Source organism: Coloeus monedula (genome assembly GCF_965178545.1).
Source record: "Coloeus monedula genome assembly, chromosome: 1".
NCBI lineage: Eukaryota > Metazoa > Chordata > Aves > Passeriformes > Corvidae > Coloeus > Coloeus monedula.
Window position 1 is genome coordinate 35,885,405 of NC_138781.1, and position 121,896 is coordinate 36,007,300.

The window sequence follows — 121,896 nt, forward strand, 5'->3', positions numbered from 1 at the left end:
AATGTGTACAAATATCCACTTAATGAACACACATGTTCACATGTACTTCATTTAATTGAATTTTATATTAGCTTTTGCATACTATCTGCTTTCTCTGTTTGTGGCTGGGACTGAGCTAAGACATTGATTTGAAATTTCCTTCTCTTCAGCTTTTTGTAGCTTTCTTAGGATAAATTCTCCTGTTTGCTCACACCTCAAAATTCCAATAACTCTTACTATATATAGAAAAAAACTATGCAGTTTCAGCAATTTTCTAACACAATCCAAATACTTTAAAAAATACTCTGATACAATGTTATTCCAAAAAATATGTTTTCAAAGCTAAGATACCTTTGATGAGGAAGAGATCTGCTGAGGAAAGTGTGCTGTTTAGCACCTGGATAAGCTGATATGTACTTATGAGTTGCATTGATTTCAAAGGATCTGCTTGGAGTGGCAGGCTTATCCAGAAAGGCTGGAACATCCTGTCATATGTGATTTTCTTGCCTCCCAGCACTCACTACAGGTGCATTTCTGTTGTTTATTCAACATTTGCACTCTTTTTGATTGAAAACTCCAACCCAAAAAATAATTCGTTATACTACTTTTAAAGAGAATAGATTTTAAAGTTTTTGAAGCAAGAAGATTTTTTGACCACTACCAAAAGCACTAAAATCTAGCTCAAAGACTAGGCCTTTATCCTGCAGTTATGCTACAAACAAGCAATAGGATAAACCAAGATATGTTTGCGATGCAGGCGTTTGAACAACAAAGAAAAATGTGATTTTTCCATGGAAGGTTCAAATCTTCACACATTTTAAGCCTCCCCTTGAATCAATATCTAATATGCCACACCACTGACTTACACCAGAAATACTACACCTGCTTATGTATTAGACAATTATCATGCCACGAGAATATTTTGCTTTCATTTTTACTCCTGGCTCTGCCCTTGTTTCTGCAGATTGCATTGATTCAAAAGCCAGTGACCTTGGCTAATTTGTGGAGGACAATTAACACTCAGGCAAGAGTGTTTCTGCTACTGCTAACATGCCAAAAGAAAGGACAAAGTCATAAAATGCACATTAGGGTTGAAAAAAGGGGGAAAAAAAAAAAGAAAAAAATGGAGGGGTGTGGGTCAAGAGCTGACTTCAAACCTGTGAAAGGAGAAAAGAAGACCGAGAGAAACTGAAGCAGATATCAAATACACTGAATGCCTGAGCAGTGAACTGTTTCTTTTGCATGCTTGACAAACTTACATGAGAATATGGGAACCAAAGAATATAGCAAACATAAATGCTGCCTATTTGTGGTTGCTTAAAGAATAAAAAAGGTCATGTATGCAGCAGAAGAGACCTGGTGAAATATGAAAAATATGTTACTATTTAGCACTATGACCAATGTATTGAAAGTACTGGTGACATAAGTATTTTCTCCCTGTTTAAGCTGCAGCAAACTAAAAAAAAGAGAAAAAGAGATTCCCCAAATCCACCTCTATTTCTTCTAAGACTTTAATAAAAGGAAGATTACTTCAACAGAACCATAACCTAAGCCCACCTTCCCACCACTTTTGGAAACCTACCTTTGAACTTTACTATCTTATTTGCTAAAATTATTCTACACACTGGTTTTGCCTAACCTACTCTATTAGAAATTGCTAAAGAAATTGAGCTGCTTCATAAAGTACTTAAGCCACTTGCATATCCTCTCCTTGACATGGGTCTTACAGATGTCTCAGTGGTGAACAGGTCAAACTCAAGTTTCGGCAGGAGACGGGCCAGGGAGGAAAGGGACAACAGAAATTCTTTATGGCAAAGGACCATAATTTCAATAATGACTTGGAAGATACTCATTTCACAAACAAATCACCCTGGATGACAAATCCTTCACATAAGTACATTATAACTAGTCAAAAGCACACCCACTTTGAGAGTATAAAAATATTCTGAGACTGGTTAGGGCTACCCACATATTAACATCATCTATTACAGTTGTTTCCAAAGAAGATTTTCAAATGACACTGACAGGATCTTTTTTATGGGTAGTTGTAATGTGCTGGAGACAGACCTTGGAAAGCAGACACGCCAGTGGAGAAGGCTGCTGTGAAGGATGACCTACCTTTACCTTTCTTTCTTCTTCTCATTTTTTTCTTAGTCAGCAGAACTATTTAAGACCATCACATTACACAAGGCAAAGAAGAAAATCTGCTCATTCAGGACACTCATACAGAAACCAAAGTCTGTGGTTTTCAATGCACCCCCAAAGGAAAATGGAGCCCAGCATTTCCACTTTGTAAGCAATGAGAGGGCAGGGCAGAGAGTGGAGTGATTTTCCCAAAACTGTGCGACAGTTTGATGACAGATGGAAGCAGAATCCATGTCTCTTTGCAGTCTTCTAATGCCTTTATCCTTGCCTGAACAAGTGGGCAAACTGTAATGCCATGGAGAACAGCTTGCAGTGATCACTACTCCTCATTATCCTGTTCCCTCATAATCAGCCATTTAATTTGGAACCACGAAATGGCTGCAATGGGAAAGGTAAGAACTGCCCTCCAGTTTAGAGACTTTGTGTTGATAGAGAGTAGAAAAGATGTGGAGACTGATCTCAAGCCTCCTTGTGTTGAGTTGCAATGTAGTCAGGGACTTTGGCAAAAACCTCAGTTTCCAATGAATTGTCATGGACTACAGCTTTATAATCTGAAAAAGCTTTTTGACAAACCTCAGAACCACTGTCTTTTCATGACTTCATAATCCTGTTGAGTACCAAACGTGGTCTGCAGAAGTGTTTAAATTACGCAGGTCTGAACAGAGTGGGAGAAAATGGGAGAAAAACAGAACAGAAGAAACATTTTTAGAAAAAAAAGTGCGAGTATGAGAAACTTTACATGTTTTTTTCACACTGCATGCCTGCCTCCTCCCTCTTTGGCAGTCCAATTGCAATGGTTGAAGTTGTTCTTTCGGCCCAGTTGAACTGCTACTTTATTTTCTTCACAGCAAACCTGGCAATATCTGGATTTTGCAAGAGAAAAATAAATGAAGAAACTGAGATTCTGTATAATCCCAGCACAGAAAAAAATACTGGAAGTCTTAACATTTTTTCATTTAAACACCTGGGCAAAGCAGTTCCCAATTTTTAATTCAGCCTTATGGTAACCATTGCAGAAGTAGTAACTGACATTGAAATTATTCTTATTCTGAATCCTTTCTTATTGTTCAAAACTAAGTTTGTCTCACCAAGCAGATGTAAGAACACACATCTTTTATAAAACTAGACACAGTGCAGTTTCCTTCTCTTCCAGTGGGTTGGGATATCACTCATCAATTTAATAACAAATACGGGCCTAAAGTTCATTCTGAAGCTTTAATCTTTATCCATGGTTTTCTCTGGAAAAACTCTCAATTTCAGTCTCACGTTTTTGGGTTCCAAAGAACTGAACAAGTTGCTAAAGTGTTTGCTCAAGCTAATAAACCACTCAGCTAGCACAATTTAAGAACAAAGTCTTGCATTTCTATGCAGCATCTTTAAAACTCCATCTTGCTTGCAAGGACAAGAGCAGTCACGATGCAGTAACTTAGCCCAAAATAGGTATGCAAATGTTGGCTGCACTGGATCACTAAGCCACCTGCTAGAGGGTCATTTGCATCTACTTAAACAGAACAGGCTTTACCGGGATGCAGAGTGATTTCTTAAATATCTATTAGGATCTAGGCAGGACAATTTTCATTTCTTGATGGAAAAGGTCAAATTCTGCAATCCACACACTAACAAGAATTTTGAAGAGCTAAGAACTGCAGCACTAAGAACACCTGTATTCACATAATCAAATGTGTCTCCAAAATAAATGCCAAGATCTCTTTGAAGGCAGATGAGTTATCTAATGTGCGTGTACGTGGGAATGCAGCTCTCCCTGCACTGGCAAGTTTAACATCCGAGCATGCAGAAGTCAATCCAGGTGAACAAGCTTTCTGCACAGCTGGAATCAGAAAGCTTTATCAAAGCAAAGGTTTTTTCCTTCCTGCGCAGACAATAGACGCCACCCTGAAGTCCCAAGCACGGCAGTCTCTGTGATGTAATACATCTGCTTGCCTGTGACCACCACTCCAAGATTTGAAGTCTGCGTGCTGCTAATAAACAGCCCCACCACAGAAAACATTTGATTGAAGTATTTTCACTACACAGGATTCTGTCTGGCCCTGAATCTTCTCCCAGCTCTGGTTCATGCCAGTATTGCAATGAATCCATTAAAAATAGTGGAGTTGCAGCAACATAAGCCTACAGTCTCCCTGCCTTTTGGTGGACCCATCTGTTAAAACAGAGGTCACCTCCCTTTGCTGGTCACTACTGAGACCAGCAGAAATCCATACATGCCGCAGAAATGGAGCCAATGCCATTACTGCTGAATCTTCAATCAGAAAATTACAGGTGTGGATAAGACAGCTACAGCAGAGACAGACAAGGCACCAACAGCTTGGTACCCCTTTGTATAGGAGTTTTCCATAGAATTATCTTTGTTAAACTTCCCTGTGGGCCTTGTGATGGGCCATTCTGTGTAAATACTTCAGCAGGGCCTTTCTTTAGGATGGTGATGCCTGATAAGGTGGAAGGGGAAGATCCTGGACACAACCAAAGCAATCTCAGACTTTGCTTTTCATTGTTGATGGGGAAGTGACCGTGAGAATACTGCTACAGATGTTAGCATCAGTGTAGTAAAACTGTAACTAAACCAAAGTTGTAAAGTAAATGGCAGTGTACACCAGTCTTAAAAAGAGACACTTTAAAGAATGCTCATTAGGTAATTAAAGTATTGACATGGCCTTTTTACATATCAGTATGTTTTTCCTTCCCTAACAGTATTTTTTTCTGCAGCAAATATGTATCTGTATGAAATATATTCAGCACGTAAAACCTAAAGGTGGAACATATGTGTCTGATAAATAGCCTGCTATAAACTTATTGTATTTCAGGATTGTTCCACTTCAGTTTACAATTTGTTTTATGTTCTTTTGAAACTGTTTCGGTAAAACTGGGATTAATTTAATACACATTTTATTAAAATTGTTTGCAGTAGGGTAAGACAAAATTATGAAGTACAGCAGACATTGAAGCATAGAGCTGCCTATAGTGTTTAGGACAACTAAAAATAAAGCATGTCAAACTATGAATTCCACAAATTTCCTGATTTTCTGGCACCAGTCACTCTGCCTCAAATGCATGCTAGAGTGAAAGGTCTTTTATACAATTCAGTCTTTCCTTAGACAATACGATAGGTATATCATTGAATTATTTCCATGCAGCCACTGTGTCCAAACAATAAAATTCTCAGTTAGACTCATTTTGTAAATATGCTAGAGCTGTTCAAGGGTTCTCTGAGCTCATGTGATTGGAGTGATGGCCCTCAATGGTCAAAAGAAAGGAAAATTCTCTGCTGGGATTTTTCCATCTGGTTTACATTGCAGTCCAAACTTTACGGATCAAAGAAAAAGCATTTTCTCTTTCACCGTGTTATCTAACACGAGCCAAAGTATTTTGGGGTCTGTTCAGTGGAAAAGAAAAAGAGCACCACTCTATGGAAACTATCCCTATTTTTATTAGTTTCAAGTCACTTTTTAAAGTCATAATGTGTATTAATAGACATGGGCACCAGCCATGTGAATGTTGGTAGAGAGAGCTGAATGATGAAATCTTTGCTCCATTTTTATTTGGTTCTTAGAAAAGCTGTGACTGCCATTCCTAGAAAGATAATCACATGGCTGCAACTTTAGAGGCAACCATAAACAAATTTCTGGCTTTTTGCATCTACAAATCAATAGCAGAGCTACAAAATTCTTTTAGCTGTAAGGCTATTTAGCCTTTAAAGCTTGGGCTGAAATGCAATGGTCTAGAAGGAGTTTAGTCACATGGACCTTTGACATGGAGCCTTCGAAGGCAGACATGCTCTGCTTTCTTTCAGTTTCAGACACTTTCTTCAAATGCTTCTTAGTTGCATCAACAACCCCTTGTCCTGGGTTGCAGTGTATTCCATTACCATCCCCATCAGCCGTTGAAATCAGGTGGGGCAGTGTTTCCTTGCCTCCTCCCCCCAGACTATCTTGCTGTTAATGGCCCATCATTGTCCTGCCCCATGACTCATAGATAACTCTCTCTGGACTATCATCTGTTAATGAGCCTAATCAACACTTGGCCTCATGACTCATTATCCCATTGTGAGATGCTCCACCCAGAGGGAGGAACCAAGCATCCCAGCGTGGATATAAACTGAGGCTGAACACCAGAGACAACCCTTCCCACTGGATTTCCAGAGGACAGGAGCTATGCAGCCACCACTGGACCTTCTGAGGAGGAGCAGACCCTTTTTTCTACAGGATCACTGCTTCAGAGGACTGCAGCCACCATTCTACCAGACTGCTACCACCACCCTGCCTAACAGGGACTCAGGTTGTGTCTTGACTCTGTCAGTTTGAACCAGTGTTTTCTTTTATTTTTTTTTCTTTCCTTTTCTTTAACTTCCCCATTAAATTGTTATTCTGACTTGGTGCCTCCCACTGGTTTGTTTTCAAACTAGTACACCCCTCTAAGTCACAAGTTCTGGTGCTCACTTCTCGTTAGCTGGCACCTAACCTTGCTACCTAGTTAGCAGAGTAGGGATAGAGATAGAAAAAAGACCTCTAAAAGAGAGAAATAAAAACAAACAAACAAAATCCAGTATGCAAGAAACATGGACTACTCTGAACTTTCCAGGAATGTAACAAATGAAATCATAGAACCATTTAGGTTGGAAAAAACCAAGCAACAGGAGTAGAGGAAAGGGGACGAGACTGATGCACAGAAGTTCCAGCTGAACACGAGGAAGAACTTCTGTATTGTGCGACTGACCACACACTGGAACAGGCTGGCCAGAGAGGTTGTGGAGTCTCCCTCACTCTCCCTCACTGGAGATATTCAAGAACCATCTGGATGCAATCCCATGCCATGTGCTCTAGGATGACCCTGCTTGAGCAGGGTAGACCAGATGACCCACTGTGGTCCCTTCCAACCCGACCCATTCTGTGATCATCGAGTTCAACCATAAACCTAGAACTGCCAAGTCCACAACTAAACCATGTCCTTAAGTGCCAAATCTACAAGACTTTTAAATACCACCAGGGATGGTGACTCCACCCTTCCCCGGACAGCCTGTTCCAGCACTTGACAACTCTTTCAGTGAAGAAGTTTTTCCCAATATCCAATCTAAACATTCCCTGGTACAACTTGAGGCTTATTTCTCTTGTCCTGTTGCTTGTTACCTGGGAGAAGAGACCGACCCCCATCTCACTACAACCTCCTTTCAGGTAGTTGTAGAGAGTGATAAGGCCCCCCCCATAGCCTCCTTTTCCCCAGGCTGAATAATCCCAGCTCGCTTCTCATATGATTCTTTGTCAACTTTGTTGTCCTTCTCTGAAAGCACTCCAGCGCCTCAATGTCTTTTATGTAGTTACACAGTCTTTCTGTGACAAGGTACAGAGTTCAAAAAAAAAAAAAAAACCCACTGCCAAACAAAACACCTCAAAACCACACAAAAAGGGTATAAAATTGCCATCGTTTTTGTAATTTTTTTCTCTCACTTAAGCATTAGAGAGACTTTAAATAGCCATAACTTTACATAGAATCAAAGTATGTCAGCTGTGTGGTCAAATACTTTGTTATGGACTGCTTACAGTCTTTTAGTCACATTAGTGTTTTAATGGGGATCAGAAATACAAAACTTTTTAAAACTTGCTGGATTTAAGCTTAGAAGAAACCAAGATTAATTAGATGTACAGATTGTACCTATCAGATCTTGGTGGGAAGACTCTCAGACAGCAAGTAGCATAGGCAACTGAGTGTGCTTATTCTACAAAGCCTGTAAGCAGCCCAACCTTGCAGGAGGTAAGGAGCACACATGGGACCAATGCAGTGTCCAGCTATTGGGAAAAACTCGTCTGTATGCAGGAAAACCAGACACTTTTACATCAGCCTGTGGAAAGGAAAAAAACTATACCCTAAACTAGTCCAAACTGCATATATTCCAAATAAAGGAAATTTCAGCTAGGGAGAGGAAAAAAAATCAGAATTCAAGATCTAGATACTTCCACTGATTGGAATATTATGTTGGATTTAGATGAGAAGATTATTACAAACAGGACATGACTATGTTGATTAATATGACATCTGAATCTAAAATAAAGATTTTGCAGAGAAAGTTGACTCATGTGGAATACAGATGGGTGAAATTTCAGGCATACTCCCTGAAAGGAGAAATAAAGTCTTGAGAAATAGAAAAGTTTGCAATTGCCTATGGGAATGGAATATCTGTTCTTGTGTTGAAAACATATCAAAGTGTGTATTTCACTTAAAGAAATTATAGAGCAGAGGATGAGAAAACCTTGAAAACAGGAACCATTTCTATAGGAGGAAGAAAATAGAGCACAGCTGTGCATTAAAGCTGATGTGCTGTAACAATGGGCAGCCATCAAGAGGAGAAGGCCATCCTTCCCCATCTTCCTTTGGGGCTGCAACATCTGCTGTCCTCCCATGCATCAGCCCAGCTCCATTAGCCCGGCTTGCTCACCTCCCACAGAACTAGTTGCTGTTGTGGGGGATTAGTGTCATGTTGAATTGTTCACTGAACCACTTCCTGCCTTGACCAGGTATTAAGCAGCTGTTTACTGTACCCAGATTGTGCACAACAGGGAATGGGGGGAACAGAACCACATGTTCTGGTGGCAGCCAACAGACCAAGTTCTGCACAATGTAAAACTTGGTGTAAGCAAGAGGACACCAATGGAAGAGAAATTGCCAGCAAGTAAAGAAATATCATAGACACTCCATTGCTGTCTGCTTTTAGTGCTAGGAAACTTCTTTAAATAAACCCATTGTTTAAAACTTTGTTTAAAACAGAAGAGGTATAGTGAAAACAGTCTGAAATTACACACACAGGTATGTGCAAACAAATGTTAAATCCATGGTACAAGTTTGGCCTGGCACTTCTTGGTGATGTTGACTCTGGGTAGTGGTTCTGCATTACTCTTGTCACTATCCAGATCTCCTTAAAGAATATATGATCTCATACAGAAATTCTGTATTTCATACCTATGACAAACCAGCTGAGCATAATGTCACACACTGGATCACAATTTGATTGCTATGTTTTGTGACAGCTGTGATTTGAATGATATTACTTCATAAGCAGGGAATTATAATTAAGCTGTCTTATGAAAAACAGTGTCAATATTGTTCAAATAGCATTTTAAAAACCTGATAAGCTAAGTTTGCATAGGTAGGGGGTATTAACCTGAAGGACAACACACCTGGGACTATCACCTGTTGAAACCCTGTGTAATAAAAGTCTTAGAAATAGGCCACTATTGCTAAAAATAAGAGTATTGTAAGTTCTTGCAAATACAATGAGAAAAAGTGAGACAAAGAAAATCAACACAGGCACAGGCCTATGCATATATATAGTATCAAAAACACAGTCCTCATCCTAGAGGCCTCAGTGTCTTATGAAGCTGCTTCTGTGAGTTGACTGTTACAGTCCTGGGTACAACACAGGCCTCTGTATTTTAACTCCTGCATGGCACTGGATTTTTAGCTTCCAAAAGTAGTGTGGGAATTGGAGCAGCTTTTCAGAGCAAATGAAACAATGACTTGAGACAAAGAGGTGTTGCAGAAAGAAACCCCACACCTAAACCAGATGAGATTGAGGTGAAAGTCAGTGTCGTATTGAAGGCTGCATGAGTTAAAAACATAAAGCCAGCATTTAAATTCTGTGCACCTGTGACAGGAGCAGGGGAACACATAATGAGAGGCCTCAGGTTTTTGTGAGTCCCCAGGCATGCACATATTATTACATGCTGAAAAACATAGCAAACCATGAATCTAGAGAGAAAGAGCATTTCTCTGGCAATTGCAGCATGGGCTAATTTCTAAAGGAACTCCATAATCCTCAGTGGAGAGGCAGAGTGAGCCAAAGGAGAAAAAATTATATCTGAGAATGGCAGTGAATGTAGGTGGAACTAAGAAAATCTAGCACACTCTTTTAGTATTGCTTCCCAATAGAGCACAATCATGACCATCTTGGGGTGTGATGTTTTGTTCAGGTCTTGAAAGAGCAGGATACAGGAAATAAAGGAAAGTGGAGTTCTTCACTAACTCCAGGATTAAAAGATTTAGAATAACTCATAGTGTATTGAATGTTAGCTCCTCTGCTGCTTATGGAACTGCAGAAGGGAGTTTAATGTATTCATTTGTTTAATGAAACTGCAGATTAAAGCTTAATATATTCTTTTGTCATGCATACTATTAAACCAAAAATTTTTAGCTGATTGTGAATTGTTTACTAATGAGACTGATAATTACCTGCCATATCCATTTGAGACAGGCCAGCAGCTACATAGTCTGCCTTCTGGCTGGATATGCAAGAATAATTTATGATCGGAAAGGATGTCTTAGGAAGCATGATCCTCTTGGAGAAAGTTGGCAGTGGATAGAGAGGCAGAAGTTTAAAAAAGCATTAGACATTTCAGACATGTAGACTTTCCTTGTGAGGGCAGTTTACATTGCCTGATATGTCCTTTTGTAAAATATTAGTTTTATTGGCCAGAAGCCCAATTCTCTGGTCACATTCACAGACGGCTCTGATGTGAGAACACACTCAGACAACGAGGATGAGAATCAGTTCTTGAAGTGTGTATCTTGGATGATACGAAGAGGAATAATAAAAAAAGTCCAACCTCATTCAATGAAATAAATATCCCTGCCAGCTTATTGCAGATACTTGTGGACAAGATGCTCAGCAGATGTGCAAGTGTATAGTGTTACCAACTTCAGTAGCACGAACACAACTTACTCTGTGCAGAGCAAAGCCTTGAACCTTCACAGTTAGTAAGCTTTACTTCTGTGGAGGTTTGCATGAATAACGCTCAGATTGCTGAGCCTTTTACAGAGAGCAAAACATGGGGATAAACTAAATATTTTTAAATTAAATGAATGATTGACCTCCAAAAATAGAAGCCTTTCACAGAGTAGAAGTTTGCCTCTTGTTTCAGCTTAAAGAAAACCTCACAACTCCAAAACTTCACTCCAATAGCCCTACATGAGGCTGACAAAGTACATACTCCTGTACATCTGGATACATAGCTGGCCTGTTGTCATAACTTCTGGTTTCTGTTGCTGAAGAATTTTATTTGGCATGTGAAGTGGCTGCTAGCAACCACATATGGCATCCCTGCCCCACAGGAAGGGCTTTGTGCAGAGCTGTGCTGCCCCATCCTCAGATGGCCCCAAGCCTGCAGTGATGTGGACAAACTGCCCTGGCAGTGCCTACCACATTTTCATGCAGGTGGGCTCTGGGCAGCTACAGAGACTTGCCACAGGTGAGCAAACCAAGGAGCAGCTCAGCCTGCAAGACTGTCCTAAGGGAACCCCAGGGAGTGGTGAGGGTCCCTCCTTCTACCAGCTGTGGGACCTGGTAGTGCAACCTGGCACCAGTTGCCAGGGAAGTTATGACTTGGAAGAGTTAAAGTGAACTGAGACAACTTCAGCCATTCTGGGCAAGACACAAAGCCATTTTTGTGAATTGTAAAAGCCTTACATGGGTTGAAGTCTGCAGTTTTGCTGCCCAGCACAGGGAGGTAATACACTCACTCACTAGGTCACGCACGATCCCACAAACTGCAGAGCAGTCCTGGCAGCAGAGATGCTCCATGTCTATCTAGGCAGGCCTGATGTTTGTGTTTTACAGCCTGCAATAGCAAAGACATGAGGCCAGCTGACTGCAGGCAACAACACCCTCAGCATCCCAGACCAGATTTGGGGTTTGTCTTCAGTAGACATTCAAGGTGCTTGTGGCAGTTTTCTGTTGGCTCTCGAGGACAAAAGCTTTTTCCCAAAGGATCAGTTGATCAAGCTGAAATACCTGTTTTGGGCTTCATCCTTAGGATGACCTTCACAGCTTGCTGAAGGAAAAGGGATAATTTTTTCCTTTGGAAAATTTAAAAGAGGCAGTTAACCTCAGCCATGTGTATCTACATTAAGAATATATTTTTACTACATTATTGAAGCCTGCTGCATAAATCACACTTTGCAATCCTTTGCCAAAAGCTAACAAATCATCATCATCATCATTACCATCTCTTCCTTATGGGCTGTACTAATTTTTAGGGGATAAATTCACCACAGCAGTCAGGATTCTATTTTCTAGCTTAAAAAAACAAAAAAACAAACAAAAAAAACCCAAAAAACCAAAACAACGCAGAATTATATAATTACACAATGCAGAAACACTTTCAACTCATTACTATACTGAAAAAGCAAATAAAAAGCTCAAGTTTAATGGACTCAGAGATCTTGCTCTGGAAAATTGCTTAGTACAGAAAACAGTGATGCAAGAAAAGCCCCTTTGGGCTTTAGGGCATGACTCAGAAGCCATGAGGTATTGCTCCCTCTGCAAACTGACACGGGCTGCACCTCCCCTTTATGGTGGTGCAGGTGAGACTGGCAGCAGGTTCAGGATCACTCCAGAGAACAAAGCTAACCATGGAAACCACAGCCAGGAAAGAGTCCATCAAAAACCCTGGGGTTAATGAACCATGCAGCAGCACCTTGAGACTCCCATTTCATTCCAATGAATGCTTGTAATCGGGAATTAAAACCACCAGCAAAGCTAAAATCATGAAAGGAGGAAGAGATTTACACTCACCTGCATGGGGAGTTTTGAATCCCTCATTCCCTCAAGACAGACTCTTAACTCACCCAGCAGGAACTGCGGTTTGTCAGGATGCTTTAGCCATATAGATTTTCCACATGAATGCCCACTACACATAATTTGTACTCCATGAGCTATATGTGTTACCACAGGTGAAATCTACAGACAAAAAAAGGAAAGGTGAACCCACATTTAAGTAGTTTTTTTCACTTCTGCTTTTAACATGACCTTGGAGAGCATACTTATTCTTTTTCCATATTATCCATACTCATGCACACCTGTGGATTGGGATTTTTTTTAATTCTGAAGTTTGTTTTGTTATTTTTGTTATAAGATCTATAAAAAAGATTTCAAGAAGCTGCTACTTTTAAAAATTCTTCATAAGTTTACAAAAAAACCCCCAGAGTCAGCTTCCTCCTTTTTTACTTTTATCTTTGAGAAAATGAAAAAAAACCACCAAAAGGTAAGATGACTTAAAGCATACATCTCTGAGTTTTTGAATTAAACTGTTTGCTTCTTCTGGCTTTGGAGGCTTGGGGAGCTGCAGTTTGAAGCACTAGCTCCCATTTTATTCCAAAGCATTTTACCAGAAACTGTGGTCAGATCAATGCTGCTTTTCATGGGAATTTTGACCGTAGGTTAGCACAAGAAATGCAGGTCATCTGGGGGGCAATGCTATATAGAACTGAAGTATGAGACTGTCAAACTGTAAATATCATGAGGCTCTTCAAGAGGAGAGGGGAGACAGGCTCATTTTGCCCTGAGCTAGAAGGAAATACTCCTACTCTGTGCAACATACTCTTCCAAAATATTTTGATCAGCACCATACAAACAAATCTGAATTAACGCTTTTCTTCACCTGCCATTCAGTAAAATACAACTTCATGCTTTTCACCTTAACTGGACATTTTTATTTTGAAATAATCTGGGTTTTCCAACAGACAGCTAGTTTGTTTCTCCATGAGCTCTACGAAGGCCAGCTCATCTCTTCCTCCTTGGCAGAGGTGGTAGGATAATGGACTCAGCATTGCATCTAGGAGGCTCTTCTCCAGAGCAGCTGGAGACCCCAGTGCATGTAATTTGAAAAGGCAAATAACGAGCTTTTCTTAATACATGTCTTTGAGAAAAACATACCTCTGATCCCCATGGTCACATCAAACAGTGAACACTAGCAACATGTCATTTAAAAGCACATTTTAAAGAAACAGATAAAAAAAAACATAGCCAAGAGGTAAAGAAATTTGTAAACAAGGTACATCGGTAAAAAGTTGAATTCCCATGGCTGGGAGAAGGGGAGCTTTGTACCAAGGCTAAAAACAAGTTCCTTGTGGCAGCATCTGAGGAAAACATGACACTGAAAGTAATCATGGTTCCCATACCCTCAACATGGCTGAGCAGCCATCCAAGCAATGGAGCACCACACACTGAATTCCACAAGGAAAAGCCTACAGAGGAGAGGTGTCCAATAACCACTAAAGGGCAGGGTGGGAAAGAGCTCTGATAATGCTCTGGCAGGATGATATTGGCAGTTGTTACATCCCCAGTTATTTACGAACCAGGAGACTGAGTTTGACCTCAGATCTCCCATGGTAGCAGCAAAGGGACCAGAGCACCAGCAGGGCTGACCACCTTGATGTGACTGGCCTGAAGAAGGAATTTCCCTGTCTCAAGTTTCTGTTCAGTGGAGTGTCCAGGATTGTTCAGCTCAGGAAGGTGTTTCTTCCCCTCCTTTACTTCAATTTCAATATAAAGTAAATGCAGAAGCTTCCAGCCTGGAGACACTTGGAGTGTATAACATGTAAAGTTCTGTGTGGGACAACAGAATAATTGAAAACAGGGATAAGAAAACAGAGATGGGCAACCTGATCAAATACAAATGCCAGAAAGGGGAGAAGGGTTACCGACCTAATTATTTTTGTGAGCAGGGACAACCCTCAAAGATATCTGGTCTGCTTTCTGAAGAGAGTAATGGAATGCCCCGAACAAGTGTGATACAGCATTTCCTTATTAACTGAGAAGTTGAGGCAGAGGTGGATATTCATATGACCTAATTGCTGATGCCTACAATAAGTCTTTCAGGATCTCTGTAGGTAATAGTGAGAGTCAGATGCACCTCCTAAGGGTCGGCCAATTTATCTAAATTACACTCCTGCTAAAAATCCCCTTCTCAATTAAGAAAGCATCTCTGTCTCTCTCAATTAATAATACTTGACTCAGGAGTGTAATCAGTGCCAGAAGTTTGATGCTGTTAGTACTACCAGGTTGTCTTTTCTCTTTGTAGTGTCAGAGCTCTAGAGCAGGTTGTTCTCTGATCTTTTCTAATGGTTTCCATCTGCTTCCAAACAAAAGAAAAGCACAGATTGCATCTAGTTTGTGATTAGATAGCAACACACTGGTACCAGATATGCACACTGCAAACAGTAGTTTTACAAATAAAGACAAGCTAAATATTAATAAGCGTGACAAAGCTGTCTTCATGGGGTCCTACTTGCAGAGAACAGAGCAGTGTGCAAGCACAAGGCATTGATGGTAGAAACCAGCAAGGCAGCAAGTAATTTTCAAGCCTAAAATAAAGACAAAAGCCAAGTGGAAACATACTCCATAAAACTTCTCCTTTAAGCTTCCTCCTAAGGAAAAATGGAGGTATTATCCTGACAAATGCTATCGTGAAAAGTTCTGTAGTATTTTTATTGTTAAGGTTTCCTGTGTCAGAAAAACAGTTATTTTTTTCCTCCTAGTTTAGTTTACCTAACACAAAAATATTTAAATATAGGAGAAGAAAAAGGGAAAAAAAATTAATAAGAAAAGACTTAAAGCTCTAGAAACATTTTTTTCTGCAGTGAACTCAGAGTGACCGAAGCTTGTAACATAAGTTGAGCATGCAATATTTTCCACTGCTTACAGTTCCCTTCTGAACTTCCATTTTGTGGGAATACACTTGGATCATTGCTGACCTGTCTTTGGAAAAGGCTCACTGTGTATTTTGGCTTGGCTTCCTTCCATTTCTACTCCTCTAAGTCTGTTCCCCATTTCAACATCTCTTATTGCCACATTGCCAAACACGTTACACAACCCCAGAGAAGCAATTTATAGGAATATTAGTAATTCAGCTGCGACAAAACAAGCACTTTTCCCTTTTAACAGATCATTCTCCCCTGGGAATTATAGTTATGTAGCTGTTTGCTCCCTTGTTTATGGCATTGCGCTGGATGTGGTATTTAAACAAGCAAATGACCCAAAGCAGTATAAGCCTGTGAAAGCCAGTGCTCAGCAGCAGCTTTCAAAGCAAAACCTGGCTGGAAATATCCCATGAGGACTTTTTCAACAGAGCCTGGAAGAGTCTCATATACGAGTGTGTAACCTTCCTATAGCCAATCAAATCAAGCCAAATGTGCGTAACAGAGAGATCCTGATTTGATGTCCATAGCCTGAGGCAGCACCATCCTGATGAGTCTCCTGAGCATTCTGGGAATGTAACCCATCACCAAGTACAGGGCACTCTTAGAATGCCAGCAGATACAAGGGTATGAAGCTGCATAACTTAGCCCAGGACTGGAATTACTCATAAATGATAAAAAGCTTAAAAAGCAGCCTCAATAAAAGCACTGAAATTCACCACTGTTTCCTGAACTTGTAAGCTCTGTTTACCAGAACACTGACTCCCATGAGATACTCTGACAGGCCATGGTTTGCTAGGTCAAGGACCTTAGTTTTCGGTATCTTATTGGAAAATTACATCAAGTTAAATGTCAGCTTCTCTGGAAAAAGACGACTCCCTTTATGTGAGCTTAAAACCTGAGCTACATCAAGACCTTTTCACCCACCTCTCTCACAAAACAAAAGCTTCTGATTTATAACATGAAGTGTGTTTTGCTGACCCTCAGTTGTTCTTTTTACCCTGTTTCAAATATTGCCACCCCTGCAGAAGAGCTTGTCAGATGGAGTATTTACCTGCCAGAGTTTACAGTCTGACACACTAATGTGAAATAACATTACTGACTTAGAATTTATGCATTGTTTACAAGCTGCAGCTCATGGTCACATTTATTTCTGTTTGGCACTGATAAGGACCTCTGTAAAAAACTGGTGGCATGAATCAAGGGCAGTAATTGCTCAAGCTCTCTCCATGAATTCAACCTTCAAGTCAACTCGTAGGAAGCCCTGTAGCTACACTTTGCTCATATTCATCCTCCATCGTGCAGTTTGTGTAACCTAACACCAAATTTCAGTGGAGAACTGTGGTCATGAGATACTCAACCTCTCCTAGGAATGAGAAAGAAGTCTAGAAAGACCCTCTGAGCCAGGAAGCACAGCCAGGGGCAGAGCAGTGAGCTGCTGAGGCTGATGGCTGTCAGACACCTAGGTGGTGGTAAAGCAGGTCTACTAGAAGCAGCATGCCCACCCTCAGCTGTGACCACAGAAGGAGATGGTCTCACAGACACAAAATGACATTTTTCTATGTAAGGCTACCCAAGCAATCCAACACAGTTCTTACTTGGTTCAGTATCAGATTTTATGTTTTCCTGTGCCAAATTGGTGAGCTCTATGATCTGCGAAACATTGACACCACATGCCACCACAGAAAGGTCTTCATCAGAAAGATTTACTCAGATGCAGGCAAAAATAAGTATCTCTGTCACTGGTGCCATACAGTTGCCAATGACATCCTCTGCCTGAGAACATGCACACAGAATAACACCCACACGCCCATGCCTGGAGTGACAGATATTCTCACCATGTGTCGTTTCCTTTTGAAATCCTCGAGATATCACTGATGTCTTTTCTGGCTTCAACAAGTGCCTACATCTATAGGACAACACCATCAACATCACTGCAAAGGCAACGGGACATTTAGCTACTGGGTGGCATGCAGTCAGCATGCAGTGACTGTCCAGCCAGCCTAACTGGACATTTCACCCAACACCTCCTCATCTGAGAGCATGTTGTCCCAGGTTATGTGCAGTTACTACATGCATTTCGAGCAGGGATCAGCAGGAATGTGTGTGTAGGGACAGTGTTTGGCATGATGGGCCCTGAATAGCTTGAGGGATCTAGTCCAGCCTGGAGCAGAGAAAGCAGTTTGTTACTGCACCACTGGATCCATACACTTCAGCTTGTTTGGCCCAGGAGAGAGAAGCTTCTCTTTACTTGCCATCTCTTTCAGAAGTGAAGCATCAAAAAAATTATTTTTTAAACAATATTGCCAGTAAAACTGAGGAGCAATGATGAAGTACAGGGCAGGGATGGGCTTGAGGGGCAGAGGGAAGCAGAAATGTCATAAACTGCCCCCCGCAAGGCAGCTGAATTGTGTAATACGCCCCCAGCTTCTAAATGTCAGCACTAATGAGTAGGTTTTCTCCTGCCTCTGTGAGTTTTCCATCTTTCCAGAGTAGAACTGAAGCCTATGTAGGCAGTAACAAGAGAATGAGTAGGCAAACCAAGTGACAGATATTTGTCAAAAAAAAAAAAAAAAAGGACAGAAAATTCCCACATCCTCTTCAAGGATTCTAGTTGCTATAGAATCACAAAAATAGTAATAGGCTATAAAGGCACTGTAAGCCAATAACTTTCACTGTCCACACTGGAGCAGGGGTAAACTGTAGAAAAATACAAGACTAAGGCCAGATACATGAGCTATTTGGGAGAGAAGAAAATAGGTTTGAGTCCTCCTGTGTGAACTTTCTGGGAAATAATAAAGTTAATGAAAAACTGTCATGTCCAAACTCAATACAGAGATTTACTGATGGCTCTGCCAGCACAGTATGATCTGTCAATTTGCTGGCTACCCTCAGCAACAAATACTTGGACTTTCTCTAGCAAGGACATTTTAACCACATTCAGGATGAAATACGGTACATCCTAATATAATAGGACCTTATTAGATGTGTCATTGAGAAAAAGGAATGATTTTTGGTTTCACCTTTGGTAAAAGGTGGCACAGCAAGAGTGTTTGCAGCATTTTGTTCTGCCACAACACTTCCTGCATAATTAGTGCTCTTGCCACTGTGAAGCTATTCAATTTATAACTTCCATAGTAAGCAGTGCCATGTAACCACAGCATTCAAGTAGCAAATAACAGTTTGATTGTCCATGCTTATATTTTCCATATTCAGCAGAGCAGATATTTTATTTCCATTAAATTTTCCAACCACTCTTCGTTCATCCATGACAGACATAAAAGAGGACAGTTAACTCATACATTTCCTGAGGCCACCTCATTACCAAGCCTATTATCTAGATTCTAAAGAAACTTTCTCTGTTACTCTGCAAAGTGAGGGAGAAAAAGTATCAAATGAACACTTCTATTTATTGTACCATCTATGAATTTGTGAGAACAATAATGCAATTCTGTCCCCAAATCATCAGTGGTTCTTCCTGAGATGATTGACTTGAAAGTGACTACTCCTACTCAATGGTTTATTTTCTTCCAAATAAATAGATAGCTTTTCGGTATGTTTGTCTCTCCAAGATCTCAATATCCTTAAGCAGTGACTAAACACAAGAAGATTGCGGTTTTTCAAAGAAGCTGATCCCATGAGAGTTCACCTTTCTACTCCTTTAGGTGCATTAATAGAAAAAGAAGAAAGACAGAAGGTTCCCCCAAAACATAAGGATAATACAAACCCACAATAGCAGGCTCTGGCCCTCCTGGTCCCAGGGACTGAACACATCTGTTTACTCCTGCAGAGCTCTGATCTCGGGTAAGTGAGGATCACTGACTTCACTCTGCCATTAAATCTCTACCCTACCACCCTTCCACCAGGACTGTCCAATAAAACTACTGAAGAAGTGTGATAAAAAAATAAGTATTTTAAATTGGTTTTGTACTTATTTGTGGCCTATGTGACAACCTACTTTAATATGGATTTTAACTTCCTCTGAGAAAACATTTCGAACTCATTAAAATTACCTACACTCAAAAAATCCCAACACAACCCAGACCCAAAAAAACCCTCAAAAGACCCCGACCCTGAAACTCCCAAAACAGACAAACAAACCACGGAGGACAGGGTGGTCTTGTTGTTATTTATGCCTATGAATATTTATATATTTATTTATTTAAATTTTTTTGCCTATGAATATTTGGTGAACATCACTTCCTAACGGATTGTTTTGCACATTGTCTGCTTATGGCAGAGAAAGGGAATCAGACAATACCAGAGAGCATTTGGTTAACAATTTTTCCCAAGAACTTCTCCTGTTGGCTACGTCAAGCAACACCTATATGAAAAAGCCCCACATTAGTTTCTTGATAATATCTTATCTACAATTTAGCAGTTATATCTTCCTTTGGCATTTGGACTTTATGATATATTTGCCGTTTGAAAGAAATTATGGTAACTCTACAAACCTATGCAAGAAGGAATTTTAATCTGAAGCGGGTTAATAATTTCCATCTTGTATTGTAGCAAGTCAGAAATTTGAGAGTTTTGTGCCAACCCACAAAGGCACCATAAACTGAAGAATTAGAGGGTCAGGAATCACAAATGGAGGGAAATTTATTTCAAAATACACTGTCTGAAATTAAGAGTGGATAGTGAGGTTAACACTGTGAGGAATATGAAGCTCACATTGCAGAAATTCAAAAAAGAGGTGGTGTTTCTACCCACTCCCCCTCCCCCCGCTTCTGTAAAATCTATATAATCAGGGAGTATTTCTCTCAACGGGGTTAACAGAGCTCCAAATAAGGGCTAAAAGATACTCTTCAATATCCTTCATTTCTGGATGAAGAGCTCACTTTCACACCAAGATAAAACACAAGTAGCTCAAGAGATCACTAGGGGATGGATAGACTGAAGCTTTTTAGAGAAATGCAGCATTCGAAAAAGGTGAAAGGTATTAGTAGGTAAGAAATAGCATCAATATCCTGTACTGCTTGTATTACTTGCTTGCAGTCTCACAGGTTTGCAGAATGGAAAACTGGGACACTGCTGGTTGAAGCTTAATTCACTTCCAGATGTAAGTTATTGTTTTTATCACCTGTATCTCAGGGGAGCTGTTGAATCAAGTAGGCACTTCTCTCACAAGGGAGAAAAGACATGTTAGAAAAGTAAGAACAGCTATACTAGGCCGGATTGCTGCATCCTCCAGTTCATTATCCTTTCTTGCACAGACACCAGTAAGAGATGCTGAAGTCAGACTATCAAAACAGGCTAAGCACACAGTGGGGCTTTGCCAGAACGCACTCCCAGCAATCAACAGCTTCAGGACTTCCCAAAGGAGAAGCACATGCTCATGCATCCTAAGTGCTAATGGACTTTGCTTCTATGAGCTCCTCTGGTTGCTTTTGAACCTGTGTAGAGTTTTGGTCCCTGCAACGCCCTGTGGCAAAGGCTGCCAGAACTTTACTAGGGATCATGGAAGAAAATTCCCTGCCTATTCTGAACTTTTCAACCTGTTATTTTACTTGGCAACATGAAACAGCCGTGGAGAAAATGGTGAATGACTTTTCCCTGTCTCCCTTCTCTGCTACTCCTTATTTGATAGCTCACTGTCATACTGTTTCCTCCTAGTAATTTTTTTTTCAGGATGAAGACCTGTAGCCTATTAAGTCATGCTTTGGAAAGAAGCCACTCTGTATCTCTGATCATTGGTGCCCTCCTTTTTTGTATCCTTTCTCTTTACTCATCCCTTTTAGGAATGGAGGATTCATGAGATAGGCACACCATTGACTCTTAAAGCAGCACCACTATTTCTCCCGTTTTTCTGCTCTATTCCATCCTTTACACTACCTAATACACTTCTTTTTCTCTTTGATCCTCAGTGACCACTCAACAGACATTTTGACAGAACTGTCCAGAATCACTCCAAGGCCTTCTGTGATTGCCAATAGTTACTTCACAGCCTATCACTGTGTATGTGAAATCAGGGCTGTTCTCCAAAGTGCACTACTTTGCTTTTATCAACAGTGAGTGTCAGATGGCAATTTATCACCTAGTTATGAAATGTGATCTTTTTACACCATTTTGTGCTAAGCACCGTTTCTTCCCTGAAACTTCCTTTCATTATTCTCTATCCCCCTTTATCAGGTCACCCACAAACAACCTGGGCAGCACCGGCTCTAGCACTGATGTCCAGGAGACTCCAGCATTCTCCTTCCATGCAAAAATCCATTGTCTGTTCCTACAGCTCAAGTGAGATCCAGTGTATAAAGAAAAACATCATATGTAATTTTTTTATTGCATAGCTTGTACAGTGCCAACAAGCACATTTCCCTTAAATCCCAGGTCTTGTCTGAGAGCTTCGTGCAGATGTCTTGGATATCATGGAGCATCCCAGGTGACACAAAGTGCTTATTTTTAGGCCACAGAATCCAACTCTTTGTTTCCTGTTTCTTAATGAATTGCAGACTCATATAAGAACAATCACATTGCTTAGTAGTTTTGTTCCTTTTCAAGTGTCTAGCGAAAGCTGCTTTGGAAATTCAGACCTACTATATCAGCTTTTCACACATGCTAGTAACCACTCTAGAGAAATCTCTAATAAATTTACACATGATGAGATCCCTCTGGAAAAGCAATGATAACTCTTCTGTATTGTACCTTATTTGTTCATGTGCCTCCTTGTTTGTCTACTTTTGACCACACTTCCTACAGTTCTCCTGATACAGATTTATTGGTTACTAATTCCCAAACCCTCCTAAAAATCTATTTTATATATTGAAGTCACATTTGCCACTTTTTAATCATCTGGTACCTAGGCAGTTTTATGTGCTATATATAAACTGAAACAATTCTACTTCTCCACACTAAATGTTGATGCAAAGAGGCTGAACTAATCTGAGTGCTGTTTTAGCAAAAATTAATCCATTAATTAATCTGTAATCCACCCACATGCCATGATAAAACATGGACAAAAATGAGAGAGGACATGCTTCTAATTCTTGCTCTATGCCCCTTCTACATTTAAAAACTACAGCCATACCAGCTATTCCTCCTAAGGTAAGCGCAATCAGGAGCCGACCAAAAGTAAATTTCTTTTGCTCCCATGGTTTGGATCTAATCCTTAAGAAGAACATGCTATGGCAGCAAATTAATTTTTTGGACAGCCTTTTCACTGGGGCTATACTGCTATTGCCACATAGGGAAAAGACTCTCACTCCTCACTGACATTTTCATGCCAGCAAAACTTCTATAGTATAGGCTGGACCCATGTTTCAGTACTTGGCCATGGGTGTGCCAAGGGCCACAGGAAAATCTCAGCTCTCTGCAGCTCTGTGACGCTGCCCCCAGTTTCAGTCCTCTTCCTGCATCTTTCCCTTTACCTGTCCTTTCAAAGGAAACCAGCCCCAGCTGCTCAAATGTCTACCACTGTGCCCACACTGGACGCATGTCACCAGTAAACAGGGGAAAGGCACTGTGGTACGGATCACACATCTGGATTTTCACTGGTAAGACAGAGGTGAAAGCTTCTCAGGGATGTTTAATTCATGAGTCATCACCATCATTAAGAATTCAAATCTACCTGTAAATTCAAAATGTGAATAACTGTTTGAATTAATTAAACAACGTCTCCTTTTGTGTAATGAGCAGTAAAAAAAAAAAACCAACATATGTAAGAAATGAGTACTATTGTGTAAAGCTGTTTTAGAGGAACCATTGCTTTTGTCCATAAGGCAATCTATCTCCAGACGTAATTTACTCCTTTGTAGAGATCTTATTTCTCTTTACCATCAGATGCAAACCCTCTTTCTTCTGTGCTTCTGCAAAGATTTATTCATAGCCACTCCTCAGGTAAGATACTTCAATCTTGCAGTAATATTTAGACAAGGTCAGTTTCTGGCTAAACCCAATGTGTTGCTGTACATTATTCCTATCCTTAGCCAATATCATATCATATAAATGTATTAGGACATTTGCCTGGACTACAAAGTCTTTATAAATACTGGAACAACTACAGAATAAACAAATAGAAAGGCACTGCCTGTGGCTGACCTGTGATTTGGAGCTCTCTCTCAATTCCTTGACCTTCATTTTCAGTGTATAAAAACAAACCCCAGCACCAAAACCATACGCCTGTCACTTCCTCTAACATTCTAACTCTAATTTAATAGGAATGGAACAGAGCATGTAATGCGCCTTCACAAGCACCCCTGCATCAATACATTCATGGCTGCATTTCATAGGTGTGTTGCACAGATCTCCATCAGGTCTAATGCTATTTTCAGCTTCCAGCCTTTGTTCCTTGCCTTCTTCTTCACCTTCCCCAATAGAAGGAAAATCTAAGATGAAAGTCAAGCCATGCTGACTGTTCAGCAGGCTTCTGTGGCTCACGTCTGCCTGGAAGATCCCTGTGCACAGGGATTAGTTTGGATTCTGCACTGCAGATCACAACAGTGTCAGAGAGAGTGGTACCAAAACACCACACCATTTAATGCAATGACCTACTTTGCTCCTTCAGCATTTGTCACTGGGCCTGGGGTTACTTCTGTGCTACGTGAAGTGGCAAGCAGCAGGAAGGTGGGAAGAGACCAGACTGAATTTTTTAAGACTACAACATGCAGAAAATTTCAGAGTCAGATTGATGAAGAGCTGCAAGTTCACCAGAGACCATTTGTGTCTTACTCTGTTCCTGCAGAACGTTTTCAGGGACACACAATCTTCCAAGGTGGGCAATGCCAAGCGAGTAGACAGCAGCTCCAGAGAGGGCTGCACAGCTGCTTCCCCAGCACACACCAGTGTGGGATGTGCTTGGGGCCACTGTGGTGAATCCAGGTGCCCAACAGGAAACCAGCCCACTTGACAAACACTGTAATCTGGATAGCAGCAAATGGTGCTGGTGGTACAACTCTCATTTCCCCCTCAGGATTTCAAAAGTCTATAAGATAATGTTCACCTTGGGAACACCCTAGGGCGATAGTAGCTGAAATGAAGCATTAGTTTAAGAGCATGAAATCAGAGATATTTTTGAAAGTGGATGTGGTTGATAGTATGCTATGTGAAGTTAAAAACCCCAAACAGCCATGCTAAGTGAAAATCTCTGGGGGAAGGCTTGAGCTGGGAGATTCCAGCTAGGTGGATGCCTAAGACTAAACATTATGAGGAAACCTGCAGATGTTTCAAGGTCTATTTCAATATGCAGAGCCCAAGCTATGAGTCTATATAACAGATGGCAGTTTCTGAGTCACTAAACATTATTATTTGGCAACAAAGTTATGCTGTCTCAACCATTTCTCATGGGACTCTCGCCACAAACTACTGTGAAAGTGATGTGTATTCTGTAACATTCAATTGCAGAGTTTCTAAACTATTGAGCAGAGCTCCATATAACTGTAGACACAGACACATATATAAATAAAAGATGTAAAGCAAACTTGGCATATATCAGCCTGAGTCAGACAAATCAGCACTGGAGTCCAGAGGCCCACCATTTTCTATGTATTTCTGAATTATTTTTGCTTGCACTTCATTACTTCCTAACAGATCAAATAATTAATTTTTTAAGGAAGGTTTTGTAGGGAATTCTAGTAAATATGACAGGGGAATTATGTTAACACCAAAGTCTGGCATTGAAAGTAGCTTTCTCTTTAAGATATTTTCACAAATAACAACCACACCATATTTATAGATTGATCCCAACAGTGCTACTATGAGTATTATATGTCCTACTCAACAAGTAGATAAAAGCTCAGAAGGCCAGATACACAAAAGTATTTAGGTACCTAAATGCTTCCTGATTTCATTTAGTCCGAGTTTGGTGGGATTTAGGTACAGGATCTGGCCCTTTGTATCTTTGAAAGGCTATTGGAGGTATTACTCTCATGGACAGGATTAAGAAGCCCCAGCTCCAGTCTCATCCTCAGTTTATTAGGCTGCAGCCTTTTCTCAATCGCATCAAAAGAGTTAATAGAAACAGCACATGACCTTTCTGTGATAAGGCTTTTTATCACAGCAGCCTCCCGGAGAGTCAGTGTCTACTTTGCAGAGCTATTAATAGATAACATTCCTACAGGAACATAATTCACAGGGCTGCATGCACAAGGCATACACCAAAACCTCATAAAACACCAAATGAATTATGCTCTGAATCAAAGTAAACAAGCTGCACACACTGCACAGGGAAATGTTCTAGACAAGCTCTCTGCATTACAGCTACCTACCTGAAACCCTAACAGAGAGAGAAATGGTAGAGGGCAGGCAACAGCCAAGTGATTTGGTATCACATCTTGGGCAATGAGGTTGTTATTTTCATCTCTGGTAACTCCCTTCTGCCTGTTATACATTTTATTTCTATCCTGCAAGGACTGTTGCCTAGGAATTGAAGGAAAACTATGAACAGTAAGAGCAGAGACTGTTCAGAAGAGATCAGTATTGTCTTCTTAAGTCTGGGAAGAGGAAATACAGAAAAGGGGAAAGGAAAACCTTTGGAGTTAAAGCACCTCCCTTTCAGAAAGAACATCTCTTTCCTCCCTCTTCCATACAATGCCATGCAGTTTATTGAGTTAAAAGTCTGTTGAATGAAATGCTTCTTTCTCAGCAATATCCCAGTGATATCTTGAGCTGCTCATAATAGAAAGCAAAGCCTGCAAACGTTTTTTGTAAACAAAGCCATTGCCTGTATGCACTTATGTATCTAGAAAGTGATAACTCCTTTCGGTGCTGCTCTTTAAACTGTCATTTTTGGCACAAACCTGTATTTTTGAAAAACAGAACCAGGGCATCATGTTACACAGAAAAAAGACGCTATGTTCCGAGCTGGAAAAAACAATCTCCCTTCCCTCCAGGTTTTATCTATCAAAACAGGACAACAGAGCTTTGCAACCTTGACATTGCACACTGATGTCAAGGTGACTGCTATTATTTCCTGTTCACTGTGCTAGGTATGGAAAGGGACCTACTCCATCAGTACAGATAGTAATAGTAGTTTAAGAAATGAAACAGTTAAAAAACACTTACCTAAACTAGAGACACAAATAAAGAGATGACGACCCTTGTGGACAATTAACATATAGAAAACTTCTGGGTTTTGTTTTTAAAGTTCATGCTTTTCCTTAATAATTCCTTTATGCATACAGCACTTTCAATTTGTTCTGGTGATAATTAATAGACAAAAAAAATTCTGGCTGATTCAAGGAATAACAAAGCTATTATATGGACAGCATCACAGCCTAATCTCCACTGCAAAAATACATGGACTGAAATCCTGTTCCTTCTGAAATGCACTGGAGTCTATCATTGAGTTCAAAGAGACAGGGTTTCAGCCATCAGCTGAAAGTATTTTTAAACTGTAAGATGAGGCAACCAGAACAAAACCTTACTAGCTAACATCAAACAGTGCTTAGACAAAAGAATTTTCTTATTCATATAGTTTTGCTGTTGGAGGGGCTTGCAGTGAAGGTACATTTAACGCATTTCCAAAGCCAAGCTTTATGAGGTCTGCTTCTGTAACTGTGTAGATGCACAGAATTAGATGCTATTAGAGCCAGACCTTTGTGATATTTTCTTCTCCTGTAATGTTTATAATACACTCCTGATTAGCAGAGTCCAACAACCCTAGAGTTGTCAAACATTTTTTTTATATGATTTTGTAGAGAAGCAGACAGTAACAGATATGAGATGCTCCCTAAGGATTTTATCTGCCCAAGCTTTCTCCTCCTCTATATTTGGTGCTCAAGTAATGCTGTCCATGCATCTCTACTGGTATCTCACCCGGCACCTGAGCTTTGGCCAGAAGCAATAGTTTTGCTAGTAGAGATGTCACTTCTTTTTTCTTTTTTTAACTGGTTTTTCCCAGCAATTATGAAGCAGAACAAGATACCAGTGTACAGGCTTCAATAGATGCCTGAAGTCTAAAGAAATGTTTGAAAGGGATGGATTACTACATAATCTGGAGCACATTCTTTTGCCAAGTAACGTGCTCTGTCTCACTTTTAAGAGAGAAGTAGTGTAAAACCACCTCACCTTGTTCATCACTACACATTTTTACGGTTGTTCTCTTGCTTCTTCAGCTTTTGTAAAATGCACCAGTTCAGTCAAGTGCTGCTTCAGCCTGCATGAAAACAGACATAGGAAATTCAACACCCTTCCACATTTTTTTTCCTTCCAAACTCCCATCAGCCATCATTCCATCTCTTCACAAACAGCATCCAGATGTTAACAAACATACCAAACTTACTGATTTTCAGTGGCACAACCTTTTTCTATTTAGTTGTTTCTATCATTTATTTTGTCCACCCTGCAGCTTTCAGTGATTGTTCGTATTTCCAGCTTACCACAAAATATGTTGCATGAGCACAAACAGAAGAATTCTTCTAATATGAACCAAAACATCATTTGCTTCAAATCCAAATAAAATAATTTATGTTCATTGGAGCTTTCTCTAATATTTTTCCGGATGAGAATTCAATGTGGAGCATCACTGAATGTTCCAGTTGGATTCCAATAGAGAACTTCTATTTTCAGAGTTCCAAACAACTCAGTTCCAAAGACACTGAGGATCTTTTAAATATTTTTAAGATGTGCTTCATTTGGTAGAAAATAAGTCCTCATGACATGAGCTATAGGTTTTAAGATCAATATAGGTCTGATAGAGTTGAGAAGTGACAAAAGTAGAATACACTATGCCTTGTACAGGCTTTGCAGCATCACTGAACACATTAATGCTCCTACACTTTAAAAAACTTTCTAAGTTTACGGGCATGCTGATCTAAACAAGGTTCTTTAGGGTCTTTGCAAATGACAAAAAAAGGAAAAAAATAAAGGAAATGCAATTATTTAGATAATGAAAAATATTACAGCCAGCCTTCAGAGCCACCTGTAAAGTCTGAGACCTGTGGGCTAGATTTTGCATCAACATTGCCCTTGGATCAAAGGAGCTCCATTCCACGTAAATAAGAGAGGAAAAGAAGAAAGAAAAACAGGACTAAGAAAGTTAAAGCAAAGCAGTGACAGTGCTGTCTTTGAGCACAAGCCCTGTGCTCTGCTCCAGAGCAGCAAGATAGGGGAAGAAAAATCTACAGCAAATGTCTTGGTTACATTCCCCTGCTTATGCCACAGTTTCAAGGTTCCTATCTATTTTCCTATGAAAGCGTCTCACTTTCACTGGAAAATTATTTTTTCCCCCTGCAATCTAGACAAAAACTTATCAGCAACATGAAATGAGATTGTAACTCAAATGCAGTAGATGCTCTGTTATGACAAGCTAGATAAAGTCAGCTGTGACACAAGTGTGATTATGAGAAAGGCCTCCATGATTTTGGTTGGTTTTTACACAACCTGTGCTCTGCAGCTGAATATTTGTTTAAAGAAATAATGCATACAAAGTGATCGTTGACTGTATGCAGCAAAGGACCAGATGCTATTGGGTTACACTTTCCTGGACAGGCAGCACTAAAAGTTTGAGCAGTATTGCCTCACTAAAAATGCAAGAAGTTAAATAGAACTCCAGGCTGTAACAGTGCAGTCGCTTCTTATATTCCTACCCCAATTTATGTAACAGTGTTTATTACTTTTTCTTCCCAGGAGTAAGATTTCAAATAATTACTCTTTTAACTTGCAGTCTCAAAACTCTGCTCTTTTCAGGTCTTTATAGAAAGACTGCATAAAGTTTGATTCTGTTCACTTCCTTTCCAATTACAAGGTCTTCTGCAAACTTGGTCATTTATACCCAAGAAACAGTTTCAAAGGAACCTCTATGAGAAAAACTGTTTAGAGGTGATCAGCCCATGAAGATATTCAGGGGCAAAGTCCAGGTTTAACTTCTGCTATGAGGAAACATCGAGCTTTTGTCGTCAAATTAGAATCAGAAACATGGAGAACCCACAGAGAAAACCAGCAATGTTCACAAAATACTCTCTCTAGCCCCATAGAATCATTTTCATATGGCTATAAACAGAGAAATCTCAGGACTTCTCAGCAAGGTAGGCAACACTGGATTTGGCCTCCTGGAATAAGGAATTTGAACTGGAAGTTGAACTGCTCCTACCACAGGAAGAAGGAAAAAAAATTGGGCACAAGTGGGATGCAAAGCCCAAGAGCTGGAAACCTTTGAAATTGGCCTATCTGCTGTCCTAAGGAGAGATGGGGAAAGTTGTTGGTCCATAACTGTGATTTTTACTTCAGATACTCTATTGCTCTTCCTTCAGCACAAGCACCCTGGCCTTTGATGGCTCCCAAGCAAACAAACCAGGATTATGGCACTTTTTGTCTGTTTACTTTGGTTTGAGCTTGTTTTTCCTCCCCAGGGCAACTTTGACACTCAAAGGGAAGGTTCTGGCTACCTATTGCATTGAGTTTGTGTACAGAAAGGGTTTGGTAGCAGGATGGGCTACAGAGGTGGCTTCTGTAAGAAGCAGCCAGAAGCTTTCCCTATGTCTGATGGAGTCAAGGGCAGCTGGCTCCAAGGTGGACCCACCACTGGTCAAGGCTGAGCCCATCAGCAATGGTGGTAGTGCCTATGGCATTACAGATTTAAGAAGGGGAAAAAACCCTGTAACTGCAGACAGAGAGAAGAGTGAGAACATGTCAGAAAAAGACCTTTAGAGGTGACACTTGGTGTAGCCCCTTTGGCTTTGTTGCCTTTTTGGTGCTTGCTGAGCACTGGTTGAATCTTGTTTATGGTAGAAATAGTATTCTACCCCAGCAGAGGAAGTCACTTTTTAATAAATCTGTAGTTGGCCTGCTGGGTCCTGTATATGAAATTGTTAAGCCAGTTCCTTCCACATTCTGTGTTATCTATTTTTATAAATGATTCAATAGAGTTGATTTGTTGGTTTGCTTTTTTTAAGAGTATGCATTTATTCTACAAAGGATTATATAAAATATTCATGAGGCTCAGATATAATACACCTGCAGCGTGGTTGCATTACCTACCAAGTCTTACCTCAGTTAGACTGATTTATTTATCTTGGCTCTGTTTTCATAGTGTTTCACTCTTTCAAGCCACACAACTTCTTAACCAAGGAAGTTAAGAAACTAAAGTCAATGAAGTCTGTTCAAAGCTTTCACTTTTACTGATTTTACCCCTCCAGATATTCACAGGTCACAAATCCTGATCTGATCAGAGCCAGATGGCATGAGTATGCCTAATCCATTATACTAAAGGTTTTGGAGGGGATTACTGAGACAGTAAAGAGCACACATCAAAGAAGAAAAGAAGAAAAGTTTTCTTCTTGTTTGCACTGAAGGAAACAAACCAGCACTTAAAATGCTCACAAAATCAAATAATTTAATGTAACAAATGCTTCTCTTTGTAAGAATGCCAATGTTAAATGAATAAACAAACTAATGTATGTACAAGGATACCATGAGATGATGACACAAATGAGTTTTGCCAGACCCAAGTTTCACCTCTGCCTATCACTGCTCCCAAAGGGAACCAATCGTGCAGTTTTCGTTCCATTGTGCTGATGTATGCCTTTTGCTCCTTCTAGAAAGGGAAAAACTAGAAGCTTCACCAACTGAAAAGAATTTTGTTTTTGAAAAGTGATCATTGGTTTGCCTACTTCATATTAGAATGAAGAATGTCCACTAGCCAAGGGCTTAGCAATACTTTTTTCCTTAATTGAATTGCATAATGATGCTAAATAATACTAAATAAAAATAAAGCTTTCTAACAATGTTTTTGAAATAAACCCTGAAAAGGTTGTTATAGACTGACCTGCAATTATGAGGAGCTGAGAGAGCAGACTCACAATAGCTGTTTGTCTTAGGAGACAGAAGGATAAAAGAAACAAAAGACAGCTTCAAACAATCAATGCATCACTGCCAATGGCTCCACAGAACCACAAATACAGCGGCTTCCCAGCAGTGGGAAGAAGATGGGAACGCTGCTGAGCACATTGTAGCCCACCAATGTCCAATCCTCTCCAGCCTGGCAGGATTTGTGGCTTATTCTGGTGGTGGGCAGGGCTGTACGGTTCAATCAGTCCTCAAATACCCTGCACAGCCATTACCTCCATATACACCAGTGAACTCAAAGCCATTAGGAAGGAGAGAATGTCTTCATTCTGTTTACAGGCCAGAAATCTTCATGCACCATTCACAGACTATTTGGTCTGAGTGGCCATCCTTTTTATGGCCAACACACAGGTAGGATGAAAGATTAAATCCCTCTATGCACTAGCTGCCTGCTCTTGAGTTTTAAACTTACAAACAGACTTAAATGTTCTCTACATACTAATTCTGGGAAAGATTTTTGGAACCCCGATCTGCAGTTGGGGTGGGAAAAGTACAGATGAGTCACACTTTTTATCAGTTAAATAAACTTTCATTTCTATTAAACTGTTTTCTGAATGTGCATTTCTCTTTCTTTTTTTTTTTTTTTCCCCTACTTGCTGATGTTGATTTGGCATTGTTTTTATCTACACCAGAGAAACAGTGGTTCCTATTTTCATGGCAAGTTTTGCTTTCACATTTTTGGTAATAACAACAACAAAAAAACCCCATGCTGTTTTCCTGGCACTACTCAGCCCAATTTATCATGACTCCAGAGCTGACAAGTTGTGGCTTTCTTACGGGTACAGTTAAGCACATGCTTTTCAGTTAAGCATAATATTCATCCTGTCTCTCAGCTGGATTTCACTTTCAATATACACCACCTAAATCCAGAACAGCTTCTTATAACCACGACCAGAATCTAGCCCAGACAGTTAATTCAGGAAAGGAACATAAAAATACCATGATAGTATTCAGTGTGACAGCATTGTTATAATACATTAATCAGCTAAAATGTTGTGGGAAAGAACCTGAAAATAAGTTAAGAGTTTCCACTTTGTGCTCCTTTGATGAGGCTTGACATATACAAGCAGAGAGATCTGTCACCCCAAGTGTGTGGTTGGAAGGCCAGCCTCCACCCATATGTGGCCGGGCACATCCAACAAGACCAAGTGCCCTTGCTGGAGCACAGCCTGGAACAGACACAGAGGGACAGGGTTTGACAGCAGAGTTGTCCTAAAAACCTCCTCCACATCCATTGCAGGCAGCAATTCTCACAGCAGCCCACACAGCTGAGGTGGGGCAGAGGCCACAGCCTGACCTGTTCTAACCCTCCACTCACTCTTCTCAAGTGCCAACACACAGACCAGGGTGATGTTCAGCCAGTGAAAGCTCGAGGCCATTTCTCACCCCTCTTTGACAAATCCTGCTACTCACAATCGCGTGGGCAAGTGTGAAAAGTGACGGCAATAAAGACAGTGAAGGGAGGTGTCCTCACGGTAAACAGTGCGGCCTACACCCACACTGGGAAGGATCTGTCAGTTTTCATGGGGCAATGAGAACTGGAGCCATTTCAACCGATTTTTGCATCCTTTATGTTCCACATTACCCAAGAGCTCTGTTCTACTTTCTTTCCTGGAACCTAACTTTATGCGATATGCCAGCACTTGCATTTCCAGTTCTGGCACAAAGCATTTAAACCTGCAGGTATCATCTGCTTCTCACTGTGCCTTGCAAACATGCTACTGGTATCCACGTCTTCCCTTGCCTCATTGCATAGTTTGAGATTCCTTTTGAAACTTTTGTCCTTTACTTCAGCCAGGAAGCCAACTTATCTCTGCATTTTTTATTAGAAATGGGGGCCAAATACAACTGCCTGACGCTCCTGAACTACTACTACAATTTTCTAGTACTGACCCCTTAGAACGCCGCTAAGATGGAAATCATGTGTGCGGCATAAACTACTTCATAGGTTTTCAAAAAGAGCTGAAAATAAGAATTAAATTAATCCTAGATGCAAGATAGTGAGTTCAGACTCATGGACTATAAGATTTGGTAACAATTCTAGAAGGAATCACCCCAGTTTGAAGCAAAACAAAGCTTATTTGTTCTCTCCCTGCTTGATCAGCTGGGACCACTCTGATTACTGTTGGGAAACTAGTAGGGAAGAAAAACCAGAGAAATCTCAGTGTTATCACAGTGCCAACCAGAAAGGGAACCAAATTCCTTTACTCCTCAACTTTAGCCATTACAGCCCATTCCCCCTTTTATTCTCTCTAACTGCTAATCAGTCATGTCTCGCCACCCAAAAATGAAACTGCCCCACAAATATGTTACACACTAATAAAGGAATTCATATTTTTTTCCATCATCTCTATCTTCCTATTTTAGGAAGTTGCTTTTGGATTTATTCCCCTGCCCTCCTTGCCAGCAAAATTTGTCCTTTTCCCTGCCCAATCAATTCCTTGAGTACATTTCAATTTCTTGCCATCCTCTTCCCCCTTGCCTATTGCACACCTACCATTTTGCACTTGTTCCTCTAATTATGGTTTCTATACTTTTCTCTAAAACAGGCTGCCATGAACTAAGTAACAAACAGCATTGTCTTAAATGCAAAAACAGTGTTTAATGAAGTAAGTGTACAGGAGACAAACTCCAAGGAGACAAAATTGCAGCTACACAGCCCACACTGAGGAATGTCTCTAAATACTCACGAATAAACAAGATGTAAGGAAAGTAAGGGCATTCAGTCAAAAAAGATGGATGAAGTAACAGTTTCTCCTTCTCAACTGCTTGGCATTTAATACATCAGTGAGATGGCAGCAAGCCTTGGCTTTAGTACAGCTTGAGCCTGCAAGGATAACAGTTTGTACCTCTGCCTTTCAGGTGCCACAGTTATGCCTGGTCAGACAGCAGCGTGGGAATGATTGCAAGGTTTTGCCTTCAGAATGAAGGAAGCAAATTCATGGAATTTATTGCATGGAATTGTCAGACACATTGCAAGGTTACACAAGTAAAGTCATGTAATGATAATATTTATTGTGTTTTTTCACTAAATGGACACCAAGTAGCCTTGCACTTTGCCGACCGAAGCTTCCTGATGTGCTCAAAAGAGGATCTTTGAACCTTTTATTCAGTAATACAACTCCTCAATGTATTGTAATGTGCCTCACATGAATCACAGCAGCAAAGTAAGAGTTCAGGACCCAACACTGACATCTTATCTTCTGTTAGAGTTAGGCAGTTATAAACATGGACAAAGCAAAAGTTACAAAATTAGGCAATGAACTTGTCACCTTGCCAGAATCCAACTGGAAGAAGCTTTCTTCTTGGAATACAATTTAAATAGATGTATGGATTCAATTAGCACCCGCCCAATATGAATGGTGCATAATTTACATTTACGTCAAGCTGCCTTATAAATCTGATAGGTTTACACTCATCTGCCTGCGAGTACCTTACCGGCCATTCTGACTGACTGCCAACATGTTTTGGCTATTTATGCAGTGAGAAATAAAGGGAGCTTTTTTTTTGGTTCCTATGTCTTTTAATTTTAGTTTTGGAAAGAAAGCTCATGAATTTCCCCATCCTTCTTTTCCTGCAGTCTTTTTTAGAGAGAAGAAGAGGAAGAAGCAAAAGAATATGAGAGAAATAGCAGAAGGAGGAAAAAAATATGAATGTCTCAAGCATGTCCTCATGTCTTTAAAATGCCAGGAAAGAAGGATCACTATTTCCATTTCACTCTCCTCCTCCAGTTTCAAGCACTCCATGGGAGAGGAGACGATGACACTAAGAGTATATCATGAACAGCTGAAGCAGGAATATTGACTGCGTCTGAAACATCAGATAGGTTTTGTCTCTCAGTGAGTTAGGAGTCGGGATGTAAAGCCCAACCATTTTTCCTTCTCCCACTTCGCTGCTTATAGGGAGTGTTATTTATTTCCAATTCAAGCTTTGGGGGAAGTGTTTTTCTCCACTGCTTCTCCAGAGACATCTACTGACAGCCATATTTAAGTACCACTTGTGTAATTTACGCACCTCTAGCATTCGTTGCTCTCCTTTCTTTTGTTCCCCAATTGATCCAAGGAAAGCAAATGAGATAAAGGCACATTGCAAACAACAGCTGTTCATTGAGTGACAAGAACTTTGGCAAACTCAAGTTGAATGTGAGACTGGCAGGGCAAAATTTCATATGAAGATTCTCTGCTGAGACACTCACAAGAAGACATGAAAATGGATTTTGAAATGTCTAAAAAATTTTACCGTAAGTAACCACCAAATAAACAACAACTGAGAACTGTTCCTATTAGTGAGTGATGCAGCAGAATAAATCCTCAAAAAGCCAGGAAAAATATGCTCCATGGCATTCTTGGCATGGTAATGCTGGCTGTTGAAAAGGTAGTTGTAGGGAAGGGTGGGGACTTTTATCCCCCTTTGTCCTGTAGTCCTACTAAAAGAAAAAAGAAAATCCAGGGGATATTCAGACCTTTTTTTTTCTTTTTTTTTTAGTTGCCCTCCATGGTTCATTTGAAAGTGGTTCACATATTGCAGTGAAAAAAACTTGGGTGGAAAAGTCACAGCTGTAAGTCAGTAAATCTTCTCATTACAAACCATAACTTCTGACATGAATTAGAGCTCAGTTCTTGCAAATGGTCTGTCCTATAATGAGAAGAAGCCATGAGCCCCCCTGCTCCACAAAAATACTTTGGGGTGAGGTTTATTTCCAAGCAGGTCTTGTCCAACTATCCAGAAGACACAAGAACACCCAAGGCAATGCACCTGGCATGAGTTCTGGCACCCCCATACCAAGTAGTGTGGTGTGTTCTGTAGCACACCTGGGACAGCAGCAGGACCTCCCAGAATCACTGCTTCCACTTCTGTTCTCTTGCACAGATAAGAGAGTTTGCCACTCTATCCACAGCAACTGCTGGCTGTCCTTTGTCAGATCCTCTTCTCAACCGTGAGCTAAGAAGACAGAGGCTGTCAGCCACAGCATAAATCACCCTCTCACCTGAAGCTGCAAGTCTCGACCCTTTCACAAGGCAAGCACCTGAGCACTGCCTTCAGCAGAGAGGGCACTACAGTGGAAATCAAATACTGTCAGCTCATCCAGCCCAGAGCTTGGCAAAATCACATCTCTGTCCCTTGCATGCCACAGGGTATCTTCTGATGTTCAAGGCTGCTTGCAAGGAGCCTTGATTCCAGTCTGGCAAAGCTGACTGTCAAAACAATTGTCTGGGCATTTAGCCTACATTTTTCATTGGTATTTTTCATGTTTATACTAATTTATGCATATAAATAAGCTATATGTACCCATTAGCTTTTCTACATTTCAACAGCCAAGTATTTCTGAGTGACTATTAAAGAGATGTTAATAACATGGCAAAGCTAATTAAACATTGAGCATGTTGCTATGTAGCTCTCATTTTAAGGAGAACTACAGCTGCTGTGATGGGATTTCATTTATGTGCAAGAAAACACCCTCTTAAAATAATCAGAAATACATTATTCAGAAAAATACAATATCGAACTATTTCAGCTGTCAAAATAATAAAAAATCTGATGGGATAAAATCAAGCCATTTAACAATTGTATAAGAAAGCTTCAATTTATGCAAGGAGATGACGCTTTTTCCTCTTATGCCCTAGATGACTGTGGCGGCAATAATGCTATCTATTCATGATGGATCTGGATGAAGTAATCCTGTCTTAAATGGAACAAAAAGAGATAAATACATATTAATAAAAGCACAGATAAAGTGCATCAGCAGATATGTCAAGGATTTCTCAGTTGTCAAATACAGAGATAGCAAAATTCTTTTGAGTGCAGTATTTAGCTACTCTGAATGTTAACAGCAAGCACAGGCAGGCAATTTAAACAAAGACTAAAGTAGCAGGCAAGTCATACTGCACTGCCTCAGCTGCCTCTCCTTCTAAGGATCCTGTAACGTCATGGGAAAGTCTTATTTTCCTGCTCTTGCTTTATAGGGTAGATCAAAGTCTGAAATACAATTTTCCATATGAAATGTGATTGCCAACTCTACTTTAACTCTGTTAATGTAGCACTGCAGAGTCCTATTTCTTTTTGCCATATCTTCAACCATTAACTCGAAGCCTTTCCTTTTTTAGATTATAGTGGTTATAAACACTTTGAAATGTGAAAATAAACCTAACTTATGATAGCTTGTAGTTCTGCTCAAGCATCACAACAGTTATACTGCAGCTGTACTGACCCTGCATCTCATACTGTGCCTTCCAATAGCTGTACAAACTTTAGTGGGTTTACACAACTTAAACATTTGCTAGTTATGCAGCTCAGCAGACAAGATCAAGACACAGTTGAATGCCTCCAAGTAGCATCACTTCACCTAGGAAAAAATGGTTACTAAAATTAAGTATGAAAAGCAGATATGGCTATATCCACAGAGGAGTCAGACCTGAAAAATGGCATAGTGGCCATATTAAAATGGAGAAAAGTCATAATTTAAAGTCATATTGGTTCTGAAGGAGAAGCCAAAACTTGCCTCTGTTACAGTAATGGCATATAAAAGGACAGAAACAGATCCCATGATCTCAGTGTTATTGAGACATTCTGAATTCTTGAACGATTTAAAAAAAAAAAGAATATATTCAATCAGGCTGACACACAGCACTCCCAACTTCTGCAAAATTGCCCTTGAAATACGATGTTGGCACACAACATTTGAGCAAAAGCAGACTTTCAGATTGGGATAAAGCACTGTGCCATTTAGAACGGAAGCAACAAAGATTAGATGCAGCTAACCATGATGTCTTCTATAAATAAAGCAGGTTATATCCCAGCCTTTCAACAGCCTTCCCTCTTCCAGACAGTCTGTCACCCCTATGACATAATAGGGAAACCTCCAGATGGGAGAAACATTTTCCTATGATGATTTTTACTACAGTCTAAAGATTCAGGGTTATTTCCCCCGATTGCCTCCCACAGGTCAAAACCATCCAGTAAAGATGTGCCTCTAAAATAAGCATCACTGCCATATTCCCCAAGGCAGCAAAACATAAGGAAGATTTTGCCAAGATTAAAAACAAACAAAAAACTCCCACTAAGACTAAATGTCAATATGCAAAACCTGCATAAAAAGACTGACATGAACCCTGCATCTCAAGATTTATGCTCCTAAATTTGGGTCTTTGATTCCTAAGTGAAGTATTTTCTTCATGACTGTCTTTAAGGGATAGACAATAGAAATAGTGGTCAGAGATGATGGTTTGCATTCAAAACACAGCACCTTTTGCTAGAGAAAGCATTCAAATAACAGCACTTTCTGCTAGAGAAAGCTACCATCTATAGCTATCCGAGAAGAGTGCAGCTGCTGAGATGAAGCATTGTGTGGATTGCAAGGATGGCATCTTCCACAGGAAAACAAGAGTCAACAAATGATCTCCCATTGATGTGATCTGCAGCCTCATGGGATGATAGATAATGGGTGCTCTAATGACAATTTTGTACAGAATATTTGTCTTGAACATACAGAGAACAGAACATGAAGACTTTAACCTGAACTATAGTTATCTTTATAATCTTCCCTCACTACATACTTGGTGGTGGATCTTCAGGCCCTCTGGCTTGAACCTCTACCTAAGAGCTAGAAAGCTCCCTGGCATGACACATAGGAGTGCAGAGGAGCCAGAACTGATTTTTCTCAGCTCCCCTCCTGAAGCTTGCAGAAGAAGCAGGGCAAAGAACTCCATGTCCAAAGAGCAGGCACATCTCTTAAATGTGGTCAGAAATGAGGCAGATTGTTTCATCTAAAAAGTAGAAATAGCATGGATGTCCCTTAGCTTAGATGAGGCACTTGCAAAGTAAGTGGAAAAAATCATACTGTTAGAACCAGTTGATGTACTGTACCCACACAGAGTTAGTCAGCCAGAGCCCAGACCATGAGAGAAACAGACTAATTTTGGACTTAAAGAGACACAGAGGGAATCTGGCAAGACTTCTTACAAAAAAACAGAGAGCAGCTCAGGTGAACAAGCTCATCTTTGCTTCAAAGGGAACACAAGCAAATATTTTTTTGTATTAGGAGAGGAAAAAAAATGTACTTGCCTTATGCTTTTGTGCAAAACATTAACAAAATGACCACACTGTAGCAGTGAGGCTAAAGATAATTTTCCTTAGAAATGTCACAAATGAGACTATGTCTGACAGTAGGCTACAGCTTAGCAAGTGTGGGTTTAAGTCATTTGCAGCAAATGTAGATATGCAGCAAGCAATTCCCATTAGCCCCAATTAAAGACATGGAGAAAACAGTGTCAAAATAAAACACCTACTGTGAAAGCTACAGAATGAGACTGTGATCCATATTTAACAGTCTTAAATTAAAAGACACCAGTGAAGAATGGATGGTTGCCTGATGCAACTTTTTTTGCTAGAAGGTTGAAAGCAAGAGTATCTGCACTGCTACAAATTTACGTTTGAGTTGGTGAGGATTCAGAGAGCTGTAAACAGGCAAGATGAAACTTGACTGTTTCTGCATGTGACTAGGAACCCCAAGAGCTCTCAGTGTCCTGGGAATGATTTTGTGCATATGACTCATAAGACTCAAATATCTGGTTTTTTCACAAGATATATATATATATATAACATAAAAAACCATGCAACCGAACTTGATGTGTGGAAAAATTTATTTTTCCAGAAAAAGTGTGAGATAATCAGGTACAAGGCCATTTATTCTGCAAGATGGGCAATAAGGGGCCAGGCCATGTCAGCTATCCACTCTGGCATGGCAGGGCACAAATAGACTTACTTGATCCAGTGGCAAGATGGCCAATGCTCCTAGGAAGACCATACAATGACCCTGGCAGACCATGCAACAATTAGCAGAGCATACCACAGAGGCTAATTGAGTGTAACAGACCATTAGGTTGTTCTTACACATCTGGAATTCAGCATCAGATCAACGTGGATATTACATTACTATCATTTACATGTTTGTTTCAAGAAGCACCATGCAAGTACATTTTCAGTGTAAAGAGGAAGACCTGGCAGGAGCCAATTTCCCATTGGGCAGTGTTTATTATCTGTGACTGTGATGCAGGGTATAGCCCCAGCACAGGAGTCATTTTCAAGCTGTGCAAGAGCCCCTGCTCTCCCTTGAGGGAGAGCCCCACTGAGCAGTAAGTCATGGGAGACAATTATCCCTGTCCATTTCCACATGGCAAAGCACACAGGGACATTCTGTGGTATTAATTTCTGACAAACTCTGTCCAACAGCAAATAGAGCAGAATATAAGAAATCTGTTGCTTTGTTATTAGGGTAAATTAATTCCCAGGGCAGTCAAAAAGCAACTTGGAGACATGTCAGTGGTCTCCTGCCCTAAGAAAAGCATCAGGGCAATAGAGATTCATATTTCAGAAAAAAAACAAACAAACACAAAAACACCCCCCCAAAAAAAAAAAAAAGAAACTAAAAAGCCAAAACAAAATCCAAAAAAACACACCCCAGAGATGAGCTTGGCAGAAGAAATGAAGGTATATTTTGCCTGGCATAAGAACAGAGAAGCCCAAGGTGATGTACAGAACATGATTTGGCTGGAACCTTGGAGTTTCCAGTTAGAAACCCGATCTCACATCCACTGAAAACCATGGAAAGACTTCCAGACACAAAACTAGGTGAGATGCAGACTGAATCCTTAACCAACACAAATGGGGAACGAGTTGGTAGATAGTATTTGTTTGCAACAAGCATTTCCAGGAAAAGTTCCCTAAAACAAGGAATTCCTGTCAGAGGAAAATATTTTTCTTCACCATTATAGTTTTATTTTGATTTGCCATTAGATTAACTTTAAAAGCACTACAATACATCTCTGTGCAAACAGAATATATACCATGAAACATAGGTTCCTACAGCTTGTTGCTCACTGCTAGATGAAAGATCCAAAACTGTCTTCCTCACCACCCTTTTCTCTTTTTAAAATTAGTGACTTTAGATGGTGGCACTGCTTGCAGTAAGTACCATTTCAAAGAGTATTTGCCTGAATAAATCCAAACTTCTCATTAGGTTTGCAGATTGGGTTCAGTTTAGTTGTGTTTGTCTGAGTCTTTTCTGTTTTCTCCAGAGAGACAACAAATCTAGGAGCTGCCATTGACAAGTCTGCCAAGCAGGAAAACTTCAAAAGACATTTGACTAAACTGACCACATGAAATTAATATATTAACAACTTGGAAGAGAATAACTCTTACTCATACACAACTTAGATATTGTTGCAACATGATCTGTTTGGGCAGAAAGATATGAAAGGTTGTTAAACATAAATTAAAAGAAGCCCTTGGCCCAAGACTCTCCATCAACACTACTGTACTAAACAGCTGTCTGGAGACATGTGGACACACATCAAGTGCCCACAATGTGTGCACTATACCCACAGCAGAAACCCTCTGGCACCACAGAAGGGCTAGAGAGAAGCACCCTCCAAATTGCCATCTCACCACCTCTGACCCATACATTAGCATTCATCCACATCTGACAGTAACACAGCTCCATCCAGGTTTTGGAGAAGCCACCCCTTGCAGACCACCCTCCTTCCACACTTCTACATCCACTAATGCCCGCACTTGCATTGAACACAACAAGCCTGGCCACTGCAGGGTCAGAGGAAAAAAATACCAAACCAAACACTTTTGCTGCCTAGCACAACAAGCCACACCTACAACAGCACTAGGAGAGGCCATCCCAGCAGTTTCAACACCCTGTTTCCATATGTAGCAAGCCAGGAAGAAGAGGGAAACCTGGCTTTGCACAAGGCTGGGGATGTTGATGTTCAGCTGTGCAGGCACCACTTAACTCTTTAGCTGTCAGATTTCAACTACAACCAGCCATGCCCCATCACGCGACAGACAGGAATCACGTCTTCAGCTGTCTAACTGATAAGCCAGTGCCACTGGTACCTATGTGCTGATGTTGCACACCAGCTGCTGCCTAGGGTGCTACACTGCTACCCAGCACCTGCATGGATAGAGCAACTATGGATACTAAGAAGCAAATCATGTGGAGAGCTGAGGATTGCTGTCTGGGGACAATGGCCAAATGGAGCAGCGCAGGCTGGCATGTGATGATGAAGGTATAGATGAACAGAAGGCAGTATAGATATAGAGCATCTTGGTGGGCTGAAGGTGCTGATTAAGTGTTGGGAGCAACAGTCCTCAATAGGATTCAACCGGTTTGCCCCTCACTTTGCACATTGCCCAATTCCATATGTAATCACAAATCTCCCTCTGTGAGCCTCAAGGGTTGCCACCACAAAAACAAACCATATTTTCTGTTTAGCACAGCTGTAGGCCTCAGACACGTGGCCTGGCACCCTGTCACTGAACACACCCCTCACATCAACTGAGGCAACAGGTCCACATAAGTTTACTGCTGCTTCTTCCTTTGTTTATAATTCGTTCTTCTGCCTCAGTCCCTCCTTGGCACGAGGCAGTGATTGAGCAATAGCACATGCATCTCATATTTCCTCACACAGGTTCAACAAAGAGCACAAATGTATCCTGGGTGCAAACTTCTGCAAGCGCGGGCTGCAATTCCTCAGTCTATGAATAGCTGCTTCTCTGACTAGCAGACAGCCCCCTGCATCAAGAAGTACAAAGTATCCAGTATTATTTATTAAACTCATCAAGGTCCTTCTGGCTTGAAGGCTGCTGTCTTAGCCACGTCAGACTTTTTTTTCCACACAAAACATTGAGTGTTGGGAGGCAATGGCAAGATCCTCACATACCACAAGTTCCTCACCACTCTACACTGTACCACAGGAGTGGAGAGGCTGAGGTAGTCTGGGAATCTGTGGATTTGCTTTAAGCTCAGTGGAAACAGGACATAGCGTGGGACAGTCCATTTTAGCACACTTTTATATAAGTATGTCAGGAAATAGAGGAGATGACAGTCCTGTGGTAGTGATTGCTGACTGCAAGGGAGAGGAACAAACTGCACCATCCTCTCATCATTTGCAGGAATAATGGTTGTGACAATATAGACCTAGGAATTTTTATTACAATCTCTGTATAAATTATGTGATTTCACCATATATTATCTAGTACTGTACTGTTAGAAGGATACTTTTTAAGCAACAGTATAGACTGTCCTGTTTTAAGAGGTAAACAAGTTTATTAGCAAGTTTGAAGGATTTAAACTCCTTGTGAACATCAGTTTTATTGATATAACAGCTTAAAAAAATTACAGTGAACAGCAAGGAAATAATTAAATATTGCAGGAGAACAAGTAAGATTTTGTAGATGTTAACAGCCACCCTGAGCTGTAACAGCGCATCACAAGCTCTTTCCGCAGCACTCTGAGTCCTGGTTAGTGAGCTCACATTTGGAAGAACCAATGGAGGATTAGTAGACAAATCCCTACTATGCTGAGACATCCTAACTATTTTGAGCCTCTTTGTAGAAAAGATGTTCTAGCTGCAAACCCATTCCACGAGTAAATTTTTCCCTGTGAGCAGTTTGTCATTCCCAGCTATGGGAATTCACATCAGTCAGTTCCATCTACATCCAGCTGTTAGGTCACTTCCTTGTGCAGCTTTGCAAAAGGGCCTCATTACAGCTATTACTATGTCTGGTGCTATAGCACTCTAAGTGGGGACTCAAGGTATGATGTCTTGATCCAAGCTGGAAGCACCTACTCCTGAACTTAAGCATCTCCTCAATATGCTGTCCACAGTAACTCCAGCCTTTACACAACTACCATTAAGGTAAAGTAAGATTGGCATTGCAGAGATGCTGTGTGAATATTTGACGTAACACAGGTCCTGTCTGGAGAAGGTAGAAATCCAATCAGACAGAAATGTAGGAAATGCACAAGTAAGTGATCCACCAGCAAAAGCTAAATGGGAGGACTGGGGAAGAGTCCACCTCTCCTCATATCCCTCTTTTGTGCAGTTTCCAGGGCACCATCACCATTCACTAGATCTTTCTGAAGCAACTTTCAAGGAGCTTGCTAATTCTCTCTACCTTCCTCCATGCACAGAGCATACCACAAGGCACATGCTCTAGTGTTGTTTACAGAGCAACAAGTAACAAGTAACAGAGCAGTCTGTGCAGCTTCCAAAGGAATTCCTGGTGGCCTACTCTGCGGTCACCATTATTACCAATATGTGTTTCCTGGTCACTACTCCTTGCAATGTTTATACACCAAGAAAGATGATCATTTCAGGAGCCAAAGAGCCTAAATGAGTGCAGAGACAAATTACCACACAAGAATAAACTTGGTGCATTACATTATCAGAATAGGTTTAATTCTCAAAGCATTTTAAGTTTTTAAGAAATATACACAAGGTGTTACTTATATGTAGGTATATAATTTTTTCCATGTTAGACAATGCCCACACATTAATTTTTTAAATTAAACTCTAAGAAGGTAACTTGAAATGTAAGGCTGGAATCTGCCCTTCCTGCGTGATTCTCTAATTAAGACAGAACTTTGCAAAGTATTTCCAAGAAGTCCCACACTAACCAGCTACTTTTACATGGACCATAGCTGTTCCATCAAGAATTCATACAAGTCAAATTAAATGAGACTAATACATTGCTTAAAGAATACCATCCACAAACTATTGAAATACTGGTAGCAGTGAGACAGTTTCATACCCACCTTGTTAGGTTTTGGGTTTGCATATTGTGAGCCATTACCTAATGTTAAGTTTATTCTTTGCTTTGCTAGTGTTTCTGAGGGGTTTTTTCCTCTTGCCCCCTTAGTAAAACATCAGAGATGAAACACAGATTAGTCATATCTGAGACATTCCAGCATGTTAGTTTGCCAGCCATTAGTAATCTGAATTCTGTGTAAAGTTCCCACTATAAAAGCAAAATGCAGGCAGATTTTGCCAAAGCTTGCTCAGATAAAGAGGAGATCCTTGAATTTCTTTGCAGAAGCCAAGCAAAATGCCTTAGCTTGCACTCTCAGTATGCAGAGCCAAGGGGAAAACAGAGACCTAGCCTCACATATTGGACTTGTGCCCTTTCCACACCATTAAATGACTAAGGCAACATGGAAGAAATGTTCTCCATGCCCTGCTGAAATGTCACATTGCTTGTATTCTCATTTCCAAAGGCCTTTGCTTTACTAACAGGCATAAATGCATTGCTTCTTTTTGGATGCCTGTATGATGTCCAGTGTTTCATTTCCTTAATTTGAACTTTGACAGTTTCCATATTGTCAAGGAATGCACTGAAATTGATCCTGTGCAAGAGGGTGAGAAAGAGAATGAGGTGCCATTTTGTATGTAATATGATCTACAGAATTTCATACTGCAAGCAGTAGGAATAAAAGTAGTCATTAGTGAGATGAGGTATAAATTTTACACTCATGTAGTCAGTTACTCAGCTGATCTTTCCAGAATCTTGGAAAAGTGTACTGCAGCTATGCATATATATTATACTTAATGATGGCCATTAAGTCTGCAGTCACAAGATCCAATCTGCCTTTTGCAGCTAAATTCATACTGCAGCCTCCCAGATTTTGTAATAGTTACTGACATGGTACAAAATAATATTCCTGTGGAATCATGACCCTGATTAGTAAAAGGGGAACTGCACTCCCCTCTTCATCTTCATTGTTCCCCATGGGTTTATAGTAACAATAAATTTGTTTCACTCTTTGAAGATGAAAGGTGCTATAAAGTGCTCTTTATTAAAATCACTATAAAGACTTGTTATTTTTGCTCATATACCTGCTGAGTGATGGTTTCCAGAAGTCTAACAGCACCCCTGAACACACACACTCACTTTACCTTCTGGTTTGGAGAATTCCTCTTAAAATGTAAGCCACTTTTCCAGCTTTTGGTGTACAGCTTCTTTTTTGCTTCAGGACTATAGATCAGCCTTTCTATAACCCAGAAAGCTGTGTGGGGATACAGGTTTATGGTAAGGTAGAAGTGATAGAGAGTCTTAATAGATCAAAATGATCCAGCAGACCAGGTTCATAGCTAGATGCTGGTTTTGACTCTTGACTAGGCCATGAACTGGTGGGTTTGGGTTCAGATGGTGAAATTCTCACCATCTCTGACCTCAATTAAAAGTCTCTCATGATGATTTTAGTGATCATCTCTTTTCTTGCATGTTGCCTTTCCTAACATAGGAAAAGTCCTGAGAAACCTGCAGGACCATTTTTAACATCTACTGAAAAGTTTCTTCCCTCTCTTTTCCCTTTGGTGCAGAATCTCTGAATCACTGTTTCCCAAACAGGGTCCCAAAACATGGGCTCATTCTTTTGAGGCTGACGACAAAAATGTTAGTGCTAGCAAAAGAACAGCCCAAGATCCTAGTACCCCCACCATAACAAATACACAGTCACAAGAGTCTTCAAAAAAGGATGCTATCCCCAGGTATGCACCTTTAAAAGTAGGACTCTTCCTACCAAAATTGTCTGCTTCGTGTTTTCAGTCTCTGCTGTATAGATGCCTGGAGTGTGACTTCTGAGCAGCACTCAATAACCTTAGACAAAGACTTTGTTCAAATTACTAACTATAAGCCTACCTCCTTTTCTCGTCATTTAACAGCTCTATTATTTGTTTCAATTTCTGTGAGCCTTAACCTCCCAGGTGGCTTCTCAGGCTGCATCTGCTAACCACCTTCACAACCCAAGTATCCCATTTACGCCTAGAGAGCCTTTTCCCTAAACAGAAAAAAAATAGTAATAATTAAAAAAAAAAAAGCTAAAACAAAAATAAACCACAAATCAAGACTTAACATGAAGAAGAAAGAAGTTAGGGAAAAACCACAGTTATCTAGTACCATACACAGTAATTAAGTAAGAGAAGAGAAATAAACTTTTACTTCAGCCACAAGCACAGAAGAAAATTAACTGGAATAATCAGTTACATATCTCAGTTTGTGTTCTTGTGCAGCTCAAAGCATGTCCAGAACCTGGTGAATGACAGAAGTTTTCCTGGCAATTGACAGTCAAAAATTCCTGCCTCAATGACCTTTGCAACCTGGATGATATTTTTGCAGGTATATCTTTTTAAATATTAACTGATGCATACAACCTGTCTTGCTTGTAATCAGAGCAATAAAACTGTTCATGACTGCTCCTATTGTCTCTTATTTGGCAGCCAGAAGTGACCATAGCCTCTATCTTCCATCACCTCTGCCTCTTTTCTAGGCTGCTAAGAAGTCAGTTTTAAAGATTTAACCTGTTACTGGGACAATCCTAGTTCTTATAACTTGGTTTCCAAAATCCCTGTTCTTGCCTAAGTCTCTGTTCAGAAAAAAAGCTCAGAAAATCACACAGAAAACTCTTGATAACTAAAGGCAGGAGACTTTTCTTGTAGTGAGTATCCCTTGTAGCTCTGTGCCTCATCTCCTGCCAAGGCTATGTTTGGAAAGAACACTCCTTTCCTTTCTTCCAGAGCAGTTCCTTCAGAAACACAGACTTGCATAGGGACTGCAGTAAATTAACACGTATCTCAGCAGTCTTCCTGCTTCCTTCCACCATGTTACTCTTTTTAATGGCTTGCCAATGTGAAGATACTTTCATGAGACAGTAAACAAAGGGGTCTCATGTCCCTTAGCAGATTTCCTTAATTGAGGTAGTTGGGTATCCTATTTTAAGGCCAAGAAAATAGCTGATTCAAAACAAACCTAGATCCACAGTGATGGTCACAAAATGGAAACAAGGTTCTCTAAGTTCCAGGCATTACTGAGCAGCTTCCCAGAGTGTCACTGTTAACCAGAAACATACATGGGTAGCAAGTTTTAAAAGCATATTAACATACTAAAGTCATATGCTTAATTCAACTGTACAGAATTCAGTTCTGTATTGCTAAAGGAATGAAAATAGGAGGTTTTATCTATTGCAGTTAAAAAAAAAAAAAGCAAGAAAAGAAGTATCTTCAGCAGCTGGTTTACTCTTTCTTTAGTAACCCTGCCACAAACCAACCAGAGTACATAGGACAGGATGGTACAATAATCCACATGGAAATGTATGCATGTGTGTGAGAGTAGACCAGGTTGATTTTATTTTATATATTTATGTTACCATATGTACACACACACATGCACAGTATATATGCAGACTGAAGTTCTATACACATACGTACACAGGTGTTTCCTTTCTGTCTTTTGCCCTAAATTCAATGCTGTTTTTAAATACACAGCCCACACACATCTCCCACAGATATCAGTGACAGTGCGCATGCCCATCTCTGGGCTAAAACTAGTTTATTTAGAACATGTTAGGCATGAAGCCCAGCTTCATTTTTAATACTAATTACATTTAATTTTTATTTATTCTTTGTGAATACTGATGATCCTAAACAAACGTAACAAAAAGCACAGGGTTTGTTTTAGATTCCTGAACAAACATTTTCAAGATCTACATCAGCATATAATGTTTCATATTCTATAGAATATCCATCCCACCGTGAACTGCACTTCAACAGGGCAGGGAGTGGGAGTAGAAGGAGTCTAGGCCTTTACTCTTGAGAGTAAACTTTTACATACACACAGTTGAACCTCATCATAACTTCAGTGTTAACTCTTGTGAATGTAATGTATTTTTAAAATTTTAGAAACAAAAAGAAATAATAAAGGAAACAGGCTTACAAAAATGAGTATTTTCCACTTTCCTCCGAAACAGTTAAAGAATGTAAGTCTTGTTTGGGAGATATAGAGAGAAGTCATAGGTCCCACTCACACACCTGTGATATTAACACAGCTTACTTTCACATAGCTTACTTTTTTACACATTTGCTCTGTGTTTTCCTCATATTAAAAATGAAAGCACAAAAAAATAATATCCACTGTAGCCTTACCTCACTCATCCATTCATTTACTTCAGCTCCTCCACTGTAATAACATTCCCAAACATACTCTCTCTGCTCTCGGTTCATGTATATTTGCTACCCAACTGCAGGGCATTAAGCTGCACACCTGCAGTGACTTAACTCGTGCTTTACTCAGCTCCGAAACCCCCCCAGCAAGAGTGAAATCATTCACTCTTCACACTCTCATTAAATGTTGTCTTCTCCTCACGATACTCTGTGCCAACTTCCCTGATGAATCCAACCTCTAATACTCTGCCGGTAACTAAAGAGCAGCTATTCCTTATACCATCTACGCACAGATATGTAACTGTTTAGGAGGAATAAAAAAAGGTAATTTCCAGCTTTGGTGATGTGGATGACCATTGCCTTGAAACAGGAGAAATCTGTGTGTAACCGCATGTCACTAAGTGCTTAAATGTGTGAAGAGATGCCAGACCCATTTAAAGCTTTTTCTCTTCACTAGATACCATTTTAACTAAAAATACTTACTATGGGTACAGGCTCTCCATATGAATATTGTGGTTTTTAAATGCTGTCTGTATTTAGAGCCTCTGAGAGACACATGCCATTTATGTACCATCTGTATGTGCAGGAAGAAACAGGGTAGATGTGAAGTTAAAGCTGCCCACCAGCTAAAGAGTCCTTGATGGGGAAAAAAGGCTTTGCTGTGGGTACCTTTAGTATCACTCAGATTTTGAGATATCTGTTTGCAAATGGTTTCATGGCCTATTCTATGGAAGTAAATTTCCAACCATAAATGAAACTCTACAGGCAGAGATCCCATGGGGAACCCATCATGGGGAACTCCTTTTTGTGACCTTCCATCCATAGGGCTGAATTTATCTTTGACATAACACCACTGGTGTTAATATTACATGAAGGATCATTTCCCTTATGTCATTTGTTTCATTTTTAATGCCAAGGAGGCCAGGTCAGCCACTCTGAAAGAGTAAACCACCTTATTGCCATTTCCACCTGCAAAGCTACGGCAATTTAAAGCAAACTATTTAGTCCAACTATCCCTAATGGTGGGTTAGATTTTATGGTCAATGCAGGATGATGTTCTAGTGAAGGATGTTGACACTAAAGTAGTCACAACCAGTTCAAAACTGGATTCAGATTACCTTAGGTTGGGGTACCAGGGATTGGAGGTATCCAGAACCCTTTCCAACTTGAGGATATTAATGGTGGTTGATTAAGAGGCGGGAGGTAGTGATGGCCTCTGTATTGCCCACAGCCTTTCAGATGTATCTTTTCTAGGTGGGTTAATGATGATCAACAGTTCTCATCCCTCACAGATAGGGGGTAGCTGTCTAAGGCTGTGTTAGAGGCTAGGTTTTAGGCATGGCGTACACAGTACTGCCCTTAACATCCTGAGAACTACCATTTCAGAGTTAGCCAGAGGCTGTGGTGCAGTAAATCCAGAAGCTGTCCCTCCTGTGATATATATTCTCTCTACTTTCCATCCAGTGCGGCTGACCTTTATGCTCACAGACCTGCTTTTGCAAAGCAGTGCAAAGGTCCATGGCTTCCATGCTCCATTTTACATGAGACATGATTTATGAGTAGAAATCTTGCAAAAATGGAATTTCAGACTCATTTCCTTCACTGACAGGTTGGCAAACATCTTATAAATCACAATGCAAGTGCCAAAATCCCTGCCAGTGATCAACAGATTTTATCAAGCTTTTATAGCCTTCAAAAGCAAGTTCCACAGAATCTTGTTCACTCTATTATTAACTTGCTATTAGAAAATGTCATTGAATGAGCAATATTTGCTACAATGCCAAGCACACAAACTGCCTGCAATACCTGCAAATAAATTATATCTTCTTCTGATCTAAAAATACATATTTTTTATTATATTCTGGAAGAATGGGGAAAGTTACTTGGTTACAAAAACACCACAAATCCCGTGCACCATGTAAACAGTTTCATTTTATGCACTTTCTTCACATCTGTGCAAATAAAGCCATTGTTACAAGCAGAAAGAGCTGTGGCATACAATACATGCAGCTATGAAACCATGAGTGCTGCTATGTGTTGAGTCTTTAAATGGAAGTGGCACATCTGCTTTTGGCACAGGAGTGTAAATCAATCCAAGATGTTTATTAAAGAGTAAGTAACGACCTGTCCACACGCTCTTTCTTCCATCCAGCCTTGGTTTTGTTCTTGCTTTGTTATTTTTCTGGCAGTTAGACACGGGCTCTGCACACTGAAAGTATGTGGTGTTTCTTCATGTACGGATCACATAACATGTCACGTAATATTGAACAAGTATGTGATGTGGAATGGTTTGGACAAAAATGCAAGCCAAAATGAGGTAGGGAGGAAAGGGTAAGTAAGCTACAGAACAGTGACTGAAAGCTTTGTTACTCTGCAAAATGCAACTGTGTTTCCTAATACCTTTTGAATTAATAAGACCTAGATTTGATTCTATGTTTTAGCTCGTGGCAATTAATGAGCACAATTGTGAAGGATGGTGAGTATTTTCTTAAGGAATGGAGTAGTCAATAATTTGCATTTGCTTAAGCTATTTATACGCTGGGTGTTACACCACTGGCTCTACCTGAGCAGGCCTGGTAGGAACACAAGCCTTTCAGCTCTTGCATGAGTTGACCAGCAGGAAAGTCAACATAGTATTGGCACTGGCCAGTACTGACACTGCAAATTGGCCCTTTTTGTGAGCAATTGCTGGAGTGTTTGGCACAACCTGTAACAGAGTCCTTTCCCACTGACTGAGGAGCTCTAGGGTCTGCTGTAGAACAGCAGTCCAAGGACAACAATACCTTTTGTGGGCAGCCTTTTTCTGGGCTACCTGCATGAAGCACACTTAAAAGACTGGACCTCAGGAAAAAAGCAATGGCTCTGGGTCTGACAGTAGAGCCTGGGCCACACAGTGCTCCTTCCTCTTCCATCAAAGGATGCACAGGAAAGCACCCTAGGAGAGGGAATCCTCCACAGCTAGGCAGGAGGAGCAACCCCTTCTGCGTCCCAGTGAAGGGCCTAATTTGTAGCATGTCTTTGAGTAACCAGAAGTAGAAAGCAAAATACAGTGGGTGTTGTCTTCTTGGCTTCCATGTGGGGAGGTCATAACAAAGTGATGCTGTTCTTCAAATGCATTGAAAGAAACAAGATGTCCTCTCAGACACTAAAGGGGGGTTCATCCATTGGAAAGGCAATATCTCCTTTGTATGATAACAGTGGAAAACAACAATTTTAAGAGACGAGATTGAAAAAGAGACTGATGGGAAGTGGTTCAGGAAGGCTTGTTGTGCAGAAGAGGGAACAGAGGCTGATGGAAGTGTGCTACCCAGAATTTTATACTTGCACTTTTAATTGACTAGACTGAACAAACATCTTCTGCAGTTGTTCATTTCTTCTTTGTTAAAGTGGTCAGGATATATTAAAAGGCTGGATTGCATATTCATATGTTCCAGTGATAATGTTAGCTATCAGCTCTGTCCCAAAAGTGTCCAAGATTGCTGTAAATCTGTTAATTTGGTCTCTTTTCATCTGTAGCTGAAATTCAGCTGCATGAGTGACCCTGGTGGATTTGCTCAGCAATACAGAACAAACCAGTACAGAATTTATACAGCGATTACTACTGCAGGCTAGAATTATCTTGATCAGACTTGTTACAGCATCTTCTTAAAATATTTTAGGCAGGGAAAAAATATTAATTAAATTAAATCAAAATACTCAGGTAGCCCAGGAAAGTTAAAAAAGGAAAGAAGAAAGTAATGCTTTCTCCTATTTATTCCAGACACTCTTAAGTTTCTCCTTTTAATTTAATTTTATTCTGTGTGCCTGATAATGGGACTTTGTGGAATTGAACCTTTTGCAAGTCGCTATGCCAGCTTTTTGGAGAGCATCTCAGACAGGTCTCTTAATTTCCATTTCATTTTGTCTTTCTATGGCTGAAACGATGTTATTTAAATGAGTGCTTTCGATCTCAGATTTTTAAATGCAAATGTGTGCTGCTTCCCCATTGAATTGAAGCCACCAATACTTCTTTTTCCCTATGAAAAGCAGGATGAAAAGTAATATTCTCAGGTCTGAAGGTGAGCTGGGATGTTACTTTTGTGTGAATTTAAGCTAAAAAAAGGGAGACACATACAATGGTGAAGTATCAAAATATTGGCTCAATCTTCCTTCTGCCCAAGACATGATTAAAGCAGCTCTGTATATTTTAAAGAACAGCTGATGTAGGGAAGGTGCCAAGACACAGCAGACCAGTCACACTCCCTCAAGGCATTCTGTATAAGCTGCTTAGGGGAGTGCACACAGAAGTGAGACACTGTGCGCCTCCAGCACTCTTAAGGTGCTGTATACCATCCTTCCTTAGAGTACACTGCATTCCTGTCTTCAGGCTTTTCTTTTAGCTATAATGTCTAAAAATGTAGGGTTTTTTAAAAATCTGTGAATGTGGAAGTTCTCCAGTAATCACATGCCTCCTGGAGCAGGAGCTTTCTGCTCATCAAATATTGCAAGACAGGAAAAACACCACATCCCATGCCCCCAGCATCAAAAGGGTTGGTAACACCTGAGTTGCATCCATCCCTGATCTCTGCCAGACCTAGAGGCATGTGATGCTGCAGCACGTGGACTGTCTCACCCCTTCTCCCATTGGACAAGCATTCATCTCGCAGCAAAAAATGCCACAGTCCATGCTCAGTAGTACCCATGCCAGCAGTATTAGCAAACAGACCTCAGAGACTGAGCTCCCCTTTTAATCACAGAAGTTGTTGTTTTCTCTCAGTGTCAGTGGCTGTTGTTCCAGCCCAGGCTTCTACACATGTTATTTCTGGACTAATGAAAACTTGAAGTGCTGCTTGCCCTGCAATACCAAATTTATGGATGAGGAGACAACTTCAGCCTGCCAGGTGATAATTTGCCACCCTTATGTCAGTGTTAAAATCCCTACAGCTGTAAATATTTATTGGATATGAAATATACTCCAGCTAACACATTATCATATGAATAAATCTAACCTTAAATAAAACATGTGCTCTCCATCTTTTATTCAGTTTATAAAATTCTTGATTCTCACTCTGCACATTCTCAGCTTAATACAGCTATTCTGAAGTACAGTAATCTGTGGTGTGCCTTGATTTCTCTTCTAACACAATGTTTTGCTTCTTGTATTTCACCTCTTACAGCTTTTGCAAAGTTTTGATTTGATAGGACAAGCACAGTGAGGGCATTAGGACCAAGAGAAAGACGCACACATTGCTCTGTATTATGTCTGGCAAACTGCTTCCTGACTGAGTGCCGTAGTTATGTGTGAAACAAAGTCAGGGACCGACTACTTCTCATCTGTTGATCACAGTTAACTTGAAGCCTCTGAACGGGGGAGAGCTGTCAGATCTGCTTTCAGAGATACAGTGCTTCAATCCAGGCAGCAGTTGGAAACTTTGAAGAAGCAGGATCTACTCTAGAAAGGAACTATGAGAAACGCGATTTCTTTTGACTTAGAATTTTAAAAGGGGAAAAAAACCCCAAAGATTTAGTTACTCTTTTAATCAGCAAAGCATGTACTTTCCTAACTAAGCTGGGACTCCGTATAATAAAGGATCTACTTTATCTCACTGGATCCATGCTACGTTTTACTACAGTAAGTACAATATTAATAGGAATGTTGTAGTGTTTTTTTTTTTTTTTCTGTAAATAGAGAGGAAAGCATGAAATGCCATCAGTGAAATGTGAGGGGAGCAAAAAAATCCTCTTGGCAGATAGTGAAAACCAGGGCTTTTGTGCAACCCGAGGACTGGAATCTGAGGAAGATCCAAGTGATATTTAACATGACCATCTGTATCATTTTGTCACCAACAGTATGTTCTTGAGGAAGAAGTGCAGATATGGATCACGTAAGCTGCAGTTTCTCTTGTTGTTTCTGATGCTGGGTTTTTTGCTACTGATGGTTACAACGCTGAATCCACCACCCAGCAACCAGAGCAAGGAAGGGACTTTCCAGCCTGTGGAGTTCAACCCCCGGGAAGGGTATCAGATGGACTTTGTGGAGACCCAAGAGATGCTGGAAGCCCAGGAGGAGAGCCAGCAGTACTACCCTTTGGATGGTCTATCGCCTTTCATCTCCCTGCGGGAGGATGAGCTGATCATGGCCGTCGTGTCGCCCACCGGCAAAAGGAACCACAGCAAGGCCAGGAAGGGCTATCGCATGGTGAAGCAGCAGAGCAGGCGGCCGGAGAGGAAGGCAGAGGGGGACCCCGAGTCCCAGCCGCTGTCCCTTCCCCTGCAGGATGGGCAAGGAGCTGCTGCGGGGGAGCGGCCGCTCGGCCTGGACACCCACGGCTTTAACGAGGTGCTCAGCGAGCGGATCGCGCTGCGCCGGGACCTGCCTGAGGTACGACACCCGTTGTAAGTAAAACACCCTATTTCACTTCTGGGGGAAAACCTGCCTCCTTCCCCGCCGCCGCGCCCCTCCGAACCTCTCCTCCTCCAAACCCGGCATCTCTCCTCCTCTAGACCCCGCATCTTTCCTATCGAACTCCCCGCTCCGGGTCGGGAGAGCGCTTTTCCCCGCACTGCGTGGGGAACACCCCCCGCTCCTCAGAGCCAGGGACGCTACCAGCCTCCTTCGGGAGGTGGTTCAAGCCCTCAGGAGTCGGCGGGCGGCAGAGGTGGAGGGGGGCAGGTGCGGGAGGGGGTAGCTGGTCAGCGGGGGCAGCGGGGGCAGCGGCGCGGAGCGCAGCGCCGGTGGGTGCCGGTGTCCGCGCCCCCCGCCCCGGCCCGGCTCCGCTGCGCCCTCAGGCCGAGCGGGCGGCAGCACCCCCTACCGGCGCCCCTGTCACGGCAGGTGGCGGGGCGGCAGCGCAGCGAGCTCTCCGGGCCCCCGCCCTTCTCTGTCGGTCCGTCTGTCCGGCCGTCTGTCCGGCTGCTGGGCTGGGGAGGGGGAGGGAATCCGCGCCGGGCTGGCGAGCAGGAGAGGCGGCTTCCCTCCTCGGCCAGGCCCCGTCTCAGCCCACCTGCCGGAGCTATGGGGTCATCGGGCTTGCAAAATGATAAATGAGTCAAGAGTTGGGGCTTTCAGCTCTTCCAGAACAAAAGTGACCCAGTGGTCACTCATAAAAATGGAGCCGATTCTGCACTGGTGTGGCTTCACTTTAAATATTGCGTGCACTTTTGGGCACCACAATATAACAAAGATACAAACTATTAAAGACTGTCCTCCAGAGGTGGACAGCAAAGACGGCAATGGGTCTGGAGGAGAAGCCGTGTGAAGAGCAGCTGAGGTCACTTGGTTTGTTCAGCCTGCAGAAGAGGAGACTGAGGGGAGACCTCATAGCAGTCTACAGGTCCCTCACAAGGGGAGGAGGAGGGGCAGGCACTGATCTTTTTTCTCTGGTGACCAGTGACAGGACCCAAGGGAATAGCCTGAAGTTGTGTCAGGGGAGGTTTAGGCTGAATATGAGGAAACGATTCTTCACCCAGAAGGTGGTCGGGCACTGGAACAGGCTCCCCAGGGAAGTCACAGCACCAAGCCTGACAGTTGAAGCAGCATTTGGATAATGCTCTCAGGCAAATGGTGTGACCATTAGGGTGTCCTGTGCAGGGCTGGGAGTTGGACTCAATGATCCTTGTGGGTCCTTCCAACTCAGAATACCCTGTGATTCTGTGGCAAGTATTGAAAGGAAGCTTCTGGGAGGAAGGAAGGTGGAGACTGTTGTATCTGACACGTTCTGCGAACACCACCATACCTGTCAGTGCCCGGGCTGTAAGGCCACTGTGAAAAAATGTTGCATTTGAAGCCCCAGGTGTTAACATTTGAAGTCTGGAGAACTGAGAGCCAATTGCCCCAGCAGCCCAGGAAGGGCTTCTCATCACACATCTTAAAAAGGATCTGAGGTATATCTACTGTCAAGCTGCCCCAGGGAAACTTCAGGATGGACATTAGGAGGAATTTCTTCACAGAAGGGGCAATTAAACATTGGAATGAAATGCCCAGGGAGGTGTGGAGTCATTGTATCTGAAAGAAAGACGACATGCCACATAGTGCTCTGATCTCGTGGAGAAGGTGATGATCAGTCAAAGATTGGACTTGATCTCAGAGGTCTTTTCCAGCCTAACTGATTCTATGATATACTTCTCTTCCCAGGGGGAAGGTATGTGGGTGGTGTCTTGCCTCTTGTAACAAAAACTATTGTAGTTTTCACCCAGGACATGGTGGAAAGATGCACTAGAAAACTTTTTAACTAAGACACAGAATAATTTTTTTTCTAGTGTTCATATTCACATGTTTAAAGACAGCTGGCAGCTCTAATTTAAGGGTACAGTCTCAAAGAAAGAGAAATGAAGCAGTGTTTTCTGTACTTATTGACTAGATTCAGTGTTATATTGGTTAACGCCATTAAATAATGACATGCTGATATTATTTCAGTTATTTTTTGGCATGCTTCACTACTAACTCTTTGAACTATGTAATGTTCAAAGGAGGAATGACTACCCTGGTTTACTGCCTGTGATGTGAGCCAAAAAACAGTTTTACTTTGGCAGCTGAAGGGCCGTACAACAAGAGACAGCTTTAGTTAATACTAATCTTGGTAAGATTTAAGCCATGGTCTCAGAGCTCTTGGATGGATTTTGCTGTCTGACTAGTTACAGCCTAAAGAGCTCTCAACACCACAGCTTACAGAGCCCAGACTGAAACCCCAGATCTCAGCATCTGAGGCTGATCTAAATCCAGATCATAAACCTGCAGCAGAGGTATATGTCTAAGCCAGACCTGTCCTTTATGGCACAACACACAAACACAATGAGAATTTTTAGGTGTAGTTTACTCTGGGGGCCTGGCTCACAACTGTGTCAGTCCAGTTTTACAGCAGTGTAAAAGGAGAGCAAACCAGAATCAGATTGTCTGTGTCTCTCTTTGGCTTGCATCATGTTGTTCATTACAATGTCTATTATTATTTAATTAGAGGGAATCCAACCAGTTAGAGATGTTTCACTGAGTTACCTCCATGGACTCAATCTCCCTAATTTCACTTGAAATTGGATGGCAAATACTTCACATCAAAAGAGGCTCATCCTCTGAGGTACCTTCATCCCTCAAAGTACTTTCTGCTGCTATCAGTTGCTCCAGCTGGGACTGACACTCTCCTGGGACAGCTGAATCAAGCCTGCCATTGTGATTTTTATGATGGGGGTGCTGCCCAAAAGAAAGGTCTGTTTTTCTCTCTTGGGTTTGAGTGTCAAACATATCCAGGCAAAAGAAACTCACGAGGTATCTACAGAGGTTTTAAGTTACATTACAAAAGTGTAGCTTCCTCTGGAGTGCTGTTTGGAGCTGAATCTCAATGAAACATTTTTCTGAAGGTGAGTGGGAGTCCCTGTCAGCTATGCCTTTGCCTTGTTAGAATTGCTCTCTGTTCATTGCTGCATGTGACAACTCCTTGTTTTTCACAAATTAGATTAAATCACTATGTCTCATATCAGTCACAGCCCTGACTTTTTGAAATGCCAATTTATGATGGACAGTCTATGAAACTGCTCCAAATTACAGGGAAGGTATTTTTGTATACCAGTACCCTTTTGCATTTTTGTGAAGATTAGATATCTATATTGCAAGTCTTTGCCAATCTCCATGGCAACTAAGCACTCGCTACCAAGGTTATGTATTCAAGCACAGTTATTTTCAATTCTTTTCCAATTAAGATTTCACAACAGCCTTATTTTCTTGCTATAACCACAGTACTAGCAACTACGTGCTAATAGCTATAGAATGTTTCTGGTTAGAAGCTGCCTGGTAGTAAAAGGACTACCTCAGATCTTCGTTTTTCTTAATTACCTCTAGATTCTTCTGCTTGAAAATACTCATTGCTAAGTCACGAGAGTATTCTTTTCTTGATCCTGCTGAAAATGGAAACAATCATATGAAATTGTGAGGCAACAGCATTATTGATTATGCAAAATTAGTAAACCGAGGACAACATAGATTAATTACAGTGTAGAAATCAAGAAAACTTGCCTGTTCATGCAAAAAAAAAATGATGTGAACTATTGAAAAGTATAATAAATTATTTAAATTGTGCTAATTTTAAATTTATTTTCCCAGAAGTGCATCTATAGTAACCATTTATGTGTATTCATAATTAAATCATTCAGACTATGGATTCTCTTAAGTGATTAGTAGCTTTGTGTCTGGATAGTGTCTAGCAGCATAGGGCCTCAGTTCATGAACAGAAACACTAAGTAAAATGCTAATAAATATAGAAATATTAAAATTATATCCCTTACGTGAGTTTCTGCTGAGTAGCCAATTGTTTAACAACCACTGTAAAATCTGTATTATGGTTTGCTTGGCAATACATAAATGCTGAAACAACAATGGGCCATATCCAGCAAATTGTGTAATTCTTTGAAGAAGTTCTTGCTGCTGGAGATTAAATGAGTTAGGACACTCAATGACTGTTATTCGGGAAATGAAAAGATTTTTAAAATGTTCTTTCTAACGTCAGCAAAGCAGATATATAGACACAGTCTTTGCATATCTACAATGGCATTTGAAGGCATTTTCTGGAAAATGTGCTTCCTTACGCCAGAATAGATGCTTTTCATATGCAGTTTCTGTGAGGGTGAATGGGAAGTGTTTGTCATGTTTAAATGTTTGAGTTATTGTGGTGGTTTAACACTAGCTGGGAATTAAACTTCCTCTGTTCCCCTCTGGTGAGGGAGGGACAAAGGACAGCCTGGGTTGAGATAGCAATTTACTGAAAGCAAATAGCAATGGAGTAACAAACACACAGTGACAGCAGCAATATTAAAAACAAAAGTATACAAAAAGAGAAGGTGTTTTATACACAAAAGGTGTTCACCACCTTGACTTAGCTCTGCATGGCCACCGATACAGAGACAAGATGGCAGGGGGATGTTCCTGTGACTCAGCAATGACAGTGGTTATTCCTGAGGCAAAGACAAGATGGCAGGGGGACGTTCTTGTGATTCATTAGTGACACTTGGTTATTCCCGAGGCAAAGACAAGATGGTGGATGTTCCTGTGGCTTGGCAGTGATACACAGTTATTCCTGAGACAAAGACAAGATGATGGGCACTCTCCTTACCCAGTGCCACATGGCCTCCTGAGACAAAGAAAAGATGGCAGACTCTCCCTGCAGCCGGTGTTTCCCAAGCCCAAAACAATGAGAAACAATGATGGAACAAGCTCCCCAGCTGGATTGACCATTGCACCACACCACCCACTTCCAGACTGCTCTGCTGTTTCGATAGCACGCTGACTCCCAGTTGGGAGCCTCATTCAGCAGTGATTCGTTTTCATTGGAAAAGCAACCTGTACAAACTTTATAGTGAAAATACATTTTCTTTCTTAAATATATCTATATTCGTATTCATGGCCCGTGTAAGGATCCATGTCTTTGCCATGTAGGGTTGAGATGCTGGCTTCATTCACTAGGATCTTGGTCAGGTAATCCACAGGTATACTGATCTGTTGTGCATATGAGTTATTTTATTTGTTAGTCTTAATGGTACTGCATTTGTTTGCCCTTTTCTCTCTTACTTGAGAAAATGTGGACATTGGTGAAGGCTGACTGACCTGCTTTATCCCTCACTCTGCTCTAATTATCTTTAGGTTTTCTTTGCGTTCTGGACCATTTCTGTTTGAGCTCTGTTTTTTGAGGCAGACAGAGCAGAAAAGAAACTATCCCAGAACACAGAAACACTTTCCTTTTTTTGTATTTTAGTTTTGATAGTGCCAGTCCCATATTTTCACTTCGTATTCCAGTTTTGGACACCTTGGTACTTCCTTTTCTTAGAAGTGAGTTGAGGTCCTAAAGTGCTTTCCACCCCTGAAGGTTTACGTGTTGCTCGCAACTTTGCTCTGAGGAAAAAGTAGCCATTTGTACCAATGTTTCCAGTGTCTTCCTCATTTGGTCCCACGCAGGTGCCTACAGCAAAAATATGACTCCAGTCTGCCTACTGCTAGTGTCATCATCTGTTTCCATGATGAAGCCTGGTCTACTCTGCTGAGAACTGTGCACAGCATTATGGATACAGCCCCAAAGGCCTTCCTCAAGGATATCATCCTAGTCGATGATCTCAGCCAGCAAGGTAGCTCCCATTTCTCTGTATGTGAATTCTTTTTTCTAAAACTTCGGGGAAGAAACTGTCCTCCTTCAGGAAGTGTGTGAGGAGAGTAGAAGGCAAAGAGGAGTCTCAGGAAGCGAGCTAAGCAGAGCCTGGAGCTGGCTACCAGGTGTCACTCTCCATTCCTAGAATTCAGCGTAGCCTTTCAACTTTGAAATATGTTTCATTTTCCCCCCCATCATTTACAACCACTCTGAACTTTCTTACTTTAAAATAAGATCACAGTGTGCAAATCTTAGGATTCCCACTGGACCAGATCTGCTGTCATAATTTCCAGACTTTTTTGGCTGAAGTATAGAGTGGAAAAGTCCACATTGCTAAAGTAATCCAAAGTGCTTGGGAAAGCCAAACACCTGTAGTATCTCACTCTGATCTGTGTATTTTATGAGATGATGAGAGCATCCACCTTTTGCTGAAAACAGGAGAGGAGGCTATTAAGATTCCCACAGGAATAGCTTCATACCTTGTGAATTTCAGTTTCCATTAGTCTCTACTTCACTTTGACATTATGCTGCTGTAGAAATATTTGGAATGTGGCTTAGTTGGCCATTTAAAACAAATGCCCCTGAAACATTTTACCAGCAAGAAGCAGCATCTCCTACTACCTGTTTCTTTTCTGTAACAGCTTGAATCAAAACTAAAACATTTCAGTGACTGTTCTGTTTCTGACAGGGCCCCTGAAGTCAGCTCTGAGTGAATACATCTCTAAGCTGGATGGTGTGAAGCTCATCCGAAGCAACAAGAGGCTTGGAGTCATCCGAGGTCGGATGCTAGGAGCTGCACGGGCCACCGGTGATGTGCTTATCTTCATGGATTCGCACTGCGAGTGTCAGAAGGGCTGGCTGGAGCCCCTCCTGGCCAGGCTCTCCAGCAACCGGTAAATATCCCTGGATGTGCTAATTTCAGCTGAAAGGGGTGTACTTGGAAAGTGTTGGGTAGTTTTTTAATCCTTCCTTGGTTACCTTCTTGCTTCTGGTCACATTCATTTTATTTTCTGCCTTGTCACGATATGCATCACTCTCATATGTGGGAAGCAGGATAGGTCTCACAGCTGATAATGCTCACTTTACACCCAGTGTAAATTTCAAAATTTGTTTCCAGTTATATCTTTAAGAAGTCTTCCTGGTGGTCTGAATTAAAAAGGTTTCAGTCTCAACTTGTTTGTAAATCAGCAAACATCCACCAGAGAAAACTGCTGCAAGGCTCCATTATTTTTACTTTTTAGCTGTCTCAGTGATGAAGCCAAGAATAAAAGGCTTTGTCCTCCCAAACCAGTTTGGCTGTGTACCAACATTACCTTTTGGCCACCATTTATACTCCACAGAAAAAGCCCAGACTTCCTGGGCAGCCTAGACAGTTCCAGCTAATCACAGGTACTTTCACTGACCGCAAAGTGACAGAGTAAGGTAGAGATTCATATTTCTGAGTATTTCATATTTAGGGTGGTTCTTGGGCCTGCTCTCTAATGTACAGCTGAGCTCATCTATGCAGTCCTTTGAAGACATTAAAACCACTATGTTTTAAATGTTTCTAGGCTTACATGTCAGTAAATCTTTTATTAAAGGGACTTTTCTGAAAGAAAAATTTGTACATTAACTTGTCACTTGGGAAAAAATTAATTGCTAGAGAGGGTAAAATAAAAAAATCTTTAAACTCTTACTAGACTGTTAAATAGTCACACTAAACACCTTCAAAGGCTGTTCCCAGGCACTGGAAGAAGCTGCTTTTATGGCTTATTATGTTTGCTTGTAAGAGAATTAATGTGACCTTTTAGAAATTATTACATCATTTGAATGAAAACATTAAGAATACTAAAAGCAAGAGTAATGCTGCCCTAAAATGTCAGGAATATTCTTTTCAAAAAGGTCCTCCTTGGAAAAGCAGATTGGTTTTTGTTTGCTGACTAGTTAGATGGTTTGGTATGAATATACTTCATGATTCTTCTGCCTTGAACTATAGTCTTGTTTTTGATGTTCAAGCAAAACTACTGTGTGTATCAATTGGCCAGTCCTTATTCAAGTGTGTTGAAATTGCTGAAATTAAAAGAGCTACAAAAAGTCTCAGAGGAAAGCTATAATGAAGGGAGAATTACAACAGCAAAAGAGAAGTTAGGACCCCCACCACTTCACAAGTGTCAAAAACTCGCTGCCAAAAATGATCCCTGCTGAGGGAATGCAAAGCCTCCCAGTCTGCTATCATTCAGAGATTCTGTAACACTGTCACCAGGGGTGAGAAAGGAATTCTCTTCCCCTATAGGGCCCATATGCTCATTCATTCCTCCAGGATAGCAGAATTTAACAGTGAATTAACTAATGTCTAATTGGATTAATGAAGCAAAGGTGGAAAGCTGATTGGATAATAGTATGGGCTAAGCCATCTCTTTTTGTATGCTGTATCAGTCACTGTGTCTGACCCTGGAAGCTTTGTCACTGCTAATGAGGAGAACCTGTGCCATCCTCCATTGCTATAGGGAAGAAAAAGTCTAAGGCACCTGGCAATCACCTTCTCTTACTGTCCCTCTTTCTGCAGCTGAAGAATGGTGACAGTAACACTGACCTGATAAGGAAGTTAATTCATGATTTTTTGTAAATTGCTTGTAATGCTTGCCTGGAGATCACCATGGAAATGTAAAGCATTAACATAGTCAACTTGGCTTCATTTAGCAGTTGAAGAGCTGTTAAATTGAATCGTGTGCACTTCCTAATACTACCCAAGTGAGGAAAGCACAGAGAAAAGAAGCTGAGAGTGACTGGTGAAATATCCATCTTTCCTCTTTTTAGTGTACCAATCAAGCTGTAACTCATGCACTTTTGTTGAAGAGACAGGATGGGAAATCACTTTATCACCTGGAGTGAGTGAGTTGTTTGCTGGCAAGGACAAATGCAGCCTTGCAAAGCTCAAACATTTGCAGGGGCTTAAGGAAGCTGGAGACTGGTTTTAACTTTGAAATTTGTGATTAAGCCTAATTTTCTAGACTCCTGATCAGAGTGTGTCACTATTATTGTGACCTGTTTTTCAGTGATGCTGAGAAATCCTTGCTCAGACTGAGATCTCACTGTGAGTTGGACATACAACAAGAGAGACACTCCCAGTTTTTAGTAGACTGTAGGATAAATACAAGAAAAATTATCCCAGTTTTACAGGTATAAAAGTACTTATACAAAAATACTTGGTAGATATTTGACTTGTTCTAGGTAATGACATTTCATCTCCCGACATGATGGCTTTATTCACTAACCCAATCAAATTTATTTTTCTGAAAAAAAGTATTAAGTCATTCTAAAATCATTGGATATGCACTTTTGAGCACCTTGATTGGGACTAGTTCTATGAACCATGCCTAGCAAAGCAGTGCATCAGCTTAGTATGTTGCCTAGAGAATGGTTCAGTGGTTTCTAAAGCATTCCTTGACATTTTGATTATTCAAGGATGAATACCGTAGGTACCTGGACAATATTAGCAAACTACTTGAGATGCCCCACAGATCATTTCATTTGACACCTGTTTGTGTTCCAGGCCAATTCCGGGTGAGTAGCATGGTGGATAACAATGCAGCTCTGCCATTATTATGGTCATCTTTGGAAGGGTTTGCCATTTCCAGGAGAGTGCAGAGCTGCTATTTTGTATTCTGTCCAAAGGCAGTGAAAGGCAGAGGGGGCATATAACGAACTGTGCCATGAAGCCTTAAAAATGTGACTCCTTTGATCTAAAAACAGTGGTCACTGTGCTGAAGCAGGGTGATTAAAAAAAAAAAATCCAAAACATATTTCCTGAAAATACTGCATGAAAACAAAATGAACCTTGATTATATCCTTGACAAGGAATTCCACCTCTAGAAGAGGCCTGGGCACCATAATTATGGACAGAGGGGTGGTTTGTAAAGGGGTAGCTGGCCCTTAGGACCTTTCCCCTGCTCCTTATTGCAAGGGTTGTTTCCTTCTGTGCTGGAGCACTCCCTATACCACAGTTCAAATATTAGATTAGGAAACAGAAGCCTGTGATATTATCTAAGAAAGATTCTCTGGTTTCTAAAATTCAAAGTGTCTCTACTTAGCCCTGTGATTTAAGGTCACTCATCTTTAATGAAAATGCTGATAAACAGAATAAGAAATTAGCATAGCAGTGGAAAGGTGTTTCATCATCTGTGTGCTCCCATCAGGAACAAATGGAAGCCTCTGCTTGTAGATACAGGTATAGAAAGAGCTCTGCTGTCCAGAAATTTTCTGTGTGGTTCTGATTTTACGGTAATACCCAAGAGAGAAGGGAAATATTTTGCACTAAAGATGAACAGCTTCTTCATCTCTTTTATTCTGATTCCCCACTTTTCACTGGCCCATATCCCAGCTTTTTGAGCTACCAAATACATAAGCCATCTGTTTTCTAGCTTCTCACAGGCTTGAGAAAGCATGATGTTATCCATTCAGAGCCCACGTGCAATTCCAGGCTGCTCTCCCTGTTTTGAAAGCCTTCCATACATTTCACATGTAACAGCCTGCTTCCTGGGATTTCTGCGTTTGCTCAATCCTTTTATATCCCCCATTTGTCAATAACACTCATTTCAAATTCAGTAAATGTTCTGCATTTAATCATAGGTTATGGGAAGATAAGCCATCTCTTTACAATCTTTCACAGTTGATCAGGATCAGAAGGTGACCTGTTTTAAAGAAGTTGAGCTAAAGAAAATAAAGATGAGAGTCTAAAGCCAAAGGCAAATATTACTGCTAAACCACAGGAGCAATGAAGATTTAGGCATAATTCATGGCTCAGTGCCCTGTGTGTCCAGGATTAAAAGGTGTTGGTTACCTCTACAGATTTTGCTGCTCTACATACAAATTTTAATACTTTAGCAAAAAAGGCAGGTTCAAAAAAAATTTTTTTTAATAAAGCATTCCCAAAGGATTCCGTTAGCATTCTGCTTTGCAGAGATTTGCTTAGTGCTTAGTATATGAATAGTCCATCCATTCAAGTAAACTATTTCTATGCCCTAAGTTAGTCTGGAGTTGGTCTGTAAGGCAGTATTTAAGTAATCCTTTATAACTTAACTTTGCCATTCCTTGTCGCTGCATTTTATCTTCTTATTAACCCTATCTAATTTCAAGTGGCCTGTATTTCTAAGACTTCAGTTAGCCAGCAAGGTGCTCTCAGTGGAAATGCAGCATCTTGTGGAACCAGCTTGGGTCCTCAGTTACTCACTGAAGTTTTGACCGTGTGCAGAAACAGAGAACCTGTACTGCCTGGATTTCTTAGCTACTTAATTTTTGTAAGCTGTGATGCACCCTGAAATAGGTTGAGGACTGTACATAATTTTAATGTTTGGGGGTTTGGTTTGGTTTTTTTCCTCCTTATTTAAAGGAGGATTTAAACTGGTTAAAATCTGTTCCCTTCCCAGCAAAAGAAAGTATAAATCAATACAGAAGCACTTTCAAAAAAAGTGTATCCAAAACTTCAAAACAGATACATTAATTAAATCTTCCTCTCCCCATGTTACTTAGTTTAAAATTAGAAAAGAACATAATGTCCACGCTGACTGTAATGGGTCATGGGAAGACATTTCATTTGCAATTGTATTTGGTCAAGAAATCCCAAACCAGGAAATCGTTCTTGTTTGGGTTGCTCTTGTTCATGGAATTGTGTCCTTTTGTAGTTTGAGTGAGTTCCAAACATTTGAAGTATTTACAGATTAGTCAAACAGTTCAAAGCCTTGCTGCTAGTTGTATTTGAATTTCCTGTTTCTCCCTTTCCTCAGACTCCACAGAGTAAAATTAGAAGTAGTTTGTCTGTGTGTGTTTCATTTCAAAGTGCCGAGAAGCTGCTGTCTGCCAGTTACCCAGTTAAAAACAAGAATGAGCTAAGAACATCTTCCAATTATCATCTACTGCAAATTTGCATTTAGTACCATGCTAATATCAAACCATCACTAAATATGCAGAAAACAGCTATTTTAGATTAAATCATACTAACCAAAACATGGGTAAAGCAATACTTGATTAGGATTAAAATTGAATATTGACCAATTTTCATACAACATCAAGTTACTAAATTCCTCTATTTCAGATCAGAAAGACACTCCCAATACCTAGTTTTAAGAAGGTGTGTTTCTATTGGTTTCAGCAGAGCTACATTGTGACTGTACTACACTTACACTAGGTGAAGGTCTAGTATTACTCTTACAGACATACTCTTGAAAACTGTTAATCTTGGCATTCTGAAAAAGCTACTGGGTAACTAGCTCTAAAACACAGTTATCAGGTTTTGCAGTATAATTTTGTGGGGAAGGAGATCAGATTTTAGTTTGTTCTGGTTTATGGTTGAATTTAGCCAGGATAGAACATGACCTACCATGTGAGTTATTTTCAGCTGTCTTAAGCACTGTGATTTTCTATGTCATGATTTGCAGATAGTCTGGTTAATTCCTTGGTGTCCAAGCTATCAGAATCCATTATGTCCTTACTGGTATATTTCTTGAATTGGAATCTTGAAGAATCAATGCCTAGAACTACTACTGTGGTGCCTATTCTTCTGAGCAATTGCACTGATGCCAGAAGGACCATTGGAGTTTGGAGTCTTACAGCAGCAACAAATTTCAGGTGGATTCCAAAAAAAACGACAGGTTTTAAATGGCTGCAATGATGTGAAAATGTAGGAGAGTCTGAAATGTTTGAATCATCTGATCCAGAATATATCTGTGTGTGTCTGTATTTGCACTGTCTCTGTCTGAACTATCCAGGATCAATTCAAGTGGTCTAATCTGCATGGTCAAGGTCTTTTCAGTGGTTTAGTCTACATTGCTTCTGGCTTCTGCTCAAATATGCCCTCCTGATACTTCCCTCTTGACTCTGAAGTCGTAAAATAAACTACCCTGCAGTCATTAAGTCCTCAGTGCTGTCTGAATGAGAATGGATGAACCAGTAGTATGGGTTTCAGCAAGCCGCAGCAAACTGAGGTGGGAACTATGCAACTGCATCCACACTCCCAAGCAGGCACTTGTCAGATACTCGTACACTGGAGAATGCAGCAGGTTCTAGAAATTACTGTTACAGTAACTTTTCATTTTTGAAGTTTAGTCATTCAAAATCCATTTAACTTGTTAGATGGATTTTTCCCAGCATATCAAAGAAAAGAAATGCCTGTTTGTGTAAGTCCAGCGGGACACTACCCTTAGTAACTTTTAGAAGCAGGTAGTTTCCTCTGCAGGCTGTTAGTTGTAGTGATTTGGTCTAAAATACTCATTACTGTTTATCTTCTGTGAGATAAGAATTAGGAGAAATGCAGAGCAGGCACCAAACTTGAAAGAATATAAAGAAGTTTATTAACAGACCTAAAAGAAGGAAAATAAAATTATACCACCTTCAGAACTCTCCTCCTCCCCCCACCTTCCTCCCTTCTCCCACTGACAATGTGAAAAGACAACCCTTAAGATGTTCAGTCTGTTTACCACTTCCATCATAACCTTGTTCAGTCCATTTAGAAAGAGAAGTCTCTTCTTGCTCATGCTATGAAAACAGTATCACAACGAGACAGCCACCCACTTCCAAATATTGTTCAGTCCATTTAGGAAGAGGAGTCTCTCTGCCTGCATGTGAGTCCCTTCCCCCGACTTGCAGCTTTTCCCACAACTGCTTTTGAGGGTCCACTCTTGAAGTTTTTTGGGGTACAATTTTAAGGTTGAGCCATTCAGAAACAAAAACAGAGGCCCTTCTCCTTCCCTGGGAGCAAAGGGTCTTCCTCATCTTCATTATTAGAACTATCTCTGGGAGCATCTCTAGGGACTGAGGTTTTCTCCTTTCCCATTTGGAGCAAAAGTCCTCATCAGGTTCATCTCTAGGGACTGAGGTTTTCTCCTTTCCCGTTTGGAGCAAAAGTCCTCATCTGGTCCATCTCTCCCTGTCCAAACTTCTCATGAAATTACAGCTGCGTCAGCATCTGCCTATCTCAGTGCAGGTGCTTTTGCTTATGAGCTGAACACTCCACCCCCCATATCTTCATGGAATTACAACAGGATACTCTGATATATCATAGCTTCACAACAGAATTTCAGCTTTAAGCATCTCCTCTCTCTCTTCCCTCAGGTTTTCAGCTCTTCACAGCAGTAAAAGGGTTAATCTCACCTCGGCCTTGCAGCTTTGCAGCTGGAATGTTGAATTTTTCTTATCGCAGTGGAGAGGGGGGAGAGCCGAGCCGCTCCGGCTGCCCACGGCAAGGCAGTGGGGGGGGTTCCATGGCTGGAACAGGTCCATGGCTCCAGGATGGCCGTGGCCTGGCCCGGCCTGGCCCAAGCAGGGCCTGGCCGGGCCCGCTGGCCCCCACACGGGGCCCGCAGCCACCTGTGCCAGCACCAGGAATGAGAGAGAGCTTGGAGGGGAGTTTGTCTGTTCTTAAATGTGGATCACAGAGGCGGTCACAACTTTAAGTGGCTTAGAGAATTGTCCATATTCAAACTGGCCAGCTGATAGGTTCTATCAGTTCCCAGAGGAAACTGTAAGCACCCCTTAGCAAGGACATCCCTTCCAGGACTATGCTTGCTAACCTATGACATTAGTGAGTAAAGCTTTCATTAGAAAGGCCCCTGCTGGCTTGAGAGCTGTGTTGTTTCTCCTGTCATGGGTACAAAACTGTATCACAGGGACATCATTAGGAGAATCAGGGAAGGATATCAGCTGTATTTTTTTTAGTATCACTTCTTTCCCTTTCTTCTTGAGTCCTGTGACAGGATGCCAGGAACTCACTGCCTTAACGTACGTGCCTACAAATGCTGCATGTGACCATAAAATTTTCTCACCTGTTTATAAACCAGATGCTTGTTTCTAAGAGTGCCTATTACTGCATATTATAAAGGATGGTTTTACACCTGTGCAGAGAAATAAAATCACTTTTCTATTTTAAATCTTCCTGGCTTAAGCTCATCATAGGACAATCTGCTCTTATTAGGAAACAAAACTGAGTCATTTTAAAGCAGTCCTCTGCATGGTTCATCTTTGTACTAATCACTGGCAAGCAGTAGTCTGTTTCTCCATGGGCTTCTAAAATCCTCTACAGGAAATGTCAACTGTGAAAAAACAAAGTTGGGAGTTTCCCCCCACTCTGATACTGAAAAAACATTATTCTAGTGATTGTAGAGGCAGAGAAGATATGTCAAGATTACGTTAACATCACTCAGAGCTACCATCTTCCTCAGCTGGTTCTGGCCTCTGCCATGGAAAAGTACAAATGTCTCACTGCACTGGAGACTTCTGAGATGTCCTTTCTTCACTGACAGTATTATGTTTCAAATGAATTTATCTCCTTGTGATTTCTGACCAACACATATGTCTTAAAAGAGGAGATAAAAACATCTACATTTTTCCCCCAAATTGACCATTTCATTTTTCTCTCTGTTTTAACAGGAAATTATTTCCTAGGGAAATAACTACACCAGAATAATTTCCTACATGGATATTCCTACTCTAGAACAAGAATAAATTTTCCAGTGTACTTTAATCCCTCTTAAATATTACTGATTTTTCTCCAGAGGAACTTTTGTCTGTAGACAAGCCTTTGCACTGAGACCAGAGACTATCCTTTTAGCATAACAGAGAAGAAATGGATAATATTATTCTTCAACGCTTTTTCCCTGCAGTCCTTCATACCATTTCATTCATACTCTGAATATTTCCAAATGTGATATATCTTTGACCTGAAAACAAGGAACACTGAAGACTGTTCTGAACTACCAGTTAATTCCAAGATGATGTGCAAGTACACTCTGAAATACTGTGACTTCTTTGCCATAGGGAAATGTCTAGTACCTCTTCTCAGACTAATCCAAATTTAACTGAGGTTAGAAATGAATTCAAGGATTGCCACTTACCATGTAATGGCCCTGTTCTTGCTGTTAAAGGTAGATTCCACACTCTGACAGTGCATTTGCAAGAGCATTCTAAGATTGCGATAAAATACAGACACTGGCTTATGAACTCAATAATAAATATTTTTTCAAAGCAGCCATCAGAACAAACTAAGAATATGTGCACTCTTCATTGGCCTGAAGTGACAAACTCATTAAGTGTGTGCAATATCTACAGGAAAATCAAAGGATGGTAAAGTGTGTGAGACCAAAACCATCTTCTGCTATAAACTTTGCATCCATGCAGAGCCTGTAGCACCAGAGACTGGGGCCTCCATGTGAAATAGCTTTGTAAGAATTCTGATGGTTAACTCAGAACAAAATCCTGGATAGCTTTATATAACAATTCAAGGTACAGGGTATCAGTAAATTATTGATCTGTAAATTCCTCACTGCATGCTCAGTATTCCCATGTGCTGAGTACCTGAGCTTCTAAAAAAGAAACTAAGGGCACTCAGCATTTAGAGGAGTGCTTGTGCTTGACAGTGTTAAAGAGGAGAGCTAATGTTTACTAACAGAGTAATGAACTTAATTTATGCTTTGGTTTTGGAAATAAATTGTATTGTCTTTTTCAGAAACAGTGTCGTTTCCCCTGTCATAGATGTCATAGACTGGAAGACTTTTCAATACTATCACTCTGTGGGCCTGCATCGAGGTGTTTTTGACTGGAAATTAGATTTTCATTGGGAAGCAGTGCCAGAGCATGAAGAGAAGGTACGACAGTCTCCCATCAGCCCTATCAGGTAACAGTCCATCAGACAATGTGCCTTGCTGAGCTCAGCAGCAAAACTGTACAGTTTGGGTTATCCTGGGTCATCTTCCAGCTAACAGGAGAGAGGTGTGGTTTACTTGCACATGCTCAGTTAATAATTCTGAAGGGAGCTTTTTTGTTTGTGCTGTTTGTTTTGGCCTTTAGTAATCATTCTAACTAGATTGGAGTCATGCTTTCAATGTGACAAATACTTTCCACACATTGACACAACTAGTGTACAACCTAACCAGACAAGGTGTGGATGTTTGTAGGGAAAGCAGAAGACAGGTCATACAGAGTTAAAAGCGATGTCTTAATCATTATCTCTTTGTCTCTTGTTTTGGATGTACGTGTGTGCAATGTTCCCCACTGTTCAGAGTCTTATTTGATAATTCAGCTCTTAGCTCCCTTCCCCAAGCAAATCCTAGAATAATGCTCCAGTTGTTCTTTATTTTGGTTAGATAATCAATTAATTCAAGCATATATGGAGCAGTATTCAATAATTTTGGAATTAATATGGAAATGGTGGAATTTTCATGCTTTGTGTAATCCCTTATCCAAAACTCAAGGTGTTCACTTCCAAACTTTTCTACCCAGGAGTCCTGCGGTAGCTGGTGCAGTGGTGGCCATGGATCGACATTACTTCCAAAATACTGGAGCTTACGATTCTGACATGACCATGTGGGGAGCAGAAAACCTGGAACTATCTATTAGGGTAAGGATCTTAATTAAAACATCATGCTGTGATAACTATTGCAATTTTAAGGAACCTGAGTGAAAAGGCAAGAAGATATTTGTAAAAAAAGTGCAGAACATGTTGGGTTATGGAGACTACAACCTTCCCTGCAGAAATCTTTCCCCACGCTCCACAGCCTGTTAGGACTATACAAGAACATGCAGCTGCTGTGAGTTAGGAGCATTATGTCAGGAGAAGGAAGCTTTGCTGGCTATCACTATCTGCCTGAGGCCTGAGTCATTGCTTTTGGCACCCTCTGAAAGCTGCCTCTTCTATTCTGGCATGTTAACATACACCAAAGGGAGAGTAGCTTTATTTCTTTGCCAACCTGTAGTTTTAATAGAAAATCATTTATATTAAATCCTCTGCATTGATTTTTCCTGAATACAAAGAGTAACTGATACTAAAAACCAATGAAAATTGCAGGCACAAAGGGCAAAGTGTCTTTAATGTCGCAGACAAGAGAAGGTGTGCACCCAGATCTGTTCACTACTCTGTACTGTTTGTGCAAAGAAAAACATAAAAGCATATAAATAGCCATACTGGGTCAAATCAGAGGTCTGGTTGCCAAGTATCTTCTCTGTGAGTGTGGGGAGCAATGTATGAAGAAGCATATAATAATGCTCCTGCTCTTTCCAGGATTTCCTGAGGCAGAGTCTAGAGTAAAGGAGCTTCTCCATTTCAGATAAAAGTAATCTAAATAAGGTAATCTCTTTTTGTGCTTTCACCTGTGTTTCAGACCTGGCTCTGTGGTGGCTCTGTAGAAATTATCCCATGCTCCCGAGTGGGGCACGTCTATCGAAATCACTTCCCCCGTGCTTTCTCCTATGAAGAGGCCATTGTGAGGAACAAAATCCGAATAGCAGAGACCTGGCTGGGCTCATTTAAAGAGAACTTCTACAAGCATGACACAGTGGCTTTCTTAATCAGCAAGGTAAAGACATCTGTAGAGGTTTCTGAGGTTTGTGTTGAGATAGGTGAAGGGAATGGAATAGGAATGGGGGTGTCTCTATGCAGTCAGGTGCAGGGGATAGCCTTTATTAAACCTTCCAATGAAAAAGCTGTCAGATCAGGAAGGAGAGGGAGAAACTTGCGCCTAAGTTCAGCCTTGTGCAAAAGTTATCAAACTTTGTGGAGTGTAACCTCTTCTCCAAATGACTCCTTCTTCAGCTTCCCCAACAATCGGTGGTTTGCTTCTTCACTGATAGTACATAGAGGGTTGTGGTGCATCTGAAGTGGGAGCTTGCAGCACTGTGTGCTCAAAGGACCCTCCTAGAGTGTCATTTTTGTTACTGAAGGAATTCCTCATATGGCTCCTGAGAGTATTCAGTATTATTCACAGGCACGTGGCAAATTGTAGTGTCTCTCCTACTGGAAGGGAACATATCTGAGTGGTCTAGTGACAATAAAGGTGTGTTTTTTTCCTGAACTGACATATCCAGAAGTAACTGAACTGAGAAAGTCAGATATCAACACACCCCTATTTACAAGTTACGTTTTCATTAGAAGCATTGCACAGACATCTGATTAGACATTCCTCCAGGAATTTGGATTCCCAGCCACCTGTAAGCTAGGACAGGCTTGCAGGCAGGTGTGTGGTGTAGTCCTGGCATGCAACTACACTTGAACCATCTGCAGGTTACACACAATCCAATAACTACAGAACACCCACACTTGTTTTTTAAGCCACTGTACAGTACAGGGGTGGTCAAGGAACTGTATATTCCTTGTATTACAAACCAGTGGATGTTTGTTTATTGGGAGTCTTGCAGCTGTGGGGAATGTTGTTGGTGTAGTTAATGTTGTTAATAATGTTGCTGCAGTTCTCAGGAATTCTCTGGCTCCAGTACCTTTTCTTGTAATCATATCCTTCTTACAAAGCAGTGGACAACCTTGTGAGCAGTTTTGAATGAAAGTGTATCATTCATCTTCCTGTTCATTTACCAATGCTGTGCTTTTAAGGAGAAAAAGATTGACTAAAAGCATTTAGGCAGAGCATGGGTAGGTACTCTGCAAAGTTTCTCATTCATATTTACTCCTGCATTTCATAGAATCATGGAATCAGGGAATGGTTTAGGTTGGAAGAGACCTTAAATATCATCTAATTCCAACTCCCCTGCCATGGTCAAGGATGCCATTCAGTAGATCAGGTTGTCAGGACCCCATCCAGCCTGGGAACACTTCCAGGGATGGGGCATCCACAGTTTCTCTGGGCAACCTGTTCCAGTGCCTTATCACCCTCTGAGTAAAGAATTTCTTCCTAATAACTAATCTAGACCCGCTCTCTTTCAGTTTAAAAACACTACTCCTTTTTATAGGCCCCCTTTAGGTACTGGAAGGCTGCTCTAAATTCTCCCTGAAGCCTTCACTTCTATTCAGTTTCATCATGTGATCCCCAGCTTCCTGTAAGGGAAGACCCTTATAGAGGGAGTGACTTCATTCCCCCTCCCCACTCACTCAGAGGATCAGGGTCTTGAGAGAACAGAGAGCCTGACTGCCAGCAAAGACTGAGGAATACAACTGATTGAGTACCTCAGCCTTCTCCATATCAGTCACCACCAGTTCACTCTTGGTCATTGGTAGGGAGTGGGGGTACACTCTCCTTGTCCTTTCTTTTCTGAGCTATGTACTTATAGAATCCCTTCTTGTGATTCTTCATGTCCCTTGCTAAGTCCTGTTCCACCTTTGCCTTGGCTTTCCTGACCCTATCCCTACACATTCGAACCATATCCCTGTACTTTGCTCAGGTCACCTGTCCCTGCTTTCACTGTCTGTGCATTTCTTTCTTACTCGTCAGTTTGAGGAGCAGATCCTTGCTCAGCCATGCCAGTTTCTGGCCTGCCTTGCTCCATTTCCTACACACTGGGATAGAGAGTTCTTGCACTGTAAGAAAAGTAGCTCTAAAGAGCTGCCAGCTCTGGTCAGCACGTCTGGCCTTAAGGACAGTTTCCCAGGGGATCTCCTTCACCAGCTCCTTAAACAGCTGGAAGTTTGCTCTTGCAAAGTTCAGGGTCTTGACTTTGCTCCTCACCAGGCTCACACTCCTTGAGATCACAAACTCAACAAGGGCTCGATCGCTACGGCCCAGGCTGCCACCAGTTCTGATGGCTTTAATGAGCTCATCCGCACTGGTGAGCACCATTGGCTCCAGTAATGCCTCAGTCCTGCACGCCTCAGTCATTCAGGGCTGGCCATCACCCAAGAAAGCCAAATCCAGCAGGAGCTGCATTATGGTGGGGAGAGGAAGAGGGCTGTGTATTGGTATGACTTCTCTCTTGTCACCTAGTCTGACCTTCTTATGTTCCACCAGTGGATCTGCCTCTCTCTCCAGTCAGCCTGCTAATTGTAGAGTCTGAGACTATTGTGTTTCCCTTTTTACTCTATTTTCACATCATTTTAAAAGATCCTACCTGCTTGTCTGTGTTACAGGTTTGAACTCCACTGGCCAGGAGCCTGTCAATTGACTCACAAAGGGTTATAGCCACTAGACCAAGCCTTTTAAAATGGGCAGTGAGGTTTTTAAATAATTTAATAATTCCCTGAAGGTTTTCCTTGTCAGCTCAGAAGCAATTTTCTCTACTAAAAAGTACAGTCACCAATGATACAATTTGCTAGCTATAAGCAGCATGACCTTTTGCCTGAGTTTATTCTAGCCAGAATAGTTCCAGTACTTCTGAATATGATGCTCCCTCAAATGATCAGTTTAATGATCTCTGTGTGCAGCATACCGTAACATAAATGGCCCTTTCTGTGTGTTCCTTTCTTTCACAGCCGATGTTTTCAGCCTGTCAGTGCAGCGGGATGTTATTCAAAAGGCACAAGCAAGCAAGGACATTATTGCCACTCAGCTGCAAAGGGCCCTGGGGGGATTTATGGCGCTGAGAGGGTGAGCAGAGCCACCTATGGGCCACTATCGAATTCTCTGTGAGCCGTCCCCACCACCACTGCTCATGGCAGAAAACAACCAGTGACCCCCATTTAGGTGGCTTTATACCCTTCTTGGTTTATGGTCTGAATCACGTCTTGCATAGGATGCCCACGGTGTGAGCATTAAACAGATGAATGAGGCCCTTCCCAGCTCTCTTCTACTTCAGCCACCACCTCTTTTGCTCCTCTTCTTGGGTGGTTTGCATATTTAATTTACAAGCAGTTTCCTTTAAGGTTGGTTTACAGGGACAATGACTTTCTTTACATTATTTACACCATTTATTTGATATCAGATGCAGACTGTAACTAGTGTGACAAAATGAGATTTACTGCCATTGCCTTCTTCAGCCAAAGCAGAGTCTCATGAGAAACATCTCTTTTTAGGGGAAGCATTTTAATTCTCTCTTCCCCTTTTCCAGGAAAACCTCTAGAGGACAGGTTTGTGTGGTGCAGAATTGCTAAACTTTGTTGTTATGGTTATTGAATCTAAACTGACACTGAAGTCTGAGGTTCTCTTTAACATACTGGAACTGTTGAGCTTTGCCTGTGGAGTTTACAAGGGCTGGCAAACAGTGCCACATGGAATGATTGATCCCTGCCTTTAGAGACTGATACGTCAACCTTTGATCTACAAGGCCCTTCATTTGTCAGTGTTTTCCATGCTGCAAAGTCCTTTTCTTTCTTTCTTATGGATATAGAGAAATAGCTGGTCTGAGAAAAAGTTATTTACAGGCAATTCTCTGCTTATGTTGCCAATCTTAATTTTTGACAAAGAAATCCAGACCAGTTTCCTGGAATCTCATCCCAAACTGCATTTTTAAAAAGTAGAAACATGAAGGGGGAGATCTACTGCTGGCAAGAGAGAGGAGAGTTTTAAGGGTTGTTAGATGTTTTTAATATTTGGGCACTGAGAGATTTAGAAAAGTGTTTTGTGTGGTTTTGAAACTGAAGAATTAGACACGTAAGTGCTTAGAGGTGTTGAGAACCCTGTTAGTCATCATTAGTGCTAAATACCCTCAAATATTCAGACTGTCAGTCCTTTGCAGTGCAGATGCCTGTAGCTGCACCAAGGGTTGAAGGCATTTGTCTTTTTTCATAAGAGAGTTGCTACCAGGAAAGTTGAAAGTTGATATTGTGTCTTTATAATTCAAGAAAACAGAGAAATCATAGGAAAAGTTTTATGCATTTATAGCTGTAAAACACCTTTGTTCATTAGATTTAGTAACTGTCAGATAATAGATAATAGGTAATAGACTATATGTTGGGCTAAATTCTGTCATCACGTATTCCCTCTGATCATAGAGGACTGACAGTAACTGGGCTGTTAAAGGCCAGGAAATTGAGTTTTTATCAGCGGGAAAAATTCTGTACTAAACGGCAATCTAATACAATCCCACTGAATTTCAGTGCAACAAGTATCCAACTTGGTCCTGACTTTTTAAAATAAAAATACGACAAAGACTGACTTATCTTGCAGTATAATAATCATTGTTAGAGGAAATACTTATTTTCACAATGTATGCTGCTTCTGAAACACTGCTGTCATAATGCCAGACTTTGTCTGTTTTAGCACAAATTTTGAGGAAGGCTGTAGCTGAACCTCCCCCTTTGCATACTCATAAGAGATACATTTCAATAATTATAATATTCAGGATAGAAAAGGTGGTAGAAATAATTCCTGTGAAGTCATTTCCACTCCTAGCATCTCTAACACAAATACACTAGTAAGCTTGTTGCCCTTATGCTTTCTCCCTTTCCCCATAAAGGCAGAGAAGCCGGACTGCACTGAGCGCCTTCAGCTACAGAAGAGACTGGGCTGTAGAAATTTCCAGTGGTTTGTATCAAATGTGTACCCTGAACTCTCCCAACTTGGAGACACACCAAGATTCTCTGGCAAGGTAAGAAAAAACACACTATAAGGAATGATCTTTTTTTTTCCATTGTTCAGTGTCACTTCCATGTCCTGAGTACTTGGTCCAAACAGGCACTGCAGCCAGGGTGGGGGGAGAAAGAAAAAGACAGAGACAAAGAACTGGCCCAAATTCTCACATAAATGTTGAAAACCAGCCGGGAACTGAACCCAGAGTGTCTGACTCAGTTCAGTGTCACAGCTCAGAGGATCCTAACCTTAGGTTCTTCAGGTGCCATTAGTAAAGGAAAAGAACTGTGTTGCCTCATGCAGGTGGCAACACCAACAGTAGCTGAGATATCTCTGTGCTGACCCACGTGCACAAAGAGAAAAAAGCATTTCTTCAGTCCTGCCCTTCCCCAAGGACAGAAGTGATAGTAACAGCAGTTCCCTAGCTGACTGTGTACAGGACAAAATATTCTTAATGTCTGGAGGTTTTTTTAAACACAGAGTTGATAATTATAATTCATTAAATATGAATTTATTCCCAGCAGCCTTACTGGAAGGGAGTTTCCCCCAACAAGGCAACAAGGTCTACCAATTAATTCACACTCTGCTATCTGTAGCCAGATTTTACTGTGTCGTTTTACTATTTTATCTGCTCTTTATTTTCAAAGTAACTTAAGAAAGTGTAAGAACTGAGTGTGGATCACAGGAATTGTCACATGTTTCTTTTCTTCTGGAATATCTTGTGTTTTTTCTGACTACAGTGTCCAGTTGAAGTACAATTTTCCACCAGCATAAAAATTTTGATAGCTTTCTTTTAATTATCATAATAGTTAAACCCAGAAGTGGATCTCTAATTTAAACAAAACTTAATGGGTAACACTGACCCTTGGTGAAACTCTGCCTTTTATATCGCATCAGTTTGCAAGACCAATATGCAAGATCAAGTCTGAAAGAAAAAATATAGTGCCTGATTTATGAACAAAATCATATCTCATAAAGGGATACAATCACAAAACTGTTAGCTGAAGGATATTTTGTTTGTATCCAATTGTGATTTATTTCAGTATAACCTTTACTTACAGCTTTACAGTACTGGTGTTGGCTTCTGTGCAGATTACAGACCTGGAAGAGCCACTGCAGAAGGCTCTATTGAACTCTCCCCTTGCAGTGACAGCCTCACCCAGGTAATGCATACTTTGAGTACATCGGCACTGTGTCAGATCTAGGGAGCCATGCAGAAGACAGGCACTCCAACATGGGAGTGGCTGGGTTGACCCTAGTGGAATACTGGTGTATTCAAAATTAGGCATGTGCTAAGGCAACGATGCCCACTCTTCTACAGAGGAGTGCCACTTCAAAAATGCCAATGTCCCTCCTGTCACTGAGGCAGATACCCACACTTTGCTCCAGAAGACATCATTAAGTGCTCATTTGTTTAGTATATTTGGTAGTGTCTGGGGAACAGAAAGCCTGTGAGCAAAAAATATGTAACAGTTCCAGAATATTGGGGATGAGTTTCCCCATTAGTGACTAAATCTGAAGATTAATGCCTAAACTGCAGTCTAAGGCAGGAGGTAAATTAATGTAGACTCCCAATCTAGCATTAGTCTAGAAAATTCATGCAATAAGAGAAGCCAAACCAATACAGACTGGCTGCAGATATTTACTCCAAGTCCCAAGTGAGTTTTGCTGCTCACTCTGAGCTCAGGATAAGCTGCAGGCACATAAGCTGCAGTGTGTGAAGACACTGTGAGAAACACCCTTCTGTTCAAATATTTATTTAACTGGAAAATTTTATGACAGGGTGGGTTTACATTATACATAATCATAGTTCACAAAGCCCTTTCTTAGGTAAATAGTTACGCCAGAATTAGCTAGCAGGGAGGACTGCTTTGAAGGGTCAAGGCTGTTGGGTCTCTGTCACTCATGTTTGGGTTGCATCTTAACAAACATGTACAGGAAATTGTCTTTAGAATTAGCATTTAAAAATGAACTGGGATGTCCATCCGTCACTTTTCAAACAAACCCTCCCTTTTCCAGCACTTTGAATATAACAGCGTGAAGGAAATCCGGCTTGGTTCTGCTCCGCTGCTTTGCTTTGATGTCAGACATGGGAAGGTTATCCCTCAAAACTGTACAAAGGAGACAGACAGCAGCAACCAGCACTGGGATGTCCAGGAGGTCAGTAGTGACTCTGCCATGGGGGAAAGGCAGCTGATGGTGACTGTGGAATCATTGTGGAATCACAGTGATTTCAGGATTTGTGTGTGAGGAAGGGATGAGGTATTTGAAGGGCATGTTTCACTTCTGTACCTTTTTCACACAGAAAAATTAGGATGTCTCTTGCCCATTTACACTGTCAATGTGAAATACATTTAGTTTAGAAATACAAACTACAGAAATCCTACCTGAATTCCTATGTCTTGCTGGCCTTATAGGAAGAGAATCAGAATCAGGGGTTGTGAAAATAAGAGCAGGGCAAATCCTTTCCCATTTCTTTTGGATTGAGGAAGGGTTTGAAAATCCTGACCCCTCCCAAATGAGAGCCCTTTGTGAAGCTCTTAATGGAAATCATTACATTTTCTCCTGCATTGTAAGAGAAGAGAAAACTTCCTATTAGAAGAATTCACTGTTTTTCAGTGAACTTCACCCAGCAGAGCACAAACTTCTCAGCAAGACTGAAAAATGTCATGCTCTGGGACAGCCTAGGAAAATAGCAGTTACTGTAGTTGTAGGGATGCAGCAATCATCTGGTACAGTTCCTACTGTAATTTGGTTTGATTCCTAAGGGAAGCATTGGTCCTTATGAAATGTTGTGGCCTGTAGTACTGAGGTTGATGCTGATGACAACCTGTAGCCATAGGGAAAAAATAGTGGTGGGAAAGCATTCTGCACCTACCACTCGTGTTAGCTTCAAAAGGAACTACGAATATTCACCACGCTCTGGGCACAAACCTAAATCCAGTCATTGTGTTTGGAGTATTGCGTTTAAAATTTGAACAACCAGTCATTACTGGTGAAATTTTCTGAAACATGCCCTAGCTTTTACTGGAGATCCCTCATTTCTAATTTTTTCTTTCTTTCCCTTCTTCTTTCATCTTGTAGAATGGAATGATTGTCCATGTCCTTTCTGGCAAGTGCATAGAGGCAGGAAAGAGTGAAGATGAGAAGGACTTGTTTTTGTGTGCATGTAACAAGAATGCAAATCAGGTGTGGCAATTTGAACGTTCCCATGGGCTACGTCAGAGATGATGACAGGTCTCTGAAGAGGTCAAGTCTCCAAAGTGTAACATTACTTCTGCTTGGGATTTAAGATCCATTTCCTGCAAGGACAAGAAAGATGTTTGTGTTTGCTGCAGCATGCAGGGAAGTCAGGAATGCCTCTCATTTGAAAGCCCGGCTCTTGGTTAATCCAGCTCTAGCTAAAATTTCTATTTTTTCTGTGAATCAGGGAATAGAGAGACTGTGAGAATCAATAAATTCTCAACTCTGCTATTGCAGAAGGCAGTTAAGTTTGCCCTTTGAAGGAAACATGGAAAATTGGCTGCCAGACAGCTTGTCTTCAGCATATTCTATGACTACTGAGGATACAGGAAAAAATGTGAGACTTTTGAAACTGTAAGAGGAAGCCAGCCAAACTAGGACAGCAGTTTAGCCTTGTTTTACAGTGCCCTCAACTCATATAAAACAAAATAGGTTTTGTATGTATAAAAGTAATAGATGTTTCCACATGTAATAGCAAAAATTTTGTTTTCCAATTAGCCTGAGCCAAATTTCTACTCTCCGTGAGACTACACAGAGCATAAATTAACAGTTAATTAGGCACTAAATGCTCTAATTGACTTGGAATACTAGAAGTCCTCAATTTTTGGCACACCCTTCCTTAAATCCTTGTCCACAGTCTAATTTGGATGAGAGAATGAGACTGAAATATTAACAATTTTTTTTGTTGTTGTTTTAATTATATTTAAGGACAACTCCTCAGGAAATTTTTGTGGTAGTAAGGAGGGTAACAACTTCTCTGCTTATTTGGGAATAGAAGGAATCAGCAGCATCCATCTGCTCTTGTAAAGCCATGGGATGAGCTTATTACTATTATTATTATTACTATTATTATTACAGTAACAGAAGTACTGGCTGAAAACAGCAAGTGAAGGGAAACAGTTTCAACAGTGGCTACCTAGGAAGAAAATACTGGTTTGCTTCCATTTGCTTGCACCCTGAGTTAAGTCTTTCAAGCTGTCAGTTTTAGCCAAGAAGATTGTGTAGATTCTTGCTGTCGTGGGTCTTCAAGATGATCCTGAAAAGACCAAATTTTCTAAAGAAGCTTCTTCTATAGAGCCTCCATTGCTGCTGACCTGCTGTCTTTCAAAGGAGTGAATGAGAAATGAGGTTAAGTAACAAGAATGGTCTCACACAGTATGCACTAGCCAAGCAAACTTCCACTTCAATATCTCATTAAGGTACTGTCCATTTTGAAGATAAAATCAGTGATGACAACACTTTCCAAGAGCCTGCTAAGACAGAACAAAGATTTGGGAGTCTTCCCACATCAGCACCACATCTGATTTATAGTGTAAATCAGTTATAGTCCTATGTATATATTAAAGGGGAATGACATCATTAATGAAACTCTCTTAGGTTTTGAATTCTTTTCAAGAGACAGAAAATTGTGAGGTTTTTTAAATGTACAGCACATTGTTTAGACTTTAGAGATAGGAAGGAGTAACAGAATATTCTGCTCAGAGCCTTCCAGTCACCTGCTCTCAGTAAATCATAATAAATTCATACCAAGCATATAAAATTGGTTACAACAGAAGACACAAAGAGCATTCTGTGTTGTGTTGCCCAAAACATCTCCCAGTGTCTAGCTGTCTGCCTGCTTTGAGTGCTACAGATTCTACACTGTGTTCAGGCATCACTCCAATCATCTTGATTACCACTTATGCTTTCTTTAATAGCATCAGAATCTATTACTGCTTCTGCTGTGTCATTTAAAATGCCCGGTGACATTCTGGAAATTGCTTTAATTTTCAGCTGAGAGGATGGTAGAAACCTCTTCCAGAACACCAAGTGATCCCTGACCATTGCCCAAATCTAGGGTGAGAAAAGAGAATTTTTTAATTGCATAAAAGCTGAGTAAAATGCTTTTGTTAATGACATGTGATTCCTTTATTTTAAATTATAAGTATGCCAGATTTTTTTATTATGTATTATTTATTATATTTTGGACACTACACTGGGAATATAATCCTTCAGAATTTAGGTAAATGTTAAAAAAATGTGTATACAAATATGGTAATTGAACACAAGTGATATTTATCACGAAGAATGAAAATATTTTTTAGAGGGGAAATGTTTGGAATTAAATTTCAGAGACATGGACATCTTCATTTATACTACTTTTTAACATAATGATAAAAGCCTAGAAAGTAAGGTTTGCTGTAGATATATGTACAATAGAGAAATATGTTACCTAATACCTCTTCAAAAAATAAAAGGAAAATATATGATGCAGTACCATTTAGAAAATAATTGTTAACACACTTGTTTCACTTAGTAACAGAGTAAATGTGTGTTTGGTTTCCAAGGGAACTAAATTCCAGAGCATGGGCCAGAAGGGAGCTACAAGGTGGTCTAGGAGGTCTCTGTACTAAGGCAGCCAGTGGACATGGATTGTGGAGCACACTTCCCTCTAATATAAACATAACTTAGTACACACAAATTTAAAAAACCAAAGGCAAAGCATCTATCCCTGTTTTTCCTAGTTTTTCTCCTATACGCCTTTTAAATGAATTGGTTGCTTGTACCAATACTGTTTCCTCATTGTGGTGCTTTGCCCCTGTGGTTAGATCCATCATCTAAACTCTTCTCCTCATGGAACTGGGCTCAACAAAGAGTGGTGGTTAAGGATGCTGATATGTTTTCCTCATTTTTACCCAACTTTCATGCAATATAGCAGACAATGATGCTTTGAGCACCACAAAACATGGAATTACTTTCAGTTCTGTATTTAGACAAGGTCAACATTTCAGGTTCCGCTAATTCCCAGTGACAGGAGAAAACTGTAAGGACAAAATGTTTCATGCAAGAATGAAGCAGTTTAAGCTTTGACGGCCTCTGAAGCAGAACCTCAGGCAAGAGCAAAGGAATTCCAGCATAACACGAATAAATATCTTATAGTGTAACTCCACCTGTTTCTTTGAATTGTGCAACCCAGGCACAGTGAGTGCTTTGAGCCAAACCCACCCATGAAGCTGAGCTAAAAGGTCAGATTCAAGAGCAGGTCACCTTTCGGTGACAGCCCTTACTAAACAGCCTGGTTTATTCCTCTTCCAGCTCATGGTAAATGGAAGAAAATGAAGACTTGAAATATTACTCGAAGTACTTTTAAACCGAGCCCCAGCTGACGCAGTCAGTGTTGGCCCTGGGGCTGGCCATTGGGGTTTGTCCTGTTAGGTGAGGTGCCATCACTGACACAGAGAAACAATAGCAGCATTTCTCTCCATGTGTTAACCTGAAGTCTAAATGGGGAAAGAAGGTTTATCAACCTTCATGCTAAATCCTGTAGCACAGAAATGTTGAGGGTATCTCTCAGTCCACATGTAAGTGCTTCCAGGTCCTCCCTTGGAGATGTTCATTGAGCTGTAATACTGTCTGCTGATTAAAATGCAATAGCTTCCATTACTGATCTCCTCAGGAAGGAATGGAGCTATATTCAGGGATCCAAGACAAGAACAGTAACAGCCTGGGTTTCCATAACAGCTGGAAGGTGACATGTGAGTGAGAGCTTTCAGATTCTGACTTTATCTCATTTTATCTCCAGCAGTTTGATTCAAACTGCAAACATATTGGAAGAGAGTAAAAAAGAAGTGTTTTGCAAATAGGTAACATGTTTTTAAGTCCATGTTTTTAAGCTATGCAAACTGCACGTGTCTGCCCTGAATAAAGTGTATCAGTGAACAGAAAAATGTATTTTTATTTCCTTCATTGTGTTATGATTTCTTAATGCCTTGTTTTCCTCATGCTGCAGCACAGCTAGTCTGCAAAAAACCCAGTCGGAAAGCATCCAGTGGCAATACCCTCATTTAGCCATCACCTGACAGTCTTACAGAAATGTACAGGAGGACTTGCCCCTGCCAGCATCTTAGAGGGGGCTTGATTTTGCAGACCTTTGCCATAATTTCCACTGGTTTCATTAGAAAGGTCTGAATAAGGACTCCAAATGTAGAGTCCCTGGAAAGCATGAACTCTGGCATACTCTTCAGGCAGCTCACAGCTGCTTATTCACCAGGTGGTTTGGAAGGATGTTTTGGAAAAACAATCTGGCTACATGACTTGAGAGAGCAGCCATAGTAGTTTTGCTATCTTTCTAGCTGCTAATTTTAATTTTTTTTTTTTTAATTAGCTAGCACTCTTGGGGATTATTATGCTTTAGACACATGGAACAGGATTCACCTCTGCTAAATGGGGCCGCCTGAACAGTAGTCACAACTGAGGTAGTTGTCTAAGTTTCTTTTACTGGTGAGCAGAGAACACTTCCAGAGGTAACCAATGGCAAGTACTCAACCAATATGAGTAAATCACTATCTAGAAATGCTTGCTTTCTCTACTGATTAGGGAGGGATTCTTGATGATTAATTTAGATGTCATATATAAATTTTAAACTGGAGTTAAGTGGAAGGAAAATAATCCCAAAGGTTCCCCAGGCTAAAATCCCTTCCAGGAGCCCAACCCCAGTGCCCAGCTCTTCCAATTCCCCCAAGATCTGGCTTCAGGCACAGAGGTGACAGCCAAGAACAAACATGCTACCATCTGCAGTTTCCTCAAATGAGTTAAATCCAACAGCACACTTTTCCAAGACAGCTTCTTTGTTCACAAACTGAGAGACCCCACTGTGTAGGATGCTGTGTTACAGCATGATCTGGTCCCAAAGGAATAAGAATTTAAATTTTCAGAAGTGTCTCTATAATATTTTTAAGATGTTAACTCTAATATTAATAATAAATGTTCTATATCTTTCTGCTGAGTAGGCTGGAAAGCTGCAGCAGAATTTTCATGACACAGAACAGATACAGGTGCCAGGATTGTTTGCAAGGTTCTTCTTAGCTTGAACCTAAGTTACAGGTAGATCAGCCTAAGTAAGGGCTGAATGCATTATTCAGTTTCTAAGTAGCTGTACACTGACCTTTCCTAGAATCCATGACCTTTGGTAATACTATCGTGATATTTATTTATACCAATGGTAATTTTGTGTTACGAATTGAGAAAAAGGTGAAAGTAATCACCTTTTTTAAAATATGCATAATACAAAACCACCAAATATATTTTAAAATATCTAACTTATTTTGTGCAATTACTCAAAAGATTGCTCCCGCATTTATTAGTCCCTCAGTCTTACAGACTGGTAACAAATAATCTAATAATGTCACTTACATTGTTACAGGCATAAATGAGCTTTAAAGGAATACATCCTTTAGTATTGTATTTTTCACGGTATTTTTTATTCACTTCTTAATATGCTATTAGGTGAAAACTGGGGTTTTTTACAGCCTCTTTTTTATCATTTAATGTAATAATTACACAAAAAATTTAATTGCAGCTCTGAAAGAAAATCAACTGGTACTTTGATGTATCAGGAGTTCAAGATGGAGAACATCAGATATTTATATCTGAGTACAAGCCATTGGAAGGCTGCTTCTGTCAATCACCCTTTGTACATCTAGTTTGGGATTACTCGAGAAACCAAAAGTGATCAAAAGCTATAGCCAAACCAAAATGTTTGATGCAAAACAGCCCTACAGAGACAACAGGTCATTGCATTACTGTCACCCTCTTCTGCTTTCCCTCTTATTAGTACACAATTTGCCTGCTTAGAAATCAAGAGCCCAGCAGTGAACAGAGTTTAATAGTCAAAATATTTCAAGCGGGCAGACACATAAAACCCATCATGTCAATTAAAAAATAAGTCTTGCAGGAAATTTCTCATTGGACAAGTTGTCTTATAAACTCCTGGCTTTTTGTTGTCTTACCTAGTTTCTCTATGTGTCATACTCATCAAAAACTTACCATCTGTGGTGCCAAGAGCTGCCTTCGCCTACAAATCAGTCAACAAACCACAGAGCCTGGAAGACCACTTAGTCTGGCTGAGCACTGGTGCTTCCTGAGCTCACGCAGTCCAGCTGACGGATCCCTGGCTGCCATAGCAAGCTCCCAGACACTGGCAAGAGCCATTTCTTCAGGACAGTTTGCTGTTGATTCCTCTGTTTGCAGAAGCAAAGGAAACATTAATTTCCTAGAGCAGCAATCTGCGGTCAGTCTGTGGTGTCTGCATAGATTCGCACGCGCACAAGCCCAGGAACAGAGCCTGGTGCTGATGCTAAGGAAATAACTTTTAGTTTTACATAAACAATGAATGGTTTCGGGTCCAGCTCCTGCTGTTGGAACAACCTTCTGCGTGCAGCCCGTGACAGAACTCTTAAGATTCTCTAGTGCCAAGAACAACTCTTAAATCAGCGACGAGAGGAAAGGGTGAAACAAAATAGGTCTTGACACTGGAAAAGAACTTGATAAGCAAAGTAAGAACAATGAGACCATAATTTGCTAATTACAAGAAGATGTCTGTCTTCTCTGAAAAATATACAATTTTGGCAGTTTCATTCAAGATTAGATGTAACATGATGCTCAGACTTGGCAGACAGTGGTGATTCCATTTTGAGGAGTTTCCAAGGTTTCTGAGTTTGGTTTCAGAGTGGAACAAGACCCACTGTTTTCTCTGCTCTCTGAAACAGAGCTGGGATGCTCACACAGGCAGTGGTGAAAGAGGTTCCCCAGGCCAGGCTGCCCATGGCAAGGTGCTGGGTTCTACTTCCTTGTCACCCATCATAAGAAAGAACCTTTTCCTCTGGGCTGTCTTGCTTTCAACACACTGCCAAATTTTGATAAAAAATTGTTTTTCTGGACCTTTACTGCCAGCTCGTGTGAACATGTCTACAACAATTACGTGCTAGCAAAGACCGCAGACTCAGCAAAACAAGGAAAATCAATATTCGATTCTTAACAGAGAGAAAGAATAAAGAGGCAAATGGGAAAAAGTGAATTTCATTTCAGTTCCTAAGTACATCTGTCCATTTCTTTTTATGGCACTGGAACACAGCAGAACAACCCAACTAGGCTACTACAATGACAGCAGCCTCAGGTTTCTGTTTCAAGTACTGGTTCCTAATGACATGCCTGACAAGGAAAGGCTTTTTTACATTTTCATGTGTAGAACTGAACATATTTGCTTCCGGAAGTGGGAGCAGTGAAAAGGGAATGTGGACGGCTCATTGACATGACGGTCAACCTCAGCAGCACAACTGAACCAGGTACATAAAACAAACAATTGAGAATCTCTGATTAGAGTTCAAAGTTAGGCCACTTCTTTTACCAGCAGGTGTTGCTGCATTTAGTAGCAATTAATTACAGAAAGGGTTTTGAAGTTCGTGAGGTAATTTTTAAAAAAAACCTAAGTCTTATTCTCAGTCTTAGGCCTCTGTAACAGATATTATGCGGTTCATGTTGATGTTGTAGTGATTTAAATAAAGTTACAGCTATTGTCAGAAACAGCTTAGATAAGAATGTCCATTTTCAAACATCCTTCATTTTTACTTTGAATTAGTTACTGTGTTAAAGTGAAAAGCATGAAAACATGAATTAAAAGGCAAGAAGCCTGAAAAGAGATGTCGATGTCTATAACCATGATGTGCTATCTGAAAGACTTCAGGTCATAAAGTGACCTCATGAATTTGAGAAACTTGGTGATTTTTGAGCACTCTGAATTTAAAGACAACATGCAAAGGTAGAGAAATGTGACTTCTAATCTTTTGGGTCCAATTCTGATGCCTTTCCTTCAGTCTGCATAATATTAACACTAACGCATGCTGTCCCCCTCCTGGGGGCTTCCAGGACCACAGACTCAGGTCCACCTTGTAAAAATGTTCTAGTCCCAAATTAATGGGTATGTTGTGTCTCCATTCTTTATTGTTTTTATGACCTCTAGTGGCAGGGAAAAAAGGCATTTGTAGAGAAGGTCATCTGGAAAGCTCTTAACACGAAAGCAAATACGGGCAGTATGGCCATGAACTCCAGCCAGTAAGAAATCAATGTGAAAATGCCATTTCTTTAATTAAAATTCTGGATTTTCTCCAGGAAGAGTTATCTCATCTTGTTTTTCTTTATATACAGCATACTGCAAAAAGAATAAACTGAAACAGACCTCTGCACTTGTGGAGGGAATTACACTTTTGTGCTAACCAAGGAACATCATGGTACACTGATTTTTAAAAAAAAACTCCACTTTCTCCCCTCCAGCGCCCCCAAAAACATCCTACTATTCTTCTGTGCATAAGTGTTCAAATCCAGGGCTGCTACTCAATGAAAGACTGAAGTCTGCCAGGAAAATGTCCAAGACATAAAATATATTTATAGGTATTGCTGACTGTTATTTCATACCTGTCAGTAATCTTTTTAGCAAACAGCTATCCTCAATTATTGATATTTCATTACGGGGTTTCAAGGTGACTCTGGATGACAGATAAAAACACAAATTTTCTGCTTCTCAGTAGGAAGACTGATAAAGATTGGAAATGTAGTGCAGACCATGAAACCCTGTCCCTCCAGATAACTCCCATTTTGACTCTTGAAAACAAAAAAATTGGGTTGGGTTTTCTCTGCACCCCTTTGCCAGATCATTGCACCTGTGCCAGTACTGTTAAAACCCCTCAACTTTGTGGATTTAGGTCTGCCAGGCCAATGATTTCTCTCTCTGAACAGAAGAGCATATTAAGCTGCAAAAAGGGCATAGGTCTCATCAGTGCAACTCTATTATTAAAAATGTTTAAAACACACCTGCAAAATAAATAGCAAAATTAGTAAACCCCTTACATGTGGAAAAAGTCTACATCCATTAGAACACAGGAGAACCATATCCTTTTTTTTCTTGGTTTTGGCAACAGAAAGACACAGCAATGGAGAACACAGCAAGTACCAGCAATTTGACAAGATGGAGGAGGTATTTCTCACACATCTGTTCTACAGAGACCAAGATTTTTCCGGCTGGACATGTCAGAAAGATGCACAAATCTGTAGCTGAGGTTTTGTCCCTCTTTAAGAGGTTCATCTCATTTACTATGGACAGTCTTGGAATTGTCATTTCTTGGCAGTCACAAGCAATGAATTACAAAATGCTACATCTGTGGGAAAATGCCGGAAAGAATCTGCATGGTAAAGACTGGAAAGTGCAAGAATGAGCAAAAGTAAACAGTATTTCATATTGATAAAACACATTTGAGAAGTTTAAAATAAGGCAGTCGGCTCAGTAAGAAAGCAGACTATAAAACTGAGTAGTTTCAGATTTTCTGGAAAGGATATTTCAGGTGTGGATGCGGCTCCTCAAATCTCACCAAGGTATTTTGCTCCTGAGTTAGTGTTGGACAACTGCTCAGGAACATCAAGAACATGCGGAACACAGCAGGGGAATGTTCAGGTGCATCCAGTGGTGGGAATCACAGCCTGACCTCATGAAGCAAGGTCACCTTATGGTGGCAGAGGCTAATTCCAATCAGGTATCTTACATTTGAAGGGTATTGTAATAGAGATTGTACAGCTGAATTAAATAAGTGCATAGAAAGGATCCAACTGTAATGTAAAGAAAAAAAAAGAAAATATAAAAAAATACTCATAACATCCCCTGAGAAATTAGGTTTTGGAGGAGCCAAAATTACTCAAGGTTGGTGTCAAGCGCCAGCCTGGGTGGCAGGATAGTGCAGGGTGAGAAATACTGTGAGATGTCATATTGACTTCTTCAGAATAAAATTAATTATTTCATAAATGATGAAATACTTCAGTTGACACTTTGGGACCAAACTGATTTTTATGAATTTAAAATTGCTTTCCCTCTCTCCTACCTATTTTTCAGGTCTGCAAGAGATAAAAAATAAACAAAATGGGAGCTGTATCTGACCAAGAGCAGTCACAGAATGTGTCATGAGGCATTCAAATATGGCTCTGGTGAGGACAATGTCGTGCTCTTAGAAATCAGGGTTTTGTCTGTGCTTCTGTCTCTCCCTGAGCCATAACAGCCTCAGATGTGAATGACACTGAAATGCACTTGCTCAGTCTGGTTTTTTGGCTGACACAGTGAAGCAGCAATCAGACAGAGGCTGAAACATTTATGAGAGAGAGTCATGAAGGGCAAAAAACCCAGAAATGTATTATTTACTGCACATGCTCTTTATTCTCTCTTCATGGGTAATTCATTTAAATTCTGCTCTTCTGTTGGGTGAAGTGGATCTGAAGTAACATCCCTAAAGCCTGCATTACTCCAGATTTGCACGGCTGTGCTGGATGGCAGGATCTGCCTCGGAACATTTTATATAAGCTGTGTCTCAGAGGGTGCTCTATGCCTAGGGCTCAGGATATTCCCAGCCAGTTTAATTTTCACAAGCTGCCCTTGCAAGGCAAGCTGCAAATGTATTTACAGATCTAGCACAATAATTTCCTACTCCTCAGGTTGGTTAACCTGTCAGAAATGAATCTGTTTCTTCAGACTTCTATTTTTGCAGGTGCCTCTGCTATAAAGGCCTCAACCGTACAAAACTGAACCAGACAAAATGTGCAGACACTTTATTTGGCATGGAAAGAACCCAAGGACACAGCCCTGCTACGGTTGCAAAAATAAAAAAGAATATGGGGAACTTGGCCTTCCTCAGTGGAAACTCGACATTTGGGTGGCCCTGCTGCAGCCTGTGTGGGGCTGGCAGTCACTGTCTCTGAATGAAGAGGCTGACTTAACCTGGATCTCTATCAAATCCTCCCTCTGTGAGACCATGCATTTGGCAGAAGTACTGACAGAAATTCTCTGGCCAAGAAAGCGCAATCAAATCCTGTTAGGCACAATATCTTGAGAAGGGGGTCTATTAGTCTAAAAACTGACAAAGTTTAACTGTGGTTGCTTGGCATTTACTCTGGTTGCTGATTTATTTGAATTCTCCTTCAGTTACGAAAATCCCAGACTTGAAAAAAGTATCAAGGAAAAAAAACGATCTAAAGATCTGCAAGAGTCAGAGTGTTTTTTAGGGGCCAGAATAAATTCTTCCAGTGTGCATCTCCTATACATCACCCCCCACCTTTGTATGCACAGGAGATAACCAAAGAGTCCTAACTACTGGGATACTTGTGAAATTTACCGAGTGAGAAACAAATTCTGAGGTTAGTGCCTGAACAAACAGCTGGGATGGGAAGAAAATCCTTCCTCTACTAAAGTAGGAGGAGGTGGGCCCCGAATCATGCATCCCCCCAGGCTGCCCCACTACTCTCAGTTCAGTGTGCATAGAGGAAATCCACACAGGAAAAGCTTAGGTATCAGGCCTCCCTGCTGCTCACCCTTTTGCTCATCCACAGCAAAATCCCACCTCTAGGTAGCTAAGCAGTTTGTGGTGGAGGTGTAGGGGCCACAGAAGCATATTTTGATGCCCAAGGCAGGGTGCCAGTTTGGTGTGCCATCACCTGCTCTCTTCTGGGCCTTATGTCAAGGGATATTAAAAATACAGTCTTCATTCCAGTTCAAAGCAGAGCTTGAACTTCGTGAACCATCCCTGGCAGGGACCATGTTTAGCTGCTTGCCATGTCCTTTTCCCAGTCCTGTGAGGGGTTGCATTTGCCTGTCATTGCCCCACTGTGCACCCTCCCCAGGTTTGGGAATTTTGATGTTTGTCTCAAGAAACGTATTAAGTTCCCGACACCACAGCTTTTACTTGCCCAAGGAAAGCTCATAGGCTCTGACCTCAGGCTGTTTGCAAAGCCTGTCAAAACCCATTTGTCTAGGAGACAGCAGCAGCAAATATCACAGTTAAGGCTAAAAGGCAATTCTATGCCAAACTCATTCTAGGTCACTAACTTCCTAAGGGTATTCTTCCAAGAAATAGCTTCATCTTGAGTAGTTCTGCAAGAGGAGAGAAACTGTGAGTTATAATTAACCCCTTCTTCACAAGGAAAAGCAAGAATCCTTCAGTCTATCACATTTATCATTCATGATTTATTCAGGTTAAGACTTTCCCCTGAGGGCCAATACTAGAAAACAAAGTTACAAGGAAATAGTAGATTTGAATGAAAGAAAATATTCTTTGCCCTTTCAAAAAGCACACTATTTCATATGTGCATCTTGGGCAGTATCCCTACCTCTTTTAGGAAAGCAAATACAGTGTATGCAAAACTAAAAGAAATCTCACATTGAAAGACTGCATCAACTCAAATAAAAGGCGTCGCTGCCCAGAAAACTCAGATAACCATGAGGAAAGCCATGAGACAAGGAAATACAAGAGGCACACAGATGCAGCTTTGAAGGAAGAGATGAGGTAATGTAAGAAGTGCAATAGGGCTAATTAAAATGAACATGGAAGGGAAGTAACATATTACAATATTAAACAAATAAAGCCAGCTAAATGATGGGAGGAGTGGAAATAAACCAGTCTTGAACAGTGCTACCAAAATGCATGGAGCCTGCACATCTTCATCAGCTGCTGTTAGGAGGTTGTGGGAGGGACTAGCAGAAAAACCACCTGAACCCATGATACCTCAGTTAGATCACCTTGTCTTCTAAAAACCACCTAGGCCATGAGCAAGAGACAGAAGGAGAAAGACAAGGTTATTCTAAGCCTTAGATTCTAAAAAGTTATTTCCTTATTAAACATAAGTTCTAAGATAATGTCAGCCCAGTGCTCACCAAGTGTCAAAAAAGAACACCATATGTTAGGAATTTTTGGAAAATAGAGAGCAGAACAAAGAACAAATATCGCTATGCAAATGTATGCATGATGCACCTGGGTCTAGAATTGTGCACAGTTCTTATTTCCCTTTCAAAAATGGTGCACAAAAATAAGGAAAAAATCTAAACAGTCCTCAGTAGGCTAGAGAGCTGAGAGCAGAACACTGTCTCTTCCTATCCAAAAGGTGTCTTTAAATGAACCCCAATGCAGTGGGTTCAAAAGAAACAAAGAGACATGTCTCTTCATAAAGCACAGTTAACTGGGGCAATTCCCTTCCATGGGATGCAGTGGATTTTAAGTCGTGATGTGGATTCCAGAAGTGATTGGACAAATTCATCGAAACATATGTATTGTTCATGGTATTAAACAACAATGCATCAGTCTCAAAAAGTCCATGACCTTCAAATTGTGTGGGAGGGTTTTAGGGAAGTATCCCCAAATGCTTGCATGGACTCTTCATTAGCTGCTGGGCAGTGCTGGGGATGGGATGGGACCAAGGAGACCTTGGTCTGCCCTGGGACAGTCAGAGCTGCTCTGATGCACTTACATATTTTGCTGCCACAGTCCAGCTCAGCCTCCAGGACAGAAGCTTTCCTTACTGGCTCTGAAATGACCCTCTTGAGTAGTTCTGCAAGAGAGACTGTGAGACTGACAGGTGTTTTGTCTGGATCTCTGCCTCCAGACTGTTTACATATCTAAATTCAAAGCCTGGTTCTAGCTAAGGGATGTACACCAGAACCCATCAATGTGGGAACACCTGTGCAGTGCGCTGGGGGCCACAGAGGCCTCTGCATAATATAAAAAGTCAAATGTATTCTACCCTAATGAGTGAGCAAGTAGGATAAGTAAGGGCTCATGTTTTATCTACTTTTTTTTGTCATTAAATGAACATTAATCTTAACATCTGTCACAGGGCAAAAAAATCAGTTCTAATCCATTATAGAGTGATAAAAATGATAAATTTATGCTGCAGTCTTGCTATTGTCTAAAACCAAATACCTTAAGATGGTATTGAGTTGCATAGGTACAAAATTTTGATGGAAAGAATCAACAACAGGCCTATGATCAGAGACATGCAGAAATAAAAACTGCTAAATAGTATCGTTTTCAAGATGGGGGGGGGGGAGGGGAAAGCCCTCCCCTGAAAATTGTGATTTTTTTCTATGCAGTGTGAAATAGTCATTGTTACTAAAAGTATACCAGAAATTGGTATTTTGTATAAACACCATAGGAGTTCATCCACAAAGATCATGCTAAGAAGTGGTACAGCTATTTAGTGTTCTGGTGGATGGAAATCTTTTACTGGAAGTACTGAATGTGTCAAAAAGTTGTCCTCTGACTTGTCCAGAAGGACAACTGAGACCAAAATAAAAGCATTTGCCATGGAGCAGGAAAGGCCCTGAATAGGTCACGGAAGAAGTGACTTATTGCCAGCTCCTGCTGATTTTACCCTGAGTCTTAATAGCTGGATCTTTCCCTAAACCAACAGGTTCAGCAAACAACAAGATAAGTATCTCAGTTTTGATATAAAAATTAAAAATTACCACCTCTGGATGGGGCACCTCTGCTCTGACCTTTGCACTCCACCATGCCTTCAGGGCAAGCTTCTCTTGCCTGGCTGCACTCACTGACAGGGTCAATGGCACAGCAATGATTTTGCACATGACAGGAAGCCTGTGCTGGACTGGTAAGGTGCCAAGAATTTTGGAGAGGTGACCTGGTGTGCAAACAGATCAAAATGGTGACAGCAAGGGGTGGGAAGGAGTGATGATGGGTCACTTAAGGTTCTATCGTTTTGGTTGGTCCCTTTGACCCACTTCCTCCCTGACCACAGGTGGCACTGTGACAGCTGTTTTCGCTCTTGGCACAGCTTCTCTCAGTTGTTGCCTCTGTCACTCACCAGGTTTGACCAGTTTCAGGGCTCATGAGCCCAGCATCTTCACAGGATCCACTGGCTACTGCCATGGCTACTATGGAGAGATATTGAGAAATTAGCATTTTAAGTTACCACGAAGTAGAATCAAAGCAAACCACATGGAACTGCTAGGAGAAAATTCATGGCAAACTTTAACTACTGCACTAAACATCTTGATAAATCTTATTTGTAAAAACATTTCAAGAAGTTTTCAGTGTAACAAATACCTACCCCTACAGTTAGCATGATCTGAGTGTTAAACTGGAAGAGATGGAAATGGAAGATTCAGAAACTGCTTATCTTCATGACAATATGTAGTTTTCAGTTCACTAGCTTAAATGAAATTTTGCTGGTTTATTTGAAATTAATCAGTATCTGCTTCTTGGTAGATAGACTTGGTGACCTGTGTAATGATCTTTAGCTCTGACGCTCTGCAAGGAAGACTTTTTTTTTTGACTGGTGCTGAGAATCAAAATTAAGAACTGTGATGGAGAGAAGATATGTCAAGGTACTTATAAAGGGTCCTCTAGGACACTACAATTTCCCTGATACATGGACAATGAAACAACTGCAACAGCAAAATTAGTGGCCTTATGACCTCACCTCTTGAAGGTCCAGGGTCTGTGTCACAGACTTCTAGAGCAACTATTCAAAACTAATCATGTACACCACTGATATACAGGCACAATGAGCTGGAAGTACATGACCTTCTCAGCAAGTTTCTTTGAAACGCAAATGAGAATCTGACGGATCAGGGAGGCTAAGCCTCTTTAGTTTAATGAAGACCAAATTATCTTCCATTTCTTCCCATAAAATTGTGGCAACAAGAGCGTACTGCTTGTTTTCAGTGTTACACAGGAGTTCAGAGGTGTTCAACAGTATGAGAAATTTCACAGCCTGAATATCTGAAACTCATGATAAATTGTTTCACCCTCTCTAGTCTCTACCAAGTATGAAGTACTCCATTAATGTTCACATGATGCTGTTTTCACCACACTGGACTCCTCTGTACAGACCCAAGGACCTAATCAAACACATGATCAATCAATCTGCTTGTCAGATACAAGCAGCAAACAAAAGTCTTCTTTGTGTCCTACACAATTGCCTTTTGAGAAAAAAAGTGAGCTACTGGTTTGTAAGAGCACGTAATACACAAATAACTCATGAGGGACCAGAGCCTGTGGCGCTCTGAGGAAATCTTGTGACTGAATTCCTGACGAGGGACATTTCTGATGGGTTACTCAGACTGCCCTGACTGGTGTTCTGGAATTACACAGTATGAAAGAATATTTTTAAAAGATGACTGCAATCACTGGAGTCAAAAGCTTCTTACAAGTTAACAAAAGACAAGAGTGGGCAGCCCTTTGGCTTTAGCATCGCTGAGCTTTCATGAAGGATGAACTCTTGCTGCAGGACTCCTCTCTGCAGAGCAGAAGGGAAAACAACAGAACAGCTCAACAGTTTTTAAATGTCTCTCTCAGATTCTCAAAGGGCAACAAAAAGAGAGAAACGTGACACCCATCCTTGTTTTGCCTCCTTTTTGCAAGGAACAGCAACTACTGTCTTGAGTCCCTCAAGACCCTGCAAGGAGACAAGAATTGAAAGTAATTTATGTGTGCAAATGTGGCCACATCCTTTTCTAACAGTCAGCCACACCACCTTTCTGTTGTTATGCTGTAAAAAAACCTCCAGAAAAGTATATATCATGCACACTTTGTTAAAGCTTTGATATACACACTATGTGATCAAGTAATTTTAATGTGCATGTAAATTGCGTTCTACAATTCACACTAGGTAAGAAACTTCAAGCACTGACAGTCCCAACTGATGTAATGAACTAATTAATTTTCCTAAAATTACTTTTGAAAAACCCAATACCTGTATTTCAGATGAGTGCGAAACACAACTAAAAATCAATTAAAAACTTGTTACATGCTATGTTTACTTGGCACCTGCCAAGCAAAATTCAATTGATCAATGCTTTTTACAACCATGCAGGAATTTAACCATATAGAGCACAAATAATTCTCTACACAAGTTTTCTGAGTCAGGAAGGGCCTGACCTTCACTACATAACAAAATCTGGTCAATGATTTCTGCAAAATCTATCAATTTTTAGAGATGATACACTTGGCAACTCATTTTGATGCATTACATCAGAGCATACATTCCCTGGTCTTGCATTTGAAAATTGATATAATTCCTTTTATTTAGAACACCTGTGGAAAAATCATGAAGGTGTTTATGCACTAGAAATCTGAACAGGGGCTTAGGTAGGGTTTCTGTAAGTTTGCCTTACAGCATCTACTGATAGATTGAAAGTTTTTATTAACCAGCCTGAAGAGCTTCCACTATCATCAACCCAGCAGTAGCAACTCAAGATCTCTGGAAATCATTGTGGCTGGTGCAGGAACAGAATAAGTAATGGCCCATTATAACCACTGGTGGAATCTTAAACATCTTTATTTAAATAGTCAAAATAAATATTTGATAAGGCACAGCTAACCAAAGTACCACAACATTCTTTTTTTTTTAAGCACAGATATCAAAGCAACACGAGTGCCACCTCCTGGTTTAGGCATGGAAACACTCAGGGTTGTGCTTACTGCATTCGAAACTTCCAACTAAGTGAAGTTTTCTTTTTCTCTCCTTTTCTTAAAATAACTACAATGTTCAACAGTCACAGAATGCTGTAAGAACAAAAATAACTAAATGCAAGAATCCAGCAAACTTGCTTATCTTTAGTGCCTGGAGCAAAATAGCTATATAAACTCTTAACAGGTACTTCCCCCCAAATTTAGCCACATAGATGTCAAAGCCTATTAAAACACAGGAATGACCACAAAAATCTTTAAGTGCAGTGGCTTGTAATTCAAGAAGCAGTCGTGGAATCAGTGTAGAGTAGGTTCTCCCACCTCTTTTCTACATTAAAAAAATGCCTTTATTAATTCAGTGAAATGTGTGCATGTCCTATCCAGGAAGTGACAGAATCTAATAAAGGAAGGCTGAGAAATTTACTACAAATGGCACAAAGAACTGCAGCCCATTTTATATCTACTGCAACAGTCAAACCACGAAGTTTTTGAGAAAATAGGGGTAAAATACAACCCACTTCGAGTTCCAGTCCATTTGCACATTAGTAGCTGTGCAGAGGTAAAAAAAAAGTTGACCCCATTTCACACAACACCCATAAAAGTATTATCACTATTATGTCAGAGTCATGTGGTAACAATTACCAAAGTTCTTTCAAAGCAACATTAGAAGCAATTTAAGAAACAAATCTGCCCCAACTCAAGTGTTGCCCCCAATGCAGATACACAGACAACTGCACCTTCCTTGTGCTTACAGGAGTAAAAACAATTTACCAGCACTGGGTAAATGCTGGCTCTGGGTCTCTTGTTTTCTGCCCATACGAAGAACACAAGCACACATCCTGGGAGATGCTGCACTGTGTCAACTCTGTATGGCATTGTGTCCTAAGGACTCCTAAGTCTTGCCTCCCAACATTTCAGCTCTCTATGCCATTTCACACTCGCATATAACCACACAAAGCCTGGTTTTTTCCACAGGCTAAGAAGCCACTGCTAGACTAAATGTTGTAATTTTCCCAACTCCACACTCTTCATCTGTGTATTGACCTGCTGTAAATCAGGATTATAATCAAGTCTTCTCAAGTCTTCTGGAATACACAGAGCAACTTATATATATATATTTTTTTTTTTAAGTATAACCCCTTGGAACAAAACCCATTCATGTGTTTGATGTCCCAGAAAACCCTCATTCATGTTAGGAAGACAGACTTGCACTTGTATCCCACAGCAGCAAGCATTTCTAGGAGGAAGACCACATCTCTTTCCGCAGTCACCATGCCCATACTTTCTCATCCCAAAGCAGCACAGTCCACGATGCATTCATCAGCACTTGACCAATTCCTTGTTTGGCAAAGGTTCTGCCACGACTTCATCCCGCATGAACTGCTCCTAAAGACAGCAAGCAGGGATTTAGGCGATTTACATTGGTTTTGGATCTCCTCTACCTCAAAAACACCACGAGATATAGCCAGGCTGGAAAACAGAGTGATTTTAAGTGGTATGAATCTGTTTCCCAAAACTTGAAAGCCGAAATCTGCCCACCAGGTGAGGAAAGCTACCAGGCTGCTGCCTGGGCTGCCGGAGTCAGTCACAAGAGCTCTTCATTCACATCACTGACTTCGTCCCGCCTGTGTCCTAACCCACGCCCACCCAGGCAGGCGTGTTTTAAAGCCCAAAAACGGCAGAAGGAGACCAGAATAACAAGAGATCAGGCAGGAAACGTAGTCCCAAATCAGGGATTTTTAAACGCTGCCCCGTGCTTCCCGCATGGGGCGGCAAACCGGGACTCAAGAGGAACCAGGCTGGAACCGCGCCCCACTGCTCTCCCCGCGCACCCACCTGGTCGTAAATGACGCGCAGGATCAGGGAGCAGCTGGGGCAGGTGGCCACGTCCTCCCCGTTCTCCAGGTCCTCCTGTAAAAGCCCCGGGAGAGCGGTCAGGGCCCAGCCGCCTGCGCGGCCCACGGGCCGCACCACCCTGTTCTCCCCCTCGCCCTGCCCGGCCGTCCCTCACCCGCGTGATGAGAAATCGGTCCCCGCAGGGGCACGGGTAGCTGTAGGTCCCGGTCTCCTCGTCGTACTCGAAGTCCTCGATCTCCACCTCATCGTGGAACACGGCCATGGCGCCGGGAAGCGGCGGGAGCGGGACGGGCGGACGGGAAGAGGCGGCGCCTGAGGGGGCACGCGGGCGGGAGTCCTCGTCACGTGATGCGGCGGCGGGTAGGGGCAGTGGGGAGCGGGCCGGGGGATCCCGGGATCCCGGGGGGGCTCGGATGGGGAGGAGGCAGTGGAGGGAAGGGGAGAGGAGAGGAGAGGAGGGCGAGGGGCGGCGGGCTGAGGGTCAGCGCGCTCAAGTGCCTCCGGCTCGCCCCTTCCTTACGGCGGGAGTCCCGCACGCCGGTCGGAAGCCGTGGCCGTGGCCGGGCCGCCCTCTGCGGCCGATGGCGCTGCCGGTTCCAGCCCTGGCCTGCCCGGCGATCCCCAGAGGCTGCGGGGGAACGGCTGGGCACTGCCGCGACCTTGCCCTTGGCTCTCCCCTGCTCCTTGGCCGTGTGTTTCCCCTGCCCTTTGGCCGCCGCCTCAGTGCCGCCCCGTCCCAGCCGGGCACAAGGCTGCCGTCCCCTCTTTCCCTCCTCCCCCCGTCCTCCTCCCAGAGCTCAGCGTGTTCGCCTCAGTCCTGGGAAAAGGGGAAAAACTTTGTTTTCTGTGAATTCTTCTGTAGGAGGGACTGTTTGTCTAGAGGGGTGTCTTACCGAGAGAGATAGGTTTTGAAAGAAGACTTCTGTGCTGCTTGCTTAAGTACCCTTGCTGCCTCCCTCTGCACTCTCTCGCACTAACCTACGTAGTAATTTGCACTTAAGTGTTGCACGGGTGAACTAAAAGTAATTCTCCCTTCAGGTAGTGATGTGGGACTGGGGGAAAGAAGAGACGCAGACATGCATCTCACGCGATACTAAACCAGGGCCAGTGGATCAGAGGGGATGGAGAATGAATGGCTCGTTGGTTTTAAGTGAGGAGAGGAAGGAGTTGTGAAAAGTAGTGCTCGTTTCTCTCTGTGGAGCAAAGGAGGTTTATAAAAGCATGTAAATATCTAAAGGGTGGGTGTCAGGAGGATGGAGCCAGGCTCTTCTTGGGGGTGCCAACCACCAGGACAAGAGGCAGTGGACAGAAGCTGATGTACAGGAAGTTCCACCTAAATATGAGGAAGAACTGTCCTGTGTGAGTGACCGCATACTGGAAAAAAATTGCCCAGAGATTGTGGAGTCTCCCTCACTGATATTTGAGAACTTCATGGACACGATTCTGTGCCATGTGCTCTCAGATGATCCTGCTCGAGCAGGGAGGTTGGACCATATGACCCACTGTGGTCCCTTCCAACCTCTGTGAAGAAAGAGGGTATTTGGAGTGGCTATTCCTGTACTGGCTTGGGTAAGATAAGAATAAAGGGAGAACATCCCACCTGACAGGAGCTTGGGAGGCTGAAACACTGCACTTCATGGAAGGCAGGGACTTGCCAAAGAGCTGGATGAGTGAAAAGCTCACAGAGGTGACAGATGGGGCAGAAGCTGTTCACATTTTGTAAAGGTGTGAGTCACACTTGTGTGTGGTAGAGGAGAACCAGGACCCATTAAAAGACATTCTGGAATTTACTGGTTGCAGAGTAAAAATTGCAAATGACTTTTATTATGTTTTTCATGATTTGATGGTAATATAAATGGAGCAAGTATCTTGAACTACTGTTCAAGAGAGTTATTTCTAATTTAGGATAGAGACTCAGCCTTAAAGTAGTCTGTATCAATAGGATCTTTCAGCTGTGACTATAAAATTAGGCTGGCATTTATTTTGTTTCCAAGATTATGTATTGATATTGAACTTCAGGTTGGCAGTAGATGTCTATAACCTTGATGTGCTATCTGAAAGATTCCAGATCATAAAGTGATCCTCATGAATTTGAGAAAATGTGATTTTTGAGCACTCTGGGTTTACAGATAATATGCCAAGGTAGAGGAATGTGACTTCTTCATTAGATGTGTACTTTGTTGTCCTAAAGTATTTTGAGATTGTTAATACTTTTGTTATCAATAGCTTCTAATAGCTTCTACACACTTGATGTAGAAAGTGCTGAAGTGTTTTGTTTAAACACTTAAGTACACTTTAAGTACTCTGTGATGCTGTGGGAAAAAAATTTGAAGTAATTTTGCTCACTGGTGGTAGAAGAGTTTTAAATAATTCTGTTTCTAAAAGTTGCAAGCTGCTGTGGAATTAAATGCTGAAAAACTATTAAAAATTACGGACAGTTAAAACTTGCAGGAAGTATTTCTTACGCTTGCAAGTGGGCATTTTGAGTAGTCACTGTAAGTGTATTCCATTTCTGAGCAGCCTAATTTATGGAAGCTCTGCCTTCATTCATACAAGATTACAAACAGGACAGATTATTAAGTGACCAGCCAATGCAGCTGTTAGTGAAATCCTAGAGAGTATAGGCCTGATTAGTTATAAACAAGTTGAATCAGTGCCATTTCAAGGGATTCAAAATGAAAAACATTCTGAAAATAAATTACACGCCTTAAAAGAATGCGGGAAAAGATATTTAAATGAAAGTAAAATATTAGTGCTTTAAAGAAGCAATGGACTGCATCATGGAAATAAATATAATTTGATAGGGGATGATGCATGATAGAGAGTTATGCTAATCCATTTTGGGAAAAATAAAGGCAGATTTACAAGGAATGAGAAATATCTCTTGGCTCTCTATAAACCTGTTCCTACACTTGAAGGGTGGTTCTGACTAACTTTGAATGTTGTGCATGTCAGTTTATCTTTCTCTGTCATAGCTGTTTGAGTGTGTAGTTTTGAAGCTTCACACCGTGTTTCCACTGTAGTGCACATTGAGTGTCTTCCACTTTCTTTACTCTTTAGAGATGTATTATGTAGGGTACGTGGAAGTGTGAGGGTTTAATGTGCTTTTAAATAAACCTGTGAACAAACAGGCTTAATTAAAGATTGTAAAATTCTCCACCCAGAACCCTTTCTTTACCACTAGAAAGGGAATGCATAGTCAGTGTTTGATCTTTCAAACATGAACATTGTTTGAGCATTTAAAATCACAGATATGTTGGCTGGAAGGCACTTCTGAGCATCATCCAGTCAGAATTCCTGCTTGGAGCAGGACAGTTGTTGACATTGGATTAAGTCAGTCCCAGGTGTAGACCTTTGTCATGAGGCTTTCCAGCCCTGCAGTTTCTCAGTTCCCCTTTGAAGGGGAGCTCTACTACTCTAACATAGTATCACCCACAAGTTTGCTGATCATAGAATGGTCTGGAGGGGACCTCAAAAGATCATCCAGTTCCAACCACCATGCTATGAATGGGGTCACCTTCTGTCTCATCATCCAAGTTACTGATAAATTTATGGACCTGTACCAGCCCCAATAACAACCCCAGGGTACTCTTAGTGTTCCTAGCCAACAAGTGAAGCAACTTGAAGCCATCAGGTCTTCAATTCTGTCTGCCCAGACAGTTTTCAACCGCTCCAACCATCCATCTGGCCTTGGCTTACTAACGTGTGTGTGCCTCGGGGGGTGGTGCCAGGAGCCACAGGACACTCAAGGTGTGTTGTATCCTGTCCCCTGAGCTGCATGACCAGACCTTTCATTACGGTAGCTGTTCAGATTTATCAAATGTAATTTGCCCTTGGTAAATCTGAGTCAAATCTTCTTGAATGCTTTCTTAGCTTTCACCCAGCTAAGGGGACAAGCTCTGAGCATTTTTCCAGATACTGAGATGGTGCTGACTGCACATAAGCACTGCTTTTTGCCTCTCTTAAAAATGAGCATGTGTAAGTCTTTTCCCAGTCAATTGGAGACCGTGTGATAAGTGTTTTTCATAGGTAATAGAGAGTTGCCTGACAAGCGTGTCAGCTGTGTCTCTTAGCAACCTTCAGTGTAACCTGTCTGGCTCTGTGCATTTGAGTACATCCAGCATCTCAGCAGGTGCTGGCCCTGCTCCTACTTATCGCTCTCCTTCCCAACAACCCTGGTACAAGCAGAGGTCTGGGTGCAAGCTTTGCCTGTAAAGACAGAGGCAAAAGGAACGTTGAGTACTTCAGCCTTTTCCATATCATCTCTGACGAGGTCTTCCCCTTTTGAGAGACTGCAATGTGGATGGTTAATGACTCAAGCAATTGCCCATTTGGAAAAGCTACAGGGGCTTCACTGAGGCTGTGTTTGCACCCCATCACCGACGGGCAGGAGGAGAGGTTTGGGTGTGTGGTGGGAAACATCTGCATAAGAACAGCCCGGGTGCACCCACCACCAGAGGATGGCCACAACAAACTGACCTTTGTTTGGCAACAAGCTGGGTTTGAGCCAGATAAGAGAAAAGGCCAGTAAGAAGCAGGTCCTGCTGAGGTGGGATAATGCTTTTTATCATGCCAGTGTCCTCCCTTACACAGCTGGGCCAGGTGTAAATCTCCCCTCCCAGGGAAGGTCTCAGGACACTCGTGTTCACACCTGGGCCTGAAGGTGCTCATCCCTTCCTGTGGGGCAGAACTGGCTCAACTGCGCTGGCGTGAGAGGCAGCTGTCATGGCTTAGAGGGTGTCATAACCCATCAAAGACCCCAAAGCACCCCCAGACTCATTTTTGGGGCCTTCCACCAGACCACTGCACCTGATCCCCGGTGTTGGAACAGACAGTGTAAAACTCCCCCCAGGGCAGGTACCTGGATGTTTCCACCTGAACATATTGAACCCACTGAAATCTATGTTTTGTGGGATTTTCCCACCCCTGATGGATCAAGGCTGCGACTGTCCCTTTGACTAAGTGAAAGTTCAACAATGAAGTCTTGTCACTGGATCCATGGGTGATGATAACTTTGCTATCTACTCTTACCCTTTCTTTCTCTTCCTTACATTTCCTTATGTATTTTCTTAAATGATTCTTTTATACTTTTATATTGTTTCATTTCTATAGACAATAACCAAAACAGCTCTGTACCCCCTTTCCATTGCAACCAAATCGTTCTAAAACAAACCTGCATTATACATTGTCTTGGGGTGACCTTATGATGTGTATCCCATATCGCTGCCTATGCCCAGAAATTAATTTTTGTGTCTTTCTATGCCTCTAAACTGAGCCTGAGAGGGGGAAGGAAAAAACTGAGCAAAAGTTTCTCAAAGCAGTTTGCAGCTTGTTCAAGGTCACACAGAGATAGCAGGGCTTTCCCCCCCCCCCCCAGCTGTGGCAGGGGAGCGAGGAAGCACCCGGCTTGCTGCTTTCCAGTCAGCTTTTGGCCAGTTGTTTCAGTTTCTTGTTCTCCAGAGAGAGACTGAGAGTTGGATTTTGCTTTTCCTTCTCTGGAATTCCAGATTTTCTCCCTTTTCTACTGGACTGCTTTCAACCTCAGAGCACATTGGGAGGACTTTCCACCAGGCACAGAGGGCCTGGCCCTGGGCCAAGCCCCAGCTCCGAGGAGACCAAAGGGAGGATTCTAACACTTTCCCAGGTTTTTCCTCCACAGCGAAACATTTTATTATTTAGCCTTATTTTCCTTTTCCCGTGTGTTTGGTAAATAAATAGTTTTATCTCCTTCACTTTCCTTCGAGGAAAATTTATTTTTTCCTGAACCAGGGGGGGAAGGGGTGGTTGTGCCTTCTCTCAGAGGATATATTTCTAAATTTGGCCAAACCAGAACATACATACATATATATATATACACATATATATATATATATACAAAAACACTGGTCATTCAGTGTCTTTTCACTCTAATCTGCCTCAAGGAATCTATTAACAAGAACCTCAGTTACCCTCACCTTCAGGAGTGGGCATAACACTCCTTCATGTGATTGATGCACATTTTCACTTGTTTATGATACTTTCATACTTTTAAAATTCCCTCTCATTATCCTATATGTCTGTTGCTAGTTTTAGCTTCAGCTGAGCTTTGGCTTTTCTGATTTTAGGGAAATAAAGGTGAAAACAAGCCATGTCAAATATTAAGTACTTCATTTAACAAATATTTATGATTTTTTTCAGGAACCAGTGATTCTGAAGACTGCCTGGTCATCATGGCTCGTGCTACTATTTATGTGGGTTGCACTGTCCCTCAGTTACTGAGAGGTGCTCAGAGCAGAATTTTTCCCTCTGATTCTGCATTGGGGGTGTTGAGGCGTTCTGCTTTTTGTTACTGCACAGGGAGCAGGTAGATTATCCACTTCCTTTTTTTTTTTTTAAGAGAATGCTATGGTGACACTGTCAAAATCAAGCTGACAAATTACTTCAGACCTATAAATGCTTAATTTAACTATAAATATAATTATATATTTATATTTAATTCTTACTTAGATTTATGTCATCTGTAGTCTGGATTACACTGGTAAATTGTTATGTTAATAGAAATTCCTATCAGTAAGGGACAGTAGCACAGCTGTCAAAATGACAATTGTCTTTGTTTGCTTTTTCTTGCAGCACAATAAAATCAAAAAGGAAAATGGATCATCTAGAGAGGACAGCAAATAATTTTCGACAGGAGGTTAGTGTTCTGTTCTTTAGGATGCAAGTAATTTTTTTTTTTTTTTTTTGCTGTGAATATAATTATACTGGATAATAGTATTTGATTCTTGGGCTCCATTTTGCCTTCTGCTGGAGTCTTGTTTACTTCTTTTTCTCCTCATTTTTAATATTTGATACTGGTATAAAGTTAGCATATTTTGTGCTCAGTGGGTGAAATGTAATGAGTTTTAAAATTTGTCAGTGATATGATGCTATTTACTTTATGTTGGACAAGAAACTTAATAATAGATTCCTAGCCAGGTATGGATTATAATAAGTAATGAAAGTACATGGATACCCATCATCTCTACACAGACTTCTCCAATTTTTATGGATTTCTACAATTCTGGTTCAGATTTGAGATTAAAAAATGTGGAAAATGTCCTTTTATAACATAGAAGGTTAGGCAAAAAGTGTAGACATTTTGGAGGGAGAGATGATAGACAGCTGTAAAAATGATCTTCATTTGTATCTCTTTTAATTCACAAGTACAAGGAAGATGGAGCATTGTTCTCCATCAAAATCCAGAAATGCTTTTTCTGGATCTCAGTTTTGAGCAGTAAGCATTCTTCTTCATAATGTTCAGAGGGAAACATGCTCTTGTATTTCATACAGATACTTCCTTTCTGTAATAAGCTGAAATAGATGCACACAGATGCAAACACACCAGATGTCAGTGTGTATATGTGTACATAATGAAGTCTTTCTCTGCTAATTTTTTCCCTAACTATAGTGGAGAATAAGTCATGTTCTTCCCAAAAGGAAGCTGGGTGGAGGGTATATGTAGGTAACCCCCAAAAAAGAAGATTCAGCACTGTGTGACGTGGGCTATAGATGGATGAGACAAATGCAGCCGCATTCAGCCTGTCACCAGAGCTGTGAGCCAGCTTTGGGAACCATGGAGCTGTGCCTCAGCTGCTCACACCTAATGCCAGCTCTTACCTGGGTACGGATCAGCATTGCTTGTGGACATCCAGCTGCTCTCATATCCATGCTTACCTGAGGAAATGGGTGTAGAGAGCGGCACGGACCGATGCATGTTCTCATTCGCTTCTGACATGAAAAAAAATGATGGCACTTTGGAGTGTTGCAGCCATGGGGGTTTTTTCTATTTATTGCTTGGCTTGCTTCCTTTCTCTGCTCAACATCAGTATCTGGAACATACGTGGAAAATGGATGCTTACGAGGTGTTGGAAGCTCATGGTTGGTGCAGGGAACTGTAAGGCACAAGGAAGAGAAGGAGGCTGTATGAGATAGGTGAAAGAGCAGGGCTCAGTTCTTGCTACTGCACATTCTCTGCATATCAGAGGATTATGCTGTTTCTTTTTTTAATGCTTGATTTATTCTTTGTTGCTTTATTTCTGACCACTTTAAAATCAGTTTATTTTAAATCCTCTGCTTCGTTTCAAATTCCATATAATCAGCAGTTTGCTTCCCTCAGCCAATATTGCCTTATATGGCCATTTCAGTCCAGTAAAATAATCATAAATCTGTGTTGCATTAGTGTGAATGCTACAGAACACTGCCTGTTGAAGAGTGATAATGTGAAGGACCAGGGCAAGGAAAAGTGACTAATGCATTCTTGAAACACAGCTGCAAAATCCGGAGTCCTGTGTCCTCCTTCATCTCACTGCAGCCTTGCTCTAGCCAGCTGGATACTCTTGTGATGGTCCAAAATACTGGCTGAATTTGATCGCCCTGACTCAAATTTAGTTTTTGAAATAACTTTATACCAATTAAGAATTAAATTTCCAGTACTTTTGCAGCTCTCTTAGCTAAGTAACAAATTAAGGAGTGTACTGAAGAGTAAAGAAGGGAATGAAGAAGATCCAAAGTTAATGTCCCTTTCCTGCACTTCTCCCTCAGAACAACCATTGAAATCATGTATCTGACATTTCTCTGGTTAATTTTGACTGACTGCATTCCTCATTTAATAGTGTCTGCTAAAGTGGAACAGGAATCCATGCTACTTCATTTTAAATCAGCAAATGTCCTGCTGTTTAATGGGACAGGGGACGTGTTCAGATGTTGCTTTATGAATAAATTAATTTCCTGACATATGTTTTAAATTACAGCATAGTTACTTAAAGTTAAAATTTTTTTGATCTGTTTGATCTTAGACAAATGAGAAATGGTAGAGTTGTGGTGGTATTTTGAGTATTTCCTTGTGTGGTAACTGACATCAGCATTTTTAACATTTTAAGCATTTTTAATCTGTGCATTGCTCTGTGTAGAAAATACTTAGGGCATTGCTTTCTTTGTAGAGGAAAAAGGTGAATAATTATAGTCCAAAAATACCTGAAAAGGAAGGGCAGGGAGGGGATGAAAATTCATGCTGCTCTGATGGGCAACAAAGAGTTTAAGTGGCGTGCTCATCCCCGATGGCTCTGTTTGCAAAATCCACTTTTCATTTTTCATCTTTTATTTTTTAAACTCTTTAAAAGTGGTATCAGCTATGGCTCTGACATCCTCCCATGTGGCTGCCAAACAAAAACTGCTCTGTTAACCAGACATGAGACCTTGTGTCCTGGTTTCCCTGTGGTCATATGGGAGTGTAGGGGGTAAATGCAGTTACAAAAGGCTCATTGGTTTTCTTTCATTGATGTATTAACATTAATGCATTATCTTTCAGTACTGCATTTAATGACGTAAATAAATCTAGTTACAGATCCAGAATTCTCCCTGGGACTTCAGTTGCAACTGATTTTTTACAAGTCTCCTTTGTCAGTCTTTATATCAGAGATCGTTTTCCTTTATTGCTGGAGGACGCAGGAGTGTGTGTCTTGTATAGATGTCTGAAGAATCTGAAAGGTGAAAACTAGCAATCACATCTCTTTATAGCTATGTTCTCTTCAGCTGAAATAAGTTTATATATAATCCTAGAAAAAGTTACAGAAGACATGGTGGACTGCAAGTACAAACATATTTCTCCATTCAGTGACTATTTAAGTGAATCATAGAATCATAGAATGATTTGGGCTTGAAGGGACCTTAAAGATCATCCAGTTCCAACCCCCTGCCATGGGAAGGGACACCTCTCACTAGACCAGGTTGCTTAGGGCCCCATCCAGCCTAGCACTGAACACTTCCAGGGATGTAACCCATTTTAGTTTCTTCACCTCAGTGAAAAAATACTGGTGCTGTAAGTCATGAAATGCTATGGATAACATGGGAAGTGATGGATGTCTAATGCACAGCTTGAGTGCTTTTGCTGCAAATTGTATCTACGTATCACAATGGCTTCTTTGTCTTTTGTTAGGTAATTACACAAGCAAAAGTGTGTGGAATCACCAATGAATCAGAGACAGTCAAAAGACTTCGTTTGGCTATTGCAAAAAAGGATTTTACTTTCAAAGCAGGACAATGGTAAGATCTTCTGGTATATTTGAGGGGGAAATTAATAAAAGTCCACCTATAGATAACAAAGTGCTGAAAGGTCTCTGATCCTTGGGCCTTGGAAAAAGTTGTTAATTTACATAATAAAATGTTTTCTTATTGGATGCTCTGTCAAAGAGCTGATATTTGGCATAATTTTAAAATAATTACTAAATTTAAATAATTTTTAATTTTTTTATTAAAAATCTATTATTACTGTTGAAAGGGCAGAAGTGGATATTCTTTAAATGTTCAGTTATACTGTTTTGGTGTTTTCCTGTGGTTTATTGTATTACATTGTTTCTTCAAGAGTACTTTGAAGTTCACTGTGCTTTATTCTGCAGGTTGTCTTTGCTGTCTTTATTTACTAGTTATTTTTACAGTGGAGCTGAGACTGCTGATTTGCAAATTACTTAGTTTTGGTTTATTTCTTCCCCTTGAAGTTTCCACTCTGAAAATTAAGCCTGTTAGGTCAGGTTAAGATATTAATATAAATAGGCAAATTTTAAAAGAAATACCTTGAATTATTAAGCCTTTGAAACAATTAGCTGTTTGTGTAAACAATTTTACAGGGTTTTTTTCAAAAGGAACTAGTGGGTTTTCATATTTGTCATCCTTCCTTGTTAAAAATACTCTCAGTAACTTTTTTTTTTCTCTAAGAAATTAATTTAAAACTAGGAGTAGTTGCTTTTGGCAATGGACATTTCAATGCTCTTAAACTTTTTATTGGCTTTGGTCATCTGAAAGTGGTTTTGCTGAAATCAAAGTATAGCTGCTAGGGTATTAACAGCATATGTTACTCATGGAGTGTTAATCTGCTGGCTTTTAAATTTAGAACCAGAACACAAGATGCTGATTAGCAATAATTTGTTTGTAAAGTAATTTGCTGCAGTTTTTGCACATGTGCAGTGACTCATATTAAATTCTTGCTTGCCAGTACTTGCAAAGTACATTTACCCTCCAAAAATGTTTTTGAAATTATCATGCTGAAAACTGAAAGCTTTAATTATAATTACTCTTCTTCATTTTCTTCTTCCTTGAAAGTGTTCTAATGCTATTGTAAGGTATACACCAACTTCTCTGTACTCGTATCTATAAACTCGGGTTGCATTTTTTTGATGAGCAGTACAAAACAACACATTTTCCTGAGCTGAAAAGGCTAACTTGTTAGGATTTGCCATAGTAAGATGTTACAGCCAAAGATTGTCACTAAAATGTTTACATCTCTTGAAAGTGTTCTAATTACTGAGTTTTTCAGAAGCAAAAGTGAATTTGTTTTGCAAGCACTTTGGCAGATACTGGTCTTTATCTGACTTGAAATAATAATGAAGAGACTTGTTGCTGTTACGCCATTTGATTTACTAAAATGTGCATTGAGGTATATGCATGTTGTAAATACTTTGAAGAAGTAGCTTCATGGTTTTGGTTTTATGATCTCTTCCTCCAGCAATGGGTAATTATTACACATTTTTTAAAGATATTGTTTAGGTAGGCTTTAAAAGGAGGGAGGGTAAAAACCACCCTGAGATCTCTAGTTTACATCTTTCTGTGCTTTTCCTTGTTGTGGATTTTCTTCATTTTTGCCCTTCTGCTGTTCTTTTCCCTTAGGCTGTCACAGGTAGCATTTCTTCAGGAGCACTCTCACCTTTCCCAACATGGCTGAGACAAGCCATCAGAGCTAGCTGACTGTAAGATAGTATACTGTGCCTTGAAATCTCTCACAGTTATGTGCTTGGGAAAGAACTACTGGTATGGAAAGAAAAATGCAAATACTGCATTAGTATTTGGGAAAGGTAAAAACCATGTTTGATGTAGGTTTTGCAGCAATGTTTGTGTGTTTCCCCACTGGGCATGGATAAGGTTTTGCTTACATGCCAAGGAGAACATTTTGACTTGAATGTAACTTGTGACTTTACACCATAAATTCTTATTTTTTATTTTTCGTTAACTTAAGTAGTAAGATTATTTTCCACCAGAGGGAGGTAAAGAGCTTCAGTAGCATCATGAGATGCTCTCTGGCAAGATAAATGCTGCAATTCAACAGTCAACTTTTGCCAGCTCCCAGAGCCTGACTATCAGTAAAGCTGGGCTCCATGGGCAGTGGGGCTGCACAAACTGAGGACACTGAAATAAGCCTTCACAACGTTTTTGGTTGTAGACCTTTCTTTTGCAGTCAGATATCTTTATGCACCATCAAGTTTATTTTAAGCATAAAGTTAAAAATTATATCAGTGTTGTATATATCACACTGTGGGCATTCTTCAAGAGAAAGATTTTTTTCTTCAAAGGGTGAATTTTGTGTGGAGTAAGCAGACAAGACTTTTTTTCTTCTAAAAGTGGTGAATTACTCAAAGTGCTTCTCTCTTTCCTCAAGCATTTGTGGTCTCTGTGAAGAATACAGCCTTGCTGTTTAAAGAAGATACCTGTACAGTGGAAGCCAGTCTGTATTTCTTGTTGCATCCTCATTTAACTAATACTGAGCCAGCCTAACCCAGGCTTGAATTGAATGATGATTTTCTAGTACTTGGCATTGCTTATCAGTGTTTCCTAAGGGGACCAGCACAACGGGTTATAAACATTAGGTTTATTTTAAAATACAGGGATTTTGTTATGTACTGTAGAAAGCAGAAGCATTTAAAGATTTATGGAACACAGAGGAGTTCAGGTTATAGATCACAAACCAACTTGTAATTTTTTTCTGATAACTATTTGGAAGCCTCATCAAGGCTTATCAAAGCCTTACTTTTATGAGACTGAATTATAGTTCCTGTATAGTAATGGCTTGCCTTCCATACTCTCTTTTGGCTGGTATTGCAGAAACTTAGCCACATGTTACCTTCTAATCTGTACAAACCTATGCATGGTTTACTTTTAAGCTGAAAGAAAAAAAAAAAAAAAGTAGGAATTTATTCTAGTTCCATTTCCTATAACCTAGGAAGTGATATCTGCCACCAGAGGGAGCTGCGGTTCTGCTGCCAATTGTGGACTTTTTACACAGGAAATTTTTTACACACTGTTGGTTTTACTTCAGATATTTCATCTACCCAGGAAAAGAAAGTGTTTAATCTAAAGTAATTTCCCTAAAATTAGAATCCCAGTCTTCGTATGTTTGAAAATTGAAGAGCCCATCAAAGGGACCAAAAAGAGTGGGATTTAAGCTATTTTATCAGACCATAATTATGGTTTTGTTCTAATATGCAAATAATTTATTTAAAACACTTAGAATTCTAGTCTGTTGTGAGATGTGACATCTAATGCTAAAAGCAGAATGGTTTGAAAACCTTCCAGTTTAGCAAACATGATGAGATGGTTCTAGATGAAAATAATTCTAATGAAATGGCGTTACTCAAGATTAACTCCCTTTTTGGAAAAATTACGTTACAGAAATGAAGATGTTGTAAAGGAAGGATAATTGAAACAAAGGGAGCCACATTATTTTGGCTATTGTTGTCCATGTTTGGGGGTTGTTGGCTTCTTTTTTAAACTTTTGTGTCCAATCTGTTTTTAGGGTTGATTTCTTTATTCCTGGAGTATCTGTCGTTGGGGGATTCTCAATATGTTCAAGCCCCAGCCTGTTAAAACGGGAAGGAATACTAGAGCTGGCAGTAAAGTACACTGTTCATCCTCCTGCTCACTGGATTCACACTGAGGTAAATGAAATTAACTGAGAGATTTGGCTCTTTTTTGTGCCTTTTTTTTTTTTTTTTTTTTTTTTTTTTTTTTTTTTTGAGGTAAAGGGGGTGTTGTGTGTTTTTAGACCACTTTGTGCTATTAACTGCAAAACTCATGTTGACTTCTTCAAGCATTTTGGATATAACATACATCTTAAAACCTTTTGTTCAGTAAGGGGCTGAAATTGGATGTTTATATGGAAGTATGGTTATTGTGATCTTTTGACTCCACTTGTGCTTACAGTGGACTTACAGTGATACTGTAGTTTGTGTATATAAGGGTTCTCACTCCTTTGGAATTAATGAATTTTAAAATGTTGAAAAACCTCTGTTCTAACTTACATCCCTGAGAACAGGCAGTGTTACACATTACAAAGTTCCATCTGATAACTTTCCATAATTCCTGACTATTTCTGTAAATATAAACTGGGAATCGTCGATAAAGCACAGATAGGTATAGATTATAGCCAAGGGAGATATTTAGATCAGTTTTTCTGAAATGATAAAACAACAGAATAATTCCCAATGTCTGTAGTATTCTTTTAAATATGCACTATTTTTGTAATAAAGATGTAACACAAGGCTTGGGGTTTCACTATGTTAAAAGTAAAGTCTGACATTTGGCCTCGTGGTGTTTTGCTCATCATTTGCCCCATTCAGTTAGTCAGATGAGTCACATGTTTCATCAATGATCTGTCCTATCAACTTTTGTTCTCTTCACAGTCTCTGGAAACTATTTAAGAATTTTTGATGTTGTGAATCAGTTTGTGGTTGCTAAGTTTTCTGGTGGAATTTATAGGATAAATCTTTAGTTAAAGGGTAAGCTAGGTCAAACCTGATGCCACGGAGAAACTTCCAGGGTATACGTGGACTCTTCTAGCTAAACAAAAGTGCATGCTTTTCTTTAGGAAGCAAGCAGAAAAAATAGCAACCTAGAATTCGAAAATGTTGTATATATGGTGACAAAACCAGTGCTTAATTGATTAGAAGTTGCTCCTAAAGAAGTTGATATCTCAGAGTTAAAAACATTATGGGACTAGTTAGGACTCATTTACTCACTGTACCTGTGTTTTTTAGAGGTATGTCTTGGGGTGACCTTATGATGTGTATCCCATATTGCTGCTTATGCCCAGAAATTAATTTTTGTGCTTTTCTGTGCCTCTAAACTGAGCCTGAGAGGGGGAAGGAAAAACTGAGCAAAACTTTTTCAAAGCAGTTTGCAGCTTGTTCAAGGTCAAGTAGAGATAATGACTTTCCCCCCCCAGCTGTGGCAGGGGAGCGAGGAAGCACCCAGCTTGCTGCTTTCCAGTCAGCTTTTGGCCAGTTGTTTTCAGTTTCTCGTTCTCCAGAGAGAGACTGAGAGTTGGATTTTGCTTTTCCTTCTCTGGAATTCCAGATTTTCTCCCTTTTCTACTGGACTGCTTTCAACCTCAGAGCACATTGGGAGGACTTTCCACCGGGCACAGAGGGCCTGGCCCTGGGCCAAGCCCCAGCTCTGAGGAGACCAAAGGGAGGATTCTAACACTTTCCCAGGTTTTTCCTCCACAGCGAAACATTTTATTATTTAGCCTTATTTTCCTTTTCCCATGTGTTTGTTAAATAAATAGCTTTATCTCCTTCACTTTCCTTCGAGGAAAATTTATTTTTTCCCGAACCTGGGGGGGGGAAGGGGTTTGTATCTTCTCTCAGAGGATATATTTCTAAATTTGGCCAAACCGGAACAAGGTACTTATTTCTTAATATTACTGTATATAAAATAGTAAATTTTAGCACCATGTACTTTGTAACTTTAAGAAGATGTAGCCTTTTCTTTAAAAAATATCCATGTAATGTATTGATTGCTTCACTTCTCTGCCTAGGCTAAAGGACAACACTTTCTCATGGTATTTCTCCAGAATTTTACTGTTTTTTCTTGTATACTGACTTGCTGTTATCACTGTCATGGCCAAAACATGGAAATACCTGGGAGACTGCTGGTTAAAAGAGATTCTTCCCAAGTCCCATGTCCAATCTTGAGGAGCTGTTGCTGGTTAAGAGGGCAGATGTGAGATTTTCTCCCTAAAAATGCTTATTTCCTCAAAGGGTACCATATTCTGTGTCCTCCTTAGGCCACATGCATCTGGAACACTTGTAGATTCATGCTTCTCTAGATGGGAGTAAAACATGGTGGGAAAGCCTGGCAGTGTACATGACAAGGGAGAGAAATTAGTTTCAGATAATGAACGCTGATTGTCTTACAGTATAATTGAGAGACAGTAGTTTTGCAATAATTAAGAAAAGCAAGAAAGTCGTTGGGTGTTTTTAATGATCATGCTTACTACTTTAGGAACCCATGTGTTCTATGCAGTACCTGCATCCAAGGGCATCCTTCTTGTTCCTGGTGGAATTGATACGTGTTTAGACCTTTGCTGTCTGTGTAGTCTTCATTAATGGAACTCCTTTTGTTTCAATTTACTGTTTCCTGATATGAAAAGAATTATTTGGAAGAAATGTTTTCATTCTCTGAGCTAATTTTTCAGCAGTTCTTTTAGCTTGTTCTTCTCTCCTCCATTCCCACCTTCCTTGGTTTCCTTATCCTCTTCATTTTATCTTTTAAAACCTGTATATGGCCTGAAGTGAGTTGTGTTTTCTGCTCTTATTTGTTCTGTCAGCTTGCAGTGATGTTGAAGAACTCACCTGACTTCTCTGTACTGCAGCTTCACCTTTCAGACCAGGATGCAGTGCTGGTTTACCAAGGAGATACTGACCCAAGTGGATTTTTTTGTTGTAGCTTTTGTTTTCAGTGTATCAAAAAACATGACTGGACACATTTCTTTAGGAAATAATTTCTTACATACAAGTGGAGAGTAAGAGAGAAGATTTTTCCCTCATTTTTCTTCTTCTGTGCCTCTGAAGTTGCAAATGCAGAAGTGATTCTGCAAGAAATATTCTTGTGAATACTTACTTCACTTTTGGGTGGTTTTTATTTTTTAGGAATGGGAATGGAAAAACCTTCTGTGTGCAACTTATTCTGACCTTCTGTGACCTCATAGCAAGGCCTTTTGTGTCATGAAGCTGGTTTTGGGTAGAAGTGTGATTCACATGATGACCTCAGCTGTTGGAAAACCCTGTGTGAATTGTTCCTCTTTCAGCTCTTACAGGGATAAGAAGGGGGAGTCACCATCCTGCCTTAATATAAGACTGAAACTTTTGAAAGCAGAACTAGATCCCTAGAGACATTGGGTTACTTCAGATAGCTGGAAAATGTGTGTATATTTTAAAGTCCTTCTGTTTTTCCTTTACTGGTCAATTAAATAAAAATCACAGCCCAGCAAACTTGTGACTGGGATGCAGAAAGAGTAAGATTTCAACTTTTGCATTTAATTCTGAAATTAAGTATTTTCTTTTCCATCCTAGTGTACTCTTGACTCAGAAGTGGCTCTGCGAGTGGGAGGTGATTTCTTCTTTGATCCTCAACCTGGTGATTCCCCAGTAAACCTAGTGCTGATAGCAGGGGGTGTTGGAATTAACCCATTGTTTTCTATACTGCTGCATATAGCAGATCTTCATGGACACCAAGAGGGTAAAGGAAATAGACACAAATTGGGAACAGTGAAGCTGTACTACAGTGCAAAAACTACAAGCGAACTCTTATTTAAGGTAAATAAAAGTTTTTTAAAAAAACAGGTCTCAGCTATTCAGCTACTAGTGTGTATCTCAATGTTACCAAATTCCAGAGAGTCCTTCTGTGTGAGACACTGTAAAACAGAGACAAAAGTCACTTCCTGCCTCAGATCTCGTGGATGTTTTGTAAACTGCTTATGCCAGTGTACAAATTAAGGCTGTTACTGGACATACCTGCTCCCACTGATTTTGATAAGTCAATTACACCTAAATTTTACTATATCCCTGCATTTTGCTATGATCCTGTAAGAGCATCATAGTATACTAAAGATTATAGATATATCTTATAATAGATATGTATATACATACACACTAAGAGTATGCATAGTGCTATAATACTGTAACCACACAGTCTCAGTAGAGATCTTATTGAATTTAAAGACTACAAGAGAGTGATTATATCCAAAGGAAATACTTTCTAAAGTAACAGGGGAGCTTTATTGATAATGCATTAGTTACTAATGAGTGGTAGTATATGAATGAAGGACTTACAGCTGCTTTTAAAACTGCTTGTGTAGTACTTCATCAACATTTACTCAGCAGTTAAAGATCACTTGTCACACTCAGCTCTTAAGGGTCATTGACAATATTTTAGGGTTAAATTAGCACAGCTTCTGTAAAGAACCATCCAAAATGATTTATGGTTTTTTTAAGTATTGAAAGCTTTTGATTGTAAGGTAAAGGTGAAGAGCTGTCATGATTCCAGAAACTGTGTATAGGATCCATCACTGGTTTTATTTCTGTACTTCAACCGTGTTTCCAGATATGGAGATATTTGCTTTCTTTGAAAGGCCATTTGTTTGTTGCTAGAAGCAGAATAATCTGCTCTTCCCTTTGGGCAACTACTGAACTCTCAGTCTGTTCTATACATGCACAGGTTTTTCCAGTGCCAGTGCTAAATTCCTGAATTTCATTTAAGCAGTTTTATGACAGCAGAGCTTTTGCACTAAAGCTTCTGGGACAGAAGAGAACACAGTGTCATGCACAGTGCTTAAAATATATCCCTCCCTTCATTCTTCACATGTCCCTCAGATCCAGAACATGTCTGTCAAAATTGTTCACCTCTGTGCAGAGGATCGAGGAAATAGGATCTCTAGGAGCCTTTATGCTGTTGTGACAAACATCTGTACAGAGCTCCAGGAGGACCTGCTGGGTTATTGGTGATGGTTTGAAGGACCTGGTCCCAGAAGGAGCAGCTGTGTATGGGCTCACAAGGGAAAAGGGAGGTGCCAATATGGGGTCTGATCCTCTCTGTGGATGTGCTCTCATGTCACAGGCTGAGGCACTGCTTCTGGAAATCTCCTTAGCAAAAATGATAGAAGCAACAGCATTAAGGGTACAAAAGACAGCAAGTCAATAGTAGAGGTGTGGGTGGAACAGTGTACAGCAGTGTTAGTATGTGCTGCTCTTCATGTCTTTTTGGGAACTCAGGAACAGATTTTCTACCAAGTAGAATCTTTCTGGGATTTTTGTTAAGCAACCCAGGGCAGACTCTCAGTGTAGTAACTAGTTAGCAAGCAAACACTTAATAAAATGAGGTAATTTACCTGGAAATTATTTTTTCTTTTATTTCAGAATATTTTAAATAATTTCCAGTGTCTATTCCAGCAGTGAAAATGGTATATAGTGCAGAATCTAAACAGTAGCTAAATCTTAATTTCAGAACTAACTACAGCATCTGGCTAACACATCCTTTTTTTGCTATGATTTGAACTGAAGCTGCTGGGGGTTTGGTAGTAACTTACCCACAGCTGTGATTTAGGGAACTGAAAATGAGTTTATACTTTCTACTCTGGTAAAAATAACATTAGCATTACATGGTAGTTGGTTTTACTTGGAGAACATGAGACAGTAAATTGGTCTAGTAACCTTATCAGATAAACCAGACAAGACTCAAAAAGTTCCTAGCTAATGGTAAATACATACTGCAGGGGTTCTTTAAATGGAAAACCCCTATGGAAGTGGAAGGAGGAAATAGTGAGTATTCGTAAGGGGAAGAAATTGGGAAATGACCTAACTGGATCTTAGGTCCAAATCTTACAGATTGAAAGGAGAAAAAGCACTAACATAGCTGGCAGGGTATTCACATTCCAAGTGTGGGAATTCTGTGTACATGTGCAGGTCAAGCCTGTGCAATCATACCCATCAGGTTCTCAGTGCTGAAATGCAAAGTCTTGGTTCCCAGTAACAATCACTGTTGTTCTGGGACTGTGTGCATACATCTGCTTTGATTTAATGCCCTGTGGTGTAAGCAAGTGTGTTTAACATTACAGAAGAATATTCTTGGTTTGATGAAGGCGTTTCCTGGGAAGATCACATGTTGTTTCCACGTTACCCAGCAGCGCTCACAGATCTGTGAAGAACTGCAGCCACACGTTACAGGTAAATGTCATGGCATGGTACAGAGATGCTATCTAAAGCCCAAGTTTGATTATATCCTACAGGATGAAGTTGTGCATAATAACCTAGCATTTTTACATTTAAAGATTCAAAATGAGATGTGAGTTAACAGTTTCTCTGTACTTATTTTGCTTTGCAGAAAAGTTTTCTCTTTGCAGTTTTTGTTTTCCTCTGTTAATCCTAAACTTTACACTGATATTTCCCACTGCAGACTTTATTCCAGAAACTATTAAGCAAATGCTGCTTACTTTGCTTAAGGTGGAATTGATGAAGGATAAGGTGACTGCTTTTAAGAGATACTGAAGTATGTTTCCATTTCTGCTGTATTTGTGTTAGATACACCTATATTTTTTCATGTAAATGTGGGATTTTACTTGTCTGTAAGCCATGTTCATCTTCAGTGACTAATGCCCTCTGCATTCCAAGTAGAAGCACTGATCTAAATCCCCAGAAAAACAAATGGTTTTGGAAGCCTCAAATCTCAATACTTATTATCCTGAAACAGGCCAGGCATTTTTAAGAAATGAGTGCTTGAAATACCTCTAACCAGACATTATTTTTGAAGTGACTTCATGATTAATATTCCTGTTCTCATTTCCTACTTTTTTCTTTGTCAGAGGGAAGAATATCTGAAAAGGATCTAGAGAAACATGTATCTAATGATACCTCATGGTACATCTGTGGCCCACCTCCAATGATAGAATCTATATCCAAACTACTTGCCAACATTGGTGTTCCTAGAAACTGTGTTTTCTTTGAGAAATGGTGGTAGTGACACCTCCTGAAGAGAAAATATATTTTTTTTTCCAGTGCATTTTGATAAGCTAAAATGTACAGAAGTGGACTATGAATTATTTGGAAGATTTTACTTCATAGATGAAGATGTCCTCAATGATGAAAGTGTTCCTTTAATTTAATTGTAATACACCTGTAATACAGTGGTGCTGCTTTGGGGAAAAAAAAAAAAAAGATTTTATATTAAAGACATTAGCTGATCTGGTTTTTTGATGGTTTGCTTTTTCTTATGGGTAGCAGCATATTTTCACTTTGTACACTTGCTTTGTTAGTAGTCAGCTTTTAAAAGACTTTCAGTGCCTGATTCAGCACTTGTAGAGAATTAATTGTGCAGCAATGCCAGGTCTGTTTGCAAGGATAATTCAGGCCACAACTTCTGAATCTGCTCCAAATGACGTGACACACTTCCCTCCCCGGTTCTACATTTACTATTTTTATAGAAGAGGACCTGCTGTGTTGTGACTTCCTTCTCTTGCCATTTGTCAGAAGTAAAAACCCCACCTTTTATGTGGTTTATGTAAGTAAGTTGGTTGTGTTGACATTTTCTCATAATCCTGTTCAGCCCTGAGTTGAAAGTGTTGAGTGCAGCAGTCTTAGGAATTCCTCCCCTGAGCCTGTATCCGTGCCCGTATGGAGGTTGTTCAGCTAAAACTGTGCTTGCATGGGCCATGTCCTCAAAAGCAGCACTG

At 40.7% G+C, this 121,896-nt stretch overlaps 3 protein-coding genes across 6 annotated transcripts; 2 read left to right on the forward strand and 1 right to left on the reverse strand.

Moving 5' to 3' along the window:
- Positions 1-54,996: 54,996 nt before the first annotated feature.
- Positions 54,997-85,374, forward strand: GALNT15 (polypeptide N-acetylgalactosaminyltransferase 15; the record flags this gene model as incomplete). The annotated part of the gene is made up of 10 exons (XM_082278640.1): positions 54,997-55,541; positions 61,081-61,247; positions 61,956-62,160; positions 71,742-71,909; positions 72,515-72,632; positions 73,393-73,587; positions 78,347-78,478; positions 79,521-79,622; positions 80,479-80,619; positions 81,544-85,374. 10 exons carry the CDS (start codon positions 54,997-54,999, stop codon positions 81,688-81,690), a joined length of 1,920 nt encoding a protein of 639 aa, XP_082134766.1. The 3' UTR covers positions 81,691-85,374.
- Positions 85,375-99,844: 14,470 nt separating this feature from the next.
- On the reverse strand, positions 99,845-100,894 carry DPH3 (diphthamide biosynthesis 3). The gene is made up of 3 exons (XM_082295734.1): positions 100,765-100,894; positions 100,590-100,664; positions 99,845-100,139 (listed from the first exon to the last, which is right to left on the reverse strand). The coding sequence occupies exons 1-3, from the start codon at positions 100,870-100,872 to the stop codon at positions 100,074-100,076; spliced, it is 249 nt and encodes an 82-aa protein (XP_082151860.1). The 5' UTR covers positions 100,873-100,894; the 3' UTR covers positions 99,845-100,073.
- OXNAD1 (oxidoreductase NAD binding domain containing 1) lies at positions 100,843-121,407 on the forward strand. Of its 4 annotated transcripts, none has more exons than XM_082295696.1 (9): positions 100,843-100,970; positions 106,788-106,953; positions 107,220-107,283; positions 110,563-110,669; positions 114,187-114,328; positions 117,746-117,782; positions 117,888-117,988; positions 120,286-120,394; positions 121,030-121,407. In XM_082295696.1, exons 1-9 carry the CDS (start codon positions 100,871-100,873, stop codon positions 121,182-121,184), a joined length of 981 nt encoding a protein of 326 aa, XP_082151822.1. In that variant the 5' UTR covers positions 100,843-100,870; the 3' UTR covers positions 121,185-121,407. The 4 variants fall into 4 exon arrangements, with proteins under 4 accessions (XP_082151822.1, XP_082151823.1, XP_082151821.1 ...); XM_082295697.1 differs by having other exon boundaries at positions 117,891-117,988; XM_082295695.1 differs by having other exon boundaries at positions 117,746-117,988.
- Positions 121,408-121,896: the final 489 nt, after the last annotated feature.

Bases quoted from the DNA above. Each gene is read 5' to 3' on its own strand.
- DPH3 (XM_082295734.1), bottom strand. From the start codon at position 100,872: ATGGCCGTGTTCCACGATGAGGTGGAGATCGAGGACTTCGAGTACGAC. The intron at 100,665-100,764 runs GTGAGGGACGGC...GGGCTTTTACAG, and splicing joins ACCGATTTCTCATCACGCGG to GAGGACCTGGAGAACGGGGA. The intron at 100,140-100,589 runs GTGGGTGCGCGG...TGCTGTCTTTAG, and splicing joins TGCGCGTCATTTACGACCAG to GAGCAGTTCATGCGGGATGA.
- OXNAD1 (XM_082295695.1), top strand. From the start codon at position 100,871: ATGGCGCCGGGAAGCGGCGGGAGCGGGACGGGCGGACGGGAAGAGGCG. The intron at 107,284-110,562 runs GTTAGTGTTCTG...GTCTTTTGTTAG, and splicing joins CAAATAATTTTCGACAGGAG to GTAATTACACAAGCAAAAGT. The intron at 110,670-114,186 runs GTAAGATCTTCT...ATCTGTTTTTAG, and splicing joins ACTTTCAAAGCAGGACAATG to GGTTGATTTCTTTATTCCTG.